Source organism: Cibotium barometz, chromosome 1 (assembly GCF_041138505.1).
Source record: "Cibotium barometz isolate CiBa-2024 chromosome 1, ASM4113850v1, whole genome shotgun sequence".
Lineage (NCBI taxonomy): Eukaryota > Viridiplantae > Streptophyta > Polypodiopsida > Cyatheales > Cibotiaceae > Cibotium > Cibotium barometz.
Genome location: NC_141046.1, coordinates 67,974,533 through 68,118,711, shown reverse-complemented (window position 1 = coordinate 68,118,711; position 144,179 = coordinate 67,974,533). Strand labels below are relative to the sequence as shown.

The window sequence follows — 144,179 nt, the reverse complement described above, 5'->3', positions numbered from 1 at the left end:
ATTCGGGTTTGAAGTCATTAAATGGTTGATCTTGACACCGTCCTCTGTTACTCCGATTCCGAATAAAATCTGGGCGTGGTCAAGAAGCTTGAGTTTGGGTTGACTTTGGCAAGATTTTTAAAGCCACTTCAAAATCTTACTAAAGCTTGATGTGATGAAGAAATTGGAGCCAAAGAAAACACCTTCCAAAAATTTCCAACTCTTGATACCCTTTGATGCCCAAAATTTTTGTTGCAAGAGGCTTCCAATTTTTTCGAAAAAAGAAAAGATCTTTCTGTAGATTTTCTACAAATCTCAAAATCTGAAATTTTTTCACTAATACTTGAGCTCCATTTCTTTTTGGGACTTTTGAGAGCTTTTGAGCTTATGAAATATAAGCTTATATAAGCTTTTTAATGGTTATAAGCTTATAATGTAAGCTTATAACATTAAGATTTTAATAAGCTTACAAAGCCTTTAAACAAAATGATGCCTTCTCTTACAACAAGAACTCGCACAATGCTATTTGTAGAGAAGAAAGAAATTTGGGCTAATTTCACTGCCGATCGCCCTTAGAGAAAAACAAAACTACCCCCCTAGCCACGAAAAAGAAAGAAGAAATTTCTCTTTGCTTTGTGTTTCCCCTCTTCCAAAAAAAGAAATTCATCCTCTAAATTGCGATTAAACGCTTTTCCACAAATTAATTTGTTGAAGGCTGTGCTCCATCGATTATAGATTTTCTCATCTTGCAGTGGTTTAGCAATTTGTTTTTTATTGGGCTTAATCCTCCTTCAGAGAAGAGGCTGATTACATCCATACGGTTAGATTCATAAGAGGCTATAAATTTGGGAAAACCTTAATTTAAGAGAAAGGTGTTTTGGTGGTTTTCTACAGAGTGGTTTGGCACCCCCTTTATCCCTTGGTCTTTGCCCTTTGGTTAAAAGACTGCAATTCTTCAAACCTTTGAATTAAGACTTCAAGCGTTCAAATCTTACCTCCATCTTCCTAGACCCATAGCTATGATACCACTAGACCCATAGCTATGATACCACTAACATAGATCCAATTCTAGGAAAATAGAGAAAATAGAAATTTGTAAAGAAATTGATTAATTCAAACCAAATAACTAATCAAAAGACCACAAATTCAATATATTTAAGATTTGAGTGAATAACAAATAAAATGCTTAGCTCCTAATCACAACGCAAACATTGGGTGCAATCATCCCCCCTCATGTGTGTGGCCTCTCCCGTATATTTACATAATACTTTATTCCCAAAATAGGCCATAGTCTCCAAAAATACAAAAAAGTGCTTTTACTTGCATGACACTCTCTTACGCTCAAAGTAGAGTGTCCATAAATTGAGGCTAGGGTTAAATCATATCACACTTTACAAAATATTAAAGTTCAATTCTAAGCTTGATAAACCAAGGCTTTCCAAAATAAATCAAAATTTGCACAAGCTAGCACATGTATATACAAAGCTTGTTTACAAAAATGTGTTCCAAGTAATAATAATGTGCGAATTCTCCTCAATCTTCTAAATTCTCTTCACCTATAAAATAACCTATAATAAATTGGTAAACAAATATTTCATAAGTATATAAACCATAACCACACAAATGTTTGCTAGGCATAAGTAACCTAGGAATCACCCTTCCATATAAACCAAACTGTAACAAACATTGGAGGCCCCAACCATATGTCAATGTACACCAAATTTATTAATATCAATAATGGCATCACCCATGGTATTAAAATGATTTATCTTGATGCAAAGATAATGCAAGCGTCCCTGAATTATCTAAGAAGGTAGAATAACATGTTTAAGAGGGCTTAAAATATATTCCCATAGCAGTAGGACATTCCAAAAACTACTTTCAATTCCTACTATGGTCATTATGAATTCAAGGTGATGCCTTTTGGGTTAACAAATTCTCTAGCTACTTTTAATACATTGATGTTTGATATCTTTTAAGGAGCAGTTGGATGATTTTGTGCTCGTGTTCTTTGATAATATCTTGGTGTATTCCAAGGACAAACATGAGCATGAAATGCATGTGAGGAAGGTTCTAAACATGCTAAGCATAAGTTGTATGCAAGGAAGATTAAATGTACCTTCTTCACAAACAAGGTTGAGTATCTTGGTCATGTAATTTCAAGGGAAGGGTTAACTCCAAATCTTGCCAAGATCCAGCCTGTGATTAATCGGCCCACTCCCAAGTCAATCAAGGATATTCAAAGCTTCTTTGGATTAACTTGATGGTGTCAAATCTTTCTAAAAGGCTATGCTAGTTTGAGAAGCTAAAGGTGGTACTTGTATATCAACATATAATAAAGCTTCCAAACTTGAATGAACTATTTGAGGTGGTGACCGATGCTAGTGGTATTACTATCAGTGCTATCTCGATGATGCAACAAGGCCATCCAATTGTGTTGTATGAGTCTAGCTTTAGTCACATGAGAAGAGTTTCCCTACCCATGATTTGGAGCTCTTGGTTGTGGGGGGTCATGTACTTAAGCTCTAGAGGCATTACTTGCTAGGCCATAGATTTCTCTCAGCTTAACATGAGGCAGAGGAGATGGATCGAACTACTTTCAAGAGTTTGATTCTGAAATTAAATTCCATCTGGGTAAGGAAAATGTATTATTTGATGGTTTTAGTTTAGTATGGCCATCTCTATGCCCCTTAATCCTATTCTAGAGCAATTTATTAAGGGTATTCTTGATCAAGATCCCTATTTTCACCCAATTGTGGAAGCTCTAATCTCTAATTGCAGGGATTCAAAGCTTGAAGGCTTTACTCTAGAGGATGGATGCATGTTTTGTGCATTCCCTACAATGAGGATATTTGAAACAATATTCTCTTTGAGGCCCATGATAACCCTTTAACAGGACACACAGGTTATGCAAAGACTTATGCTTCAGTTTAAAATGAAATTATTTTGGCTTAGTTTTTAATAGGGATGTACTAAGCAATGCCTTTCTTATCATCAGAAGATCAAATTTGAAAGAATTAAGCTTTTAGGGAAACTGCATCCCTTGGAGATTGTAAACAATATGGGAATGTATCAGTATGGCCTTCATCACTGGGCTCTCGACGACTGTTTAAGGTCAATATGATTCCAGCATGGGGTGTGGTGGGGAAAAATTGTAGTCCATTTGCTACCAGTTAAAGAAGACCTTTATACCAAGCTGACATCGCCATATATTTGTAAGAGAAATAGTAAGACGTCATGGACTGCCTCACTGCATCATCAATAGTAAACATGGATAATAAGTTCACTTCTTGGTTTTGGACTACTTTATTTTAAGCCATGGGCACACTTAGATATGAGTATGGCATGTCACACTCAGAGACACAAGGATAGATTGAGGGTGTAAATTCAGTTATTGAAGATATTCTTAGAGCTTATTGTAGTTAAGAACCTAATAATTTTACATTTGGTGGTTTTCTTACAATGACTCTTGTTATATAGGTCTGGGTATGTCTCCCTTTGAATGCCTTATATGGGCAATAATGTATTACACCTTTGACTTGGTTAGATACTCTGATTAGAGTAGAGCCTACTAAGAAGTGGATTGAGCAAGTCAAAAAATATTTTTCTATTATTTTCCAGAATCATGCCACCTTGAATGAGGTGTCCCAATCCCACATGGGATAGTGTGGTGTAGCTATGTGAATGTGGTGTTGGGGGATCTTCTCTGCACATCCCAGCTAGAATCTTACTTAGGGGGTAGACGTAGTGATGGGGAAAACTCAGAAGAATGCGTAGCCTCAATGGTGTTGGGGGATCTTCTCTGCACATCCTAGCTAGAATCTTACTTAGGGGATAGACATGGTGATGGGGAAAACTTGAAAGAACGGATAGCCTCGATGGAAGAATACTTTGATCTCGTGAGCTACACTGAGGCTAATAAAGCTATCATGGGGCTCATCTTAAGCTATCATGCTCGTAGTAAGTTATCATGGCTTGTCTTAAACTTGATGGACCAACAAAAAATTGGTAGAAATCGCCATGTTGGACCCAAGGTTTGAATGAAGGTGACCTCTCTTGGAATCAGATTAAGGACATGCTAAATAATTGTTACCTCTTCCCACATAGCCATATAAAGATGAATGAGTTATTTTCTTTTACATAGAGAAAATCACCCAGTATCATGAGGAATTTATCCATTTATCCAAGTATGCTCTTAACATGTCAAAAGAACAACTTCTAAGTAGGTTTGTAATTAGCTCAGAGCCACCTCTATCTAGTGAACAAGATTCCCTAAGGCCATAATCAATAATGTATGCTATTATCAGAGTTAAGGCCAAACTTTTTTTTTTGGCCAAGCCGACCCCCTTTTACCTCCTTTTAAAGGTAAAAAGAGATCTTCCCATCCTAATGATGGAGGCAGCAATAATTAACCTTTGGAGCAAGAAATTTTCACCCAATAAGGGCCTTTCAAGTAGAAAAGTCTAGGATGACTGAGGGATCTTACTTAGCTCCGGATGTCACGGGACCCTATTGTACTTCTTGCAGAAAATAATTAAAAACTCATAAAATACATCAAAAATTAAAACCAAGACTTGAATTAAATTGATATCAAAGAGCATATCATATCATAAGACAAGAGAAATAGAATAACATCACCATCAAGACAAGATTGGGTGCAATCTCCCCCCCTCCCTAATGCCATGTAGCTCCACTTCCACGACATGAGTATCTAGAGAATTGTATTCATAAAAATAGCCCAAGGAGCTAATAATAGATGTGCGTACAATTTGGGCTTACTTTCCCCACTTTTGGGTATTTCTTTACATATTATTAACCATATGAAAGTTTCTAAGGTTTATACATATTAAAGCCTTTGCCCAAATATAAATGCTAATGGGCTTTTACACATGAAATAACTTTGTGCACACTTGCACATACAATAACCTTATGCACATTCGCACATTCCATTAAGCCAGTTCTTGCTTACATCAAATAGTGGAGGCCCACATGCATGCTATATACAGGCATCCCCGATATACAGTTGCGTAAATGTATAATAGGATGGCTTCATAATTGGTGTGGAAGACTAGATGTACACATAATGCATATGCAATGAACCAATCAAATGAACGCATGTGAAACGAGTCTAAGTGCCAATCCAATATCCCATACCACCAAATTAATTCCATACATCACCTCCTCAAAATAGAAGTTTGAGGAGGTGGAGTGGCCAGTTCTCTCTGAAACTTAAATTCTGACATAAATTTTCTTTATCTTGAAATTTTATTTAAGTTATTGAACTTGAATTTGTCTTAATGTTAAATCTATGGTTTATTAATTATGTTCCTAGGTTGTAAAAAAATTATAGAAATACTTATGAAGAAGTTTTACAAAAGGAATTGAATATATACATACCTCCACGTTGTGGTGTAATTGAAATAATCTTGAGTAGAAAAACTGTTTGAGAGAGTATGAGATTGTAAATAAATAATGGATAGAATTAATTGTAAATAAACAAGTCTAGGTGATGTAAAGATTAAGTTAGATTTGAAGTTGAAATAAACTTGAATAATAAATATGAAACTTAGCAATCATAAGGTTGAGTCAAGCGTAAGAAGGTCGTACCTTACATATATTCGATTGCAATGATGTTCTACATAGAAAAATGAGAAAGCAATGTGAATGGATATAATTATTCTTCCAAATCTAAATAAGGTTATATTAAATTATGACCTTATAATAAATAAATATAAGGTTATATTAAATTATGACCTTATAATAAATAAAACTTATAGTAATATGGTTTGAAGTTCTATGCATAAATATTTAAGCATGATCACTTTTGTAAGGATATAAATGAGAAGCTTACTTGGAAAGTGTTTGAATCACTGTCTAAAGATAAAACTTACATAGAAATATTAGAAAAATTATTTACTAAGTTATAGAGGGTAGCAACTTACTTGTAAGTGTCGAATAGCTTTGCTACAAAATACATCATTAAAAGGACATAAATATCACAAGTATATGTGACATTTTAATTAGTTGATGATTAAAATTATGAAAATTGAAAAAACTTACTTGGGTTAGACTGTAAAATATCAATTAGAAGAAAATGAATCAACAGTAACAATTTTATTTTATGCAAGTAATCAAATTACACAAGGTGAATACTTAATTGGTAAATCATCGGAGATTTTACATATACTAATATGCACATTAGTTTCAATTCATAATATAGTATCAAACTTCAATTGTTAATTTATAAAATTTAGAAAGCATAATTATTACTTAGCTTGAACTATGAAAATATACACTTATAACAAAATATAACATGTATTAAGCATTATAATTAAAATTATATATATATATATATATATATATATATTTACAATACTTATCTTATGCGAAGCTTGTTGCCTTGAGCTGTAAAATAAATGGTTAGATAAGGCACAAAATATTCATACAAGTATTGATACTTAGCTTGTAAAGTGTCGAGTTGAACTACAAAAATGATTAGCAAGGCACAATTATCGACATAGGAAAATTAATTTGGCAAAGTTTTTGCTATTACCTTGAGGTCCATAGAGCTTGAAAAATGCTTCCAATTTTGAAGAAAAATCCTTAAGAATTTTCTCGGTTATCCGAAAGCTGTCTATTTTATATATATATATATATATAATTATATCACATTGCAAAGCTTATGAGGTTCACTATTAAATATATTTTTAGGACTTTTAAACTAAAATTTTAAGTGTATATATATGATGTAAGAAGTTTGTTTCATAAGCTTAATCATATAAGCTTTGAATTAAGGCTTTAGAAGTTTAAGTAATTTTAAAGCTCTAGAAAGCTTATAACAAGCTTATTAAAAACAAGCTTTTTTAGTGCAGGGTCGCGCGCAACAGAAAAAGGGAAATTGGAGCAGGGAGGGCGGCCATCGCTTATCTTTCCCTTTCTTCTCTTGAACTTTTTTTAATAACTTTTAAGAATAAGCTTTATATTATAAGGCTTATTAATAAACTTATAATATAAGCTTTATTTAGCAGCCAAGCTTTAAAGCTTTGAAAGAAAAACGACGAACAACCGTTTAATTTTTTTTATTTTTTTAAGTAAATTTTATTAAGCTTGTCCAAAGCTTAATAAGCTTTTAAAAAAAATTAGAAGTTGAACGACTGAATCGGTGGCACGCTATGTAGCCCAAAATTTAAAAAAAAGAACTTATACATTTTATAATTTATAAAGCTTATATCTTAATAAGCTTATCTTCTTTTACAAACAGCGCACAACGCTAAAAAAAATATCAAAAAATCCACGTAGGCATCGCCGAATTGAAGGCCTCCTGAGATCGCCGTGTTGCCGCCCGTGGGTGGAGGAGGAGAGGATTAAAGTTAGGGGAAAATTTTATTATGAAAAGAAAATAATTTTTCTTTGTTTCATTTCAAAAGATAAATCCACCAACCAGAGAGATTTGTGGAGAAAGGAAATATGAAAAAGTTAGAGCCCTACATTATAGAAATTGAGCAGCAGATTGGTTTAGCAATTCTGAAATCAGAGATTTGACCTCCTCAATCCAATATAGACCGAATATGAAGAGGATTAGTCAAATTAAAGGTGGTTTTGTGGTTTTCACAAATCCACTAATGGTTTTTCACCTTGCTTTACCCTTTGGACAAAAGATAGATTGATGGGAATTAGAAAACTTTGCCCAAAGATGGAGATGGATGGAAATTGGAAAAGATTGGTTAAAAACAAGCCTTCTTTCAACCATACATAAATATAAATATAAGCTTATTCTTTTTCAAATTAAATTAAAAAATTGCCAAAATTCTTTTTTAAATTAAATTAAAAATTTACCAAAATCACATGTGCCTTTGTCTCCTTCACCTCTTTGTCCACAAGTCTTTGACCGCTTCAAGAAGCTTGAATTAAACCTAAGCTTTGATATACCACTGCCACTGTCTCACAGGACCCTATTGTACTTCTTAAAGAAAATAATTAAAAACTCACAAAATACATCAAAAATTAAAACAAAGACTTGAATTAAATTAATATCAAAGAGCATAGCATAACATAAGACAAGAGAAATAGAATAACATCATCACCAAGACAAGATTGGGTGCAATCTCCCCCCCATGCGGTGTAGCTCCACTTTCACAACAATAAGAGTACTTAGAGAATTGTATTCATAAAAATAGTCCAAGGAGCTAATAATAGATGTGCTTACAATTTGGGCTTGCATTCCCCACTTTTGGGTATTGCTTTACATATTATTAACTATATGAAAGTTCTTAAGGTTTATACATATCAAAACCTTTATCCAAATATAAGTGCTAATAGGCTTTTACACATGAAATAACTTTGTGCACACTTGCACATACAATAACCTTGTGCACATTGGCACATTCCATTAAGCCGGTTCCTGCACACATTAAATCAAGCATATTTTTCTATAATTATTCAAAAATATGATAAAATATATACGTGTGACACCGGAGCTTTGAGAAATAGCTCGACCGAAGAGAGATGTTTTCGATATTTTGATAAAGAAAATATGGCTTGTAAATGTGGGGAAAATGTACCAATTGTCTCCACCAACATGAGTATCAACAGAGTCAACTCTTCTAGGAATTCAAATTCAATGAAAATACCAAGACCAGCTTGCTAGTTCCACCCATGTAGTTACCCTCATGGATGAGAAAGAAGATGATTAAGGTGAGATTCATATTGCTGTTGAAACTAGAGGGTGAAACAAGCAAAATTCTGTGATTGAAGCTAAGGGATTTCATCAAGGTACCCCGTTTACCCTTCTCATCGGTACCCATTCATTTTTGTCTCTATCATGTGTGAAAAAGTTAAATCGTAAAATGGTAAAATCTACTAGTGATCTTAAAGCAAAATTAGCTAGATAATGTTAAATTTAACCTTGTCGGGGAACAAAACCTCTCAGGAATTCAGGATATTACCTTTAAGGAATTTATGATAGAACCTTGGGAATGGATTGGCTTATAGTGAAGCAAGCTGAAATCATGTGTAGTCATGGAATCATAATTTCTAGGAATGATTGATGTAGTAAGGTTCTACTCTTTAAGGAAGACAAGGTCACTCACCTTTACAGGTAGTCAAGACTTCCAAGCTAACTAAGGGTCTAAAAAGTGGCTAAGTATTTACTTAGCCAAACTCAACAAACCCAAAACTCACAGGGATATGAACTGGAATAGCTTAATGAGTATGTTGATGTGTTCCTAGATAAGCTTACCCAATTACCACCTTTGTGGGACGTAGACCAATGAGATTCTTGAACTAGGTGTTAGTCTAGTGGCAAAGAGAGCCTATAAAATGTCTTTGCGAGAAGTAATAGAATTGAAGGATTGGCTGAAGTAACTCTTAAATTAGGGATTTATACACCCTAGCATATCTCCATGGGGATCTCCTATATTATTTTAAAAGAAGAAAGATGGTTCCCTGAGATTGTGTGTGGATTATAGGGGCCATAATCAATGTACCCTATACCTCGCATTGATGAACTCCTTGATAGACTTCATGGTGTCCACTATTTCACAAGGATAGATTTGAAGTCAGGATATTATCAAATTAAGTACATCAAGAATAAGTGACATATGCCTTGCATTGATGAACTCCTTGTAGACTTCATGGTGCCCACTACTTCACAAGGATAGATTTGAAGCCATGACATTATCAGATTAGGATTATGGAAGAAGACATACCCAATACTTATTTTAACTCTGAATATGGGCATCATCAGTTTCTTGTCATGCCATTCGGGTCAACTAATGATCTAGTAACTTTTAACATATTGATGACATATGTGTATCGAGAACAACTAGACGATTTCATTATTGTTTTCTTTGATGATATTTTGTTTTACTCTAAGAGTGAAACTGATCATGAGAAACATGACAGCCCTTGGAATCCTAAGGGAAAATCACGTTTATGATTGAAAAAAAAGAAATTGTGTGTTCTTTGCTAACAAGCTTACTTACTTGGGATTTGTGTTAGATGTCATTTGCTAGCCAAATCCAACATTAGTTAGGGAAGTTCGTGGGTTCTTAGGATTGACTAGATGCTGCCACTTTTTTTAAGGACTATGCTAAGGTGGCTGCCTCACCTTATTTGAATGCTTAAGAAATAATTACCTTTCAAGTGGATTGTAGACATCAGATAGCTTCTTTGATAAGCTGAAGGTTGTTTTAGTAACCTTCCCCATTTTTAGACTTCATGATTTCTCTCAACCCTTTGGGGTAGTGGTAGACACCAATGGTCAGGCCATTGGCAGAGTTTTAATGCAAGAAGGTCACCCCACACACCTTATGAATCTAGAAAGCTCCAAACATATGAAATGAACTATCCAACCCATGACAATTATTAGTTGTGATCCATGCTCTCAATATTTGCAGGCATTACTTATTGGGAAATAAATTCTAGCTGATACTCACAAGAGTCTGAAATGGATCTTTACTCAACTGTAATTAAACATGAAGTAGAGAAGATTGGTTGAAATTTTACATAGGGAAAGAAAATGTAGCCGTAGATGCTCTTAGTAGGAAATCTTTTGCTACTATCTTTATGCTATCCAACTCAATTCCCTGACCAAACCAGAGAAGGATTGAATAGGAGGCCAGTTTTTTAGACCTATTCTTTTTCTAGAAACTCTAGCAAGGAGAAGAAAAACCTAGCAAGGAGAAGAAAAACCTAAGATATAAGGATTCTACTTTGAAAGAAAAAAATCTCCATTTCAACAAGATGTTGTACGGGACTTAGAGGATAGATTCTTGAGGAAGCTCATGATGGTGGTCCTATGGGACTTAGAAGGTAGAATCTTAAGGAAGATCATGATGGTGGTCCTAGAGTAACTCATCTAGAATACCATAAAACTCATACCTCTATAAAGAAGTGTTTCTTTTGGCATGGCATGAAAAAGGATTTCTTGATTTATGTAAAGATGTTTAATTTATCAAAAAAGTTAAGGTACCAAGAATCAAGCTACCAAGAATCCTCCAACCCTTAGATCTTCCTCAGATGAAATAGGAGTACATTAGTATAGATTTGTTAATAGAATTTCCTAAGGTACAAGGAGGATATGATGCAATCATGGTGGTAGTTGATAGGTTAGCAAAAAATAGTTCACCTTGTTCCAGTAAAGAAGATTTATACGGCTACTGATATAGCCAAATTATTTCCTGAGGAAATAGTCCAAATCCATGATCTTACTTAAGGAATATTTAGTGACAGAGATTCCATATTCATGGTGCCCACTACTTCACAAGGATAGATTTGAAGCCATGATATTATCAGATAAGGATTATGGAAGAAGACATACCCAATACTTATTTTAACTCTGAATATGGGCATCATCAGTTTCTTGTCATGCCATTCGGGTCAACTAATGATCTAGTAACTTTTAACATATTGATGACATATGTGTATCGAGAACAACTAGACGATTTCATTATTGTTTTCTTTGATGATATTTTGTTTTACTCTAAGAGTGAAACTGATCATGAGAAACATGACAGCCCTTGGAATCCTAAGGGAAAATCACGTTTATGATTGAAAAAAAAGAAATTGTGTGTTCTTTGCTAACAAGCTTACTTACTTGGGATTTGTGTTAGATGTCATTTATGAATATTTAGTGATAGAGATTCCATATTCACCTCTAGATTTTGTACTACTCTATTTGATGACATAAGAACTCATTTAGACATGAGCTCAACCTATCCACCCAGAGAAGGATGAACAAACTGAAAGTGTAAATCAAGTAATCGAGGATATACTTAGAGCCTATTCTAGTCAAGAACACTATAGATGGATGACTTACATTTATTTGGTTGAATGCCACCATTCAAAGACTTGTATGGATAAGAGTGTACTACATAATTATCTTCTTGGTCCAATCCACTAATCAAAGTTGAGGCTATCAAGAAATTGCTAGATGAAATGGAAATTTAAATGAAAAATCATTCATCAAAACTTAAAAGCAACTCAAGACCGATAGAAAATCTATGCTAATTTAAAAAGAAACATCATAACCTTTGATGAAGGTGATATGGTGTTCCATAGAGAGTTTGACCCAAAAGGAGTTCTCTAGACCTAGGCAAACTTTTAAAGCTAGCAAACATGTATTATGGTCCGTATGTTGTAATCAAGAAAGTTAGAAGAGCAAGCTTATGAGCTTCTTTTTCCTCCTTATCTCCGAATCCACAATGTTTCATGTTAGCTTACTAAAGAAGTATGTTCGAGATGAGACTCATATCTTAAATGATGAACTCATAGTACTTGAGGGTCAAATCAAAATTCTCGTGGAGAAACTTGGAGTGTTCCTTAGATTTCAACTCAAAAGGAGTTCTCTAGCCCTAGGTAAATTTTGAAAACTAGAAAACATGTGTTGTGGTCGGTATGCTATAATTAGGAAAGTCAAAGTGCAAGCTTATGAGCTTCTTTTGCTACTCATCTCTGAATCCACAATGTGTTTCATGTCAGTACACTAAAGAAGTATGTTCTAGATGAGACTCATATCTTAAATGATGAACTCATAGTACTTAAGGGTCAGATCGACCAAAGAAACTTGGATATCCAAGTTAAGAGAACCCTTTGAGGAATAAAGTTATCTATGAAGCTCTTGTTTAGTGGAGGTTTTACCCAGTAGAGGATGCTACTTGGGAATGACTTGACAAGATCTAATTAAAACTTCCCTTCTTTTGTGAGGTGAGGACAACTTGATTTCTTTTAGTAGGGGAGTCTATAAGGTGGCCCTTACCCCCCACTTCTCTAATATTGTGATATGAATTAGTAGGGGAGTCTATAAGGTGGCCCTTACCCCCCACTTCTCTAATATTGTGAGCCCTAAGGTGATATGAATTAAGCAAAATATGTGAATCTAATTATATAATTAATTTAGAAATCTAATCGAGGTAAAATGAGAAATTGATTTGGTTTTGTGTAGCTTGGAGTATATAAACAACCTCATCTCTAGTTTAGGGTTGTTGCTCATTTGTACTTTCTCTTTATACTTGAGAGCTTCATCTCTAGTTTAGGGTTGCTGCTCATTTTAGTTTCTCTTTATACTTGTAGAGAGATTCATATCTAGTTTAGGGTTTCTACTCACTTGTACTTTCTCTTTATACTTGTAGAGAGCTTCATGTCTAGTTTAGGGTTTCTACTCATTTTACTTTCTCTTTATACTTATTAAGAGCTTCATCTCTAGTTTAGCGTTTCTACTCATTTGTACTTTCTCTTTATACTTGTAGAGAGCTTATCTCTTTATGCTTGTAGAGAGTTTCATCTCTTTCCTTTGAGCTTGCTAATCTGTCTCAACTCTATGCCTCTATGTTCTTGTCTTTGACCATTGTGTATGAGTCCAACTCCATTTTGTGTGAGCTAATAGTGGTACCAAGGCCAAGCTTTTTCATAGATTATTTTTTGGTTTTCTCTACACTATGTTCAAGCTTTCCATAGTTGGTTCTATTTAGTTTTCATCAGATGGTAAAAGTTAAGTGCAAAACTCTTCATTGTGGTGCTGCTTGAAGTTCTTTATTGTGGTGCAAGCTCAGTGTGAAACCCTTCATTGTGGTACTTCTTGAACCCTAGTGTGAAGATCTTCATTGTTTTTTTGTTTGAAGCTTTCCTATTCAAGTCTCCATTGAAGCTTTCTCTCCCAACATTAAAGAAAGCTTCTTCACTTCAAACTACAGTGTTGCTACAATCAATTCTCATAATCGACTAAGCTCCACACAGTAGATTCAACCAAACAAGTGGTATTTTTACAGTCGACTAAGTTTACTATAAGTGAATCATCGACTATAGCCAAATTGTTTCACTAGTACAGTTGTCCAAATGATCTGATAGTTGTCATTACCACTTCACTAGTAGTTGTGGGGCAGATAGAATCACTCGTTTATGTGATCGTTTTCATATGAGATCATTTTTGGGTGTAATCACCCAATTTTTGATCATTTTCAACTTTACAATCGATGGATTCAACTCTTGAATTGTGGGTTTCTTCAATTGACCGATTCCTCTTTTCATCGGCTTCACTTTTTGGTGATTCCACTTTTTCCTGATTCCACTTTGTCTGATTTCACTTTTTACCTATTCCACTTTCGAGCGTTTCCACTTTTCAACGATTCCACTTTGTTTGATCGCTTAATTCTAAAAGTCGGATCCTTCAATGATCCTACCTTGGTAATCCTTTGGTGATTCTACTTATATGATCATGTGATTCTACGTTTTGGGATCGTCCAATTAACTTTCTCAGATCATCCAATTTAACTTTTGCAACTTTCTCGAATCGTCCGAGTCAACTTTCTTTGGCCATCCAATTCCAAAGTTGGATCGGCTGATCCATGGCGATCCAAGACTCCAATAGACAATCGTATTGCTAATTTTTAGTAGTTTGCATACTGTTCAAACGACATCCATTCAAGCTTACTTTTTGCATCTTTCCCTGTCACATTCTCCAGTAGTAAAGAATGGCCAACAATTCTGCCAATGAATTGTTTGGTATTCTTCCTAAAGATGATAAATTAGATGGGTTGAATTATTACTCTCTATGGAGTTGTATGGTAAAAAATGTCCTTATTGCAAAGGGATTAGAGGTCATATCAGTGGTGTGATGATTCCCCTCTCTAGCGCAATTACTCTTGCTACACCTTAAAGCTAACAAACCTAGTCCCTCAAACTATTACTAACCAACAAAGAAGATGATATCCACATGATGCTCAAGCTTACATTTACTCTTATTAAACATCCATGCTTGCTTGGAACACTCTAGAAACTATGTATCAAGCTAAAAATGATCCATGGGTTGCTTTTCTCAAAATGTTCCTTGATAATGAGAAAATGCAAGAGAAGGAGTCTATGAATAAACACTTAACCAAGTTAAAGGACTTAAGAGAATAGCTTCTCAACATAGATGAGATCATTCTTGACAAGGATATGGTTAACATCAGCCTCCTTAACTCTTTGTATGAGTCTTATGTAGGTTTCAATGCTTCCCTCTGGCTTTCTTTGAGAGGCAATGTATTTCCTCTTACCTATCAGGAGCTTGTTTGTAGGAGAAACAGTCTAGAATGAATGTCTCTGAGTGATCATGCTCTACTAGCCAAGGATAAGGACAAGAAATTTCAGTGGAAGACTAATTCAAAAAAAACTTTTGAGGCTAAGGTTAAAATTAAAGGGTGATTCTAAAAAGCCAATGAAGGTGACTTGCCAGGGTTCCAATAGTTCTCTCTCTGACAATCATATTTCAAAGAAATATAACTATTTCCACAGTATTTCTCTTTGTGACAATCAGAGTTCAAAGAAGTAAGACTATTTGCAGCTATAATCTTGATTGAAATATATGATGTACAAGGTTAAGGATGATGGGAAGAGGTAATGGAGGTGTGAACACACCTAAATAAAGTGGCTCCTACCCCTTTCTATTTGTGGGTGGGAAAGGGGCCTAGGGTTAGTCCAAATCCTAGCCCTTGGTGAAGCCTACATAAAGGGCAAGAGACTCTACTTTTTGTAACAAGATGAAGGAGAAGTGTAAGCCAACTTTGGAGTGGTTGAAATAGGAAGTAATACAAGAAGCTTTCTATACATCTTGTGTCCTCTCTCAAGCTATGGATCTAGGGTTAGTCCAAACCCTAGCACTTGGTGAAGCTTACATAAAGGGCAAGAGACTCTACTTTTTGTAATAAGATGAAAGAGAAGTGTAAGCCAACTTTGGAGTGGCTGAAATAGAAAGTAATACAAGAAGCTTTCTATACATCTTGTGTCCTATGGAGTCACGATGATGATTTAGTAAGTTGTTTATGCTTGTTCATTATTTTATGCTTTGCTCGCCTCTTTGCTCTCCTCTTTTTTCTATTGCTTTCATTGTTGCATGCTCTAGAAATCCATGATTCTTAACATGTTATTAGAGCCTTGGTAAGGTTAAGATAGGAGTCCTTCAATTTCTCTCTCTCTCTCTCTCAAGCCATTCTCAAGCAAGAAGGTGGTGGTAGAAGAAGGAGAGGAGCTTCAAGGAGTGAAGGAGAGAGCCAAGTTTGAAGAGCTTCATCAAAGAGGAGAATTGCATCACCAACAAGCTTTTGAGGCTCGGAAGAAGAAGAAGATGACCATCATCGGCAAGAAGAAGAAAAAAAACAAAACAAAACACTACAATTTTGTCCTTAGTTTCTGTTAAAATGGTTTGTCTGCGTTTTTTTCCATCATCGATCCTCTTAAAAGCTTTGGATTCGTGAAGAAGAGGTAAGGGGTCTCTTTTTGAGATTCTGAAGCCGTGTTAGGGCGTCTCTTTGGATGCCGCCATCAACAGAACAACAGTGCCGTCCGTCAACGATAGCAGCACCATCCGTTGACGATGGTAGCAGTGTTATCCGTCAATGGCAACACTCATGATAACAACATCCGGCATCGACCTCCTTTGCAGGCGACCATCTCCGCACTACATTGCAGAGCAAAAACGACGACGACAATGACAAAACAAATTGTCTGTAGCGCACAGACCTGCAGATCGGGTAGTGCATCGCCATTTGGCATTTTTTCTTTTGAAAAAAGGCAATGAAAAAAAAAAATCAAACTCTTCAAAGGTTTGTTTATCTAAGGTTTTAACCCTTCTATATCTAAGGTTTTTCAAACTTTCCTTTCTAAAGGTTTTCAAACCTTCCTCTCAAAGGTTGCCAAAGAGATTTCACTCACCTTTGCTCATCAAAGTGCAAAGTATTTATTTATGTTTGAACCCACTCAAGCACACCACTTTTTACACTCGAATTATTATTTTTTGCCTTGTAAATGGAGTTAGACACTTGCCTTGTTTTCTGACAAGTGGTAAGGCCTCTCCTACCCCTACCAATCATGTCAAAGGAGATGGGAGCCTCGATTGAGGAGTTTGATGGTGGGGATTTCTATACTTGGCAAGTTCAAGTAAAATACATACTCATTCTCAAAGGTTTATGGCCTTTGGTAGTAAAAGGTACGAAGAAGGTGGACCTTACAAATCCAGAGGTGGTAGAAGATGATGAGAAGGCTCATGCCATTATTAACCTTCATATTCATAAGAACCTTATTCATCTTGTGGTTGGCAGGTATGAGATCAGTAAAAGCAGCTTGGGATAAGCTTGAGAAGATTTATGGAGCCAAGGTAAAGCACTCAAAGATTGCACTTAAGGTCAAGTTTTTTTGTCTTGAGATGTAGGAGGGTGGCTCTCTGGGAGACTTTGTTAGTGAGATGAATAGCATCATGGGACAACTTACAAAGCATTAATGCCAAAGTTGAAGAAGATGATGCTATTGGCCGTACTCTTGAAGAGCATGCTCCCATTGTTTGATAGCCTTGTGACCACATTGAACCACCTCTCCGATCCACATTTGAAGGTATTGTTACAACACTTCTTGAAGAAGATATAAGGGTCAAAGCAAAGGGTGGATCTACATTTACATAAAAAATCAAGCTTTTTATGATGAAACATGGTATGCCCAAATCCCACTTAAAATGTACTTTTTGCAAGAAGAAGGGGCATATTGAAGCCGAATGCGTCAAGAAAGATCCGTCAAGTGAAAAAGTAACAAGCGCGGTGAAATAGGTCACTTTGGAAGAGATTGTACCAAAGATGTCACTAAGGTTGAGGGGAATTATGTATGTTCCTCACATGACAAGAAACTCTTCTAGTTGAGGAGTGAAACGTGTTTGCTAAAATTGCGAGTGAACCACATTACTCTATAACTCATCTCTTTTGTAAAATCCTATCATATAAAGGCTACCCACCTTATCTTCTATCCTATGGTTGAGAGGGAAACTTTTTTGAACTTGTATGTCCAATGCTCACCTTGTCCCATGGTGGCATTGAGAGGGGGTGTTGAAATATATAATATACAAGATTAAGGATGAGGGGAATAGGTAAACATCCAAATAAAGTGTGCATGTGGGTGGAAAAGGGATCTAGGGCTTGCCCAAACCCTAGCCCTTGGGGGGGCCTATATAAAGGGTAGGAGACCCTACTTGTTGTAACAAGATGAAGGAGAAGGGTAAGCCGACTTTGGAGTGGCTAAAATAGAAAGTAATATAAGAACCTTTCTATACATCTTGTTGTAACAAGATGAAGGAGAAGGGTAAGCCAACTTTGGAGTGGCTAAAATAGAAAGTAATATAAGAACCTTTCTATACATCTTGTGTCCTCTCTTAAGCTATGGAGTCTCCATGATGATTCAATAAGTTGTTTATTCTTGTTTATTCTTGTTTGCTCTCCTTTTGTTTCCATTGCTTGTTGGTTGTATACTCTAGATATCCATGATTCTCAACAAATATTGAATAGGATGCATGTCAAAGGCAGTGCAATTGCCTTTGGCAGTTGGTTTCTTGACATTGGTTCTTAATAATGGTGCTTATAAGCACATAAATTCTCAAAGAAGTTTGCTTAAACATATGGAGACTATACAAGGTGGTCACATTGTTACATGTGTTAATAATGTCTCTTACCTAGTTAAAAGTATTGGTGAGATATTTCTCACTACTATTAGTGGTGAGGGTCTTCGTCTTCAAAATGTACTTTTTGTTCCACATATTTAAAAGAATCTTCTTTCTATGCCCACTCTAGTAAGGGGGTCTTAATGTTGAATTTGCAAATGATAAATACATTGTTCATGACATAAAACATGACAAAGTGGATCTTTAACCACTGGAGGTTTGTATAAATTGGACATATATGATAAGTGTGATATTTCTTGTCTAGCAGACACTAAGAAATGAAAGATGCGCGGTTGTGGAATGCTAGGTTTGGACACACTTCTACTAGTGGCTTGATGCTTCATTAGAAACACAAAATGTTAGAGGATCTTCCTCAACTCAATCCACCACCAGGATATGTTTGTGAAGGATACATCTTTGGTAAACTTTCTCACCAGCCTTATCACAAATTATAGCTCATACACATTGATATGTGTGGTCTAATGAGGACTACTTCTTTGAGAGGAAATGTATACTTTGTTACATTCATTAATGACTATAGCAAGTACGGTTGGTCTTACCCTATGAAGGAAAAATCAAAGGTATTTTATCATTTTTAACACTTTGTTGCTATGGTTCAAATTGCTTAAAAAAAATTAACACTTTGTTGCTATGTTTAAAAATAAAATTGGCTTAAAGATTTAAACTCTCTATTCTAGACAGGGGGGAATATGTGTCCAATGCATCCAAATATTTTTTGGCACAAAAAGGCATTAAGCATCTATGTACACGTAACCCCTTATACACCATAACAAAATGGTGTTGGTGAGAGATGAAACAGAACTCCCATGGAGATGGTTAGATGCATTACAATCAGCATCTTCCACACAAATTTTGGATTGGAAGCAGTTCTTTTTGCTATCTATGTGATCAACAAGTGCCCCACTAAAGCTTTAAAGACTATCACTCCTTATCAGGCGTAGTTCAATCGAAAACCTAATGTTAAACACATGCATGTTTTTGGTTGTTTGGAATATGCCCATCTACTAGCACAAAGCAAAATAAGCTTGATGACAAGGTAGTGAAACGCATTTTTATTGGTTATAATTCTAAAAGCAAAGGTTATCATATCTACAATCCTCTAATAAAGAAGATTATTATCACTAGAAGTAGGGATGTCCTTTTTGAAGAGGATTTTTTCTATCCCATGATGGAATTCAATTAGCATACCTACACCAATTCTTTGGACATGTTTGATTACCTATGCCAATTTATTGTACATGATGGGTTATTACCTATGCAAGTGTTTGTTGATTCATAATAGACTTTTCCTACTCTACTGATCCATATTTGTTGCAACAAGGGGTGAATGGTTTTCTCTTAGTAAGAAGCAACCAATAGTCCACATCTAGAAATTGTTCCTTTCTTGGAAATTTGTGCATATCTTGTCTTACCAAGAACCAACCAGCTGTGGCAACATCATTCTATGAGACTGAATATAGAGCAACATTCACTGTGTGTGTGATAGTTAAATGTTTCATAACTATGAGTTGATTAATGGAGGATCTTTATGTCCCTTTAGACAGCCCTACTTCTATTCTCATTGATAGCCAAAGCACAATGGTGGAAGTTGCAAAAAATCTCATCTTTCATGATGCAAGGACCAAGCACATTAACAGAGGGCTCCATGCAGGAGAGATCAATCTAATCTATTGCAGTACATATGACATGTGGAAAATCTTTTCTCTAAAGCCTTATCATGTGAAAAGTTCACAAGATTGATCTGTAATCTCTATAAACCTCACATTTATACTACAAGGGAGTTTGTTAGATATTTGGTAGTACTACACTGTGAGGCTATTTACTTATGCCATGGGCACTATTATCCCATTGAGTTTTTTCCCATGGCCATCCAAGTGTGAACGAACACCTTAGGATTAGCTAGTACATAAGCAACCTCATCCTTAGTTTAGGGTTATTGCTCGTTTGTACTTTCTCTTTGTAATTATTGAATGCTTTATCTTGCCAATCTATCTCCCCTTTGGTGGCTATGGAGAGGACCTTATGCTTTCTCTCCTTGGTGTCTCTCTTGCCCATTCTTTTTCTCAACACCTAAGCCTTTGGGGGTTTCCCAACCTTTCCTGTAAGCTACTAAAGTGTTGCTCTCCTTCCTCCTTTGTGTGTGTCTTGCATGTGTGCTCACTAATATGCAGTATCTCTTTCCCAAGTGCTTTCCCACACCATAAGCTAAGCTTTCCTTACTATAGAGGCTTTCAACTAACTCTCAAATGATGAATTTTTGAGCTATATAAGTAGGGCTCCATGAATTAAACAAGGGCATGGAGCCTTAACGACTTCATGATTCTCGCTTATTTTAATTTCAAATATGTAAAAATAGGGAGAGAAGTGAGAATTAGATTTATGGGATAGGTTATGTGTGGTTAAGATTTGCTATGTTTTTAGCTAAGATTATCTTGTGAATTAGCTTAAGCATAATTTGATAGGTAATCACTTTGATGCAAATTATGGTTATGTTTTCTTGAGTTAAGTAGGTTTATATGCAAGTTATGGTTATGTTTTCTTGAGTTTAGTAGGTTTATATGCAAGTTTATTAATGCTTTATATTATTTATTCATGCTTAAAGGAAAGAGAGTCATAGGTTCATTACTCTAATGCTTGTTTTGTATGGTTATGTCATATATTTGGAAGTGGGGCTTTCAATATGCTTAAAAAACAAGAGATTTAATAGTGCATTTGGAAAATCCATGCTTTTAAATCTTGTTTACTTAGGGGCCAATTTTTTAAAGATTCAATTGCTAATCTAACCTTGGAAATTGTACTAAGTTGCTGGTTTGCTAGTCTAAGTTGCCGGTTTGCTAGTTAAGGTAAATCTAGTATAATAGTGATCTTGAAATTATTATGTGGGAAGTACTTATATAGGTAATATCTTACAATATGTGTATCTTATTTAGAGTAAGAAGTCTTGACTGCCCACTATTGATAACCCAAGGGTATTTTTAAATAGTGACGTAAATGATGGCTTAATCTTGGGTATATGAGTAAGTTGTGAAATTAGAGGAGTTGTTAGTTCTTAAATAATAAATAGGATTAATCTAACTTTTTTTCCTCATAAGTTTAAATGTAAAGAGGTATTTATTTACTTAAATGGGATGCATGTATTCCCCAAGTATTCCACCAAGTGAAATAGACTCTTGGGAATAGATCCTTAAAAATGGATAAGACATAGACATGAGTAATACTTTATGTCCTTGGCACTTCATGTAGCTAAATCATAAATACATTTAGATATGGGAAACTCTTTGGGTATGCATGATTTTTAAAACAAACTAAGGAATTTAAATGAACATTCATCAGAGACTCAAGTCCAAGGGATGGAGCTACATAAACATATAGGATGTGGGTATAACAAAATGAATACACTATTGTCATTGATTTGTATGCATTATCTTTTACTCATAGAATTTGTAAGAATTTTTGGGTGGGGGTAGCCTCAAGTCAAAAGGATGAAGCCACATAAACAAATAGGATGCGGGCATAACAAAATGAATAGACTCAAGTCCAAGGGATGGAGTCACTTTCATCAAAGACTTAAGTCCAAGGGATGGAGGCACATAAACATATAGGATGCGGGTATAACAAAATGAATAGACTAATGTCATTGATTTGTATGCATTATCTTATACTCATAGAATTTGTAAGATTTTTTGGGTGGGGAAAGCCTCCCATCCTAGGGATGGACACACTAATACCTATGTGTAGGATAGTGATCCAATGACTTATTTAATGAAGGAAAGATGAGGAGCTGAGGGGCTTTGACCAAACCCACCACATTAGCTAGGAACCTCATGAACCTACTGTGCCACTTGATTAGCCCCATGAATCTTGCAAGCTCTTTGGCATTCTTGGGGTGTGCAGCTACACAATGACTCGACCACCTTGATCCACCACACAAGCCCTTCTGCAGACACTATATGTCCCAAGAGAGATCCACTAGTTACAAAAAAGGCACACTTGGCTGGATTCAGTCTTGCCCTCCTTCACTTTTCCAAGCACATTGTGAGGTGTGTGTGTTCTTGTTTCCTCCTAAACACACTAAAGTCATCCACAAACAAGGTGGTCAGATATTACTATTTCCTGAACAATCCTCTAGAATGTAGTAGAAGCATTTTTCAACCCAAATGTCATCACATTGGAGGCAAATGCTCCCCATTATGTCACAAAAGCAGTCTTTTCTTTATCTTCTTGGTCCATTCGCACTTGATTATACCCACTAAATCCATCCAGGAAAGAATATGTTTCATATCTAGCAAAGGAATCAATGAAAGGCAATGGGAACGGGCTGAATATAATGAAAGCATTCAACTTGTAGTAGTCGATACACACCCTAAGCTTCCCATTCTTTTTTGGAACAATGACTATAGGTGATAGCCATTCCTGCCTAATCCACAGGATAGATGAACCCCACCTTTAATAATTTATCAATCTCTTCCTTCACTTGTTTGGCATAGTTTGGGTTCATCATGTATCTGATCTGCCTGATCGGGGTTGCATCTCTTTCAGGTTAATTTTATGTTGGTAGAAACTAGGATCAATCCCCTTCATGTCAGAATAGTTCCAAGAAAAGACATCCTTGTAGGAATTAAGCAATTCCAAGTGCCTCCCTCTGAATTCCTGATTTAGGTTGGCACTAATCTTGACTGTCTTGGGTTCCTAATCATCCCCTAGGTTCACCTCCTCGAGCTTATCTTCGTGCACTCTGATATTCCTTTTCTTGCGCTCGGCTTTGTCCTGTTTTTTTAGAGCTACCATGGCTTTTTCCTGTTCTGCCTGTAGCTCTTCTACATTATCATGAGTGTCCTCTTCCTCTTTACAAGTGCTTTCCTCTGGGTCATACCTCTGCACAATCCTTTATATGTCTACTTCAAACAAGGATAGCAGATATGGATTCTCCTTCAAGATCCCCTCTTCTTCATTGTCTTCTACCCCTTCTAGGTAGTTCGGGCCTTATACATGCATTGGTTTGCTTCTCGGGCATAGCCTATCTTTTCCTTCCACACTGAGATGCAGTCTTTCTTTTTGCCTCTTCTAATCGTGATCTTATCCATCTCCCAGTTATGCTTTATTCTTCCACTCCTGAGCAAGGCTGACATGCACAAATTGAGAAATGGTCCAAATTTTTAGTGTCGATCCACCACCACCACCATCATCTGCTTACTCTTAATCTTGCAGCTCTTCTTCTTCTAGAAGATTCTCATGGATGTCTGATCTCTCCATGATCACACAAAGTTCCCAACCATGTATCCTTTTTCAGGTTGAGGCTTTTTGGCGCTGCTAGGCTACCACACCTCCAAGAGGGAACTCTACACATTCACCTAATGGATGAGCAATAGATCACAACCGTCATGGGGTACTTACCAATGCTTCGATTTCGAGTCCCTTGAGGTCTCCAAGCTTGCTTGTCAAGCTCTAAACTCCAAGCTCCACCTCCACACTGTCACTGTGGAGTCGCTCACACCATCACATAGACCAATCACACTCTCTCTCACTCTCTCATACAAGCACAAGTACACAAGCATGAAAAGAGGTACAATGCTAGAATGCTCTCACTCCTCACTCTCTCTCAAATCATAAGGGGAGAGCTCTCAATAGCACAAAGGGGATTGTGTCCTTTTCATTATGAGAAAATGCCTTATATACAATTGTCCCTTATTCACACTTGGACGCCCAAAACTTTCTTATTAGGCCTTCGGTGGCCAATATCTCATAATGTACAACCTTTATAGTGCCTTTGCATGACACTTATTAATGTCCTCAATTGAGGATCATGTTGTTAATCCAAATGGGATTAACATTCCCCCCTTCTTGATATAGGTTCTGTCCTTAGAACCTGCTACCGAGGTTGGAAGACCTGGTCACCGATGTCGGTAGAAAATTGTCTGGACTGGAGCTTCTGAAGAGTGCGACAGAATGTTGAGTGTGACTTCCAAAATCTAGTGTCTACCATGTCTTCAAATGTAACGTGCATGTAGGCTGGAAGACATCGTAATCGGTGGTAGTACATCATCATTCCTCTGTTTGAAGGCCCTTGATTCATATATCGAACTTCAGGTGCTGTGCTTCAAAGCCATCATAGGCTTCTTTTGGTTGGTTTATTAGTACCACCAATAATTTCATAAACCTGACACTTGCCACAATGGCCAGATCGTGGCCAGATCGGGTATCCTTCGCCATGCTCTGATCCATGTTAGCATTTGCTGTCTTTATTCTTGAATATGGCCAAATGTTGCTGGTGTGAAGATAGGGAAGTTATAACAAACATGGGAGTCCCTGTTTTTGGCCTCTTGGAATTCCATCATCCACCTTCTCTTGATAGGCATGTACAATGGATCTACTCTCATTGTTGGTGGTGCGCTCATGTATACTTTGCTGTATTCTAGAACTATCAGAAACTCCTTCCTCCATGTAGGCTGGATTCCAAAATCTGTGAGTTGTAGTCGTTCTTCATTAGTGTTGATGGTGGCGTAACCACCTCTCGTGTGCACAGCATGTGTCTTTCTCCATCCTCTATAACAGTAGCTGATCATGAATGTGACAATGCAAATTTACAGCAAGTCAGCTAAATAAGGGTTGGCGAGCCTTGTGTGTTTTGCGACATTTGCCCACAATGTACCCTCTCCAGCCAAAGGAAGTAATTCTTCTAAGTTGGGACGTGGGGCACAGAGAGGGTATGGTACATAATGTTGCCTTGTTGGTGTGACTGTAGAGTATGCTTCTGGTAGGATCTCGGTGGGTAGGGTCAAATGGAGCAATCTGTATGAGAACTTTGAACATGAGTTTTGGCTTTAAAAGCATATTGCTTGCTCGAATAAATTCCTTGTACTCTGTAGCCGTCAAAGAATCCAAGACATTATTTTCAATGAAAGGCACAATATTATCATGTGGAGTGAGATCACGTACCTATGAGGTTGCCATTGGTGAGATGGGTTAGGTGCCAGTACCTCCTCGGGGGCGAGAGTGTTAGTGGGAAAATCTAACTCTAGAGGAGAAAGAAGAGTAAATACAGTCAGGTTGGGAGGAGTTAGTAGGTGGCGTGCTAGGATAGGGATTGAGAAGCTTACTGGCTATATTAGAATATACAGGGTAAGTGGATTTTAAAACTGAAGAGGGACCTTCTTCTTGACCTTGACCAGTGTTTGCTAGGGGTGGGTGGCTAGGCTTATGGGCTTTAAAAAAGTTTTGTATTTCAGGAATTTCTTCATTATCAATATCAGGGTAGTTTATGTGAGTGGCATCAAAATTATATCTTACATTGGTGAGCATAGCTTCTAAATGCTTATAGATATTAGTATAGAGTTTAAGGATGCCGATAGGGTGATATAATGTAGACTCACATAGATTCAAATGTTGGTGAGTATTGTACACTTCCAGCCACCCATGACTAATTACCCATTGATAAGTATTTGCAACCACCTCGTAGTTGGCTAGCATCTCTGGTATGCCATCTGGAATAAACAGGTCGAGTTTTTTCGATACTATTGTCTAGGATTTCTGAATTTTGGAGCACACGACACCAACTACGGAGGTTTAGCACTATAGGATGCAAGGGGTAGAAGAAGATGTCCTGAGGGTTAGTTAATATAAGGTCGCCCCTCAAAATTCCTGTGATGATTGTCGGGTCAGCATCACGTTCAGTATTTTGTTTAATTAGTGTCAATTCACTTAGGCCTATATCTTCATCTAAGTTTTATATCATACTGAAGTAATGAGAGTGTTAGTGTAGATAAAAACAAAGTAAGAGTGTGAGGAGGGGCCCGAGGAGTTACTGGGCAGCTGGCCTAACTCTGAGGCGTGCTCTAGGAGGATACGTAGATCATCTGTCAGCTCCAGGCGTTGACTCCTTTCTTGTGCCGCGAGCTGACATGCCATATCATGCAAGCGAGAGTTGGCATTACTAAGGTGGTTGGAGATGGTCGTTTCCCGGATTATTCTTTCCGCATCCATCTCTTCAAATCTCCTTGTTGCATCTTCTTGTGCTCACTGGGCAGTGGCTTCCCTTTGTTGTGCTTCAGTAATTTGATTGAGTCTTTGTGCCGCCAATCGTTGAGTGTCCTGTAATTGCATTGTAAGCTGTGATATGGCCTGTTGATGCTCCAATTCATTCTTTTGTGGCTCTGTGTGGTTTGAATTGATGGTTTCATTGAGGGTCTTGATCTTTTCTACATGTGCTTTGTTTGCTTGTTCTCTTTCTTGTTGCAGATTGTGCACTCTTTCTTGCTCTCTCTGCCTTGAGTTGGGCTGTTAGTTGCTTGATTTGTTGGTTGAGCACATCTTCATTAGCCTTTGCACTATCTTGACAGTCCTTGATTTGTCGGGCATGCAGAGTTGTGAGGTTTTGTGTGTGGGCGATCTCTTTTTGAAGTTGATCTTTTGTTTGCTCCAGCTTTGCGTTTAAGTCAGCATTTTCGTTGATCTTATGTACAATTGTCTGGCTCAAGACGAGGTTATTTCCAAGGAATTGTACCTCTGTTCTTGTTTCTTTGTAGCCTTTAAACTCTTCAGGATAACCTCCCTGTGAGTTTATTCTACTGCTTCAAGGGTTGCCTTTACGCTTTGTACTTGTGTATTTGCATCTTTCAGCTGCTTCCAGAGGGCGGCGTTCCTGTCATGTAACATGTGTGTTGTTAATAAGTGGCAACGCCATACCTTTTGCTCTTGTTCCCAGTTTTTACTTGACTCAGCTTCTAGTTCTTTGAGTGGATCGTGAAGGAGCGCTTCTAGGCCTTCCATGGTTTCTTGGATGAATTGTTGAGAATCCATGTCCTAGAAGGAGCTTAGCTGGGGCAATTACTCTTTCTCTTCCAACTTTCTCCTTTTGATTGGACTTGAAGGTTATGGCATGTGTTGTCTCTTACTTGACTCTGGTGGGGGAGCCTCTAGTTCTTGTACTGTGATTGTTGCTTCTTTTACTACTCATCCCTCCGCAGCTTGGTTCCTCAATGTTTGTTCCTCAGTTACCTCTGTTGGTGTATCTACTAGGCTTGAATCCTTGAGAGGAGAGAGGTCTTTAAAAATAAGTTGTGCGGGGCTTGCTGGAGGGGTGAGTTGTTGCTGTGGTTCTTGCATAGTAGGGCCAAGTATCTTTTCTTAAAGAGCCTCTTAATATGTGCGGATTTCTGTTACCACTGCCGCTTCTAGTTGTTGTGATTTTGTTGCTACATATCAACGAGTATTCCTCTCATCCTTTTATATGTTTTCTTTTTGTGGTCTTTTTTGATTTTCTTGATGAGATCCTGTGTTTCCATTAATACTGCCTGCCCCTCTTCTAACTTGCCAGTAGCTTCTTTAGGTTGGTCGGGTATAAGTGCTAATTGCATGTGCTCTTCTAGTTCAGGATCTTTCAGAGGCCTCTTTGCTACATGGTTAAGTACCTGTGTGAGGAGGTATAGATTGCTTATCTTCGATTGATGGGCCTTCAAGTAATTTTCAATCTCTTTATGCGTATAGAAAGCCGAGTCCTCCTGTATAGATTGCTTATCTTCGATTGATGGGCCTTCAAGTAATTTTCCATCTCTTTATGCGTATAGAAAGCTGAGTCCTCCTCTTTTTCCTCATAAGCTTTTTGTGATCATGTTTAAACCCACTCTGTTGTACCTGTCTATAGGCTTTATTTGCATCAGGAGGGACATCGCTCTGCATGCCTTCTCTGTAGCTTCATCTTTGATATTGTCATATTCTACTCCATTTGAATTGTAAGAATCTTTCTTGAGCATATCATTTATAGGCATTGTATCAATGTTATGCTTGTGGGCTTTCATTGTAGCTAGGAGTTGTAAGGCATCTCTGATTAAGTCCTCTGTGATGAGGAGCTGTTCTGTGGTGCCATCAACCTTTGTAATCTTTCCTCTCTTTGTTTGCTTGTCGTATGTCTTCAGGTATTTGGTGCAAGGGTCTGTGTGTCGACTACGCGGGGCAGTACCTCCGCCATTCTGTCGAGGCCTACTTTGTCAAGTTTTTCCTTGACTTTCGCATCTTCTAGCAAGTGGAGACATTTTGGGTTGTGGCATTGGAGAGTCACCTTCACGTGGGGTGTGATGATTTCTTTCCTAACGAGGGTGCCCTAGAATGATTGGGCATAAGGGCCCAAGAAATTTATCTTGAGCTTGCTTGATCCTTGTTGTCGATGGCTGGGGACCCCGTAGCACTGCTTGCTTGTGTGGTGGGGATGGTTGCTCATCACGGGCTTCAGATTCAGAGACCGATATCTGTATATCAGCATATACAATCAGTCGAATGGCAGTTCCTGTGATGCAATCTTTTTAACTCTATGTGTGAGCTCCTTATTGTTCCTTCCACCCAACTAAATAATTTTGTTGCTGTGTCTGGTTGTGGATGGTTTCCATTTGGAACCTCTTTGATTCTATCTTCACATTTCTTGTTCAATTCTGTTGTTAGAGTAGGTATTGTTGTTGCCGTGGTCATTCTCAATTTAGTTGGCTGGATTTTCTTTCTCCTCCACACACAAAAGCAGGTGTGGTGCTGGTTCGGGGAGTTGATGTTGTAAGCCATCACATCTCTTTGTATATTGATTCGAACCTTTTGTGGTTTTGGCCATGGACTTGGGTTTGGGTATCCATACTATTGTATTGCCTTAATAGTAGCCTTGTGCTCGCAATAGGTCCTTTCGGACACATTGCTGTGCTGACGACAATCATGAGGCCTCTTGTTGCAAGTGCTTGGAGTTCTGCCACTTGGTAGGTGTTGGCAAACGGTCGACTTTTGAAATGTGTTTTCCCTTGACTCTTTTCATTACTCATTGGGTCCTTCCTCTCTGGTTGATCCTTAAGTTGATTCTTGAGCACCCATTTTTGTGTACCCTTGTATGTTGGGTATTATGTAGGCAAATTCAGCATAATGGGTGAAGATTCTGTTTTTCTAGGTGTTGCCTCTGCAATGATTTGTTTCCCTTGATTTGTCGAGTTCCATAATGGTATGGACATGACCTTCTCACCAATGCTGTTCTTTCTTCCCATTGGGGATATTGCACTTGTTGGCACATATCTAGGATCATCCTAGGATCATCTCTTCCTCCATTGTACCTGCAGGCATCACAAACACTTGCAGGCATGGACATGACCTTCTCACCGATGATGTTCTTTCTTCCCATTGGGGATATTGCACTTGTTGGCACATATCTAGGATCATCTCTTCCTCCATTGTACCTGCACGCATCATCTCTTCCTCCATTGTACCTGCAAGCATCACAAACACCTTCCCGACCAAGGAATTATTATTGATGGAAATATTAACATTTAAATACCCCTCGGCCTTTGTGGTTGGTTGTTAGGTGCACACTATGAACTTAAGCATCCGTGGGTTCAAGGTGTGGTTTTTCTAAGGCAACCCAAGTATCATATGAGATTGGCTGGACCCTGTATCTATTAATGCAATACTTGTTGCAATGCCCTTAGCTATTATTGTGAGTCCCAACTTGAGTTATGCTGGCTCAATGTTTAGATCCCCTTCGTCCACAAGGGTTACGGATGCCATGTTGACATGTATCAAGCCTTTATGCATTTTAGCTTTGACTTGCCTAGCCTTAGCTTCCTCTTGCACTTGCTGGATTTTTTCTTTTGCAAGTTGTTTCTGTTGTTTTAAGAGGTGTTCCTGCAAAAGCATCTCTTGGGTCAATGGTCCAAAATATTTTTTTGGTTTACTCCCATTGACATGTTGAAATATACAAGTGAATGGGTGTGTGCGGGAACAAGCCCTTAGCAAGAGGCTGTAAAAGAGAATCTGTAAATGAGTGAAAAGCAGTGAAAAGGTGAGAGGTATCTACTGGGAGAGAATAAAGGGTAGCATGAGAAGATTTAGGATGTCTGGAGATATTGGAAAAGTGAAGAGGTGGAGAGAATCAAGCAAAAGAGGTGGAGTGAATTAAGCAAAAGAGGTGGAGTGAATTAAGGAGAGATCAGTGGGATTAGATGCTTGGCATCTTGTGGATATAAACTCTATATATTGAGGCATTGGCCTAATGAGTATTTGTTGGTTTTTGAGTATCCATGCCTACATTAAGCTATCAGACTAATCTCATCTTAATCATCGTCTAATCACTTTGTTAATGATGTTGATTCTTGCATTTGATCCACCATATCTCATCACATTGCTGTAAATTTAACATGATATCAAAGCCAAGCTTAGTATTCATCTGGTTTTTAAGCCTAATTACCCTGCTAATAATTCTACTAATCATAATTATGAGATAATCTAATTTTTAGCTCTTTTTCAACTAGCCTCTGTACCCTCAGCTGGTGGAGGAGCTCTCTCTACCTTCACACATAACCATTGCCCAAGCCCTTTTAGAGGCTCATGCTAGACTTAAGGGCCTTCATGCAGCTCAATGGAATCGGGTGAAATCAGTGTAGAATGGCGGCGGCAACGCGATTTGCAAGCGCTAGAAGATTTGGGAAAAACGCTCCATACGACGCACCTACTTCAAATTGGTCTAATTCCAGCTAGGCCTGGGGGTTTTCAAGCATGCTCTACAAGCTGGTGAAGACAGTTTTTGATTTCATCAAGTCTACAGTGAGATCGAGCACTTTGCACAGTCAAGGAAGTGCCTCTATTAATCACTTGATTAATTCTTCATTAAAGCTCCAATATTGATGTTTGTGGGCTCAAAACATATCTAGACACATTTATCTACCACTATGTTGAAGCATTTTGAGATTAGATTTGTGCAAGTGGATCAATTGAAGACTCCAATTCGGGACAGTCTTCTGTACCATGAACAGTGAATTATCTTGGCAAATTGCTTAATTAATCCACCTAATCAAGGTGTTAATTAGGCATTGGTGGATCTAATCTAACATTGGGAAGGTGCTACACATGTCTATGTGTTCAAATTGAATTTTTCTTCATAATCACTACCCCGATTAATCCCTCCAAATCAGTGTATTTTTTGCACACACAAAATAGGAGATTAGTTCACTAATCAATGATTAATCAACACTAATCACTATATTTTGGTACAATTGAGGGTTCAAATTCACCATTGGATATCTAATATAGATCCCTATCACTTCAGATTGCAATTCGGATATGGTTTGATACTCCAACCATTCAGTACTACACAGAGATCAGCTACAAATTGAATTTTTCTTCATAATCACTACCCCGATTAATCCCTCCAAATATGTCTATGTGTTCAAATTGAATTTTTCTTCATAATCACTACCCCGATTAATCCCTCCAAATCAGTGTATTTTTTGCACACACAAAATAGGAGATTATTTCACTAATCAATGATTAATCAACACTAATCACTATATTTTGGTACAATTGAGGGTTCAAATTCACCATTGGATATCTAATATAGATCCCTATCACTTCAGATTGCAATTCGGATATGGTTTGATACTCCAACCATTCAGTACTACACAGAGATCAGCTACACTTGGCTTTATGTAATTTCTGGTAAATTTATACTGATAAATCTGTTGTAATCATCATTTAACACCAGACTTGTGTTGTAAAAGGGTAGACACTGCCCTTGAATTTTGAATTGGATCACATCATGAGCACGGCACAAGAGATATCTAAATTTAAGGGGAGCAGTTTCATACATGGCAAACAAAAACCATGTATTTGCTCATGAGGAAAAATCTATGGGGCTAGTTGAGGGAAGAGATGAATGAATAGAGGTGATTGGGAAAAATGAGTGGAAGATCAGGAATGAGAAAGTATTAGGACTCCTTACACTCAGTTTAAATGATGAAATCATTCACCACATCATAGGGATACAATGGGCAAAATATGCATGGGATGAACTCAATAAGTTATTTGGCACTCAAGCAAAAAATTCAAAGATAAATTTGCTAATGCAATTCTACAAACTTGATATAAAGGAAAGTGAACCTTTAATCACACACTTGAACAAATACAAAAGCATTAAGCAACAACTGGCAGCCATTGGTAAGGCTAATTGTAGATCCTAACGTAGACACGTGCTTGCCACTATAGATGTGTTGCCCCCCAGAGGAACCCGATACGTTGAATCGGGAAACATTCCTACAACCTTAGTGTACATGGTAGATGTGCAACCAATAGAAGAGGAAATAGAGGATGAAGCCTCCAACATATAGGGGTTTGGGTCGTAAGGCCATAGCACCCAACGCCTCAGGAGATGGCATAAACAAAAGAGGTATATCGCTCGATGAAATGCCCTACTACAAAGTAAACCCATGGATGCCCAGTGGCTAAGGTATCTCGAGGTCACTAAGGTACATGAAGAGTTTCTAAGAATTGGGGTGAGGAGTTGAGTAAGATAACCTTAGAAGGAAAATGAGAGAAAAAGGCTTTGCCATAAGTTCTAGAAACGCCCAATGATTAAAGTTAAGAACATAGGGATTGATGTGCTTAATTCAAAAACGCTAAATCCTCAAGATTTGTTAAATGACTTGAAAAAACTAGATTGGAATAATTTTTAGAAGACCTTTGAGGAAGAGAAGTCCTTAAGAGTAAACAAAATATCCTTAGAGATTTTTGACATAAAGGTAAGCCTTGAATAAGAGAACCAGACCAATGACCCTAGAATAAACCCCAAATAAGAGAACTAGACCACTCTAGAATAAACCTTGTTTTTGTACAAAAAGGACCTTAGAATGACCATATTTATATGCCAAGGACCTTAAGAAAAGTTTATTAAATTAGCTTATGGAATCGAGACTTAGAAGTGATCCCAAGAAGGGAAGAACCTTGAGAAGATCTCAATAGGATATGTTACGGCTAGAGGAATTCAGCTTGCACTCATAGTTTTGATTGGAGAATTGTGACGTCTCATCAAGCTTACAATGGTTTACATTGATTTGGATGTAAATATGGTGTAATTTGTTTAAAATACTACCTATTTATTTGGAATATGATATTTATATGATGCACGTGTGTTTATCTCTAGAACCCTGAAGGTACCACATGGGTTTATGGATTGCCATATACGTGTCATCTGCGGGGTACATCACACAAAGGTGGTCATCCAAGACCTTTAAAGAGAATGTGGGGGAGAGGGAGAGCTTGAGTTCCTTTGCAAGCAAACACACACATATAGAGAGTGCAAGACATAAGAGAGAGGTGGATGGATGAATGTTCTTCTATCTTCTTCTCTTCTCTACAACCATATAACTAAAAGATAAGAGCACATACATAAAGGGAAAGTACTCTCCTACAATAACATACAATGGTATAGTGTGAATCTGAATATATGAGCTAGTGTTATAACTATGCCATAACTCTAGTACTCCAAAGTGGGCTGTCACATAGCTTGTCATCCATTGGTGGCATATCAACCATATAACTAAAAGATAAGAGCACATACGTAAAGGGAAAGTACTCTCCTACAATAACATACAATAGTATAGTGTCAATCCAAACATATGAGCTAGCATTATAACTATGCCATAACTCTAGTACTCTAAAGTGGTTGTCACATAGCCTGTCATCCACTGGTGGCATATCAACCATAATCTCACCAACCATGCCAATGGTATGAGTGCATAATCTATCACCTAGGTGGGTCATTAATGTCTGCCGCACTAGTTGAGCTCGATATCTCAACACTCCCCCTTAAGTTCAACTTCACACACTTCACTCCAAGTATGCTCCTAAACCCTGTGGAGCTTCTCTATGCCCAATGCCTTCGTGAAGATGTCAGCCACGTGATCCTCTGTGCTAACATATACCATATCTACATCACCTTGCTAGAACCTTCTCCCTCATAAAGTGATAATGCATCTCAATGTGCTTCATCCTAGCATGGTATACTGGGTTACTAGCTAGCTATATGCTTCTCATATTGTCACAATAAATGACAACTTCCCTATCCACGAGCTCACCCATATCACTAAGTAGCTTTTGAAACCAAGCTACCTCACAAGCTGCCATAGCAGCACCCTGGTAATCTACCTCTGTAGTACTGAACAAGGCGACTGTTGGTTGCTTCTTACTACTCCAACTCACAACAGCACTCCCAAATGAAAACATAAAACCACTGGTAGATCTCTTGTGTGCGACACTACCATCCCAATCAGCATCTATGTACCCATGTAGTTGTATCTCTGTACCAGCCTCATAGTAGCAAAACCACTGGTAGATCTCTTGTGTGTGACACTACCATCCCAATCAGCATCTGTGTACCCATGTAGTTGTATCTCTGTACCAGCCTCATAGTGGCAAAGTTCATAATCAACTATGGACTTTATGTACCTGAGAATCCGTCCAGCTACATCCAAGTGTGGATTCCTAGGGGACTACATAAACTAACCTATAAGTCCAACAACATAGCTCAAGTAGTATGGCCTAGTAATGGTCATATAGATCAAGCTACCCACTATGTGCCTGCACGTAGTGGGGTCCTCCAAAAGCTCACCTATATCCGTAGAAAGCTTTGTGCTTTGCTCCAATGGCATTGAAATAGGCTTACATCCTGTCATACCATACTTGGAAAATATGTCAAGCCATATTACCTCTGCAAACAAAATGCCATGAGGTGATCTCACCACCTCTATGCCCAAGAAATGCCACAGCTCATCCAAATCCTTCATCTTAAACTTCTGCTTCAAAAGCCTTTTGACATCATGTATGTTAGCAACACTATCACCAGTGATAATCAAGTCATCAAAATAGATGACTAATAGCATAATCCCTCTATCTATCTTTTTAGTGAAAGATCTGTACTGGATATCTAAAATCCAATGGTAGCAAGATACTCCCCGATCTTGTTTGACCATGCGCTCTGGGTGCCTGCTTTTTAAGACATACAAGGCTTTGCATAACCTGCACATAAAATCTGGGTATGCATCACTCTCATAACCTGGTGGTTGCATCATGTATACTTCGTCTTCACCATGCAAGAAGGCATTCTTTACATCCATTCTTTACATCCATCTGATGTAAAGACTAACCCTTTGTTGTAACCATAGCACTGTTAGCTCTCACAGTTGCCATTCTTGCAACCGGGCTGAATGTCTCCAAATAGTCAATGCCATAAGTTTGCACATAGCCCTTGGTAACTAATATTTCCTTATACCTGCTCATTGAACCATCAACATTTTTCTTGACCTTATACACCCACTTACATCCAATTGCCTTCTTTTCCTAAGGCAAAGGCACTAATTTCGATGTTGCATTTGTATCTAATGCCATCTCCTCATTCATGGCATCTTTCCATTTCTTATTTCCAAGTGCCTAAACAAATGGGCTCTATCTTCTGTATTTCTTTAACCATGTATGTATAATGATGGGTTGTATATCCATTATATCTCAATCTATTAAACATGGTACCTAACCCTCATAGACTTGCGTACACCTCGATCACTACTAGGTGTCCTCAAAATAGCCCTGGTTCTCCTTACATCAAAAGTAACCACAGACGGAATGCTAAGCTCCTAATCAAGGCTCTACTCAAAGCCGCTAGAGTCACCATCCACATATGAGTGGCCTGCTGACAACTCAGGCATAAAAGATCGATCTATCTTTTCCTTCCCTTTACGTGATACATGTGTACCTACATTTATCCTCAACCTGCTTAACCATGGACTAGCATTTGATCCATTGCTAACATGACTCTCTAGGTCCACTAAGCACCTGTGATTGCTTCTCATGTGGTGCATCATCAACACTTCTTACATCTACATCTTCTATTGCCTTCACTGCTCTGCTAGTGTGTATGCTGGCAGCCATCTAGCTGTCACCTAAGCATATCCATTGGGCAACAGCTCTAGAATGGAATCTTATTTCTTGTAACAACCTTGTAACTGTTCTTGCCAATGGGTAGTACTCGGGTGAATGAAAAAGAAAGGAAGAGAAACCATCAAGGGAACAAGAGAGTGGAGAGTGGGATCTGTGAGTGCTATTGTGTGGTATTTGGTGCTACGATTTCACTCTGATGATACAATGATTATTGTAGTTCTTCATTCTCTATACTGTGCAATTCTATTTGGTTTCTACATTGTATTAGTGCTTCTTGTTTAAACATGTATTTTAACTCAAATCTGGGTCCAAGGTCATTCTTGTCTGGGGACCTGAATCCTATCTAGAAACAGAATCAGGAGACACGTCTAGGATCTCATCAGATGCAGGAGATAACCTCTGCGCTATCATAACTAATTCCCTTAGATTAGGTAGATCGGTGGTGCAATGTGCTAGTGTTGGCTTATCGTGTTAGGCACAATTGTATTAGTCGTCTCGTCTGGAGCCGACTAGGTGGTTTGGAACTACACGTCTCGATCGGACACCCACACTTTTGACGATCCTACTGGGAAATGGCATGCCAGGTAGGGGAGTAGAGAGATAGAGGCTAGCATAGGTTAAGTCTTGCACAATTACTAGAGTAAACTAGTCAAAGGAAACCCAGAAAGAAAGCACACACTAACTAGTTTCAGGAATGCTAACTAGAGAATCATAAGAGCACAATGGAGCAAGCATGGAGAATGAAGGAAGCTCAAATAGGGAAATGTGGTACCGTCATAGACATGCTCAAGCTGTAGAACAAGAAGCATCACTTCACCGCCACCGTAACCGACCAAGAAGATTAGCAAATGGGATTCCATAGTTGGAAAGACTGATTCGAGAACGACTAAGGAATCAGGAAGAAGATCATCAAGAACCAGATGAGATTCCACAGTGGTGGCAGGAGAGACTAATTCTGGAACCACCAAGGAATCAGGAAGAAGACCATCTCAAGAACCACCAAGTGAGAGGCAAGAAGCTCAGGAAGGGGAAGAACTGGCAGTTGTTTGTGGGTAGGATATGCCTCAAGTATCAGGAAAAAGACTGTCAGGAACCACCAAATAGGAGGCAGGAAGCTTAGGAAGGCGAAGAACTAGCAGCTGTGGGCAGGATGTCCCTCAAGTACCCAAAATTCAAAGGCAAGAGAGGAGGATCTAGATGCCCACATCTTTGCCTTTGAAACCACATTCCAATAGTTGGGGCAAAAGATGGAATATTTTACCACAATGTTAGGTGGCAAAGCCACCAACTAGTACGCGCAGTACGGTTTGAAATACTTCCACACATTTGAAGAGCTAAAGAAGGCTTTCTTGAAAAGATTTAGGAATGAAAAGACTATAACGGAGGTAGTATTAGAAAAGCTACAGAGGATGACACAGAAAAAGAGGCCCAACAGAAGACTACGTAGTCCAATTCAAAGCAATGCTGATGCACCTAGACTACGTAGTCCAATTCAAAGCAATGCTGATGCACCTAGACTAGCCCAACCGTCATGCTCTAGCCACACTGAGCCAATGGTTTGTGAGAGGAGTGAGGGAGAAGCTCCATAAAATAGCAGTGGCCTTATACAACCTGGAATATCTGACCTTTGAACAAGTGGTGGTGGGAAAGAGCTACTAGAGCTGAAGGAGTCATGAAGCAAACAAACAAAGACTACAAAAAGAAAAGGAAGGACAAGAGGAAGAAATCTTGAAATTTGATTCCAGAGAAGATACCTCAGAGAAGTTAGAATCCAGTCAGGAGTTGGATGCCAAAGAGTGAAAGCCCTAAAAAAAAGAAAGGCAAGAAGTAGGCTGAGAAAGTTAAGAACTAAGGGGTGCCCTAGCCAAGATTGCCGGAGGACATGCCGGATCCAAACTCAGACCAGATGTCTGGTGCACAAGTTGCAATAATCAAGGGCACACGAAAGAGGATTGCCAGTTAAGAGGCACACAGCAAGTGTGCACCATCTGTGGAAGGGACAATCACTCTGTAGAGACATGTTAATATAACATATGAAACAGGAACCCAAGGGTAGTGGTGGAAAGGCAGCAGCAACAGAAATAGCAAGCCCCCGTTAACTAGGTCGCCACATGACCTCAAATCAATAGACCATACGGAAGAGGAGGTGGAAGATTCGGTCCAAGGGGAGCCTGCTTCTAGTGCAATGGTATGGGGCCCAAACAAAATGACTTCCCCATATTTCAGCGCCATCAGCAGGAACTGCAGGAAACAAGGTCAACACGAGAGGAGGAAAACACGATAGGAAATGATGCGGCTGTGAATATGGTGAAAATAGACCATGGGGCTGTGAATATGGTGAAAATAGACCATGGGGTAGGAAAGCAAGGGGCCATGCTAGTCTTCTCTGTATCATTCCAATTTTATCAGATGTCCCCGAAGAGTCCCCTCGAAGTGTGGAAATAGTTCAAGTCGAATTATAGACAAGTGATTGAAGACGGGTTTTGTATCGTCGTCGCGCGAGCACTCTTGAAGTATAGGCACGTTGGCTATGGCGAACCCCATGGAGTGAAAGGTTTTCGATTATATGATCCGGTCAAGTAGCGCTTTCTTTTTATCCAAGCTCTGACAATTGATGAAGTGCCAATCGCACATTCCTGCAGGAAACACCTACTCGATCGTGTGCATCTCCATCGCAAGCAAATCGTACTCCAGATGAAAGTTCTCCCATCATTATGTGGGAGGAACAAGATGAGGAGGCACCGTTGAACGGGTAGCCTCTAATCATCTTGGCCACCCCATGATTGGGGGAGGGCGACACGAATATACCTGAGGGAGGTATGTAAGAACTTCGGCTAAGCCACATCTCTCCTAGGCAGAGCAACACCCATGCTCAGCTTCCCAGGTGGACACTATTTTAACTATTGTTGAATCCTCTCAAGTCCATCTAAAGCTTTGCTTGCTCTGAACACCATCGATGTTTCCTCACCTATTTGTCGATGCCTTGACCATCCACAAGTTCCCATCACTTGTCTCTCTCAAACAGTCGTCAGCATTAGACCTCAATCTACTACTTTCTGTCTATTTCCCAAGCTAGAGTTTCTATCTTTGATCAACATTGACATCACATTCTTGAATGCACTGTTAAACGATTGAGGTGAATAGTGCTTCTTTTAAGACTCTCAACATCAAGGGGCTCAATGTTGATAGTATTGTGCTGAAAGTAGATAGGCTAGAAAGTCTGATCCTAAGCGACTCCACATTCGAGCAATTTGAGCTCGTAATAATAAGTAAGGGTAATTTGTGGCATTTATGGATCAAGGTGCATTATACAATTAGAAATTGGGCAATCAACCGATTTACTTGAGGAGGTGATTGTGAGTGATTTTACGATTATGTGGTTGAAATTTTATCAAATGATTTCGAGGGCAAGTAACCTAAGGAAGTTGCGGCTGTGGGGTATACCATTTGATACTGAGGAGTAGGCCATTGACTTAGAAATGCTTGCCTTACCGTTTTCGTGCCTGAGTTGGCTTGCTCTAAATTATGAGCTAGGGGATGGGCATTATTAGCATGCCTTCCATGGCTCTGCCCATTTGGAAGGTGGTTGTACTTGAGCTTGGTACATCCAAGATCCATGAGCTCTTTGCTCAATGGATTGTTGGCTTCTTGGAATGGTGCCCAAACTTGAAACGGCTAGGAATTTATAGTTCTATCTCTGAGGCCAAATGTCATGAAGATTACTAGGCTGATTGGTAGGTTCCCTTCCTTGATGATAAATCTCATGCGTCATTACTCACACATCGATGTGAGATTCGAATTTTCTCGAAACCTATAAAACCTATAAATTACAACCCTGGCATTTGATTATTCTTTTACTGGTTGAAGTCCTACATACTTAATTCTTGATGGGGTTTTCCTAATAGTTTTTCTGTTGTGTAACTATGCTAATGAATGATACTTAAGGTCATATAGTTGTGTCAAATTTTTAATGAGTTTACATGATTTCGACAACTAGAGAGAAATTAAGTCTGTTTGGGGAGAGTGAAAGGGAGGGAAGAGAGAGGGGGAGGGAAGAGGGTGGGAGAAGGAGAGAGAGGGTTTGTGGGCTGGGTGGTGGTGGGACAAGGAGAGAGAGAGAGAGAGAGAGAGAGAGAGAGAGAGAGAGAGAGAGAGAGGGAGGGTGGGATAGTGAAAGGGAGGGAGAGAGGAGAGAGAGGAGAGAGAGGGAAGATGGTGGGGAGGAGAGAGAGGGAGGGTGGGAAAGTGAAAGGGAGGGAGGGAGAGGGAATGGAAGGAGAGAGAGAGGGGGGAGGCTACTGAGAGATACCAAAGAGAGCAAAGGATAGAGAGAGTTAGGAAATAGAAGGATAGAGAGACTGAGATAGGGAGGACACAGAGAGTGAGAAAAGAGAAGGATAGAGAGAGTGACGGGGGGAGGATATAGAGAGTTAGCAAAGACATACAAGGATAGAGAGAGTGAGAGGGAGAGTGAAAGGGAGGGAAGAGAGAGTGGGGGAGGGAAGAGGGTGGGAGAAGGAGAGAGAGGGTGGTGTGGACTGGGCTGGGTGGTGGTGGGCAGAGATGGTGGTGGCAATAGTTAGAGAGAGATTGTTCAAGTAGAGAGAGAGGACAACCAAGAATAGCTCCCTCCACCAAGCTCCCTCAAAAAATCACACTCCACAACTATTGGATAAGGGATATATAAGAAGAGTAGAGGAGGAATCATCTCTTATGATGCATAAATTAGAACACGGTACATGTGAAGAGTTGCCTCATTTTTTTAATGAGAAATGGTCTCATATACTTCAAAGACAAAGTCTGTCTTATTGCCACCTCAGCATTCAAGCAAAAGGTAATGGATGAAATGCATTCTTTGCTCATGGCAAGTCATTTGGGACTCTACAAGACATACGATGCCATGAGAAAGAGTTCCCATTATTTACCCATGGCAGGTCATTTGGGACTCTACAAGACATATGATGCCATGAGAAAGAGTTTCCATTGGAAAGGGCTATGAAAGGATGTACATGCATATGTGTCCAAGTGTTTACCATAACAAACGAACAAAGACTCTATGCATACAAAGGGTGGTTTGCTTTAACCCTTGCCTATTTTAGAGGAAAAATAAACGCATATTGTAATGGATTTCATCACCGATATTCCTATCACCAAGATCGGATGGGATATAGTATTTGGAAAGTCGGACAAAAGAGCAGCCCACTTTATGCCAACAAAAGGAGACATTCGACATCATAAGTGGCACATCAATTTAAGGAGAATGTGTTTAGATTGTATGGAGTGCCAAAACAAATGAGTGATAGAGATGTGAAGTTTATGAGTAGCTTTTGGCACACAGTATTGATGAGCATGGAAACAAAGTTTGACACCAAGCATCACCTATCATCCCAAGGCGGATGGACAAACCAAAAGGGTGAACAAATGGTTAGAGACTTATTTGAGGCATTATTGTTTTGATACCTAACATGCTTGGGATGAGTGGTTGTTTGCAATGGTGGAGTTTGCATATAATATAACACATATCACTCTACCATTAGGATGTGACCATTTGAGGCCATGTATGGATACAAAGTGAATTTGCCAATGGCAATTTTTAAGCAAGATTGTGTGAATCCAAATGCAAGAGAGGAGGTGGAAAAGATGCAAGCCATACTCCAACAATGCAAGGACAACCTCAAGAAGTCTTAGAGAGAATGAAGCACTATGAGGATGTCCTAATGGTTTTGAGGATGAAACCTAGGGATAGTTTGTAGCAATGGTAAGCCACGAGCATAATAAGTAGCCATGTACATACTAGCCTATGTGATGGTATAAGTTGGGCATGGGCATAGGTTAATAAGTGTTAAAGAAGGGACAAATCTATATCTAATCATTTTACTAATACATATTCTTAGAGTACTCATGCAAGTTTTCATGGAACCTTGGCTACGTAGAAGCCAAATTTCTTATGCCCATTCAAGTCTAATGGGACCTCCTCTCTTGCAGGTGCTTTGCTATTGCAATATCGAAGCCCATTCTTTTGTAAGATAGCACTGGAATTTATAAAGCAACCTTACCCTCAACTTAATGCCAAATAGGGAAGTCACAAACTTCGTGTACATACTTGCTTAAGGCTAGAACGGACTACTTTTAACTTTTGTATGCTTTCATGTTTTGTGGATGTTAATATAACTTTCTTTCTTTCTCTTGTGTTGAATAGTTATACGGTTGTTTTCTAAAGGCTACATTAGGAATAGTTGTAGAGTTGTTTTTTAAAGGCTACATTAGGAAACTTGTGCAGTAGGAGGGATGAAGTGTCAGGAGGATGCCGCAAGGAGTTGCTATTGTCAGCAGGCACACTAAGCAAGGAAAATCAATGCAGAAAATTGCACAGATAAAAATTGAAAATACAAAAACACGATGGTAATTTGTACATAGAAACCTCCACCTGAAAATTAGAGCTCACACACTGTCTACAAAAGCACCAATCTAAACAAACCAAGCATCATGTCTTGACAGGCCTCCATGTCTTTGAGTACCAGGAGACAGAGGGACATAATCTTCTCTAGTGATAATTGCCTCCCTACATTTAGTTGTTTTTTCTCAAATGGACAAGTAAGCGTCGTCGTAGTCTTCTTCTTCAACACGCTCCTCAGCATCAACCACAATTGGATTTCGACAACTGCCTGCCTCGTCATGTTGTTCTTGATTGCCATGATCATTTGCATGATTCTTATCTTCTTGATGTTTCCATAGAAGTATCTTCTTGTTGGCGTGTCCATGTAGAAAATTGTTTCTACATCGGTGCATTGTGTCAAGTGTGGGGTCTTCATCATGACCTTTCAAACAGACAAAGCTCATTTTTTGTCCATGCCATTTCCTGTTTTAGGTATTATCCCTGATGCAGCAGGGTAATACCTACTAGTTTGTATCATTCAAAATAGAGTGTTTTCAAGTGTTGTATTGAATTTATTCGGAATGTAATTCCCTATGAAGACATATGCACGTTCGAATAGATTCGCTGGTGATAGGCATACCTTGTTCTTTAGATTTCCTTGACCATAGAGAGCATAAGTTGCCACCCACAAGTTATTTCTTCACATGAAATGTTGTGGTAGAAAAACTTGAAATGGCTTTTATGAAGATCTTTCATACAGTAGTCAACCATACCTTCAAAAGTGTGCATACGAATTTGACGCAATCATCTACACATGACCAATCCTCCTTCAGGTTTGAAGAAATCCCATTGCATGTATATTTTTATCAGTTTCCCAATACTTATTAGAGGGAGTGCCATCAGAGAAACCACCATTTAGAAATGAAGACGGTTCAGTGTCTCCAATGTGAATATTCCTTTGAGGCTTGCGTACAGGTAAGAACAAACCAACCTTGCGATCAGGTAAGAACAAACCAACCTTGCGATCTTGCTCTCCCTTTCACTGCCAAAACATTCCAAACACAGCTGGGACCATTAGGCGGGGTAAGTATTCTTGTTGGTAGTGAATTCCTAGCTACATTTCTTAAAACAGTAGTTCAAGTCGGTTTTGGTTCATGACAGAAATGCGCACTTGATACAAGAGCGGGCGCCGAGTTTGTGACATCATGGAGAGGGAGCCTTTTAGGCGGCATGGTCAGAAGCACATGAACAATCAGAAGAGGGCGATATTTATAAGTACTCCTCCGAAACGAGACACTAGAATAAGAAACAACAGACATGCACGAATAGCCGGTGCTGCACGCATGTGATATCTATGCCCTACAACCATGGTGATCCATGCACACTAACACGCGCATGGTTGTAGAAGCTGCACGTGTGCGAGAAGGTATCAAGACCACGAAAGAGCATGAAAGAGAAAGTTGCAATGCATCATAAAGGATCGAAGGTGTCGACCACCGTGAAAGAGTACCGTAAAAAAGAAGTGTTGGAGATGGCTAAGAGCGACATAAAAGCGGGAAGAGGCATCATGTGATGGAAGAGTCGAGAACAACAAGCAAAGCAGAGCACATCGATCACGCTGGAATAACACCGTACAGAGTGGAGAGATTCGATCACGACACAAGCATTCTAGAGGGCCATGTGATGGAAGAGCCACGAGCACGAACCAGAGAAGAGCACATCGATCACCCCGGAAGAATGCACATCCGATCAAACACGAAGGAGCGCCAACCACACAAAAGAAAATGGTAGCATGCAATGGACACGTAGGCCTTCTAAAAGAAACCATTAAATAAAAAAACTCCACTAAACTCCAACCCAACTTCATTAAACTCCAACCCTTAGCGAAAATCGTGGACAGCATGCCGATTAATTAATAAATCAGAAAAAAACATTTTGGTATATTAACATTTTGGTGACTTATTTTATTGTAGAAGAATTGTTATATTAATTTTATAACATTAAGCGGGGTTTTGAGTGTGTAACGAGCGCCGACAATCGTTGGGGTTGTTCTGGCCATCTCTGAGAGTTGGTATTGAGGAAATAACAAGCATTCTACCTTACCGTGAAGGGCTCAGGCGTGACGAAGAATCACAGTAATATTTCCGTTGACGATGGAGTTAAGGAGCGGCACAATCGTGGCCTCCCAGCCCGAACCTGCTACCGCACCTCGGGTCCTGTCGCAGGAGGGGCTGGCCATGTTTCACCAGGGAGTGGGCCTCCTGCTCGCTCGTTGGACCGCCCTGCAGCTCGCCGTCCACAACGAGTGGGGCGGGCCCACCTCCCAGCTCAAGGCCCAGCAGCTACACAGCGATGTCGTGGCTTGGATGGTCCAATTCAAGGGTATGATCTTCTCATCACCATACTCATTTCGATTATATGGTTCTATAGTTGCATGACCATGTGATGGTTAAATGTCATGGTGTATGATCTGAGTACATCTACGCAGGACTCTGTAATGGTAGTTTAAGATGCTGTAAGATAGTGTTTAAGGAGACATTTTTTAGGGAGTAGTTTTGTAGGTATGGTTGACGATGCATCAATATGTACTATAGTGCTTGCAAAGTCAGTAAAGTATGATTTGTTTGGATCTTTGTGCAAGCAGTACCACGGTACATAGATGAGTTGGAGGATATGTTGGATGAGAACCTGATTGTACTTTTTAACACTGAGACAGAAGATGGAAGTCTGGAGGAGGTGAGGCTTATGGTTATCATCTATCAAATGTGATATCAAGTAGTTGGAAGAGAGCCATGCCTTTTGGATGCTTGCCTTATGACTAAGTTAACTCATTGAAAATTCCCGGATGATGTCTCAACAGGTTGCAGAAAAAGTGATGTCCATTTACGAGGAGTGCTTGGACGGTAATTTTGAAACAATTAGGGACCTTGCGTCAAACAGCTCTGCTGCTTCTCATTCTGCTTCCAGAAGTCAGCAGGTACTCTTACACATTCAGTTGGTTTTCTTAATTAAAAATGTAGACTTGATTGGCGTGCTAGATTTTGGGGGTATTCGCTTGAGTTTGTCGTATGAAGATGCACGGGGTTTCTGAGGATGAGCAGGGTTCAAGGGGTGGGTTCAAAGGTCATATTTTCAAGTCCCATCTGTACCTCTCCTCTCATGTACCTACCTATCAAGGCTTCCCAGGCAGGGTACCGTGCTCTTCCCAAACATAAGATGCAAAGTGCCTTACGAGGGTCGAACTCAAAACTTACAAAATACCACATATAATGCCCAAGCACTATACTATCTAAGGCATCCACCATATTTCCACCTTGCGTCAAACAGCTCTGCTGCTTCTCATTCTGCTTCCAGAAGTCAGCAGGTACTCTTACACATTCAGTTGGTTTATTTAAATAAAAAATGAATACTTGATTGGCGTGCTAGATTTTGGGGGTATTTGCTTGGGTTTGTCATATGAAGATGCACAGAGTTTCTGAGGACGAGCGGTGGGTTGGAGTGCTGCACAAGACAAAGGTCATATTTTTAAGTCCATCTGTACCTCTCCTCTCATGTACCTACCTATCAAGGCTTCCCAGGCAGGGTACTGGGCTCTTCCCAAACATAAGGTGCAAAGTGCCTTACGAGGGTCGAACTCAAAACTTACAAAATACCACATATAATGCCCAAGCACTATACTATCTAAGGTATTCCACTCAAAAGATGGGGTAAAAATAGTGAGGTGTGTCCTCGAACTGTGCCAAAGTTGCAAGGTTGTCTGCAGCATTAGATGAGTAGAAGGCTCACACAAAGTCCTTAGAAGTTCAAACATAGTGATCTTTTAAAGTACTATTGAATATTGATGACAAACTTCACAAAGAAATACAAATGCTGTATTGTTGGACTTGGATGCATGTGTTTTTCCACTAGGAAACCATGAGGAAGAGTCTTAAATGTCTCATGGTCATTTCTGAGCTGTACTCCAGGATTAGGAATGCGCACATATATGTTAGATGCATGCCTACAAAGGGTTTCCAAGTCTTTGATGCATGGGCATATGAAAATGACAGGCTAGGAACAGGAGCAGTGCATGGACAGCTGATGAAGATCTCAGCATTGACAAAATGCGCAGTTTTGGGCAGCATTGGTGGTGCATGCAACCTGAGATCAGCTTTGTCCAGGCACCCAATGCGTGTGTCACATACATCCTCACTGACTGCTGAGGCTATGGACAGGGTAGACCAGGTGAGTGTTGGTTATTTGTGAGCCCTAATTGATAAAGGGAAATGGCCTTTGAGTGTACAAACAGGTAGGGGTGCACTAGGGTTGCAATAAGTGCATGTGTGTGATGGAAGATAGAGGCAAAGGAGTATTAGAATCTACCAAAAAAATTTGAAGCATAGTTCCGAGAAATGGGGAAACAGAAACAGAAAGAGGAATGGAAAGGGAATCGGCAATTTCAGGGGGTTGAAACGGGGAAGCACTACGTCAGCAAGGGAGTTTGACATGTATTAGTCTAGAGATGAAGACCCTAGTCTAGCAGACACCTACGATTAAGCAAAACATGGAAATATATAGACATTGGCATCTAGCTCACTGCTCAAACATAGAGCCATTCAGGCTCACCCCCAGGCATGGAGGTTAGTAGTGAGGGCATATGCTTATATCTAGTGCTGCATGTGAACAGGCACTAACTCCAGGGGCGCTTTTGTCCTGCGGATTTCCCCCCCTTGACATTTGGTGTGAAAGGACACCTAGACTAGGTTTATTATTATCACTTGTACTTGTCACTTATCATATTTTGTGTGAATATATGTGCAAGTACTCCCCTCTCTCAATCGATTTGCTAACTAGGTTTATTATTATCACTTGCACTTGTCACTTATCATATTTTGTGTGAATATATGTGCAAGTACTTCCCTCTCTCAATCGATTTGCTACTTTTGTGTGTGAGCTTCCATTGGCCCACAAACCCTAAGACTATGTTCTTGTGAACTGAAATAGGCCTTTGTAAGGGCCATGGCATGGGTACTTAGCTTATCTTCAAGAACAACTTCACGTGTAAAACCTTGAGAAAATCTGAAAATAAACAAAAGAGAGAGAGAGTAGAGAGAGAAGACACCACACTAGGGGTCGAAATAGCCTTGGGCCGACACCCCCCCCTCCCCCCTTTTCAAGTTATATTAGATAAAATCCCCTGGAGGAGTCTTGAGTACAAGTTCTTAGAGCTATAGAGCTCTCTTGTCTTTTTACATGTTTATAGTTTTTGCCCAAAAGCACTTGAGAAAAGTGTTTTAAAACTCACTTATAGTCCAAAAAGCATCTTTTTAATAATAAAAGCTCTTCTTTTTTTAGTTTGTAAAAAGCTTTTAATCTTTTGCTTTCCAAAAGCTAGTCGCATCATTCCAAGCTTGTAAGGTGACCTTGTGCTCCTATCCTGCCATGTGTCAGTGCCATGTCACCATCGCCACGTCATTTTTCCCCCTCAAAACTTTTTTTTTTCAAAAGCCTTTTTTTTGCTGGGGCGTTGCGTTTTTGCATATCCACAACTTGTATTTTGATGCTTCGGTGACATGAACCAACTTTTGGTATCAGAGCAGAGGGTTACTACTATCTTTAGGGTTTGTGATCTTTTAGGGTTTTTGCTCATTTTCTGCTCAGAATCTGTCCATAGGGTACATAACAACACACCCTAAATTTGCTTGTGAAGTCAAAATCAACAAACCCTAATTTCAGAATTGTACGACCAAACCTTAATCGAGTTTTGCCTACACATGTGTGTTGGCTCTGTTGTGTACATCTTTGCAAAATTTGAACCTGCTTGGAGGTGGTCGTATAGTGCTGATGTGGCATTTTGTACGTGCACACACAAAATTGAAGGTGCCAAAGTCACCAAAATTTGAGGCTTTTCTGATTTTGGGGTTCTTCCTGGCATAGTCTATCTACACGCAACACTATTCCATCTGCAAGTGCAAAATTGAGGCTTTTTCCCACTCTTTCCTTCAATTTCTTGCAACAGGTTTGCAGAGGATAAGTACAGGTGACTGCATTTGGTGGGAGTTTGTGCTCATTGTGCTTGGTAGTGCACATAAGTACATATTTGGGTTCCATACATGATATTTGTGCCTCTTGTCAATTCTTGGTGCACTTTGTAAATTGCCAAGAATGTAGCAGATGTATTTGGTGTTTTGTTTGAGAAGGACAAACTTTATGGGAGAAATTGTCACAGTTCGGAAGAACGCATAAACTATATTGCAAATCCAACACAATCACAAGTGTATACATCATGGCATCATATATCCTTGTCTAATACATCATGTTATAACATAAATATCATGATCAGAGAATCTTGCACAATATACAGCACTAGGGGACCAAGGTGGGCTGACCTCCCCCCCCTCCCCTTAGGTAAACTATATTACCAAAAGAGTGTTCTTCTACAAAATGATGCGGTAGCTGGGAATCACATCAACCGGTCTCACCAAAAAATTTAGTAAACATGAATAAACAAATCAAACAAAAGAGTTTCTTAGAGCACCGCTCCAATTTGTAGCATCCAGCCATAGCTAGGTCAAAGAACACTCCCACCAGGAGATTCCATAGACACTAGGCACCACCTAGTCAGGAAGAGGCTTTCACAACACACTTACACATGGAGACACATGCGGTACGACACTTACATAGTGCTGTCGATGCTGGTGTCGATGTTGGTTTTCTATAACTCGCTCGGGAAGCGTGGGAGTGGGTGTGCATTGCTTTGACCATGAGCAGCACAATTAAACATTTCGGCATTTAATCTCAGCCATTAAACAATCCACAAAGCTGAAAATAAAAGTTGCACAACTGACACCACATAGTGGCTGGAATGGGCCAACCCCCTCCTTGGAGTATTTCATCATCCAAGGAGAAATATAACATGTACAAGCTTTGAGGGCCTTACTCTTCCCATGGGAGATGCCAGATTATCCATATACAATCATAAACCTGTCCTTCATCCAATATGGCTATCCAACATGTCCTTCCATAGGCACACAAACATGTATAACAGCCCACATGGCTCTTCCATACGCTCATAGACTTGTATGACAGCCCATATGGCTCTTCCACGAGCACATCAACTTGTAAACCAGCCCATGTGGCTCATCCATGAACTCATAAACCTGTAAACCAGCCCATGTGGCTCATTCATGAGCTCATAAACCTGTATAACACCTTGCATGTTGCATCCATGAGCGCCAAAACCTGTAAACTAGTCCATGCGGCTCATCCATGAGTGCATAAACTAGTATAACAGCGTATATCACATAAAACCAGAAATTTCAGCAAGCTTTAGGATTGTTTTTTCTGAAAAACAGCCATCTGGGGTGTGTAGGATAGTGTATAGTAGTGAAAATTATCTTCCCCAAGCTGGATATGGCTATGGTGGGCTTAGAAATGAAGAGAAATGGAGAAAAATCAGCCTCCAAAAACCTACTTGAAGCTCAAACTCGCCCAAGAGATAACTCTCTCATGTTCGAATAAGCAAGAAAATGCTACAATGCTATGTGTAGAGCTGAATTGACAAGTGTGAGGACACTTGTCTCACTTTTATCTTCTTATCTGCCACATGTCCTGTAACTTGCGGTGCCCGGGGGACTAGGGCCTTTGACACACTTGTTGATACCATCTTTGCATATTAAAACATTTAAACATGGCCACAACCTGAACACATATCCATCATCACTTTGCATAAAACATAAAAGCTGGACAAAACATCCACAAATGCTGAATATGGAGCTTGCACGTGTGACACCGCAAAGAGGCTGGAATGGGCCGCCCCCCCCCCCCCCCTTGGAGTATTTTATTACCCAAGGAGAATAATATCATGTACAAGCTTTGAGGGCCTTACTCTCCCCACGGGAGATGCCGGATTATCCATATACAAATGCCATAACACAGCCCAACACGAGGGCACCAAGCCGGAACACAGGCTGTAGAAATGCCGAGCCAACAATATAATCCATATACCTCCGTGTGGGTACTAATTCTTCCCCAAAAACCACGGGTCTTCATGCAATAGAGCTGGTACAGCAAGTACAACTCTCCATTCAGCCGGTACAGTAGGTACAGTGGCTGGTACAACAAGTACAATGGTTGGTACAGCAGGTACAATGGTTGGTACAGCCAGTACGGTGGTTGGTACAGCAGGTACAATAAGTACAAATGTTGGTACAGCATGTACAGTGACTCGTACAGCAGGTACAGTGGCTGGTACAACAAGTATAGAAGCTGGTACAGTCGGTACAATGGGTGGTACAAAAAGGACAAAAGTTGGTACAGTCGGTACAAGGTTGGTACAACAAGTACAATGGCTAGAAATCATAATAAATGATTAAATACCCTTGCCCTCAGTATTTCTTTGCGATGGAAGCCTCTAAAACAGTCCCCAACAGTCGGTATTCTTCATGGGCAGCCTTCAAGAGAGAGAGAAAGAGAGTAGCCATCACGGGGACCTCTCGGAAAGCCAGGCAGGTGGCAGTTGATTACTTGCAGAAGGAGGTGCATTCTCCAGGCTTTGTGGTTCTGGATTCAGAGGGGGTGGTTAACAGGTTTCAGAAGGCCTTGCGTGGTCTTCAGCAGGTTTCCAGGACTAGGTTTTGCACCGCCGTAACAGGTGTTGATCCTTGTGAGCAGTGTGATGCCTCTTTGACTCAGAAGCAGAATGGTTCATTGATCTGGTTGATGGACACCAGATTGGACGGGAGCTTCCTGATGATGCAATTGAGCTCGTGGTTGCAGATAACTCTTTGGGAGGCAGGATTGCGTATCTTGTGGTTTCTGCGGCATGCGAAGGATCATGGACTCTTTTACATAGGAGGGGGATTGATTGATGGAGTCCGACTCCATGGTTGGAGTGACTCAGTTTGGGGAGGAGATCCAGACACAAGGAGATCTACTTCAGGCCCAGGAGCAGTTTTATGGAGCAGTAAGAGGCAGTCATCTTTTGCCTTGTCGACGACAGAGGCAGAGTATCGTTGCATTGCAGGATTGGGCTTCCACTGGAGGAATCCATGGTCATCCAGAGGCACTTTGTTCGTGAACAGATCGTTGCTGATGACATCTTGCTAGAGTTCTGTTCGACGGAGGATAGTACGGTGGACCTCTTCATGAAGTCGCTATCTCAGGATTTGCTCAGGCGGCACCCCAGCTCCCTGTGGTTAGTTTCACAGCCAGGAGCTGAGAGGGGGTGTTAGAAGTCATCTCCTGTCTATACATATACACTAGGGCCTGTGTTGTGGGTGTGCCCGCCCTTATTAGGTGTTTTCTCATTTTCCCCCACTCTCCGTTTTTTTACCCCCATTTTTCCCTATTTTTTTGTGGCATGGGAGGCATAGTGGCAAGAGGACCTTGAACTTGGCCAACTGCATCTGTGGAGACACTGGAGGTGGCCGACTGCTCTGCACAGGTTGTGGACCTCCTTGATGCTGGCCGACCCCCCCTGCTGCTGGCCGACTGTGCATTTCAGCAGTCGTGGGGTTTTGTGGTCCTGTCGGCTGCCCTACAGCAGGCCGACTGCTGTTGGGGGGCCATATAAAATGGCCCCCAGCCCCCTTGTCACTATTGTAGTATTCCAGGATTCTTTTGTGTATATAGAGCAGAGTTACACGCCTCTCTCTCTCTCTCTCTTGTGCTGTGATTTTTTGCATTGCGTTTTGCTCGTGTTCCCAGATATGGTCATCATCTCCGCTGCGTATTCTGACAGATGCTTGAGGACATATGGCTGTCATAGCGACAATATGCATTGGACACGTTGTCCAAATATGGTACGGCTGGGTGTAAGCCCATTTTTGTACCGTTGGATCAGAATGGCAAGCTAAGTGCAAACGTAGGTGAGATTTTGGAGAATGCCACTATGTACAGGTCCCAGGAAGATAGTGGGTAGCTTCATAGTTGCCAGGGATTTTTTGAATTGTGTTTCAAAACGTTTTCTGAAACGTTTCTTTCAAATCCTAGACGTTTCAACTTTGGCCCACATCACGACCTCACAGCATGCTACTCTTATGTTCCCCTTCACACAATCCGCCCAGTGCCGCCAGTCATCTCCATGGCCAGCCTGCCCAACTTGCCCATCCCAATTTACCTTTTCTATGCTATTGCTTCTCGAGAGCCTGTTGCCATCGTCACTTCTCTCCTTGTGGGGAGCTCTCTGAAACTGGCCTCTGGTAGAAACCAAAGTGCGGTAGACTAGCTGCCACTCAATCCAATTGTAGTCCAGCCAATAAACAAATAAACAGGAGCTAGAGTGCTCCAACACAAGAAAGAGAACGACACCTGTTGGCCCCAAAGCTTGGCGCCCCTTTCGGTATTTCTTTATTCAATTTCAATGGAAAAGTTTTAAATGATTACAACATGGCCATTCATGGCTCGTATGTCTGCAAGTCCAATCTGCCAATCCTCAGGACCTCTTAGCATAGAGGTTACATAGCTTTGTAACCCAAGAACACTGCACTGTTATCTCCTCTAATCTGCTAAGTCTGTACATCCATGAGGCCTTGAATATGCATCTGACTGAACCATGCACATAGCCACAAACTCAGCCATGAAAACAGTCCACAAAACTCTTCCAAATCAGCCCACAATCTTGTCCTGTTTCCACCCTTTGAACTGCCAAACCATTCCTCTCACAAAGGGCCAGAGAGAACGACTCCGGAATAGCCACGAGCCAGTGAAAAGAGAGACTCCATAAGACACCTCCTGCAGTCCCACCTGCTCACAAAGAGAGAGAAACTTACAGTCTTTATGTCACTTTCCACAAGAGAGAAAAGACACGAGGAAAAGCCCCGTATTGTCTTGCCCTCTTGTCTTGCAACCGGGAGAGAGAAAAACAATGAGAACCTGCTGTCCAGCCTTGTGTTCCCCTCTTACAGTCCACGCTTCTTAGCTAACAAACAGCTTCTTGCCAAAAGCAAAGGAGAGAAAAGAAGCTTCTGTAGGCGCCTATTTTCTCTGCAGCCCAACAGCTGGTTATTCTCCAAAGACCATATGGCCTGTGTCTCTGCCCTGTAGCGCAGCACAGCAGGCAGCTTCAATCTCTTAATAGCATGTGTAGAGGAGTGTTAGGTTGCCTCTGTAGCCTTTGTTGGAAGGTTGATGATTTCGAGCATGTGATCTATGGCTAGAAGGTGCCTTGGATTATCCCATAAGTGGAAGCATGGGAAGTTGAAGAGCCATATATAGGCTAGAGTGGCACCTTGTCATAGTCATCTCCTCCGGCTGGTGTTTTGGGAGGCAGCTCACCGGGAGATGGGAGCCTGGTGGAGGGATGCTGCAGTGCCCGTTGGGGGTGTTCGTGGAGCTCGATGGTGATGCGTCTCCTATGTGCGTTAGTCTTCCGCTGCGCATTCTCACATGGTATCAGAGCCCGGGCGTGTGTGGTCCTGGGCGGCTTAGGCGTGTGTGGTCCTGGGCGACCCTCTCGCGCCTCGGTGGCTTGCGGAGCTCGAATCGAGGGAGGGTGTTGGAAGGTTGGCGATTTCGAGCGTGTGATCTATGGCTAGAAGGTGCCTTGGATTATCCCATAAGTGGAAGCATGGGAAGTTGAAGAGCCATATATAGGCTAGAGTGGCACCTGGTTATAGTCATCTCCTCCTGCCGATGTTTTGGGAGGCAGCTCACCGGGAGATGGGAGCCCGGTGGAGGGATGCTGCAGTGCCCGTTGGGGGTGTTCGTGGAGCTCGATGCATCTCCTACGTGCGTTAGTCTTCCGCTGTGCATTCTGACAGCCTCAGCAGTACAGCCCGCCTGTAGCCCTTCCAAAAAGCCACCTGTGACCAGCAGCGCAGAGTTTCCAGTAGCTGTATTTCCCACGCCTGCAATCAGCGCTGCTCGCCTACAGTCCCTCCAAAAACAAGAGTAAGTGAAGCGCAGCCTGCAGCCTGCGTGCATGTGTTTTTCTTAGAATCCCAACTCCACGCTGCCCCTCAACACTCTTTTCCAAAAAGCATGAGATAGGGAGAGAGAGGGAGGCGTATACTCCAAAAGTAGAGTAGCCCCCCCCCCCCCGCCCATAAATGTTGGTCATGTCCACTCCCGGCTAGTTCAGGTGTGAACCCAGCTTACTCACGGGCACTTTTTCCCTGTGACTGGACACAGGTTTTTTACCCGTGTGAACACACTTATGTGTGTTGGGCACTTTGCCCTAGGCCTTTTAGTACTCACTTGTACTTTCATTTCATATCATTATTGAGTACATCTTTTCCAGCACTCTCACGTTTCTTTGTGCTTGAGGTTGTGTGTGTGTGTGTGTGTGTGTGTGTGCAAGCTAGCTTCCCTCCTACCCAACATTGGTATCAGAGCCTGGTTAGGGTTAGGGTTAGCATTAGGGTTTGCCCCTTGCTGCCCTTTAGAGCTTGAGCTTCAGCCTATTGCATTAGGGTTTGTAGCAGTTTTTTTTTTGCTGTTTAGGGTTAGGGTTTTGCCCTCAGCCGCCCTGTAGCCACTCCGCCGCCGCCTCTCAAATCCGTCGCGGTACGGCGCTGCGTGTGTTGTACCATCGCCCCTGTACCTGCGCCGCCGTCGTCGACTGTACCTACGCCGCTGTCGCCGCCGCCCGACTGTACCGCCTCTTTCCAGCACCGTCCTGTACCTTGTGCCGTTGCCCTGCCCCAGATCTGACGTCGCCGTCGCCCCTGCCCCTGCCTGCGCCACCCTAGATCTGGCGTCGTCTGCCTGTGCGCCGTCGCCCTTGCCCGTGCCGCCCCAGATCTGGCGCCCCCTGTCCAGATCTGATGTCGTTGTGTGCCGCCACCGTCGTCTGCGTCCGTACCTGCCTCGACACCATCGCCGCCACCTGCGTCGCCACCTGCCGCCGCCCTCACGGGAGCTGCCGTCGTCTCCACCCTGTATCGTGTCCCATATCGCCTCCCTATACTGTCGTACGACCGTACCTCCACCTGTACCGTACGACTGTACGTGTGTACCTGCTCTGCACTGCCCAAAGCAACTTCAGATTCACCTTCAGATCTACCCAAAATTGGCAAGAAATTGGCACTATTTGCAGTCAATTTTGGGTATTACAGGCACATTTGGTTGGCATTGGGGCATTTCCCCCAAATTTTTGGGTATTGCAGGCACATTTGGTTGGCATTGGAGCATTTTCCCCAAATTTTTGGGTTTTACAGGCACATTTGGTTGGCATTGGGGCATTTCCTCCAATTTTCGGGCATTGCAGCACTTGGTAGAGGTGACAATCGCGACAATCGCATTAGCAAATTTACAGGTGCAGATCCGATTCAGATGTGGTCTAATTGGTTGCCTAAAAATTAGGGCTTTTCTACATTGAGCCCATTTTTGGAGCATTCGACCAATTTACATTTGATCTGCCAAGATTTAAGCACTTGCAGCTCTTACAGGTGTCAGTTGATTGTGTTTTTCACGGCACATGTATACATTTGTGGTTTGCTGTAGTATATGTATGCCATGGAAATATATTGCAAGAAGCAAGGACAAATAGCTCTAGAGACCTCCAAGTATGTAGTTAGCATATAGAATGCTTGGAAAGGAAATAAAACAATTATAGGGTACATTCAACTAGTAAACACATGCTAGTAAGAGAGAAATAACTCACTTCATCTCCAGCGGAAGGTGAAGTGATTCCCGCTCATCCTCCTGCAGGTCCACCTCCTCGTCTTCCTCCTACTTAGCAGCGTACTTGGGATGCTAGGGATGCTCAGGCCCATGCATCGATTGCTCTCTCGTGCCGGAGGCATATCACTCCGTATATTCGTTCTTGCACCACTGCAAAGGGTGCTTGGGATACCTTGGCGGCGTTGTATTCAGGTCGCAATGAGGCTCGTGTAGCTTACCTTCGGGCAAGCTTGAGACTGACCGCATGCTTGAAGGTGACTCTATTGATCAGTACCTTACGCATGTGAAGGACCTACGATAGCAGCTCATTAACATTGATGAGGTTTTGACAGATAGCTATCTTGTTCAAACAGTTTTGCGCAACTTGCGTGACTCTTATCAGACATTTGGCACCACTTTGCGGTTGTTGGTTGGCAATGCACCTAATGCGGTCAATTTTGACAACCTTGTGACTCTGTTGCTCAGTGAAGAGCAATCTCGTTCCAACAGGAACAACATGATGTTTGCTGAGCTAGCAATGGCTGCTCCTTTTCGTGGGAATAGATCTGGGCCTAAACCTAGCCCATCGAATCCTCCCAAGACAGAGGACAAGTCTGAAAAGAAAAAGCGCTGTAACTATTGCAGGAAAATAGGGCACACCATAGAGGAATGCAGGAAGCATATTGAGAGTGAAAAATAGAAGAAGCTGGCATCTTCTTCCACAGGTGCAGATCATGCCAATTTGGCTACACGTGTCAGCCTTGACACTTACATCTTCATTGCCTGCAGAGATGTCTTCAGATGCCATTGCTTTTGATGACTATGCTTTATAGTCTGTACTCCATGGTATGCATTGTCTGGCAGATGCATTTCAGGGGGGGATTCTACTTGCCCACATGCAGTTGGTGATGCCTCATGGTCACTTATGCTTGTTGACCCTTATGCTGGTCTATGCTAGACGCTTTCTCTTATGTGATGTCTACTGGAGATGCCTTTTATGGTGTTTTGCCTTGCAGCGGGATTGTTTCTACAGTGTTGACATTGTCACTTTCTCACATGTGATGTTTACTGGGAGTGCCTTTTACACACTTGGCCAGTGTTGGCTTGCTCTCATGGTTTTGACATGTCACATGTATATTATTCATTGTGGGATTATGCATCTTTACACTTGCCATACATGCCACTGATCATGGCATCGTTGAGAGTTAACCTATCTTCTCATAGCATTGGCTGATGCCCGCCTCAAGCCCCCACTTTTTCTCCCCATTTTCAGCTTTTCCCATTGCTGAATTTTTACTTTATCAGCCCTACCATTGCTGATTTTTTCCTCATCGGATCCTCCATTGATGAGTATCACTTCTGCAGCTTACACTGCATGTCTCACAGGCATGACTTCTGGATCCTGTTGCCTTTACACATGCGTATATCTGCTACGTCTTCTTATGCTTATCACTGGTGCAGATGCAGAGCATTGATGTGGATTACATGCAGTTCAGCTTGGCATTTGGTACTTGCCTTCAGGGGGGTATTATGCGATGCCTCTTGATTTGATGCAGTTGATGTCCACATGATCTTTGCCATGCATTTCTGGTGATGCATTTATGTACTATTGTGCTCTAGCATTAGCACTATGACATTAGGGATTCTCCTTTTCCCCGTCATATAGTGCTTGCTTTTTCCATTGGCACTGCAGTTCACTCTTACTGTGGAGCATAGTGCAGGTCAGCATTCACAGCTTTATCACCCTGCTGCTACCCGTTCACACCATTCACTTGAGGGGGGTTTGTTGGTCATGTCCACTCCCGGCTAGTTCAGGTGTGAACCCAGCTTACTCACGGGCACTTTTTCCTTGTGACTGGACACAGGTTTTTTCCCCGTGTGAACACACTTATGTGTGTTGGGCACTTTGCCCTAGGCCTGTTAAGTTTTAGTACTCACTTGTACTTTCATTTCATATCATTATTGAGTACATCTTTTCCAGCACTCACGTTTCTCTGTGCTTGAGGTTGTGTGTGTGTGTGTGTGTGTGTGTGTGTGCAGGCTAGCTTCCCTCCTACCCAACAATAAATAACCTAGGGGCCACTTAAAGTTTTAAAACTTTCCCAGGGGCCACTCAAGGTTATAAAACCTTATGAACTTTAATTTCTTGGTCCCCCTTCACACTTGGGGTTGTCCACACATGGGCCAATGAACCTTAGCCCCAAATATGAACCTTTAAATATTTATCTTGCTCACCGACCACCATGCTCACACTTCTGCTGTACCAATTTCACAGGGTCATGACATACCCCCCTCTTGAAAAATGGCAAGCGTCCCCAATTGCAATATGGTGATACAACAAGACATCCAAAGCGGAACCACACTGATAACAAAGGCTACCCAATATAGTAAGATATCAGCCATGTGATCCAACTAAAAGTGAAATGTACAATATGTCCCAATCTCTCTAAGCCATGTATATGTAACAACATTCACTGCAAACCAATGGTGTAGTAATAGTCCAAGTTGTATACCACTGTGAACCATACACAACCACAACATCCAATGTGACTAGTACACATATATCATAGAAGTCCCATAAGCAGATGTACTGTCAGCTGTCAGTACCTTCGGGTGAGACAAAAGCTGCACCAGGCGACCTCTAGATGTCACCTGAGCTTGTCTGTATCAAGGGAGCGGAGGTGCTACCTGAAACCGGCCTCTGGAAGAAAACCAGAGTGCGGTAGACTAGCAGTCACCCGTCCACTTGTAGTCTAGATATGAAAAGAACACAGATTGGAGCTAGAGTGCCCAAATCTGAAAACACAGCGACACCTGTTGGCCCCAAAGCTTGGCGCCCCTTGCGGTATTTCTTTATTCAATTAAAATAATATGAATGGCTGAGTACAACAAAAATCAGCCAAGAGTTTACACCTGTATGTCCAATCTGACAGCCCACAAATCCTTCTTAGCACAGAGGATCTATGCACACAGATCTGTGTTCCACAAAAACACACTGTGTCTCCCTCTGATCAGCCAAGACCACTAAGCAGGGCAGCCATGAGCATACATCTGGCATAACTCAAGTGCATGATACATCATCTCAGCTCATACATACATATGCTGTCCAAACTCTGTCTCAACCCTTGTCAATCTGCCATACCCCTCCTCTCACAAGGGGCCAGATAACTCATATCTACAACAGACATCAAGCAGTAGAAAGAGAGATAGATGAACAGAAACGGAGCTTACCAAATTCAGCTCGTGAAACAGCACTGGAGGAAGCAACGGTACCAATCTGTACTTGCAGGCACTTGTATCCACAACCCTGCTTCACACATGTGCTTGTACTTGTCTGTACCCTCCTCCTTGTGTTCACTCTTATGCTGTCTTTGAAAGTACAGATCTGAAAAACAGCCCCGTACTTGTTTGTACTACCTCGGGATACGTGCCAGGAGTTGTACTTGCACACGCAGCCTGCTGTCCACTCTTGTACTCGCCTGAATCTGAGTAAACAGTTCTGTCCAGCACCTGTTTGCGCCGCCTGCAGCAGCTGTATTTGCTGTACCTGACTGTCTGTACACTGCGGCAGTTGTACAGTACTGTACTTGCTGTGAACTTGTCTGCACAGCCTGTACAGGACCTGTGCGCAGCCAGTCCAGCAGAGAAGAAAACTCGCAGCCTGTACCAGAGAGAGAGAGAGAGAGAGAGAGAGAGTGTACTTGCACAGATCTGGCCGTACAGTGCTGTACGGCTGATTTACACTCAGAAAAACAGCAGCAGCACTCCAAAATCTGCAGTCGACTTGCTCTCCAGCTTCTCCACGTATGTACTCTAGCGCTTGAGAACTCCTCCACGACTCCTTTCCCAAAAGCTAGAGAGAGAGGGAGGAGAGAGAAGCACTACTCCAAAAGTGGAGTGGCCCTCCTCCCCAAAATAATCCCTAGGGCCCCAAACTTTAAAAGTTCCCTAGGGCCACTAAGGCCTAGGGGCAACTTTTATAAACATTAAAATTTAATGTTTCTAGTTCCCCCCTTCACACCTAGGGATGTCCACACATCTTAAACTCTGTCCGGGCACTCCCCATGTGAATCATAAAATATTCTGACTCTGCAACCACCATGCCCACACTTGTGCTGTTCCATTTTCACAGGGCCATGACATACCCCCTCCTTGAAAAATGGCAAGCTTCCTCGATTGCATTCTGGTGATGCATCAAAATATCCAAAGTGAAATATACAATATGGCAAGATCAGCGTCCCAATCTCTCTAAGCCATACACATGTATCAACATTCACTGCAAACCAATGGCATAGTAATAGTCCAAGTTGTATACCACTGTGAACCATACATATCCACAAAAATCTCATGTGACTAGTACACATATATCATAGAAGTCCCATAAATAGATGTACTGTCAGCCTCAGTACCTTCGGGTGAGATAAAAACTGCACCCTGTCTGTATCAAGGGAGTGGAGGTGCTACCCCCCTCTTGAGCATCAGGTAATGCTCCAGACTCGTGCTCTGCTGAACCTGAATGAGCCACAATAAGAGTCGGCTCTAACTCAAAGGCATCGAGATAAAGTTGCAAAACCTGAGGTGAATCTGTTAAGTCACCTTCCTCCATCCACTTCGCATCCATCGGTGAATAGTTCTTGAACTTCACAAGATAGCGACGGGAAACTTTACCTCGTACCTTCCTTTCTTTATGTGCCAGTATCTGCTCTGGAATCAGAACCTCATCAAGTTCCTCAACTTCCGGCTGAGCCTCATCGGATACATCCTCAGGCACATCCCCACGGCCAATCTTTTCCAAAACCTGAAAAGGCCCATAATATCGCATGCTCAACTTAGGGAATAAGCGCTCTTTACCCTTCATCTTCTTGAGTCTAGCCTTTTCAAAGCGCAAAAGAACCCAATCACCCAATGCAAACTGTAAATCACGTCTGTGACGGTCTGCGGCTTTCTTTTGCTTCTGCTGAGTTTTCTGGAGGGCCAACTTAACTCTCTGATAAGCTTCATCCAAGCTCTCCACATACTGATCAGCCTCAAAGATCTTATCCTTTGTATGCAAAATGGGTGGTACCTTCTTCCCTCCTTCTACAATCTCAAAAGGCGCCTTGCCTGTCGAGCTATGTACAGTGTTGTTATATGCAAACTCCACCAAAGGAAGATACTTTTCCCATTGTTGCTTGTGCTCTGACACATAACACTTGAGAAGATCCAACACTGTAGAGTTAGCCTCTTCTGACTGACCATCTGTCTGTGGATGAAATGACGATGAAAACTTGAGAGTTGTACCCATGTTGTCAAACAACCCTCTCCAAAACAAACTCGTCATCCGTGGATCACGGTCACTAATGATAGACGTAGGCAAGCCATGATACTTGAAGATGTTCGCCATGAACAACTTCACCATATGATCCACTTTAATTGTCTTCCGCACGGGAATGAAATGTGCCTGCTTACTGAACCTGCATATGATAGTCCAGATGCCATCATTTTCCGTTTGTGTCCGTGGAAGATTAAATACAAAATCCATGGCAATGCTCTCCCAAGGTCTATCCGGAATAGGTAAAGGCTGTAATAACCCTGGTGTCTTCTCATGGTCAAACTTTACCTTCTGACATACGATGCATTGCCTCACAAAGGCATCAACATCTCTTCTCAAGGTTGGCCAATAAAAGAAAGTCTCCACTGCTTTGACTGTGGCGTCAATACCTCTATGACCTCCATACGGTGGAGCATGACTTTCAATCATAACCTTGAGTCGCAATGGCCTGGTAACACACAGTCTGCCATGCATCAATAAAAACCCATCTCTGAGAGTATAATGCTCATGCCGTTGACCCTCAGACATCTGATCATACAACCTTTCAAAGTCCTCATCATGGGCATACTGCTCTTTCATTTCATCAAGCTCATGATGATAAGCAAGTGAAACTGCAGAGACCTGTGGCTTGCGTGACAAAGCATCTGCCACTACATTCTTTTTGCCTTCCACATGCACAATCTGGAAGTGAAACATTGACAAAAAGTTTGCCCAACGCATATGCTTCTCTGAAAGCTTAGTGCGTGAGGAAATAACGCAAGGTCTGATGATCTGTCTGCACAGTGAAATCAGCCCCAAGCAAGTAGTGTTTCCAAGTAGAAAGAGCGTGAATTACAGCCAACATCTCTTTCTCATACACCTGTAAATGCTTTTCAGCACCTTGCAATACTCTACTCTCATAGGCTATGACATGTCCCTCTTGCATGAGAACCGCACCAATGCTACTTCCACATGCATCACACTGGACAACAAAAGCCTTTCGGAGGTCCGGTAACACCAATACTGGGTCCAAAGTAAGCTTTTCTTTGAGCTTTTTGAATGCTGTAATTTCCCGATCAGCCCATCTAAACGGAGTTGCCTTCTTCGTCAAAGCATGAAGAGGTGAAGCAATTTCAGCAAAGTGCCGTATGTAACGCCTGTAATAGGAACACAATCCTAGAAAGCTGCGTACATCATGCACGGTCCTCAAAGCTGGCCAATTAAGTATTGCTTCTACCTTGGTTGGATCCATACGGACTCCATGCGCTGACACAATATGCTCCAAGAAATGTATCTCCTGCAAAAAGAACTCTCTTCTTGCCATTAACCACCAACCTATGGTTTCTGAGTTCTGCAAACACAATGGCCAAATGCCTTCTATGCTCTTCCCAGTTCGTGAATGCACAATCTGAGGCCTGAAAATCCTGTCCATCATTCGATTAAATGTGGCAGGCGCATTCGTCAAATCAAAGGGCATAACCAAGAACTCATACAACCCAAACGTGGTTCGGAATGCTGTCTTATGCACATCCTCGGATCTAATGCGTATCTGATGATACCCGCTTTTCAAGTCAATACGACTGGCGGTCCAAGATGTCATCGATCCTCGGTATGGGGAATCGATTCTTGATGGTATTCTTATTCAGCGCCCTGTAATCAATACACATGCGCCAAGAACCATCCTTCTTCTGCACCAAGAGCACAGGTGAGCAAAAGGGTGATGAGCTAGGCTGTATCAACCCTTTATTCAAAAGCTCCTGCACCTGACTCATAATCTCTTCCTGTTGGGCTGCACTAACACGGTACGGCGGTCTATTCGGTGGAGTACTACCAAGAATCAGATCTATGGCATGATCTTCTGGCCTCTCAGGAGGTAATTCTCCTGGCAATGACTTGGAAAAACAGTCTTGAAACCCACTTAAGAAATCAATCCTGTCCTTATCTAACATAGACAAATTAGACTTAGACTCATCATCCTGTGCATCCTTTACATAAATCAAATACGCGGAAAGATGCTTTTTCATTACTGATGAAATCGTCGAAGCGGATACAATAGGAACAGATTCCCCTTTGAGTTTTACATCCAATACATGCTCTTTCCCTCTATGAGTCAGAGTGATTGTCCTATTGTAAGTATCCACCACCGCATGTACCCTGTGGCACCATGGCATCCCCAACAAAACATCACAGCCATCCAAAGGCATGATGAAGAACTCTCTGCTGTCCACATAAGCCTGCAAATGAAGCCGAAGCTTCCCAATGATAGGAGTAACGGGTTCTGCATACCCTGGACAAGCCATATTAGCCTCATGTAGCGGCCCCATCTCCTCTGCGCGAATCCCCAATCGGCCAGCCAAATCTGGTGAAATGAAGTTGGCTCTAGCACCTGTGTCAAAGAAGATCAAAGCATTCTGATCTCTCACTTTGCCCCATGCCGTGCACAACTTTGTAGCTTCACCACCTAGCTGCTCCCCCACAAGATCAGGAACTAAGCCTGCAGAAGGCTTTGGTTTCTTTGGCTTGGGCTCTCCTTTATTGTCAGAGTCCTTTTGGGACTTTCTTTTGGGACAATTGAATGACATATGCCCCTCTTCAGTACAGTAAAAACACTTTTGAGCATCTCTCAAAGCCTGTCTTTCCTCAGAAGACCTCTTGGGCATTGGCAACTTCTTATACTTTGTCTCTGAAGACCCTTTAGCATCACGAGAAGCATGCCCAAATTTTTCAGCTTTCTTGCTCAATTTCTTACTGCCTTTAAACCCAGATGAACCACCTGTGAGTAACGCATTAGCTGTCATAGCATTTTCAATCATCTGTGACATGTTCGTTACTCGTCTTTATACAATAATCTCGTACCTCCTTGGGTAGCCCACAACAATATTTTTCAACCTGCTCAGATAATGGCACGGCACGATAAGAAGTCACTGGGAGTAGAGCTTCCCAAAATTTCTTGTTATAATCCTCCAAACTATCACACTTTGAAGCATCCAGCTTGTGCCATGCGGTCATAACATCCACCTCAAATGTAGATGTGAGCCATACGGAAGAGAAAACCTGTTTAAATTGGACCCATGTGGTGGGTGCTATGCCCTGCAAAAGAAGAGTAGACCACCACTGCAAAGCATTGCCCTTGAGAAAAGTGGCAGCTTTCCTCACCTTAGAGGACTCTGTGTAATTCCCACCAGAAAAAGCAGCATCAAACTGCTGTAAAAAGGTAAGTGCTTTAAGTTTATCCTTGGCCCCACTGAATGTGTCAAACTTCACTGCAGCTCCCCCTTCCTTGTAATCCTTCGCCTTTCCCATAGGCGTTAGATTATCATATGGAAGTGGTTTCGCAAGATTGCTGCCCCCAACATTCATACCCATCATTGGGTCAACATTTCCCATTCCCACACCAGGCATACCATATATCCCAGCCATGTTTCCAAACATTCCATTATGCATACCTGGCTGCATACCACCAAACATATTGCCTTGCATCCCAGGTTGCATGCTTCCAAACATATTTCCAGCCATACCGGACTGCATACCACCATACATATTCCCTTGCATGCCAGGCTGAAAATTGGCTCCAAAAGGCCCATACATACCCATGCCTCCCTGAGGATAACCCCCAGTCATGGATTGGAACACCGAGCCACCACCAAAATAACCTGGATGGATGTTTTGCTGAGGAATAGGTGGCTGTCCATAGAAGGAACTCTGAGAGTTTGCACCATAAGCATGCTGCATATTCGAAAACTGGCCAAAAGATGGTTCCTGTGGGATGGCACCACTATGACCCTGAGGAAGATTCTTTGAACGAACCTTCTTCTTCTTTTTCTCGGGCTCTGTGCGGGGCTCTGTGCGAGATCTCATAAATTCAGCAAATCTCTCGCTCTGTGTGAGCTGCATAAAAGTATCCATAACACTAGCCAAGCGATCTTTGAACCGAGCATCATCATCCTCTTTACCATGCACATCTTCTGGCTGTGTTACATCCTCATAAGGCTCAACATCTGCAGCCTGTTCTCTTGCAAAAATATTCTCAGATACATCTCTTTCAGGAGAAGTCTCTTGCTCTTCTTCTTCATGATAGAAGTACTCATCCTCTGTATCATACATGTTTTGCTGAATTTTCAGCGATGGCTTTCTTCAAAGCAACCACGAGCTCACCCCCTTTAGAAAGTTGATGATTGGTCCCGGCAACGGAACCTTGAAACCGGCCTCTGGAAGAAAACCAGAGTGCGGTAGACTAGCAGTCACCCGTCCACTTGTAGTCTAGATATGAAAAGAACACAGATTGGAGCTAGAGTGCCCAAATCTGAAAACACAGCGACACCTGTTGGCCCCAAAGCTTGGCGCCCCTTGCGGTATTTCTTTATTCAATTAAAATAATATGAATGGCTGAGTACAACAAAAATCAGCCAAGAGTTTACACCTGTATGTCCAATCTGACAGCCCACAAATCGTTCTTAGCACAGAGGATCTATGCACACAGATCTGTGTTCCACAAAAACACACTGTGTCTCCCTCTGATCAGCCAAGACCACTAAGCATGGCAGCCATGAGCATACATCTGGCATAACTCAAGTGCATGATACATCATCTCAGCTCATACATACATATGCTGTCCAAACTCTGTCTCAACCCTTGTCAATCTGCCATACCCCTCCTCTCACAAGGGGCCAGATAACTCATATCTGCAACAGACATCAAGCAGTAGAAAGAGAGATAGATGAACAGAAACGGAGCTTTACCAAATTCAGCTCGTGAAACAGCACTGGAGGAAGCAACGGTACCAATCTGTACTTGCAGGCACTTGTATCCACAACCCTGCTTCACACATGTGCTTGTACTTGTGTGTACCCTCCTCCTTGTGTTCACTCTTATGCTGTCTTTGAAAGTACAGATCTGAAAAACAGCCCCGTACCCGTCTGTACTACCTCGGGATACGTGTAGCTGTACTTGCTGTACCTGACTGTCCGTACACTGTACGGCAGTCGTACAGTACTGTACTTGCTGTGAACTTGTCTGCACAGCCTGTACAGGACCTGTGCGCAGCCAGTCCAGCAGAGAAGAAAACTCGCAACCTGTACCAGAGAGAGAGAGAGAAATGAAATGAAATGAAATGTTATATTAACGTCTTCAAAAGGCCATAATGACCTATGAGACCAAAAGTTACATCATGGTGGATCTGATACAATGTCTGGATAAAAAAACCCAGAAAATGAAAAATAAAGATGATACTACTGGCACCTAGAAAATGAAACTGGAACTGGAAGGTACACTATGGAGGTACCTCCATCTCATAATATGTGCCGCATCGGACACTGGCGGATCTCCTCAATATCCTCTGTGGTCAGCACCCTGACTGGGTGTCCCGCATGCCTCGCAAGAATAATCCGAATCTGCCGCTGCAACCTCCGTCTATGCTGGGATGCCCTCCTCCGTAGTCGTGGGCGTCTGGACCACCCAAGCTCAATCGCACGATCAATCAGTGTACCCCTGGTGTGGGCGGTATCCATGTCCTGCTGCTGCTGTGGTCCATCTGGCGCAGTGATGGCTGGACTAAAGAAGTCTGTAATGTGCCTCTGAGTCTGGCTCTCTGTGCGCCTAAGCAGGCTATCTCTATGTCTCCGCAGCTCAAGCAAGAACAATCCCAAACACCTCTGGTCCTGGTACCCCATGACTCTGGAAAGTGGTCCAAAACCCTCTCTGAATAAACAGTGGAAACGACCACGTATCTCATAGTATGCAGTACAATGGCATATATAATGCAGCTCTGTCTCTGGCTCCCCATGGCATACTCGGCATATCCTGGCCTCAGCTAGTATACCTCTATATCGGCCAATCTCAATCTCAAGCTGGTGTGAGGATGTGCGAATCTGACCAATAGCACATCGTACTGCATGAGACAAGTGTACATCCATGTAACTAGGTCTGATCACAAAACCATCTGCTGTGAGCTGAAGAAAATGCTCTCTGTAGAAAGCCATCTTCGTGCCCAGCTCCTCAGTCGGCTGTATCCATGTCCTCCTAATGTCCAGCTGAACTAAATCCTGACGGATGAGTCTGGTAATCTCTGTCCGTGTAAGAGTGAGAGAGGGTGCCTCCAGAGAATACTGGAAGGGAGGCAATTTGTCCATGCTAAAACCATGTGCCTGGAACCAAGATGTCATCTGTCCATACCAACAAGCCGTGTCTCCCTTAAAAGCTAACTGTCGGGAGGACTCCAGGGCGAGGTGTGCATATCTGTCTCGGGGGAGATCCCACAAGCCATGTATGTAGGAGACTGATCTCGTAAGAGCCTCAATCACCAGAGGGGCAGCCGCCAGCTCTGCTCGAATAATCTCATGAGGTACCACGGCCTTGGCTCTAATAAGCCTAGCAATCATAGATACCAAAGGCCTCTCCATACCTCTCCACCCGCCTGCGCTGTGATGGCCCACTGAAGGTCTCCATATCTGCACTCCATAAAGCATAGCTGATGTCACTAGAGTGTCAAAAAGCCAGAGTTTCGTTCGAGGTTCCTGAAACTGAACCTGCGAACACATCCTCTCCAAACCACCCAGGGCTGCATGTGCTCTAGTCAATCTAGTCTCTGCTGCTCTCCTCATCGAAAACACTGGCCCACTGAATACTACCCCAAGATATGTATATGCATCTGTATACTCCACAATCTCCTGCCCATATGTAAATGTGGAAGCTGATCGCCTAACCCACTGTGGCGTGGTGTTAAACACCATAACCTTGGTTTTGCCAAGGTTGACAGACAATCCACTATCATGTGCAAACTCATGTAAAGCATCCAGATGACGCTGCATACCCTCAGGGGAGTCAGAGATCAACACAATATCATCAGCATATAACAATAGTGGGATCCATGTACCTGCTAGCTGGGCTCCTCTGTCCCCCAATCTCTCAATGTAGTCAGAAGCCTCATCCACATACATACCAAACAGTGAAGGAGATAACGGGCAACCTTGCTTCACTCCTATAGTGGAGTGAACCAAAGTAGAGACCCCCTCTGGGGCGCGTACCTGTCCTGCAACTGATCTGTATAAAGCCATAATTCCCCATATGAGCTCTGTGGGTACCCCCATCTCCTGTAATCGCCTCATCAATCTGGCTCTGGGCACTGTATCAAATGCTTTGCGGAAGTCCACAAAGCTACAATAAATCCGTCGCCCATGCGACCTGCCCTCCTCAATAATGGCCCGCAAAGTCAAGATGTGGTCAAGAGTAGAGAAACCTCTCCTGAACCCTGCCTGTCCCTCTGCTCGAATGCCAACTCTCTCTGCCCATCTACTCAACTGCTGCTCAAGAATGGATGCATACAATCGTGCTAGTGTGTGACCAATCATAATAGTGCGATAATTCCCTGGCTGCATAGGGTCCCCTGACTTGAAGATAGGCACGATGGTGGACCTACTCCAAGTCTCGGGTAAGCCTTCGCACATAGCACGATTGAACATCACTGCTAGAAGCTCTGCCAGCATGTCTCTCGCATGAATAAAGTGCTCAGCGACCAATCCATCGTGATCATATGCTCTCCCAGTCTTCATCCTATCAATGGCCTTCCTTACCATCTCTGCGGTAAAGAAAGTACATGTCTGTGGGCATGGTGCTGGCGGGTCAGGAAAAGGTGTCTGTCCAGGAACTGTATATAGAGATGCTGCATAACTACCCCAGACCTTTGTAGAAGTGATGGCCAAAGCAGGGGAGGACTCATGAAACAGACGCCAAGCCTCCCTCGAGTCCTGGCTCAAGAACAGCTGGTATAATTCTTGCTCTAGCTGAGCAAGGCCGGCCCGCTTCTTCCTTCGCACAAGACGTCGGAAGGCAATACGTGACTGTCGGTGAGTAGTGACTCCCAAAGCAACCTCCCGCTGCAGTCGGGCTCTGGTCTCTCTGCACTCCTCATCATACCAGCTGTTCTGGGGCATACATCTAGAACGCTGTCTCTGTCCAGGCTGAGTATGTGGATATGCCTCTCTCGCTGCATCATGTAAAGTCTCTGTCAGTATATGGGTCAACTCCTCCAAAGGTCTCCCTGGCTCCTCTGTGTACAGACGTCTATAAATCCCATCTGTGTAGACAGCATCAGTCTCTGAGGTAAAAGTATATCGAGTGTGATCTGCCCCTCGTGTCCTCTGAGCTGTGGTAAAGTGAAAAGAGATAGTCAATGTCAACAATGCATGATCCACTACTACCCCAATGGGCCGAGATCCAACTGTGAAGTCCTCAATGCATGAAACAAAGCTGGGCATAGCCATAACATAATCCACTGTGCTAGCACCATGTCTATGTGGAAAGCAAGTAAATCCAGCTGCTGACGGAAACCTCTGCAAGCCATTAAGTATGGCCAACCCATGTGCAGTCCCCATATCTACCAAATATCTCCCATACTCTGTGCACTCCACATCCTGTGAGCGTCTGTCTAATCCCATATCCAGAGTGTCCAGCTCTCTCAGCATCTCCTCCGAGGTATCATAAAAGGCTGTCTGGCGGTTGCCCGTCCGGGCATTAAAGTCCCCTAACAGGATGATGTCTCCATCCCTAGAGAACTCCCATATGTCATCATCTAGCACAGAGAAAGGAGACTTCCCTCTAGGTGCTGCATATGTCGATGTACTAGGAGCAAAATAGCATATGGCAATATACAGGAATCTGCCTGTGTCGGCCCTCAGTCTCACCCACATATATCTGGCCTGATCATCTCTCCGAACGATGTGTAGAAGCGGTTGCAGCTCCTCCCTGAAAAGAACTGCCACCCCTCCTGATCCTCTACTACTGTGTACCGATCTCGTCCCTACTCTGCAAGCTGTCTCCCATCTGTATCCTGTCACCTGTGGCATCATCTGACCAGGAGCCTGGTGAGTCTCCGAGTAGAAGACTATATCTCTATCTCTAAAGCTGTCCTCAAAGGCACCTACATCAAGTCTGAGGGATCCATTGCAGTTCCAGGCTGCCAGCTTTAATTTGGTCCCATAGGTCTCGCACCGTCATGTAGAGCGTCGCTCCACGATGACCACCCTCCCTTCTCTATAAAATGCTATCTTTCCCTTTTCTCTTGCCGCTCTAATCTCTGGCATAACTTCCTTCATATGTGCAAGCTGTGAAAGAGTAAGATCATCACCAAGAAAAATGCCTGTATTCTTTAAAGTGGGTCGTCTCTTCAAGAACTCCTTCTTCGCCTCAATAGAGGGGAAGCGAAGTATGAGAGCTCTTTCCTTTGATGTTTCCCCGTTGCCTCCGCTTTTTTTGCCCACTCTCCAAGCTTTTGCGTGTGCCGGACTATCAATCCCCATCAACACCATAAGCTCTTTCACCTCCTCTTCAACTTTATCCTTGTCTTTAAGGCCGGTAATCCTCACATGCAAAGCACGTGTACGTCTTCGTTGTTCCTCTTCCAAAGTCATGTTAATGATTGTAGGTGTAGGGGTTGTTATCTCCTTACCTTTACCCTTCTTGGCGACCTCTATCCACTTCTCCGCTTCATCCATCTTCTTTTGCGTCTTGGTGATGACTTCCACCCATGAGGAAGTCTTTGCTTCATGCTGCTTCTCTTCTTCCTTAATTGCCCGTACTTGTTCTTTGATAACCTTGAGCTCTTCTATCATAGATGGCTGAATTTCACCGTCTTCAAGTCCACCATTTGCCTTGGCCTCTGCAAGCTCCCTCTGAAGAGCTGAAATTACGCCTTTGAGCGTGTTGACTTCCCTGTGAAGGTCTTTGACTTCCGCTAAGAGGTCCTCCTTCTCCTCTTTCCACCGCTTACCCTCATTGAATACCATTTGGAGAAAGTTGGCTTTCTCCTTTCACCATCCCTCCATCTCTGCCTTCCATTCCTTCATTTCCTTTTCCACATTTGTTATCCTCTTGTTTGTGACCATAAAGGTCGCCTTCATCGGGTTGCGCAAGGGGGAAGCCATGGAAGAAGCGAGAGAGAGAGAGTTATGCTGCTGCCTTGGGGGCCACCAGCCTAACGCATAGATAGACTGGCCATTGCCAGCAGAACTGTGCGGCAAGGCGAGCTGGCGAACTGGCGAGCAGAGCAGAGGCGAAATGAGAGAGGCGGGGCAGACAGGCGAAATGGGAAAGGGGGGCACACAGGCGAAATGGCGAGCAGAGCAGAGGCGAAATGAGAGAGGCGGGCAGACAGGCGAAATGGAAAAGGGCGGGGCACACAGGCGAAATGGCGGAGCAGAGCAGAGGACACAGGCGAAATGGAAAAGGCGACAGGTGAGAGAGAGAGAGAGAGAGAGAGAGAGAGAGAGGCGAACAGGGGCGGGCGAAGAGAGAGAGGCGCACAGGTTCGAAATGGGGCAGGAGGCGGCGAACAGCAAGGCCGTACAGTGTTGTACGGCTGATTTACACTTAGAAAAACAGCAGCAGCACTCCAAAATCTGCAGTCGACTTGCTCTCCAGCTTCTCCACGCATGTACTCTAGCGCTTGAGAACTCCTCCACGACTCCTTTTCCAAAAGCTAGAGAGAGAGGGAGGAGAGAGAAGCACTACTCCAAAAGTGGAGTGGCCCTCCTCCCCAAAATAATCCCTAGGGCCCCAAACTTTAAAAGTTCCCTAGGGCCACTAAGGCCTAGGGGCAACTTTTATAAACATTAAAATTTAATGTTTCTAGTTCCCCCCTTCACACCTAGGGATGTCCACACATCTTAAACTCTGTCCGGGCACTCCCCATGTGAATCATAAAATATTCTGACTCTGCAACCACCATGCCCACACTTGCGCTGTTCCATTTTCACAGGGCCATGACACTACCCCCCTCTTGAGCATCAGGCAATGCTCCAGACCCATGCTCTGCTAAACCTGAATGAGCCGTAACAAGAGTCGGCTCCAACTCAAAGGCATCGAGATAAAGCTGCAATACCTGAGGTGAATCTGCTAAGTCACCCTCCTCCATCCACTTCGCATCCATCGGTGAATAGTTCTTGAACTTCACAAGATAACGACGGGAAACTTTACCTCGTACCTTTCTTTCCTTATGTGCCAGTATCTGCTCTGGAATAAGAACCTCATCAAGTTTCTCAACTTCCGGCTGAGCCTCATTTGATACATCCTTAGGCACATCCCCACGGAAAGGTCTAAGTAGACTCACATGAAATGCATCGTGAATCCTCCAGCGATTTGGTAGCTTCAAACGATAGGCCACCTCACCAATCTTTTACAATACCTGAAAAGGTCCATAATAGCGCATGCTCAACTTAGGGAATAAGCGCTCTTTACCCTTCATCTTTTTGAGCCTAGCTTTCTCAAATCGCAAAAGAACCCAATCACCCAATGCAAACTCTAATGCACGTCTTTTACAGTCTGCTGCCTTCTTTTGCTGTTGTTGAGTTTTTTGAAGTGCCAACTTAACTCTCCTATAAGCTTCATCCATGTTTTCCACATACTGGTTAGGCTCAAAGATCTTATCCTTTGTGTGCAAAATGGGTGGTACCTTCTTCCCTCCTTCCACAATCTCAAAAGGCGCCTTGCCCATCGAGGTATGGATGGTGTTGTTATAAGCGAACTCCACCAAAGCAAGATACTTTTCCATTGTTGCTTGTGCTCTGACACATAACACTTGAGAAGATCTAGCACTGTGGAATTAGCCTCTTTCAACTGCCATCTGTCTGGGGAGGAAATGATGATGAAAACTTGAGAGTTGTACCCATGTTGTCAAACAACCCTCTCCAAAATAAACTCGTCATCTGTGGATCACGGTCACTAATGATAGACGAAGGCATGCCATGATACTTGAAGATGTTCGCCATGAACAACTTCACCATGTGATCAACTTTGATCTTCTTGTGCACGGAAATGAAATGAGCCTGCTTACTGAACCTGCATATAATAGTCCAAATGTCATCATTCCCTGTTTGTGTCCTCGGAAGATCAAATATAAAATCCATGGCAATGCTCTCCCATGGTCTATCTGGAATAGGTAAAGGTTGAAGTAACCCTGGTGTCTTCTGACGGTCATACTGTCACCATTTGGCCACCCAATTGGTCCACCTGTGCTTTCTTATCATGTATGTACATTGGACTGGTGTCCATGGCAGTTGTTTATGCCGGGGATTGATGCCACTCATGTGATACTGTGGACTTGGCTTTTCGTTGGGACTTGTGCCTTTGTGTACATGCCTGGAAATGCTTGGTGGATTGGTGTTCCATTGGGTCTGGTACTTCGTGTACTTGCCTGGAGCACGTCTATTTTGGTATAGTCTCATAAACAGAGATTGTCCATACCAATGTTGCATTGCATAGCATCTTTGTGTGCTTGCTTGCAATTGAAATTGCATGCTATTTTCATGCTTACTCGACCAATGTGTAGTTCCGGGTAAGGGAACGCCCGCGCGCGAACGGTGCGTGTGAAACTGTCTGCTGACATGGTTATGTGGCATGTGACAGGTGGTAAGTATTGGTCATAAACCTAGCCTTAGGAGTTAGCACTAATTTATAAGTGAGTGTGTACACACTTCATTAAGTTTTGGGCGATCAGAACTCACTTATAAATTATGTCCAGCCCGGTGTTCACACACACTGATGTCTCGAGGTGGACATAACCCAATGTCCACCACCTAGACCTTATTCCCTTGAGTAACCAGCCATGTGTCCACTCTAGGTTGTTCCACAAAGCACCTGCCGACCACCTACGTTGGACAACTCACCACCTTACTCCTCCTCCTCTCTCTAGAGATTGGCGCCTCCTTCATGAGGGCTGTTGGGTTGCATTTTCTGCACTTTCTCCTTCCCAACTCCATTTCCAAGCTTGCTAAGGTGTTTTTCAAGCTTCCAAGAGTGTTTCCGGATGCTAATCACTCTCCTACACACTCCCAATAACTGAAATTCAGCAAAACAGCTCTCTTTACTGCTGTAATTTTTGGTCTTTCTGCTGAAAACCCTAATTTCAGCCCTCCTTTCTCAAGTTGAACCATAGGGCAAGCTTTCCCAAGGTTCCCTTCATCCTCTTGAAGACTTTTGTCGCGAAGAAATGCGACAAATCGAAGATCTCAACACTCCAAGGACTTCCATCGCGAAGACTTCCGCTGTCATCAACTCTATTTGCTATTGGTAAGCTTTTATGCTTAAATATGGGAGCAAGTAGCAGGAGGGAGGAACCAGATTACAAGATCACATACCTTGTGTAGTGTTCTCTTGTCCTACGTGCTCTCTTGCAGATTGTTGCTACCATGTGTTGGTGGATTAATAGAGAGCAGATGGTAGGGAACATGGGCACTTGAGAGGGTAGTGTGGATTGTTGTATTCATATGCATTGGTATGTAAATCTGGTCAGAAATGCCAATGACACTATGTACTTGATTCTCCCAAGATCAATATACTTTATTGGAGGGAGGGGTCGGCTGCTCCGGCTCATTGTGTGTCTCTTGTCAATTCAGGAATTTACTTCTTGTATTTGAGCAAGTGTCCATCGAATCTTAGTGTATTTAAGTGTATTGATTGGCATTGTGTTCAACTAAGTTACATTGGTATCAGAGCATATGGTTCTCTTTCACTTCTATCGTGAGAGACGATCACCGTGAACACTAGCTATCTCTACACTTAGAACATTATGGACAGCCATACAATGAATGTTGGAGATGCTAACACAAGAGGCAGGGACAATGAAATGCATGCCTCCAATGCTTTACACGATGAGCAAACTCATGTGGTGCACAATAGGGAACATGAATATGTGGGACAGCCGTCCCGTGGCAAAGAGAAGATGCAGGAAGAAGAGTCCATAGTCTTGAGGGCTGAACTTACTCGTATGCAGGCTCTTCTCCATGCACAACAAGAAGAATTGAATCTCTATTGCCGCGAGGATCCATTGGTACATGACCGTTTGAAGGCCAAGAAAGCTTAATCTTATATGGATCATGCAATGGCAATGATTGCTCAAGAGTTCCACATGCAACCGAGGGATGCAACACGTGCATACTTGGCTCATACTGAGGATCTCTTGGCATTTATGAGAAAGAGCTCTTGGCTGTAATTCATGCACTTACTATATGGAAACATTACCTTCTTGGGACTGATTTCACTGCGAAGACAGATCACTAGAGTTTGAAGTATTTTCTTACCTAAACTAAGCTGTCAGAGAAGCATATGAGGATGGCCAATTTCCTCTCTATGTTTCATTTTCAGATCTTGCACACTCTAGGAAAGAAGAATGTAGTGGCCGATGTATTGTCACAAAAGCCGTATGTAGTAGCTATCTCGGTTGCCTTGCATGGGGACTTGTCTGCCATGCGTAATTTGTATCATACGGATATTGATTTTGCCACTATTTGGGCTGATTTGATGGCTGGTCATGCACATGCCTCATATGTGATCAAAGAGGGTTATCTCATGAAAGATAATTGCCTATGTGTGGTATCTGACATGAGGCAAAAGGTTTTGGATGAGTGCCATGCTTCTCCATATGCTGGTCATAGAGGCATAATGCCTACTACGCACATGATTGAGCGGTATTTCTTTTGGCCAGGTATGCGGAAGGACATAGAGGCACATATACGTGCATGTATCACCTGTCAAAAGGTGAAATTTGATAGGCAAAAGGCACCAGGTTTGCTTCAGCCATTGCCTATTTCCATGCAGCCATGGGAAAGTATTACAATGGATTTCATTATGGACTTGCCACGGACCCAACAGGGTAATGATGCAATTTGGACAATTGTGGACAGGGTTAGCAAGCAAGCTCACTTCTTGCCGGTCAAAAAGACCATCAAAGCTGAGCATATGGTTAAAATATATCTTGCACAAGTGTTCAAGCATCATGGAATGCCGAAGTCCATTGTGGGGGATAGAGATCCCAGGACTACAAGTCTCTTTTGGCGGGCCTTATTTGATAATATGGACACCAAATTGGACTTCTCATCAGCTTATCACCCTCAAACGGATGGGCAAAGTGAGGTTGCAAATTCAGCCGTGTTGGATCTCTTGAAATGTTATGTGGCGGATCAGAAGTCTTCTTGGGAGAAGTACTTACCGCTTGTGGAATTTGCATACAACAAGAGTGTGCATGCATCCACGGGAAAGGCCCCGTTTGAGATTGTTTATGGTAAGGTGGTTTTGCCACCCATCCTTCGCACAAAGGATATTTGCAGCTGAGAGTATATAAGAGACTTGGATATTGCTTTTGCTCGAGTGCGGACAGTCATTGCAAAGTCACAAGACAAGCATAAAAAGGCTGCCCTGACAAGCATAGAAGGCAATTAGTTGTTAAAGAGAATGATTAGGTATTGTTGAAATTTGAGAAAGCAAGACTTGCAAAGAGGCCCGGCAAAGAGGGTGCATATCCTAAGCTTGCAACCAAGTACTATGGGCCTTTTCGAGTGATTGAGAAGATAATGAAGTGGCTTTCAGATTGGCATTACCTAGTCATTGGCACATACACAATGCTTTTCATGTGAGTCTCCTTCGCAAGTATGTAGGGCCGGAGCCCAGTGAAACGGTCATTGAGGATCCACTAGAAGTGGATGAGCTTGAGGAGATCTTGTAGCCAGAGTAGATTGTGTATCACAAGGAACGCAAGCTTGCTGTAGGCAAAGTTGTCAGGTGTTACCTTGTGAAGTTTAAGAACTATCTTCCCATTGATGCTAAATGGGTAGATGAAGAGTTCTTCAGAGATTGGCCGCATGTGCTTCAGACATATTTGGATGCTTTTCAGTTGCGGACAACTGTTTAGAAGCCGGGGGGGGATATCACCATTTGGTCACTCAATTGGTCCACCCGTGCTTTCTTATCATGTTTGTACATTGGACTGGTGTCCATGGCAGTTCTTTATGCCGGGGATTGATGCCGCTCATGTAATACTGTGGACTTGGCTTTCCGTTGGGACTTGTGCATCTGTGTACATGCTCGGAAATGCTTGGTGGATTGGTGGATTGGTGTTCCATTGGGTCTGGTACTTCGTGTACTTGCCTGGAGCACGTCTATTTTGGTATAGTCTCATGAACGGGGATTGTCCATACCAATGTTGCATTGCATAGTATCTTTATGTGCTTGCTTGCAATTGAAATTGCATGCTGTTTTCATGCTTGCTTGACCAATGTGTAGTTCAGGGTAAGGAGACGCCCGCCCGTGCGTGTGAAATTGTTTGCTGACATGGTTATGTGGCGGTGTTCAGACACACTGATGTCCCGAGGTGGACATAACCCAATGTCCACCGCCCAGATCTTATCCCCTTTGTACAAAGGGAGTAACCAGCCATGTGTTCACTCTAGCTTGCTCCACAAAGCACCTGTCTGCCACCTACGTTGGACAACTCACCACCTCACTCCTCCTCCTCTCTAGAGATTGGCGCCTCCTTCATGAGGGCTGTTGGGCTGCATTTTTTGCACTTTCTCCTTCCCAACTCTATTTCCAAGCTTGCTAAGGTGTTTTTCAAGCTTCCAAGAGTGTTTCCGGATGCTAATCACTCTCCTACACACTCCCAATAACTGAAATTCAGCAAAACAGCTCTCTTTATTGCTGTAATTTCTGGTCTTTTTGCTGAAAACCCTAATTTCAGCCCTCCTTTCTCAAGTTGAACCATAGGGGAAGCTCTCCCAAGGTTCCCTTCATCCTCTTGAAGACTTTTGTCGCAAAGAAATGCGACAAATCGAAGATCTCAACACTTCCATCGTCGCGAAGACTTCCGTTGCCATCGATATTGGTAAGCTTTTATGCTTAAATATGGGAGCAAGAAGTAGCAGGAGGGAGGAACCTGATTACAAGATCACATACCCTGTGTAGTGTTCTCTTGTCCTACGTGCTCTCTTGCAGATTGTTGCTACCATGTGTTGGTGGAACAATAGAGAGCAGATGGTAGGGAACATGGACACTTGAGAGGGTAGTGTGGATTGCAAGTCTACATCGACAACCACTTGTTTGCAATACTGTATTCATATGCATTGGTATGGAAATCTGGTCAGAAATGCCCATGACACTATGTACTTGATCTCCCAAGATCAATATACTTTATTTGATGGAGGGGTCGGCCGTTCTGGCTCATTGTGTCTCTTGTCAATTCAGCAATTTACTTCTTGTATTTGAGCAAGTGTCCATCAAATCTTAGTGTATTGATTAGCATTGTGTTCAACCAAGTTACACATACTTCACCTTCTGACATATGATGCATTGCCTAACAAAAGCATCAACATCTCTTCTCAAGGTCGGCCAATAAAAGAAAGCCTCAACTGCCTTTACTGTGGTGTCAATACCTCTATAACCTGCATTCAGCGGAGCATGACTTTCAATCATAACCTTGAGTCGTAACTGCCTGGTAACACAGTCTACCATGCATCAACAGAAAGCCATCCCTGAGAGTATAATGATCATGCCGCTGACCCTCAGACATCTGATCATAGACCCTTCCAAAATCCTCATCCTGGGCATACTACTCTTTCATCTCATCAAGCTCATGATGATAAGTAAGTGAAACTGCTGAGACCTGTGGCTTGCGTGACAAAGCATCTGCCACAACATTCTTTTTGCCTTCCACATGTACAATCTGAAAGTGGAACAAAGACAAAAAGTTGACCCATCTCATATGCTTCTCAGAAAGTTTAGTTTGCGTGAGGAAATAACGCAAGGTCTGATGATCTGTCTGCACAATGAAATCAGTCCCAAGCAAATAGTGTTTCCATGTAGAAAGAGTATGAATTACAGCCAACATCTCTTTCTCATAAACCTGTAAATGCTTCTTGGCATTCTATAATATATGACTCTCATAGGCTATCACATGTCCTTCCTGCATAAGAACTACCCCAATGCTGTTCCCACATGCATCACACTGGACAACAAAAGCTTTTCGGAGACCCGGTAATACCAATACGGGATCCGAAGCAAGCTTTTCTTTAAGCTTTTTAAAGGCTGCAATTGGCCAAATGCTTCCTATGCTCCTCCTCTGAGCGTGAATGCACAATCATATCATCAAAGAATGTGTCCACAAGCGCTCTATGAGGTTGGAAAATCCTATCCATCATCCTATTAAAGGTGGTGGGAGCATTTGTCAAGCCAAAGGGCATGACCAAGAACTCATATAGCCCAAAGGTGGTCCGAAATGCTGTCTTATGCACATCCTCGGGTCTAATGCGTATCTGATGATACCCGCTTTTCAAATCTATTTGACTAAAGACTGTGGAGCCTTGTAAGCAGTCCAATATGTCATTGATCCTCGGAATAGGGAATCGATTCTTGATGGTGTTCTTGTTTAGCGCCCTGTAGTCTATACACATGCGCCAAGAACCATCTTTCTTTTGCACTAAGAGCACAGGTGAGCAAAAGGGTGATGAGCTAGGCTGAATCAACCCCTTTTTCAACAACTCCTATACCTGGCTCATAGTTTCCTCTTGTTGGGCTGCACTAACACGGTACGGCGGTCTATTTTGTGGGGTACTCCCCGGAATAAGATCAGTAGCATGATCTTCTGGCCTTTTCGGAGGAAGTTCTCTTGGCAATGACTCGGAAAAACAATCTTGGTACTCACGTAGGAAATCAGTCCTGTCTTTATCTAACGTAGACAAATTAGATTTAGACTCATCATCTTCCCCTTTAAGCTTTACATCCAAAATATGCTCTTTTTCTCTATGAGTCAAAGTAATCTTCTTGTTATACGTATCCACCAGTACATGTACTCTATGACACCATGGCATAAAAAACAAAACATCACACCCATCAAGTGGCATGATATAGAACTCCTCACTGTCCACATAACCCTGCACATGAAGCCTCAGCTTCCCAATAATAGGGGAAACGGGTTCTGCATACCCAGGACAAGCCATATTAGCCTCATACAAAGGCCCCATCTGTGACATGTGAGGGGTTAGACCGTAGTAATCACAACCTTAGTCTGACTTAACTGCACTTAATGATGTTTAAGAGATAGACAAAGAGACAGACAAGTATGTGTCAATGCAGTGCAGCTATATTAAATGAATGAATGATATTACAATGAGATCCAAATGGATCTGTACTGCTGAATATGCTGACTATGTGCTGGAAATGCGGGCTGAACTGCTGTCCACTCTTTCCCTTGTCTCCTGGGAAGGAAACACTGAAGGGAGGCTTTGGAACAGAAGCTGAATGCTGATGATATGCTGAAACGCTGACTTGTTGGGCTGAACTGGCTGCGTTTGCTGATGATGATGGCTGATGATGATGCGTTTACTGATGAAGATGCTGATGGAGATGCGTTAACTGATGATGAGGCTGATGGAGATGCGTTAATCTGAATGGCTGATTCTGGACTGTATGCTGCTGATGACAGGCTGAAAACGCATGAAGATGAGGATGCGCTTCACTACTGAGCCTGTGATGACTGAATGGATGAGGTGCTGAATGTATATATATTGGTGAGAGGATGCTGGTCGGCCAGGTGGACTGCAGTCGGCCAGTACATATTCCCATCAAATCCCAATATAACCAGTCGGTTGCCTCATAAATGCCTAAAAATGCCTGTAAAGTGCTGATTAAATGCCTGATAATATCTATGATGCTAATGATGCCATATGATGATGCCATGTCACTGTACACCTGACTGGTGTGCACGTGACATTCCCCGCTGCTAAACTGTTGCTGGGTGGATACCTGGCAACCTTCGACTCGTCTGCGATCCTTCTCCTCCGAACCACTGCCCCCTTCTGTCTTTTCTGTTGGGACTGAGGCCGTCTGCAGGAGTGAGATCCTTGAGCCAAGACTCTATGTACTGCGGGAACTGAATGGCAACTACTTGAGTCACCCCTGACCTGTTCCTGGAAACCTTTCACCTACCATCTCCGTCGTACTTGAAGCTCTGAACCTCGTGAGGCGATGTTGGAGCAAACTTCCGTCTTCTGTGGAAGAGAAACCCCCTGCTGCCAGTTGAAGCCAAAACTTATGTGCTCCTTTGATGATGGATGTCATTCTTCCCTGAGAGTTCATGGGCAACATGTATGCAGGACTGACTGCTATGATGACTGCTATGCAAACCATGTGCAACCCTATATGCTGTGCAAGAATGCAGATGGATGGGTTACTAATGCAGACCTAAGGGAAAATCCCTAAGGGTGGCTTGCAAAATTTTGAGAACTGGGTTTAACTGTGCGGAAGCGATAAAAATGATGACTGACTGAATGACTGATGGAATGAACATGCTCTAAGGCTGGCTACCTTGTGACGCTCTGATACCAATGTGACATGTGAGGGGTTAGACCGTAGTAATCACAACCTTAGTCTGACTTAACTGCACTTAATGATGTTTAAGAGATAGACAAAGAGACAGACAAGTATGTGTCAATGCAGTGCAGCTATATTAAATGAATGAATGATATTACAATGAGATCCAAATGGATCTGTACTGCTGAATATGCTGACTATGTGCTGGAAATGCGGGCTGAACTGCTGTCCACTCTTTCCCTTGTCTCCTGGGAAGGAAACACTGAAGGGAGGCTTTGGAACAGAAGCTGAATGCTGATGATATGCTGAAACGCTGACCTGTTGGGCTGAACTGGCTGCGTTTGCTGATGATGATGGCTGATGATGATGCGTTTACTGATGAAGATGCTGATGGAGATGCGTTAACTGATGATGAGGCTGATGGAGATGCGTTAATCTGAATGGCTGATTCTGGACTGTATGCTGCTGATGACAGGCTGAAAACGCATGAAGATGAGGATGCGCTTCACTGCTGAGCCTGTGATGACTGAATGGATGAGGTGCTGAATGTATATATATTGGTGAGAGGATGCTGGTCGGCCAGGTGGACTGCAGTCGGCCAGTACATATTCCCATCAAATCCCAATATAACCAGTCGGTTGCCTCATAAATGCCTAAAAATGCCTGTAAAGTGCTGATTAAATGCCTGATAATATCTATGATGCTAATGATGCCATATGATGATGCCATGTCACTGTACACCTGACTGGTGTGCACGTGACACCATCTCCTTTGCATGGATCCCCAATCTGCCAGCCAAATCTGGTGAGATAAAGTTGGCTCTAGCACCTGTGTCAAAGGAAATCAAAGCATTCTGATCTCTAACTTTGCTCCATGCCCTGCACAACTTAGTCTCCTCACCACCTGGCTGTTCCCCAACAAGATCAGGAACTAACCCTGCGGAAGGCTTTGCTTTCTTAGACTTGGGCTCCCCTTTAGTGTCAGAGTCCTTTTGGGACTTTCGCTTTAGACAATTGAAAGACATATGTCCCTCCTCAGTACAGAAAAAGCACTTCTTAGCATCCATCAAAGCCTGTCTCTCCTCAGGAGTTCTCTTGGGCATTGGTAACTTCCTATGCCGCTTCTCTGTAGGCACTGTTGCATCATGCAAAGCATGCCCCGACTTTTCATGCCCTGACTTTTCAGTTTTCTTGCTTGTGCTTTTGCTGCCCTTAAATCCAGATGAAACTCCAGTGAGTAACGCATTTGCTGTCATGGCATTCTCTATCATCTGCGACATATTTGTTACTTGAGTCTTTATACAATAGTCACGCACTTCCTTGGGCAACCCACAACAATACTTCTCAACTCGCTTAGACAATGGCACTCCACGATAAGAAGTAACTGGGAGTAAAGCTTCCCAAAACTTCTTGTTATAATCCTCAAGATTCTCACATTTCGATGCATCCAACTAGTGCCATGGTGTCATTACATCCACCTCCAATGTAGATGTGAGCCACACGGAAGAGAACACCTGTTTAAACTATACCCAAGTAGTGATGGGGAGAAACTGAAATTAGGGTTAGAGTTCATTGATGGGAGACATACACAGAGAAGCAAGGGAGAGAGAGAGAGAGAGTTGTGGGGATAAGTCAACTCATGAGGCATGAGTGTGTGACTCCCCTATCACACATGTATATTGCACTAGTACACATAGTGCACTTAGTACATTAAAAGTACTAAGTGTACTATGTACTATAACTTATGGGCTTGTACACACTATAAGGGTGGGCATAACGCCTTTACCCCAACAACCTCCCACTTAAAGGCAAAGTGCCCTTAAGGAAAGGAAAAGAAAAAATCAGCATGTACATGATAATATACAAGGCCATATCAAGGCTGAAAATGGCCTCATCCAATGCCCATCAAGTGTCTGCAATGAGCAAACCGCTCCGGAGGCAAACTCTTCGTCAACAGATCAGCCGGGTTGTCATCCGTGTGAATCTTAACAAGCTGAATTTGCTTGTTCTCTATCACCTCTCTGATGAAGTGATACTTCACATCCACATGCTTCGTCTTTGCATGAAAGACAGGGTTCTTTGCCAACTGGATGGCACTCTGACTGTCACAATGCAACAATGGAATATCCCCTGTATAGCCCAAATCAACCACTAACCGAGATAGCCATAATGCCTCCTTGCAAGCCTCTGTGGCTGCAATATACTCGGCCTCTGTAGTAGATAAGGCTGTGCACTTCTGCATCCTGGATATCCATGACACAGCACCTCCTGTGAATGTAAAGACATAACCGGTAGTAGACTTCCGGTTATCTGGATGACCGGCGTAATCCGAATCCGTGTAACCATGCACTAATGCATCCTGTTTGCCAAAGCAAATGCACAAATCCTGTGTGCCCTTCAGGTATCTCATGACACCTTTCACTGCCTCCCAATGCTTCTTGCCAGGGTTGGCCATGTATCTAGAAACCACTCCCACTGCAAATGCAATGTCCGGCCTAGTAGCAACCATGGCATACATGAGACTGCCACAAGCTGAAGCATACGGAATCTTGGCCATATCAGCCCTGTCACTATCCGACTGTGGGCTGTCCATAGCACTGAGTTTCACATATGGAGGCAAAGGAGTACTAGCTTTCTTCCCCCCGTCCATATTGAACCTCTGCAAGACTTTGCCAATGTATTCCTTCTGAGACAAATACAACACATGCTGATTTCTGTCCCGAAGTATCCGCATACCCAAGATGTGATTTGCATCACCCAAATCCTTCATATCAAAGGTTTGATGCAGCCTCTGCTTCAAGGCATCCATCTCTTTACGAGATTTCCCGGCAATCAACATATCATCAACATACAAAATGAGAATCAAGAGACTGCCATCCAAAGCTTTCTTGGTGTACAAGCAGTGATCTATGTCACTTCTCCTGAATTTCTGAGATTTCATGAATGTATCAAATTTATGATACCATTCTCTTGGTGCCTGTTTGAGCCCATAAAGACTCTTTTTCAGCTTGCATACAAGCTTCTCCTTTCCACTCACTGCATAACCCTCTGGCTGCTGCATATATATCTCCTCATGGAGATCACCGTGAAGAAAAGCAGTCTTCACATCCATCTGAATCAAGTCCAGATCATCATGCGCAACCAAAGCCAACACAGCTCTAAGTGTGGTCATTTTGACCACTGGAGAGAAGATCTCATCAAAGTCCACACCATATTCCTGCTTGAAGCCCTTAGCCACTAACCTGGCTTTGTATCTTGGCTTTGCATCTGGTGCAACTTTGAGCCTGTATACCCACTTGCATGGCAAAACCTTCTTGCCTGCAGGCAAATGCACCAACTTCCATGTTTCATTTTTATGCAGAGAATCCATCTCTGACTTCATGGCACGCTCCCATAGAGCCTTGTCTGCCCTCTGTAAAGCCTCTTTATAACATGAGGGCTCCCCACAGTCAGTGAGCATCAAGTAGTCAACCCCTGGAACAAACCTGTCAGGGGCTCTGGAGGGTCTAGTGGACCTCCGTACCCAATGACCATCATTTGCAGGTTGCTGTCCAGCCTGCATATCACCCATTGGTGGCTCCTGTTCCATGCCATAAGGCTGAAAAATCATGCCCGGTATATCCTCTAACTGTGGTATATCCATAGGGATATCTTCTGCCATCTCTGGCTGTCCATTTGGACCATTTTCAGCACCATTTAAGGGCTGGTTTTCCTGCTGTAATGGCTGATTTACAGCCCTTTGTTGTTGTCCATGATGTCCATCATCATCAAAGATGACTCTGCCAGGCTCATGTTGCCTTGCAGGCTCCTTATACATGCACGTTTCATCAAAAATGACATCATTGCTGCGTATGATCTTTCTATTCATGGGATCCCAAAGTCTATACCCCATTTCACCTCTGTCACCATATCCTAGGAATATGCATTTGTGAGACTTGGGATCAAGTTTGGTGCGCATTTCCCTGCGTATGTGCACGTACGCAACGCAACCAAACACTCTCAAGTGCTTGTATGACGGAGGCTTCCCTGTCCATACTTCTTCTGGCACTTTCCCACCAAGCCTCGTGTTAGGTGACCTGTTTATAAGGTGAACGGCTGTCATAACAGCTTCAGCCCAAAAACCATGAGGTAATGCAGCATGTGACAACATAGAACGGACCTTCTCCTGTATGGTCCTGTTCATCCTCTCTGCTGTCCCGTTTTGTGGAGGATCATAAGGAGTAGAGAGCTCCCTCTTGATGCCTTTAGCATCACAAAAGTCCTGAAACTGTTTGGACATATACTCTCCACCATTGTCGGAACGCAAAGCCTTCAGTGTTTTGCCAGTTTGATTCTCAACAAGAGCAACAAACTTCTGAAACACTGAGAATGTATCACTCTTCAAACGAAGAGGATAAACCCACACCTTGCGTGTGGCATCATCTATAAAAGACACAAAATATTTTGCCCCTCCCAAAGAAAGCTGAGGCATCTCACATACATCTGTATGCACAAGCTCTAACTGAGCATCTTTCTGTCCAAGAGCTTTCTTGTGGGGGCACTGTAGTTGCCTACCATATATACAATGCTCACAAAACTGAAAACTTGAAAACTTTAGAGAAGGCAAGTAACCCAAACGAGACAATTGCTCCATTCCTTTGACACTCATGTGTCCCAACCGGCTATGCCACATAGAAATTTCCGGCAGCTCGGTTGCATTTACATTAGCATGGTGACAAACACCTGCATGCATAAAATAAAGAGTGTCCACCTTAGAGCCTCTGGCAACAACCAGTGAGCCCTTACTAATCTTCCACTTTCCACGACCAAATGTGGTAACATAATCAGCATCATCAAGCTGTCCAGTAGAAAGCAGATTCTTCTTGATCTCAGGCACATGCCTGACATCATGGAGCATAAGCTGTGAGCCATCTGAAAATACAAGCCTTACATCACCTCTGCCAAGAATCTTGCATGCATGGTTATCACCCAAATAAACCACTCCTTCATTGCCAGCAGTGTACCTGACAAACAAGTCTCTGCAACCTGTGACATGAAAGGAGGCACCTGAATCAATGATCCATGAGTGCATACCATGACCACCTGTAAGAAGTGAATGGGCATCAAGTGAAGAAGTAAAGAGGACCTCATCCTCACTGCCACCTGCATGTGACACATTGATTTCTTCAATCTTGACTCCACTTTTGCCCTTCGGCTTTACATCTTTGGCTTCGTCTTTCTCTTTGTCTTTGCCTTTTCCCTTTTCTTTTTGATCATTTTTCCATTTGTAGCATTGTTTTTTAATGTGTCCCTTCTTGCCACAATAATGGCATTCCAAATCCTTTTTGGAGCGAGACTTGCTCCTTCCCCTTTCTTGGCTTTTACCCCTTTGCTGGGATCTCCCACGTGCATTCATTGCATTGGACTTTCCAACAGAGTTGTTTTTCCTGTTCATCTCTTCTTGAAGAAGAGCACCCTCAACATCTGCATATGACAGCATAGCATGCGAATTGCTAGTGGCTGTCCTGAATGTGTCCCAACTCTCTGGCAAAGTGCATAACAGAAAAGTGGCTTTGAACTCATCGTCCATTGCCAACTTTTGATTAATGACTTGGCTGACAATACCATTAAACTCATTGAGATGGGCTGTCATAGATGCCCCTTCCTTCATCTGAAGACCTATGAGTTTCTTCAACCAATACACTTTGCTTGAGGCACTTTGTTGGGCATACAAGTCCTGCAATCTCTGCCACATTCCCCAAGCTGTCTTCTCTTCACGAATGCTGAAAAGTAATGAATCTGACACAGACAACATGATAGTAGATCTTGCCAGCTCATCCATATCTTCCCACTCTTCAGCAGTAAGAGAAGCGGGCATTACACCCCTTTCTTTGATAGGCTTGTGCTGCTTTTTCTGGAGCAACACATTGTAGCACTGGGTTTGCCAAATGTCATAATTCTGCGAGCCTTCAAGCTTCTTGATGTGAAGCAATGAAGAGCTCTCACCTGTGGTTGCCATAGCAATATGCAACCTTTAATGCCTGACTCCCTGCAAAATGTGCAAACACTGCACCCAAGATGTGCAAACACTGCACCCAAAAGCACACAAAGTGCTCACAAATGTTCTCCCAAGCTTTATCTCCCACTGCGGAAGCAAGAATGCAACTTTTCTCCCACTTTTTGTGATGAAAACACCAAAATCTGGTTGCTGCAGATTTTGGACAGCACCTTGAATGTGCTCTTTTGCCCTTCCAAAGTACTGTACAGTAGTACTAAGCGCTCACCAACGATGTACCAAACCTGTACCGGCAATTTCAGCAGCTGAAATTGAATCTTTTGGTCACTCAAAACAGTGTACAGCCATGCCAAAACATGCACAAAGCTGTGCCAAATCTGTACCAGCAGGTACAATAGCAATAAATGCTCTCTTGGCTGTCCAAATGAGTGAAAATCAGACTTTTACAGTCACGAACACTGCATAAAACAGTCCCGAACAGAAATTGGGCAAAAGCCCCTTGACTGCAAGCTGATTTCTGAGGATTCAAGGCATAAATGTCTTGCCTGCTGCTTTGCCAAGCTCAACAAGCATACAAACTTGAAAAGCCCCTTGATTTGAGATCAATTTCTGATCATGCATGGTACATTGACGCACATGAAGGCATCCAGAGTGTTCACGATGCTTCCCCCTGGCCACATATACATCAAATACATGAAAGCCCCTTGATTTACAGGCACATTGAGTGCTTGTAAGGCATCAGCACATTTTCCACAGCATCAAATGCGATTGCCTGCATGCAAATCAACCAAATCGGCACAAAAGCCCCTTGATTTGCACTGCAATTTGCTGCAATTTTGCCCAAATGTGCGATTTTTCACATCATACAGCATGTATGAGTGCTTAATTGCACAATTACATCAAAAGCCCCAAATTTCGACATCCAATTTCCTGCAAATAGATCCTGATTTGACCAATTTCCTGCAAATTTATCCTGATTGTGACCAATGTCACCCAATTTTGCCAATTTTGCTCAAAAATTGAGCAATTGGGCACCTGTACCTGCTCAATTGATTACTGTATTTGCTCAATTGCAAATCCCAAAAAAAAATTGAAGCAGAATACCTTGTAATTTTCTGATTTACTCTGATTTGCAGGCGGGTTGATGAATTTGGTGCTGATGCTCCTGCTGTTCTGTGTAGGTTTTGCAAGTTGCAGGTTAAGGCTTCTCCCACACAGTTGTGTGGGATGATGATGCTGCTGCTGATTAGTAGTTAGGGGCTTGGGCTGGCCGACTACATGCTCCACGAAAGCCCTGCTCAGCAGCCTCCTCTCCAAGCTCCAGCACCTGCAAGCTTTTACGCTGGAAGCTATTCGTGAGGAAGCCTACGATGCGCTGAGCTACGCCATCGCTTGGTGGTTCAACGCTCACTTCGCTCCACGCTGTGATTCACCGCTCAGCCGACGACTATGCCCAGCACTTGTTGACGTATTCGCCTAGCGCCTACACGATTAGAGTCGCTCACGCTTCGCCTGGCTGCTGTGCGCTTCACTCGCCTAGCGCCTTTACGCCCAGCGCTAATGCGCTTTGCAGCCACTGCTGGGAGTTCAGTGCGTCGGCGCTATTTGTTGCACAGAACCCGCCTCTGTGTGATCCTTTCGCACACGCACCCGCTTATGCTGCCTTGGCTCACGCCTGAAGTTGACGGTCTATCCTCTTCGTTTGTTGACGCTTCTGCCAGGTGCTCGTTTCTCACGCTCGACGCTATTTGTTGCACAGAACCAAGCGATGGCGTAGCTCAGCGCATCGTAGGCTTCCTCACGAATAGCTTCCAGCGTAAAAGCTTGCAGGTGCTGGAGCTTGGAGAGGAGGCTGCTGAGCAGGGCTTTCGTGGAGCATGTAGTCGGCCAGCCCAAGCCCCTAACTACTAATCAGCAGCAGCATCATCATCCCACACAACTGTGTGGGAGAAGCCTTAACCTGCAACTTGCGAGACATACACAGAGAAGCAAGGGGGAGAGAGAGAGAAAGAGTTGTGGGGATAAGTCAACTCATGAGGCATGAGTGTGTGACTCCCCTATCACACATGTATATTGCACTAGTACACATAGTGCACTTAGTACATTAAAAGTACTAAGTGTACTATGTACTATAACTTATGGGCTTGTACACACTATAAGGGTGGGCATAACGCCTTTACCCCAACAACCTCCCACTTAAAGGCAAAGTGCCCTTAAGGAAAGGAAAAGAAAAAATCAGCATGTACATGATAATATACAAGGCCATATCAAGGCTGAAAATGGCCTCATCCAATGCCCATCAAGTGTCTGCAATGAGCAAACCGCTCCGGAGGCAAACTCTTCGTCAACAGATCAGCCGGGTTGTCATCCGTGTGAATCTTAACAAGCTGAATTTGCTTGTTCTCTATCACCTCTCTGATGAAGTGATACTTCACATCCACATGCTTCGTCTTTGCATGAAAGACAGGGTTCTTTGCCAACTGGATGGCACTCTGACTGTCACAATGCAACAATGGAATATCCCCTGTATAGCCCAAATCAACCACTAACCGAGATAGCCATAATGCCTCCTTGCAAGCCTCTGTGGCTGCAATATACTCGGCCTCTGTAGTAGATAAGGCTGTGCACTTCTGCATCCTGGATATCCATGACACAGCACCTCCTGTGAATGTAAAGACATAACCGGTAGTAGACTTCCGGTTATCTGGATGACCGGCATAATCCGAATCCGTGTAACCATGCACTAATGCATCCTGTTTGCCAAAGCAAATGCACAAATCCTGTGTGCCCTTCAGGTATCTCATGACACCTTTCACTGCTTCCCAATGCTTCTTGCCAGGGTTGGCCATGTATCTAGAAACCACTCCCACTGCAAATGCAATGTCCGGCCTAGTAGCAACCATGGCATACATGAGACTGCCACAAGCTGAAGCATACGGAATCTTGGCCATATCAGCCCTGTCACTATCCGACTGTGGGCTGTCCATAGCACTGAGTTTCACATATGGAGGCAAAGGAGTACTAGCTTTCTTCCCCCCGTCCATATTGAACCTCTGCAAGACTTTGCCAATGTATTCCTTCTGAGACAAATACAACACATGCTGATTTCTGTCCCGAAGTATCCGCATACCCAAGATGTGATTTGCATCACCCAAATCCTTCATATCAAAGGTTTGATGCAGCCTCTGCTTCAAGGCATCCATCTCTTTACGAGATTTCCCGGCAATCAACATATCATCAACATACAAAATGAGAATCAAGAGACTGCCATCCAAAGCTTTCTTGGTGTACAAGCAGTGATCTATGTCACTTCTCCTGAATTTCTGAGATTTCATGAATGTATCAAATTTATGATACCATTCTCTTGGTGCCTGTTTGAGCCCATAAAGACTCTTTTTCAGCTTGCATACAAGCTTCTCCTTTCCACTCACTGCATAACCCTCTGGCTGCTGCATATATATCTCCTCATGGAGATCACCGTGAAGAAAAGCAGTCTTCACATCCATCTGAATCAAGTCCAGATCATCATGCGCAACCAAAGCCAACACAGCTCTAAGTGTGGTCATTTTGACCACTGGAGAGAAGATCTCATCAAAGTCCACACCATATTCCTGCTTGAAGCCCTTAGCCACTAACCTGGCTTTGTATCTTGGCTTTGCATCTGGTGCAACTTTGAGCCTGTATACCCACTTGCATGGCAAAACCTTCTTGCCTGCAGGCAAATGCACCAACTTCCATGTTTCATTTTTATGCAGAGAATCCATCTCTGACTTCATGGCACGCTCCCATAGAGCCTTGTCTGCCCTCTGTAAAGCCTCTTTATAACATGAGGGCTCCCCACAGTCAGTGAGCATCAAGTAGTCAACCCCTGGAACAAACCTGTCAGGGGCTCTGGAGGGTCTAGTGGACCTCCGTACCCAATGACCATCATTTGCAGGTTGCTGTCCAGCCTGCATATCACCCATTGGTGGCTCCTGTTCCATGCCATAAGGCTGAAAAATCATGCCCGGTATATCCTCTAACTGTGGTATATCCATAGGGATATCTTCTGCCATCTCTGGCTGTCCATTTGGACCATTTTCAGCACCATTTAAGGGCTGGTTTTCTTGCTGTAATGGCTGATTTACAGCCCTTTGTTGTTGTCCATGATGTCCATCATCATCAAAGATGACTCTGCCAGGCTCCTGTTGCCTTGCAGGCTCCTTATACATGCATGTTTCATCAAAAATGACATCATTGCTGCGTATAATCTTTCTATTCATGGGATCCCAAAGTCTATACCCCATTTCACCTTTGTCACCATATCCTAGGAATATGCATTTGTGAGACTTAGGATCAAGTTTGGTGCGCATTTCCCTGCGTATGTGCACGTACGCAACGCAACCAAACACTCTCAAGTGCTTGTATGACGGAGGCTTCCCAGTCCATACTTCTTCTGGCACTTTCCCACCAAGCCTCGTGTTAGGTGACCTGTTTATAAGGTGAACGGCTGTCATAACAGCTTCAGCCCAAAAACCATGAGGTAATGCAGCATGTGACAACATAGAACGGACCTTCTCCTGAATGGTCCTGTTTATCCTCTCTGCTGTTCCGTTTTGTGGAGGATCATAAGGAGTAGAGAGCTCCCTCTTGATGCCTTTAGCATCACAAAAGTCCTGAAACTGTTTGGACATATACTCTCCACCATTGTCGGAACGCAAAGCCTTCAGTGTTTTGCCAGTTTGATTCTCAACAAGAGCAACAAACTTCTGAAACACTGAGAATGTATCACTCTTCAAACGAAGAGGATAAACCCACACCTTGCGTGTGGCATCATCAATAAAAGACACAAAATATTTTGCCCCTCCCAAAGAAAGCTGAGGCATCTCACATACATCTGTATGCACAAGCTCTAATTGAGCATCTTTCTGTCCAAGAGCTTTCTTGTGGGGGCACTGTAGTTGCCTACCATATATACAATGCTCACAAAACTGAAAACTTGAAAACTTTAGAGAAGGCAAGTAACCCAAACGAGACAATTGCTCCATTCCTTTGACACTCATGTGTCCCAACCGGCTATGCCACATAGAAATTTCCGGCAGCTCGGTTGCATTTACATTAGCATGGTGACAAACACCTGCATGCATAAAATAAAGAGTGTCCACCTTAGAGCCTCTGGCAACAACCAGTGAGCCCTTACTAATCTTCCACTTTCCACGACCAAATGTGGTAACATAATCAGCATCATCAAGCTGTCCAGTAGAAAGCAGATTCTTCTTGATCTCAGGCACATGCCTGACATCATGGAGCATAAGCTGTGAGCCATCTGAAAATACAAGCCTTACATCACCTCTGCCAAGAATCTTGCATGCATGGTTATCACCCAAATAAACCACTCCTTCATTGCCAGCAGTGTACCTGACAAACAAGTCTCTGCAACCTGTGACATGAAAGGAGGCACCTGAATCAATGATCCATGAGTGCATACCATGACCACCTGTAAGAAGTGAATGGGCATCAAGTGAAGAAGTAAAGAGGACCTCATCCTCACTGCCACCTGCATGTGACACATTGATTTCTTCAATCTTGACTCCACTTTTGCCCTTCGGCTTTACATCTTTGGCTTCGTCTTTCTCTTTGTCTTTGCCTTTTCCCTTTTCTTTTTGATCATTTTTCCATTTGTAGCATTGTTTTTTAATGTGTCCCTTCTTGCCACAATAATGGCATTCCAAATCCTTTTTGGAGCGAGACTTGCTCCTTCCCCTTTCTTGGCTTTTACCCCTTTGCTGGGATCTCCCACGTGCATTCATTGCATTGGACTTTCCAACAGAGTTGTTTTTCCTGTTCATCTCTTCTTGAAGAAGAGCACCCTCAACATCTGCATATGACAGCATAGCATGCGAATTGCTAGTGGCTGTCCTGAATGTGTCCCAACTCTCTGGCAAAGTGCATAACAGAAAAGTGGCTTTGAACTCATCGTCCATTGCCAACTTTTGATTAATGACTTGGCTGACAATACCATTAAACTCATTGAGATGGGCTGTCATAGATGCCCCTTCCTTCATCTGAAGACCTATGAGTTTCTTCAACCAATACACTTTGCTTGAGGCACTTTGTTGGGCATACAAGTCCTGCAATCTCTGCCACATTCCCCAAGCTGTCTTCTCTTCACGAATGCTGAAAAGTAATGAATCTGACACAGACAACATGATAGTAGATCTTGCCAGCTCATCCATATCTTCCCACTCTTCAGCAGTAAGAGAAGCGGGCATTACACCCCTTTCTTTGATAGGCTTGTGCTGCTTTTTCTGGAGCAACACATTGTAGCACTGGGTTTGCCAAATGTCATAATTCTGCGAGCCTTCAAGCTTCTTGATGTGAAGCAATGAAGAGCTCTCACCTGTGGTTGCCATAGCAATATGCAACCTTTAATGCCTGACTCCCTGCAAAATGTGCAAACACTGCACCCAAGATGTGCAAACACTGCACCCAAAAGCACACAAAGTGCTCACAAATGTTCTCCCAAGCTTTATCTCCCACTGCGGAAGCAAGAATGCAACTTTTCTCCCACTTTTTGTGATGAAAACACCAAAATCTGGTTGCTGCAGATTTTGGACAGCACCTTGAATGTGCTCTTTTGCCCTTCCAAAGTACTGTACAGTAGTACTAAGCGCTCACCAACGATGTACCAAACCTGTACCGGCAATTTCAGCAGCTGAAATTGAATCTTTTGGTCACTCAAAACAGTGTACAGCCATGCCAAAACATGCACAAAGCTGTGCCAAATCTGTACCAGCAGGTACAATAGCAATAAATGCTCTCTTGGCTGTCCAAATGAGTGAAAATCAGACTTTTACAGTCACGAACACTGCATAAAACAGTCCCGAACAGAAATTGGGCAAAAGCCCCTTGACTGCAAGCTGATTTCTGAGGATTCAAGGCATAAATGTCTTGCCTGCTGCTTTGCCAAGCTCAACAAGCATACAAACTTGAAAAGCCCCTTGATTTGAGATCAATTTCTGATCATGCATGGTACATTGACGCACATGAAGGCATCCAGAGTGTTCACGATGCTTCCCCCTGGCCACATATACATCAAATACATGAAAGCCCCTTGATTTACAGGCACATTGAGTGCTTGTAAGGCATCAGCACATTTTCCACAGCATCAAATGCGATTGCCTGCATGCAAATCAACCAAATCGGCACAAAAGCCCCTTGATTTGCACTGCAATTTGCTGCAATTTTGCCCAAATGTGCGATTTTTCACATCATACAGCATGTATGAGTGCTTAATTGCACAATTACATCAAAAGCCCCAAATTTCGACATCCAATTTCCTGCAAATTGATCCTGATTTGACCAATTTCCTGCAAATTTATCCTGATTGTGACCAATGTCACCCAATTTTGCCAATTTTGCTCAAAAATTGAGCAATTGGGCACCTGTACCTGCTCAATTGATTACTGTATTTGCTCAATTGCAAATCCCAAAAAAAAATTGAAGCAGAATACCTTGTAATTTTCTGATTTACTCTGATTTGCAGGCGGGTTGATGAATTTGGTGCTGATGCTCCTGCTGTTCTGTGTAGGTTTTGCAAGTTGCAGGTTAAGGCTTCTCCCACACAGTTGTGTGGGATGATGATGCTGCTGCTGATTAGTAGTTAGGGGCTTGGGCTGGCCGACTACATGCTCCACGAAAGCCCTGCTCAGCAGCCTCCTCTCCAAGCTCCAGCACCTGCAAGCTTTTACGCTGGAAGCTATTCGTGAGGAAGCCTACGATGCGCTGAGCTACGCCATCGCTTGGTGGTTCAACGCTCACTTCGCTCCACGCTGTGATTCACCGCTCAGCCGACGACTATGCCCAGCACTTGTTGACGTATTCGCCTAGCGCCTACACGATTAGAGTCGCTCACGCTTCGCCTGGCTGCTGTGCGCTTCACTCGCCTAGCGCCTTTACGCCCAGCGCTAATGCGCTTTGCAGCCACTGCTGGGAGTTCAGTGCGTCGGCGCTATTTGTTGCACAGAACCCGCCTCTGTGTGATCCTTTCGCACACGCACCCGCTTATGCTGCCTTGGCTCACGCCTGAAGTTGACGGTCTATCCTCTTCGTTTGTTGACGCTTCTGCCAGGTGCTCGTTTCTCACGCTCGACGCTATTTGTTGCACAGAACCAAGCGATGGCGTAGCTCAGCGCATCGTAGGCTTCCTCACGAATAGCTTCCAGCGTAAAAGCTTGCAGGTGCTGGAGCTTGGAGAGGAGGCTGCTGAGCAGGGCTTTCGTGGAGCATGTAGTCGGCCAGCCCAAGCCCCTGACTACTAATCAGCAGCAGCATCATCATCCCACACAACTGTGTGGGAGAAGCCTTAACCTGCAACTTGCGAGACATACACAGAGAAGCAAGGGGGAGAGAGAGAGAAAGAGTTGTGGGGATAAGTCAACTCATGAGGCATGAGTGTGTGACTCCCCTATCACACATGTATATTGCACTAGTACACATAGTGCACTTAGTACATTAAAAGTACTAAGTGTACTATGTACTATAACTTATGGGCTTGTACACACTATAAGGGTGGGCATAACGCCTTTACCCCAACAACCTCCCACTTAAAGGCAAAGTGCCCTTAAGGAAAGGAAAAGAAAAAATCAGCATGTACATGATAATATACAAGGCCATATCAAGGCTGAAAATGGCCTCATCCAATGCCCATCAAGTGTCTGCAATGAGCAAACCGCTCCGGAGGCAAACTCTTCGTCAACAGATCAGCCGGGTTGTCATCCGTGTGAATCTTAACAAGCTGAATTTGCTTGTTCTCTATCACCTCTCTGATGAAGTGATACTTCACATCCACATGCTTCGTCTTTGCATGAAAGACAGGGTTCTTTGCCAACTGGATGGCACTCTGACTGTCACAATGCAACAATGGAATATCCCCTGTATAGCCCAAATCAACCACTAACCGAGATAGCCATAATGCCTCCTTGCAAGCCTCTGTGGCTGCAATATACTCGGCCTCTGTAGTAGATAAGGCTGTGCACTTCTGCATCCTGGATATCCATGACACAGCACCTCCTGTGAATGTAAAGACATAACCGGTAGTAGACTTCCGGTTATCTGGATGACCGGCATAATCCGAATCCGTGTAACCATGCACTAATGCATCCTGTTTGCCAAAGCAAATGCACAAATCCTGTGTGCCCTTCAGGTATCTCATGACACCTTTCACTGCTTCCCAATGCTTCTTGCCAGGGTTGGCCATGTATCTAGAAACCACTCCCACTGCAAATGCAATGTCCGGCCTAGTAGCAACCATGGCATACATGAGACTGCCACAAGCTGAAGCATACGGAATCTTGGCCATATCAGCCCTGTCACTATCCGACTGTGGGCTGTCCATAGCACTGAGTTTCACATATGGAGGCAAAGGAGTACTAGCTTTCTTCCCCCCGTCCATATTGAACCTCTGCAAGACTTTGCCAATGTATTCCTTCTGAGACAAATACAACACATGCTGATTTCTGTCCCGAAGTATCCGCATACCCAAGATGTGATTTGCATCACCCAAATCCTTCATATCAAAGGTTTGATGCAGCCTCTGCTTCAAGGCATCCATCTCTTTACGAGATTTCCCGGCAATCAACATATCATCAACATACAAAATGAGAATCAAGAGACTGCCATCCAAAGCTTTCTTGGTGTACAAGCAGTGATCTATGTCACTTCTCCTGAATTTCTGAGATTTCATGAATGTATCAAATTTATGATACCATTCTCTTGGTGCCTGTTTGAGCCCATAAAGACTCTTTTTCAGCTTGCATACAAGCTTCTCCTTTCCACTCACTGCATAACCCTCTGGCTGCTGCATATATATCTCCTCATGGAGATCACCGTGAAGAAAAGCAGTCTTCACATCCATCTGAATCAAGTCCAGATCATCATGCGCAACCAAAGCCAACACAGCTCTAAGTGTGGTCATTTTGACCACTGGAGAGAAGATCTCATCAAAGTCCACACCATATTCCTGCTTGAAGCCCTTAGCCACTAACCTGGCTTTGTATCTTGGCTTTGCATCTGGTGCAACTTTGAGCCTGTATACCCACTTGCATGGCAAAACCTTCTTGCCTGCAGGCAAATGCACCAACTTCCATGTTTCATTTTTATGCAGAGAATCCATCTCTGACTTCATGGCACGCTCCCATAGAGCCTTGTCTGCCCTCTGTAAAGCCTCTTTATAACATGAGGGCTCCCCACAGTCAGTGAGCATCAAGTAGTCAACCCCTGGAACAAACCTGTCAGGGGCTCTGGAGGGTCTAGTGGACCTCCGTACCCAATGACCATCATTTGCAGGTTGCTGTCCAGCCTGCATATCACCCATTGGTGGCTCCTGTTCCATGCCATAAGGCTGAAAAATCATGCCCGGTATATCCTCTAACTGTGGTATATCCATAGGGATATCTTCTGCCATCTCTGGCTGTCCATTTGGACCATTTTCAGCACCATTTAAGGGCTGGTTTTCTTGCTGTAATGGCTGATTTACAGCCCTTTGTTGTTGTCCATGATGTCCATCATCATCAAAGATGACTCTGCCAGGCTCCTTATACATGCATGTTTCATCAAAAATGACATCATTGCTGCGTATAATCTTTCTATTCATGGGATCCCAAAGTCTATACCCCATTTCACCTTTGTCACCATATCCTAGGAATATGCATTTGTGAGACTTAGGATCAAGTTTGGTGCGCATTTCCCTGCGTATGTGCACGTACGCAACGCAACCAAACACTCTCAAGTGCTTGTATGACGGAGGCTTCCCAGTCCATACTTCTTCTGGCACTTTCCCACCAAGCCTCGTGTTAGGTGACCTGTTTATAAGGTGAACGGCTGTCATAACAGCTTCAGCCCAAAAACCATGAGGTAATGCAGCATGTGACAACATAGAACGGACCTTCTCCTGAATGGTCCTGTTTATCCTCTCTGCTGTTCCGTTTTGTGGAGGATCATAAGGAGTAGAGAGCTCCCTCTTGATGCCTTTAGCATCACAAAAGTCCTGAAACTGTTTGGACATATACTCTCCACCATTGTCGGAACGCAAAGCCTTCAGTGTTTTGCCAGTTTGATTCTCAACAAGAGCAACAAACTTCTGAAACACTGAGAATGTATCACTCTTCAAACGAAGAGGATAAACCCACACCTTGCGTGTGGCATCATCAATAAAAGACACAAAATATTTTGCCCCTCCCAAAGAAAGCTGAGGCATCTCACATACATCTGTATGCACAAGCTCTAATTGAGCATCTTTCTGTCCAAGAGCTTTCTTGTGGGGGCACTGTAGTTGCCTACCATATATACAATGCTCACAAAACTGAAAACTTGAAAACTTTAGAGAAGGCAAGTAACCCAAACGAGACAATTGCTCCATTCCTTTGACACTCATGTGTCCCAACCGGCTATGCCACATAGAAATTTCCGGCAGCTCGGTTGCATTTACATTAGCATGGTGACAAACACCTGCATGCATAAAATAAAGAGTGTCCACCTTAGAGCCTCTGGCAACAACCAGTGAGCCCTTACTAATCTTCCACTTTCCACGACCAAATGTGGTAACATAATCAGCATCATCAAGCTGTCCAGTAGAAAGCAGATTCTTCTTGATCTCAGGCACATGCCTGACATCATGGAGCATAAGCTGTGAGCCATCTGAAAATACAAGCCTTACATCACCTCTGCCAAGAATCTTGCATGCATGGTTATCACCCAAATAAACCACTCCTTCATTGCCAGCAGTGTACCTGACAAACAAGTCTCTGCAACCTGTGACATGAAAGGAGGCACCTGAATCAATGATCCATGAGTGCATACCATGACCACCTGTAAGAAGTGAATGGGCATCAAGTGAAGAAGTAAAGAGGACCTCATCCTCACTGCCACCTGCATGTGACACATTGATTTCTTCAATCTTGACTCCACTTTTGCCCTTCGGCTTTACATCTTTGGCTTCGTCTTTCTCTTTGTCTTTGCCTTTTCCCTTTTCTTTTTGATCATTTTTCCATTTGTAGCATTGTTTTTTAATGTGTCCCTTCTTGCCACAATAATGGCATTCCAAATCCTTTTTGGAGCGAGACTTGCTCCTTCCCCTTTCTTGGCTTTTACCCCTTTGCTGGGATCTCCCACGTGCATTCATTGCATTGGACTTTCCAACAGAGTTGTTTTTCCTGTTCATCTCTTCTTGAAGAAGAGCACCCTCAACATCTGCATATGACAGCATAGCATGCGAATTGCTAGTGGCTGTCCTGAATGTGTCCCAACTCTCTGGCAAAGTGCATAACAGAAAAGTGGCTTTGAACTCATCGTCCATTGCCAACTTTTGATTAATGACTTGGCTGACAATACCATTAAACTCATTGAGATGGGCTGTCATAGATGCCCCTTCCTTCATCTGAAGACCTATGAGTTTCTTCAACCAATACACTTTGCTTGAGGCACTTTGTTGGGCATACAAGTCCTGCAATCTCTGCCACATTCCCCAAGCTGTCTTCTCTTCACGAATGCTGAAAAGTAATGAGTCTGACGGGGGGAAGAAAGCTAGTACTCCTTTGCCTCTCCAAAGTACTGTACAGCAGTACCAAGTGCTCACCAATGATGTACCAAACCTGTATCGACAATTTCAGCAGCTGAATTTGAACCTTTTGATCACTCAAAATAGTGTACAGCCATGCCAAAACATGCACAAAGCTGTGCCAAATCTGTACCAGCAGGTACAATAGCAATAAATGCTCTCCTGGCTGTCCAAATGAGTGAAAATCAGACTTTTACAGTCCTGTACTGCATAAAACAGTCCCGAACAGAAATTGGGCAAAAGCCCCTTGACTGCAAGCTGATTTTTGAGGATTCAAGGCATAAAAGTCTCGCCTGCTGCTTTGCCAAGCTCAACAAGCATACAAACTTGAAAAGCCCCTTGATTTGAGATCAATTTCTGATCATGCATGGTACATTGACGCACATGAAGGCATCCAGAGTGTTCACGATGCTTCCCCTTGGCCACATATACATCCAATACATGAAAGCCCCTTGATTTACAGGCACATTGAGTGTTTGTAAGGCATCAACACATTATCCACAGCATCAAATGCGATCGCCTGCATGCAAATCAACCAAATCGGCACAAAAGCCCCTTGATTTGCACTGCAATTTGCTGCAATTTTGCCCAAATGTGCGATTTTTCACATCATACAGCATGTATGAGTTCTTAATTGCACAATTACATCAAAAGCCCCAAATTTTGACATCCAATTTCCTGCAAATTGATCCTGATTTGACCAATTTCCTGCAAATTTATCCTGATTGTGACCAATGTCACCCAATTTTGCCAATTTTGCTCAAAAAATTGAGCAATTGGGCACCTGTACCTGCTCAATTGCTTAAATTGATAAGAAATTCGCAAAAAATTAGAGGCAAATACCTCTGAAATTTCTGATTTTTTCTGATTTGCAGGTTGATTTCTGTTGCAGGAGGGGGGAGGCGTGATGAATTGCTAGTGGCTGTACGGATTCTGCTGCTGCTGTGGGCGCTGCTGTTGTGGCTGTGCTGGCTGCATGGCAGCCCAGTTGGGCAGCCTGGGCAGCCACGTGGGCTGGCTGCTTGGGTTGTCCTGGGCAGCCTCTTCGCTTAGCGCCTTGTGGCCAGGCGTGTCCGCCCAACGCCTGCGTGGCGTGAAAGCACCGGGGACGTCGACAGAGGGGACTACAAGCTGTAAGCGCACACACCGTACGCCTGCAAGGATGTCTGAAGCGTGTTCGCCTGAGTTCGCTGCTGAGCGCTTATTGCCTGGCATGAGTGTGTGACTCCCCTATCACACATGTATATTGCACTAGTACACATAGTGTACTTAGTACATTAAAAGTACTAAGTGTACTATGTACTATAACTTATGGGCTTGTACACACTATAAGGGTGGGCATAACGCCTTTACCCCAACAAGTAGATGGTGCTATGCCCTGCAAAAGAAGAGTGGACCACCACTGCAATGCATTGCCATTGAGAAAAGTCGCGGCTTTTCTCACTGTCGAGGATTCCATGTAATTCCCACCAGAAAAAGTAGCGTCAAACTGCTATAAAAAGGTAAGTGCCTTGAGCTTGTCTTTGGCCCCACTGAATGTGTCAAATTTTACTACAGCTTCCCCTTCCTTATAATCCTTCGCCTTACCCATAGGCGTTAGATTATCGTAAGGAAGTGGCCTCACAAGATTGCTACCCCTTGCATTCATGCCCATCATAGGGTCAACATTGCCAATTCCCACACCTTGCATTCCATGCATTCTTGCTGATCCTCCCATGTTTCCAAACATACCACTATGTATATCGGGCTACATGCCCCCATACATGTTTCCTTGCATTCCAGGCTACATGCCCCCATACATATTCCCTTGCATTCCGGATGCTACCACCATACATATTACCTTGCATACCAGGCTGAAAATTAGCTCCAAAATTCCCTTGCATTCCCATGCCTCCCTGAGGGTAACCCCCAATCATAGATTGGAACACGGAACCAGCGCCAAAATAGTGTTGGGGTAAAGGCACTATGCCCACCCTTATAGTGTGTACAAGCCCATAAGTTATAGTACATAGTACACTTAGTACTTTTAATGTACTAAGTGCACTATGTGTACTAGTGCAATATACATGTGTGATAGGGGAGTCACACACTCATGCCTCATGAGTTGACTTATCCCCACAACTCTCTCTCTCTCTCTCTCCCTTGTTCTTCTCTGTGTATGTCTCCCACACATGAACAATTAACCTAACCCTAATTCTCTCTCCCACACAACTGGTATCAGAGCTTAGTGATCCCTCCCTCTTCCCTCTTCTCCTTGATAGCTGAACGAGCTGCTTGCTTTGCTGCTGTCATACTACAGCTGTGGCAGAGAGCGCTGAGCAGCGCACAGCACTGAAGAAATAGTGCAAGGCATCAACACTCGCAGCAAGGCTCTTCAGCGTGAGCAGCTTGCATCAGGGCCACAGCAGCCAGGCGGACAAGGAGTCAGGCGCAGCCAATTAAGCGAAGAAGCAGGCTGCGTACCAGAGCCAGGCGTCCAATGAAGGCGAACATACAAGCTCTACACGGCGAAGGCAGGCGAACACCTCTATGAGTCGCACGTCGCGTTAGCGTTGGTAGCCACAACTAGGCGAAGGCGCCAGCGCTAGGCGAAGCAGGCAAACACAAGCGAATTAGGTGGCGGGCGTTGAACCAACACGCGAGGCCACCTAGCAGCACGGCGAAGCCGTAAGAGAAGCAGCGCACGGCATGGTAGAAGCAGCCGAATAGAGGCAAGGCATGTAGCGCTGGGCGTAGATGCGCTAGGCGAAAGCAGCGTGTGAACGTGGAGTTCCTGGCTACCTGCGCTAGGCGAAGCGAGCGAAGAAGAACGCCGTGCATTCCACAGGCCTTCAGCGCTGGAGGTCCACACGCAGAGGGCATCTTCAAAAGCTGCTGCTGGCGCTTCGTGGAAGGTGCAAGTTTTACATCTTGTGCACCTTGTGCCTGCGACTGCCCTCTTGAAGTCTTCCGTGCTGCTGCCCACAGAGCTCTGCAGCGTTTGGATCAGCCTGAGTGTGTAGCAACATCAGCAAGAAGCCCCCCCCTTTCTGCAGCAGCATCAAATTTTTTGCAGCAACATCACCACCCCCCTTTCCTGCAACAAAATTCAGAAATTACAAGGTATCTTGCTTCAATTTTCTTTTGGGACTTGCAATTGAGCAGGTACAATCATCAATTGAGTAGGTACAGGTGTCGAATTGCTCAATTTTGAGCAAAATTGGCAAAATTGGGTGACATTGGTCACAATCAGGATCAATTTGCAGGAAATTGGTCACAATCAGGATCAATTTGCAGGAAATTGGATGTCGAAATTTGGGGCTTTTGATGTAATTGTGCAATTAAGCACTCATACATGCTGTATGATGTGAAAAATCGCACATTTGGGCAAAATTGCAGCAAATTGCAGTGCAAATCAAGGGGCTTTTGTGCCGATTTGGTTGATTTGCATGCAGGCAATCGCATTTGATGCTGTGGATAATGTGCTGATGCCTTACAAGCACTCAATGTGCCTGTGAATCAAGGGGCTTTCATGTATTTGATGTATATGTGGCCGGGGGGAAGCATCGTGAACACTCTGGATGCCTTCATGTGCGTCAATGTACCATGTATGATCAGCAATTGATCTTAAATCAAGGGGCTTTTCAAGTTTGTATGCTTGTTGAGCTTGGCAAAGCAGCAGGCAAGACATTTATGCCTTGAATCCTCAGAAATCAGCTTGCAGTCAAGGGGCTTTTGCCCAATTTCTGTTCGGGACTGTTTTATGCAGTGTTCGGGACTGTAAAAGTCTGATTTTCACTCATTTGGACAGCCAGGAGAGCATTTATTGCTATTGTACCTGCTGGTACAGATTTGGCACAGCTTTGTGCAAGTTTTGGCATGGCTGTACACTGTTTTGAGTGACCAAAAGGTTCAATTTCAGCTGCTGTACTTGCCGGTACAGGTTTGGTACATCATTGGTGAGCACTTGGTACTGCTGTACAGTACTTTGGAAGGGCAAAAGAGCACATTTAAGGTGCTGTCCAAAATCTGCAGCAACCAGATTTCGGTGTTTTCATCACATAAAGTGGGAGAAAAGTTGCATTTGTGCTTCCGGAGTGGGAGATAAAGCTTGGGAGAACAATTGTGAGCACTTTGTGTGCTTTTGGTGCAGTGTTTGCACATTTTGCAGGGAGTCAGGCATTGACAGGTTGCATATTGCTATGGCAACCACAGGTGAGAGCTCTTCATTGCTTCACATCAAGAAGCTTGAAGGCTCGCATAATTATGATATTTGGCAAACCCAGTGCTACAATGTGTTGCTCCAGAAAAAGCAGCACAAGCCTATCAAAGAAAGGGGTGTAATGCCCGCTTCTCTTACTGCTGAAGAGTGGGAAGATATGGATGAGCTGGCAAGATCTACTATCATGTTGTCTGTGTCAGACTCATTACTTTTCAGCATTCGTGAAGAGAAGACAGCTTGGGGAATGTGGCAGAGATTGCAGGACTTGTATGCCCAACAAAGTGCCTCAAGCAAAGTGTATTGGTTGAAGAAACTCATAGGTCTTCAGATGAAGGAAGGGGCGTCTATGACAGCCCATCTAAATGAGTTTAATGGTATTGTCAGCCAGGTCATTAATCAAAAGTTGGCAATGGACGATGAGTTCAAAGCCACTTTTCTGTTATGCACTTTGCCAGAGAGTTGGGACACATTCAGGACAGCCACTAGCAATTCGCATGCTATGCTGTCATATGCAGATGTTGAGGGTGCTCTTCTTCAAGAAGAGATGAACAGGAAAAACAACTCTGTTGGAAAGTCCAATGCAATGAATGCACGTGGGAGATCCCAGCAAAGGGGTAAAAGCCAAGAAAGGGGAAGGAGCAAGTCTCGCTCCAAAAAGGATTTGGAATGCCATTATTGTGGCAAGAAGGGACACATTAAAAAGCAATGCTACAAATGGAAAAATGATCAAAAGGAAAAGGGAAAAGGCAAAGACAAAGAGAAAGATGAAGCCAAAGATGTAAAGCCAAAGGCCAAAAGTGGAGTCAAGATTGAAGAAATCAATGTGTCACATGCAGGTGGCAGTGAGGATGAGGTCCTATTTACTTCTTCACTTGATGCCCATTCACTTCTTACAGGTGGTCATGGTATGCACTCATGGATCATTGATTCAGGTGCCTCCTTTCATGTCACAGGTTGCAGAGACTTGTTTGTCAGGTATACTGCTGGCAATGAAGGAGTGGTTTATTTGGGTGATAACCATGCATGCAAGATTCTTGGCAGAGGTGATGTGAGGCTTGTGTTTTCAGATGGCTCACAGCTTATGCTCCATGATGTCAGGCATGTGCCTGAGATCAAGAAGAACCTGCTTTCTACTGGACAACTTGATGATGCTGATTATGTTACCACATTTGGTAGTGGAAAGTGGAAAATTAGTAAGGGCTCACTGGTTGTTGCCAGAGGCTCTAAGGTGGACACTCTTTACTTTATGCATGCAGGTGTTTGTCACCATGCGAATGTAAATGCAACCGAGCTGCCGGAAATCTCTATGTGGCATAGCCGGTTGGGACACATGAGTGTCAAAGGAATGGAGCAATTGTCTCGTTTGGGTTACTTGCCTTCTCTAAAGTTTTCAAGTTTTCAGTTTTGTGAGCATTGTATATATGGCAGGCAACTACAGTGTCCCCACAAGAAAGCTCTTGGACAGAAAGATGCTCAGTTAGAGCTTGTGCATACAGATGTACGTGAGATGCCTCAGCTTTCTTTGGGAGGGGCAAAATATTTTGTGTCTTTTATTGATGATGCCACACGCAAGGTGTGGGTTTATCCTCTTCGTTTGAAGAGTGATACATTCTCAGTGTTTCAGAAGTTTGTTGCCCTTGTTGAGAATCAAACTGGCAAAACACTGAAGGCTTTGCGTTCCGACAATGGTGGAGAGTATATGTCCAAACAGTTTCAGGACTTTTGTGATGCTAAAGGCATCAAGAGGGAGCTCTCTACTCCTTATGATCCTCCACAAAACGGGACAGCAGAGAGGATGAACAGGACCATTCAGGAAAAGGTCCGTTCTATGTTGTCACATGCTGCATTACCTCATGGTTTTTGGGCTGAAGCTGTTATGACAGCCGTTCACCTTATAAACAGGTCACCTAACACGAGGCTTGGTGGGAAAGTGCCAGAAGAAGTATGGACAGGGAAGCCTCCGTCATACAAGCACTTGAGAGTGTTTGGTTGCGTTGCGTACGTGCACATACGCAGGGAAATGCGCACCAAACTTGATCCTAAGTCTCACAAATGCATATTCCTAGGATATGGTGACAGAGGTGAAATGGGGTATAGACTTTGGGATCCCATGAATAGAAAGATCATACGCAGCAATGATGTCATTTTTGATGAAACATGCATGTATAAGGAGCCTGCAAGGCAACAGGAGCCTGGCAGAGTCATCTTTGATGATGATGGACATCATGGACAACAACAAAGGGCTGTAAATCAGCCATTACAGCAGCAAAACCAGCCCTTAAATGGTGCTGAAAATGGTCCAAATGGACACCCAGAGATGGCAGAAGATATCCCTATGGATATACCACAGTTGGAGGAGATACCGGGCATGATATTTCAGCCTTATGGCATGGAACAGGAGCCACCAATAGGTGATATGCAGGCTGGACAGCAACCTGCAAATGATGGTCATTGGGTACGGAGGTCCACAAGACCCTCCAGAGCCCCTGACAGGTTTGTTCCAGGGGTTGACTACTTGATGCTTACTGACTGTGGGGAGCCCTCATGTTATAAGGAGGCTTTACAGAGGGCAGACAAGGCTCTATGGGAGCGTGCCATGAAGTCAGAGATGGATTCTCTGCATAAAAATGGAACTTGGAAGTTGGTGCATTTGCCTGCAGGCAAGAAGGTTTTGCCATGCAAGTGGGTTTACAGGCTCAAAGTTGCACCAGATGCAAAGCCAAGATACAAAGCCAGTTAGTGGCTAAGGGCTTTAAGCAGGAATATGGTGTGGACTTTGAGGAGATCTTCTCTCCAGTGGTCAAAATGACCACACTTAGAGCTGTGTTGGCTTTGGTTGCGCATGATGATCTGGACTTGATTCAGATGGATGTGAAGACTGCTTTTCTTCACGGTGATCTCCATGAGGAGATATATATGCAGCAGCCAGAGGGTTATGCAGTAAGTGGAAAGGAGAAGCTTGTATGCAAGCTGAAAAAGAGTCTTTATGGGCTCAAACAGGCACCAAGGGAATGGTATCATAAATTTGATACATTCATGAAATCTCAGAAATTCAGGAGAAGTGACATAGATCACTGCTTGTACACCAAGAAAGCTTTGGATGGCAGTCTATTGATCCTCATCTTGTATGTTGATGATATGTTGATTGCCGGGAAATCTCGTAAGGAGATGGATACCTTGAAGAAGAGGCTGCATGAAACCTTTGATATGAAGGATTTGGGTGATGCAAATCACATCTTGGGTATGCGGATACTTCGGGACAGAAATCAGCATGTGTTGTATTTGTCTCAGAAGGAATACATTGGCAAAGTCTTGCAGAGGTTCAATATGGACGGGGGGAAGAAGACTAGTACTCCTTTGCCTCCATATGTGAAACTCAGTGCTATGGACAGCCCACAGTCAGATAGAGACAGGGCTGATATGGCCAAGATTCCGTATGCTTCAGCTTGTGGCAGTCTCATGTATGCCATGGTTGCTACTAGGCCGGACATTGCATTTGCAGTGGGAGTGGTTTCTAGATACATGGCCAACCCTGGCAAGAAGCATTGGGAAGCAGTGAAAGGTGTCATGAGATACCTGAAGGGAACACAGGATTTGTGCATTTGCTTTGGCAAACAGGATGCATTAGTGCATGGTTACACGGATTCGGATTATGCCGGTCATCCAGATAACCGGAAGTCTACTACCGGTTATGTGTTTACATTCACAGGAGGTGCTGTGTCATGGATATCCAGGATGCAGAAGTGCACAGCCTTATCTACTACAGAGGCCGAGTATATTGCAGCCACAGAGGCTTGCAAGGAGGCATTATGGCTATCTCGGTTAGTGGTTGATTTGGGCTATACAGGGGATATTCCATTGTTGCATTGTGACAGTCAGAGTGCCATCCAGTTGGCAAAGAACCCTGTCTTTCATGCAAAGACGAAGCATGTGGATGTGAAGTATCACTTCATCAGAGAGGTGATAGAGAACAAGCAAATTCAGCTTGTTAAGATTCACACGGATGACAACCCGGCTGATCTGTTGACAAAGAGTTTGCCTCCGGAGCGGTTTGCTCATTGCAGACACTTGATGGGCATTGGATGAGGCCAGTTTCAGCCTTGATATGGCCTTGTATATTATCATGTACATGCTGATTTTTCTTTTCCTTCATTTAAGGGCACTTTGCCTTTAAGTGGGAGGTTGTTGGGGTAAAGGCACTATGCCCACCCTTATAGTGTGTACAAGCCCATAAGTTATAGTACATAGTACACTTAGTACTTTTAATGTACTAAGTGCACTATGTGTACTAGTGCAATATACATGTGTGATAGGGGAGTCACACACTCATGCCTCATGAGTTGACTTATCCCCACAACTCTCTCTCTCTCTCTCTCCCTTGTTCTTCTCTGTGTATGTCTCCCACACATGAACAATTAACCTAACCCTAATTCTCTCTCCCACACAAATAGCCTGGATGCATAGACTGCTACGGAATAGGTGGCTGCATGAAAAAGGAACTCTGTGGGTTTGCACCATAAGTGTTCTGCATGTTAGGAAACGGTCCAAAAGCAGGATCCTATGGGAAGGCACCACTATTATCCTCAGGTGGGTTCCTGGAACGCACTTTCTTCTTCTTCTTCTTCTTCTTAGGCTCAGAAGGGGCTCTCATAAATTCAGCAAACTTCTCACTTTGCGTGAGCTGCATAAACACATCCTCTGCCCTTGCCAAACGAGCTTTAAAGTGGGCATCATCTTCCTCTTTACTTGGCATGTCTTCTGGCTGCGTTACATCCTCATAACGTGCATCTTCTGCAGCCTGTTCTCTTGCAAGTACATCCTCAGATTCAGTCCTCTCAGGACTGGTCTCCTGCTCTTTCTCATCATCATAAAAATAGTTATCTTTAGAGTCTGACATCTTGCTGAAATTTTCAGCAATGGCTTTCCTCGAAACAACCACGAGCTCACCCCCTTAAGAAAGTTGATGATGGTCCCGGCAACGGAGCCTTGAAACCAGCCTCTAGTAGAAACCAAAGTGGTGTAGACTAGCAGCCACCCAATCCAATTGTAGTCCAGCCAATAAACAAATAAATAGGAGCTAGAGTGCTCCAACACAAGAAAGAGAACGACACTTGTTGGCCCCAAAGCTTGGCGCCCCTTTCGGTATCTCTTTATTCAATTTCAATGGAAAAGTTTTAAATGATTACAACATGGCCATTCATGGCTCGTATGTCTGCAAGTCCAATCTGCCAATCCTCAGGACCTCCTGGCATAGAGGTTACACAGCTTTGTGTCCCAAGAACACCACACTGTTATCTCCTCTAATGTGCTAAGTCTGTACATCCATTAGGCCTTGAATATGCATCTGACTGAACCATGCACATAGCCACAAACTCAGCCATGAAAACAGTCCACAAAACTCTTCCAAATCAGCCCACAATCTTGTCCTGTTTCCACCCTCTGAACTGCCAAACCCTTCCTCTCACAAAGGGCCAGAGAAAACCACTCCGGAACAGTCACACGAGCCAGTGAAAAGAGAGACTCCATAAGACACCTCCTGCAGTCCCACCTGCTCACAAAGAGAGAGAAACTTACAGTCTTTATGTTGCTTTCCACAAGAGAGAAAAGACATGAGGAAAAGCCCCGTTCTATCCTGCCCTCTTGTCTTGCAGCCGGGAGAGAGAAAAACAGTGAGAGAACCTGCTGTCCAGCCTTGTGCTCCCCTCTTACAGTCCACGCTTCTCAGCTAACAAACAGCTTCTTGCCAAAAGCAAAGGAGAGAGAAGAAGCTTCTGTAGGCGCCTATTTTCTCTGCAGCACAACAGCTGGTTATCCTCCAAAGACCAAAGAAAGAGAGAGATAATATGGCCTGTGTCTCTGCCCTTTAGCGCAGTACAGCAGCCAGCTTCAATCTCTTAATAGCATATGCATAGAGGAGTGTTAGGCTGCCCCTCTAGCCTCAGCAGTACAGTCCACCTGCAGCCCTTCCAAAAACCCACCTGTGACCAGCAGCGCAGAGTTTCCAGTAGCTGTTTTTCCCATGCCTGCAATCAGTGCTGCCCGCCCTGCTCACCGACCACCATGCTCACACTTATGCTGAACCAATTTCAGAGGGTCATGACACTCTCCTAGAAGGTGAGGGTTATATTCTGATTCTTTGAGAGCATCACTTGAAGAAGGGATGGACACATAAGAGCATGACATTCCCTTAATGGTCCTAGAGAATCAAGTGGCGTTATTTAGACCACCATGACAATTGTGTACTGCAACAGGTTGCTAATGGATCTACTGTTCAATGTTTTGGAATCTTCTTTTACTGTAACCTAGTGCGTTTCTTATTAGTTTTTTAGTTATGTAAGTTTGCTGCAGGGCATTTAATGTGTAACCAATCTTGTTGTTCTAGGTTGAGAATACCGAGGAAGCTGAAAATCCCACACCCCTTTCTGGAATCAGAAATACAGATGACATGGACATGGATGATATCCAACATGATTCAGGGTCACATATGCCTATAAATGATGGGGAGAGACTTGGTTCTTTGACATTGGAAGAAGAAGCTGATGGCTGGCAGTTAGTATCTTCAAAAACCAAGCGAAAGCCACGAAGAATGTGATGCCTACATTTGGGTGAGGGGAGGACGATTACTGAACGACTTTTGTTTGGTATGCAAAGTGGTGTTCTGCTGAGCAAATGCTGTGGTCCTTTACTTTTGCTGCCATGTTAGTTACATCTTGTGACTGATGTTGTGACTGTCCTGTGAAGTTGAAGCAGTTTTGGACATGCATGGGTTATCCTTTTTTTACATGGAAAAATTATTGTCTGTAGGGAATTCGCTTTCTCAAGGAGATGGAATCAAGAGTTTTTGAATAGAAGTGGGCCATTTGTGAGTATTAGGTGTCTGCTATGAGAAGTGTGATGTGGGCTTTTGTCATTGGCACAATCCTCCTGAAGCAACAATGGTGTGTCTGTGTCATTTGTTTAATAATCTCGTGTGAGGTAGGAAAAATGGTTCAACAGCATTCATAAAGATGTGGCTTTACAGTCGCAATCCTGCCTACGTAATTGCTGCGAGGATGTTGTGTCTCTATAAAGTGTACTAATCCACTACATAGGCAGCTTAGATGGTAAGTGATTTGCTTGTGTTATAAATAGTGGTTAACACGTTTATGTCACATGGGCCACATGAGCTTTAATACTGGAGGTATTATCCTAGAAACGGAAGGCAAATAAAATATGATACTACGTGACTGAAGGATTGCGCCTTTTGATGACTTTTAAGTTATTAAAAGATTGGCTTGTGATGCACTAGCAACATGTTCAGGTAATACTGATTCTTAAGTAAGGTGTTGGTGCTTTATCTTTATTGTTATGCTTTGCTTGTTATCATGAAGTGAAAATTATTGAGACTCTCTTTTTTTGATATAAAGCATTAACTGACACTCTAAATTGCCTTTAAATAAGGGATTACTCTTTGGACTTCGTTTAACCTTTCAAACCATAATCTATGACTTATTCAACCATTACAAATGTTTTAGGTTCACATACCATTCCCTCTTCTTCAAACGTTTATGCTATATAAAATACTTGCTATTTCAACACACCCACTCAAGTGATGAACTACTATAAGCATACATACAGTGGACTTACACTCTCAAGTCATTTGCTATAGTGGCTTATCACAGGTGTCTCATAGGCTACAATGTTGGCTTAAAGCTTGTAGTTGTACACAAGGGTAGGAATACAATGATTGGGTACATACACAAGGTGAGAGAGAGGCTCTTTTCCACTGACTATAAGAGTCTTTTTGATGATTCATCTCCTCCTTGGGAAGTTCCTCCATTTGGCTCTTCTTTCATCATCATTTTTGCTTGATTGCTGTTAGAATACTTCTTCTTACTCCAACAATCTTTTTGTCTGTGGCTCGGCTTGCCACAAAGGTTGCACTTCACTCTGGCTCTCGGTCCTTTGGTGACGAAAGCTTGCTCCTTATGTAGTGAGGATCCCCTCACTTTAACTTTGAGTTTCTCTCTTCCTCAATAAGGGCTCCTTCAATTCTTCACCTGAAGATTGGGTGGGGTAGGTTCTTTAAGGTAGTCCCCAATGGGTGAAATACTTCCAAGGTCCTCTTGAGAAAGATTGCTATGACATCCTCCTCGTTTCACTAGAGAGCCATGCACATGCAAGTTGTTGCATAACACTTTTCATTTTATTCAAATGTGCTTTGAATGACTCACTCGCTTTGATGTCCAATCCAAAAAATTGTTTTTTAGTCTGTTCTTATCCAAAATCTTTTATCTTCCCCTTCTAATCCTGGACATTTCTCTCTTTCACTTATTGTTTTTCCAAGCTCATGTTTCATGAGAATCAACTTGAGTTTAAGTTGCCATGTGTGTAAACCTTCACCACCAAATTTATCTACTATGACATGGTTTCCTTGTGAGGATTTGCAGTGGAAGATGTGTAATTTATGAGAGTAACACTTTGCAAATTCAAAAACTGTAAAACCAAGAAATACCTTGATTTGGGAGAGTGATTTGAGGTACTAAATTAAGCGCTAAATAGTGCTCACGTTTAGTAGCACCCATCCTTCAATGACTTTGGAAATTAGTTGTAATTAGCACTAATAAGTCTCTTAATAGAGGTGATTTTTTGCTAACAGTGCATAGAATGATTTGACATTTAATGCTTCAATGATTGTTGTTTGTACTCATTAATCCAATGTATACATCCTCCATAGCATAAGCATTGATTCCATGTAGCAAAACTTGCAAGAATGATGCACAAGAATATGAAAATTTACCCATGTTGGAATTTGTGCCGCCACTTGTTGTCCACTTTGATGCTTTTGATTTGATCAAAACAATCCTCCTCTGATGTGTTGCAACTCTTTGAGTCGATGTCTTAGCTCCCAAGTGTTCCTTGAGAATGAATCAAAAAATTTTGATTCTTGATGGTTTGGAGCTTGGCAAAAGAGAGGAAAAAAGTGCTTGAAAAGTATTTAAGAAAACTAATCATTTTCTTTATCTAACCTATTCAATGGTGCATAACTACACAAGGAATAATAGGTGGCTCCAATACCAACTTGAGATTTACATCTAGAGTTGATTAGGGTGTGTAGAAATAAATTAAAATTATCATCTTAGCATGCTAGAAAGCAAGAAAGAGATTAACACTAATGATAATGCTAATGACAAAAGTGATGCATACTGACAAGATAATGAAAAAACAAGGGGTTTGGCTTAAAAGCTCATATGTTTGATCCATATGATAGAGTGTCTTTTATAGGCTTGAGGACATCGTATCTTTGAGCTCATCTTCAACAGCTTCTACAATATTGTCAACATTATCGTTGATTTCTACATTCTTGCTAAATATAATTTCCACACTCTACATTTTGAAATTTTGATTATCTCAGATTAACCAATGTTATAGCTACCTTCCAAAGAGTAATGTGCACATCGTTCAAGAATTATCTATGAGAGTTCTTGCTAATCTTTATGGATGACCTCTATGGCCTCTCTCTATGGATGCTTCTTTCAATATCTCAAAGGATTATCTCTAATATCTCAAAGTTGATGTTCAAGGATTAACCATGAATGCTTCTTCCAATATCTCAAAGTCGACCTTCTCCTCAACGGCCATTAAAGCCCTTAGCCACTCACCTCACCAACCAAACTGAACTTTCTGATCTAGCTACTTAGGGAGCGCTAAAAGACAATTCACTTGAGAAAGACACTTGATGTAAACCTTGTTTGGGATACATCTCCAAAGTTACTCATTGAACCTTATGTCCCATCAAACAAATGGCACTTACAATAGAGTGCTTCCTAGATAACAAGGCAAGCTTCCATCAAGTCTACCTCAAACAAGGAGTCTTAGGAAGAAATGAGCTAAATGAGCTCAAACTTAATGTAAAGGAATCGGAGATCCCTTAGAAGAACCGAGAAGTGCCATGGTCTGCCAACCCCAAATAGCTCTATAAATATCTTGCCACACTTTTCAAACTTTCAATGTCGGTACTGAGTTAGGAATGCTCCCAACTGTGGCCTCGGCCAAGTAGCCTTGTTACCACCTTCATGGAAAATGGGAGGAGTCTTTTTTGTAGCATCGTCAGAGGGGCATGAAACCAATCTACATAGAAATCCAAAAACCAATATGTTAGGCACACATCGTGGAAGCAAGAGCATGGCCTCTCAAAGGAGCCCACTTTGGACACTTCTTTACCACATAAACAAGTTCCTCTATATTTGGATGTGTATTTAGATGAGAAATAGGAAAAATAAAAAATGATAAAGAACTAGTCCTAAAACCACTTCTAACACCAATGTTCCATAAGGAATAGGGAACCACGGACAAGTCTCTTTAACGTTGAGAATTTTCGTACAAAAGAACTTATCAAGAGTCAAACTCCCAGGGATAAGAAGACTTTGAGGCCACTTGCTATGTCCTACGGGTGGTATTATTTACACTCACTTGGTTTTCACTCATAAGGGAGGTGGGGGCTCTAACCTACCAACATGTAAGGATGTGCACTAAAAAAACCAATCCACTGCTAAATCAAGTGTAAAGAAGAACCAACATTAGTCTGGCGGGTAAAAGAAAATCAAGTAAACAGGGGAGTGCAACACCACCACTATCATCCACCAAGGAGAAAGAGTTGAACCAAATTATGAACCAGGGTAAAGAAAAGGTGCACTCACATGCACAAGAAATAGAATAGGTTCACCAGGATTCGGTGGATGCACTCCTCAATTGGATGGAGGGAAAAATCTAAAGTTATGCACTCACATGCACAAGAAACAGAACAGGTTCACCAAGATTCGGTGGATGCACTTCTCAATTGGATGGAGGGAAAAATCTAAGGTTGTCACTCTGAACTGAACGGGTAACAAAAAATACCCATAGGTTCCAAAGTACCCCCTTGGTTTACGTGTCCATAAACAAAGAAGGATCATAAGAGGTATCGCATAATGTGTGACCTTCAGTGTTCTGGTGCACTGAATCTTCCCTAGGAGGTGGTGCCCTTGAAGGGGATGAAATGAAGTCATCACCAATCACCTCAGAGAAAATATTATGGTGACTATGATGACCCATGGAAGGCTAGCTTTCTCCTCCTACAAAGTCCTTCTTCATTGTATCTAGAAATGTAGAGTCTAGATGAATTAGTTCTAGAAGCAGAGGCTCCAGAACTAGCTCTTCTTGCAGGGCTGCTTGAGAATGGTTACGGTTCGGTCAAGGCCTTTGGCATGCTTTTGGGTTCTCTTATTGGTTCTCCAATTGGCTCTGGGAATACGCTCATGTGGAAAAATAAGCGGTTTGTAATCAACGACATGCTTAAATATATGATCTAATTCATCATGCACCTTCCTCACAAGCTCTTGGGCTCGATTCATTTGTTCCTTCTCCAACACGGGGTTGGGTTACTCTTTGAGTTTCTTGGAAAGGGGGTGTAGTCTATGTGATTTTTCTCTTTGGGTAGAGCTGACTTGAGCATAATATTTCTCATTGTTTCTACAAGGGAGGAAGCTTTGGATCTCTCGTCAGGGTTTGGGTGGGAGATTTCTACATTCTTATCCTGCTCTGTAGATTGTCTACTAGGTCTATTGCCTCACAGCAACACTTATCAAAGATTTAGTGTCTAGACTTATAGAGATGGTTGTGATGCCTCTTCACAACTCATCAAAGATGTAGTGTCTAGACATGTGGAGATGAGTTGTGAAGCCTCTTCAAAACTCATCAAAGATGTAGTGTCTAGATCCATAAAGATGGTTGTGAAGCCTCTTCGATCATGAATCTATCAAGTCATCTAGATTGAACTTCTTGCTCCTGCGTCTATGTTGGAGCTTTTCCCAAAGATAGGATGGCTTAATACTCTTTTCAAAAAAATTATGACACTATTTACTAAGCAGTTGGTGAATATGGGCCCTGAAGGACCGTGTAAGCTCCCATTTCTACGGTTTTAATGTTCCTTCCACTTAGGTATGGGTTTAAATGGCTTATTTCATCCCAAAGCTCCTCGTTTAGTCATCATGCCACATCATCATCCATCCCACCCATGCATGCATACATCTACAATTTTGATGATAACAATAGCTAAAACTTCATACACACAGACTCTCTCTCATTTTAGGTATGGTTGTCCTCCACCTGTATCCTCCATGGCTTCTGCTCTGCTAACCGTAAAGATACTACAAATGGTATCAGGGAGGAGTCCTCTTCGTGTTGTCTTGTGAAAGCACCACCGCCCCAAAGCTGCGCCACTCTATTGCTCCGTTGTCATCTTTTTTGGGTTGTACCTTCGCTCCCAAATAGCCCAAGCAGAGCCACTATCATCGTCCTCACTTGGTTTTTTTGGGCAGCACAAAGTGTGGAGAGAACCACCACCGCTAGCATTGCCGCCCTTCTCCATGGACACCACCGCCTCTATGTCGCCATTGCTTCACCATTGGCATTTTCACCCTGGCTTGTTTGCTGCCCTGCTCCCACGTATTTGTTACAAAAGCTTCTTGCTGTTGTTGCCACCGCCGCCATCGCCTATGCTATGTAGCCTCTCTCAATAGCTCCACAGCTCCTTGGCTAAATCACTCCTCAATACATTGTACCTCCTTGAGTCTCACCATCCATAGCCATGGACCAAGCTTGCTAGATTAGTAAAACCACATTCGAGAAGTTCTCGAGCAACAGTTTTCCAGCATGGCAGAAAAAAGTCAGACTACTGCTCATGAGTGATGGATTCTGGAGTGTTAAAAGAGTGCATATGATAGAGCATAATTTTATGCTAACCAAAGGTGTTTAGTTTAGATAAGTTATGTTTGAGATATTATGGACCTTATTTGATCTTGAAAAAGATTAATGAGGTAGATTATAGATTATGAATAGAGTACATGTGCATCTCGTCGTTTATGTTTATAGATTGAACGAGATGCTAAGTGCATGAGATAGCTTGGCTTCTAATTAGGAGTTTGTGAGACTTAAGGATCTAATTGTCTATGTACCCCATGAGCTGGTTGCCATTGTTTTGGAGGGAATGGACCCTTAGAAACAAATAAATTTATGAGTGGTTGATTAATAGATGGAGAGATCTTGCAAATGAAGACAACACTCAGGAGGATGGTGCTTTACTTAGATGCCAATATCTAGCTTTTGTCCTCCAGACTTCCTTTTGTTTTAGGAGGGGGAGAATGTTATGTCACATGTTCAAACATAACGAGGTTAGTATAGAGGCTTTAGGAGGGGGAGAATGTTATGTCACATGTTCAAACATAATGAGGTTAGTATAGAGGCTTCCCCGATTTACTTATTGTGAACTGTTTATGGATTATAGAGTTAGGTTTGTGGATCATTTGAGAGACTTTTCATATGTAGAACTCTACCTTAGAGAGGGGCCTCCCAAGGGACCCAGCTTGTGGTTAGCCCACTAGCTAGTTGCATGAGTGACAGTCATATAACAATTGGGGGTGTGTGGTATGGGACATGCATGCTTTGAGCGTGTAGGCTTTGCCATGGCTGGGTCTCAAGCTTGGGTGGTGACTTACCTTTATACTCGGTTTGGAGCCTATGGTGGCAAACCCACCTATGTTCTTGTGGACGTGTGTACACTTATGGAGATCTCAGATGTGGATTTCATGGCTTCAACATGCTTCTCAAGTATAAAATTGTGAGGAGTAACAGTCTTGGGGACTTGTTACTTAGGGTGTTTCACTAGTACTCCTTTTCACTTAGGGTGTTTCATTAATACTCCTCCTCCTTTTCACTTGGGATGTTTCATTAATACTCCTCCTTTCTTAGATAAAGGATCAAGAAATATATAAACTAGATTACGGAGAATATGAACCGATTGATGATATTAAGCATGGAGATAAGTGCCATGCATTGGGTTCTCCAGGTGTATGCTAGAGCTCTGGATGCATGTCAGCAGTTCTCGGTGCATGCTGGTAGAAGATAACAAACCATTGGGGAAGAGATCAATTATACAAAAACTACTATAAATACAAAATGAGAATAGAGTTCTACAATATACAAAGGCCTACAGAAGATATATTTCTACTTTATTGCACATATAAGTAAGATGTTTTTAAGTATTCTTATAAACATAAATTTCTTGAAAAGCAAGTCAAATTCAATTTTTGTTCATTATGTCTTGGTATGTTCCATCTACATCTACTCTCTCATTAGTGAATCACAACATCACGTCTCTTTACTTCATTCATGATAACTTGTAAATTTCTCCTAGAAATAAGTCTCTCCTTGATATAATGATCAATGTGCTTTGTGCGAGTATGAAGCACTAGGTTCCTCACACAAATGACTAATGCACTCTGGCTTTGTTAGTGAAGATGGAGGTGGGAGATTGGTGTCCAACACCAAGATCTACTAATAGGCATTTGAGCCATATACACTCCACAATCATTATAAAAGCTACCTTGTGCTCAACTTCATAGCTCAAAGTGGCCACTGTCAAGGCTACTTCTTACTGATCCATGATATACATGAATCACCAAGGTGAAAGAAAAAGCCACTAGTGGACACTCACATGTCATAACATCCAATCCAAATCATTGAATGCATGCAGCTGAATATCACCCCCCCTTATCATATAATAGGCCAAGGTTTTGAGTACCCTACTTCTAGGATTGTGCAAAAACCTACTTAACTAAGAGACACCAAACTGAATGTCTTGCCTTTGTATCACATAGATAAATGAGGCACCCAACAACCTTATAATAAAGTGATGTATCAAATGCTTCACCTACATCTTGGAGAGAGACTAAGCCTAGGACATGTCTCTATTGGTGTAGTAAAACAGGCTTAGAGTATTCAAAATAAAACTATGTAAGGAGCCCGTGTATGTACTTTGACTACGACATCACAATACCATCATCACACTATATAAACTATATGCTAACTATGTAAGGAGACTCAATATGTAATTTATATGCACGTTGGCTACAACATCACAATACCATCATCACACTGCATAAACTGTATTGCTAACTTAAAATGCAATGAGCCCAAATGTGTCATCTCAAATAAAGCATGCAATGGAGCCTTAAAGGCTAGAATATTCTCCTCATTAGGGCATGTGAGTAGCATGTCATCAATGTATAAACGATGATAAAAAAGTAATCTTTACTCCTCTTTACATAGAGGGTACTCTCAGTTAGATTGTTTTGCAAAAACTATTTGTAACTAAGTATGTATTTATCTTCTCATACCATGCTCTGAGAGAATGCTTAATGCCATATAAAGCTTTTCTTAACCTGCATACTTAAGATTCCTGCACCTCCTCAACAAAACCACAAGGCTAAGATACATAAACCTCCTCATGCAAATATCCATTTAAGAAGAAAGTTTGATATTTAACTAATGTACATTCCAATCATGATGTGCTACTAATGAAATAATACACTTAATTGTAGTCATACAAACGTGGGTGCAAAAATCTCATCATAATATATGCCCTTCTTTTTAGCATAACCCTTTGCAACAAGCCTTGCCTCTTATATTAGTCATCATCAACGCTACCATCAGCTTTACAGTTAAGCTTATAAACCCACTTTGTATTGATGGATTTTTTACCTATAAGGTAAATCTACTAAATACCAAGTGTCATTTTGAGGATTAAGTCATGCTCATCCTAGATGGCATGCATCCAACGATCATTTTCATTTGCCTCCTCAAAGGAAATAGGTTCCTCATCATTGCATATATTGCAATGAGAGCATAAACCACAAAAGAGTAAGATGCATGATGAGAACCTGCAAGTGTCCTTCTGTTAGGTAAAGGAGTAGCTAATTTGTTGTTCCACAACGTCCCCACAATGTCTACACCAGCCATTTTGGAATACTCATGGATTCCTATATATATGGCAACTCTCTCCTTATCCATTGCATCCACAATTGCCTTATCAATATGCTAATTTGTGGGCTAAAATTTGAGTTGATTTTCAACCAGTATAGGCAGCACCTTTTGAGGATTCATTTGCTCCACATATGGTTGCCCAGCATTATACAAATGTAGGAGTGTATCGAAGATGTCATGCGAGCATACATTTTGTTATTTTTTACATAAAAGCATGGGCTAAATTGAGTTCCTAACAAAGATAATATCTCTACTCACCAAAAATTATACTTGTGGATGGTAGATTCCACACCCTTTGCTTTATCCCAAAAATGCATTTTACCGCCTTATCATCTAGCTTATTGTGTTGTTGCTCAGGCATAAGAGCATAAGCAAGACAACCAAAAAAATGCAAATGAGCCAGCTTCCTATCATTCAAAGCTTCACAAGGAGTAATTGCTTGCAAGGCCTTGATGGGACATCTATTTAGCACATAAGTGGAACACATAACTGCCTCCAACCAAAAAACGCAAGGCAAACCCTGGCCTTAAACCATCATCATCATGCAAGGTACCATCATCATCATGCAAGGTACCATCTCCATGGGAGATCCGTTCTTCCTCTCAGCCACACCATTTTGTTGAGGTGTGAAAGGATTATGCATTGATATTTTATGCCTCTTTCAACCATATATGTATGAAACTTCTTTAACATATACTCCCCCTCGATTTGTACGACGGGTGCTAACTTTATATGCATACACATTTTTAACCATAGAAACAAATTGCCTAAAGCATGTAAAAACCTCTGACTTTGCCTTTAAAATAGTTAGATCTAAGTGTGCATGGAGTAGTCATCAATAAAGGTCACAAAGCAAAGATATCCCCGATCGATGGTGTCCTCATAGGACCATGTACATTAGAGTGTAGAGAGATTATTGCCTCACAACATGGATATCAAAACCAAGGAGCATAAACCTGTCTAAAATCGTGGCAATGTATTTCTCATGGGGAATGGAAACCTCAAGGGTGGTAAGGCCCTCAATCTCCACTAATCTAATGCTTGGACCTCTGTAATCCAATCACATGAGGGAGAAATTAGCAAGCTTCCTCTCTACTCAGTCCATCTCTCTCTCTCTCTCTCTCTCTCTCTCTCTCTCTCTCTCTCTCTCTCTCACACACACACACACACACACACACACACACACACACATGCAAGCAAGCAAACTCTATAAGACTCCATAAAGCCTAAAACATGCATAAACATGGAAATCATACAAGAATATAGAAGAGAACAAGATAAAAAAGAATTCAAGAGCTCCCAAGCGTGATCTCAATAGTAGACTGTATTATGAAAAGTGGCTTTTGACACCCTCATCACTTACATACATCAAAACATATTCTCTTTATATGTACAAGCCTTATATGGCCAACTTGTGTTACAAAGGTGGGGCTTTGGCCATGTACAATGTGAAATATCTAAGCTAGGGTGGGGATTCCAAAAAGTGTATGGAAAAGAAGTAACAATCCCCCATGCCTAGTACAAGCCTTATATGGCCAATTTCTATTACAAAGGTGGGGCTTTGGCCATGTACAATGTGAAATATCTAAGCTAGGGTGGGGATTCCAAAAAGTGTATGGAAAAGAAGTAACAATCCCCCATGCCTAGTCTAGCTTCTTTCCTCGAAGCAATACTGTATGGAAAGAGTTGTGTGAGTAAGAAGTTCCTGATGGCATCATGTCGAAGTAGAGGATTTATAGAAAAAGGTTGGAAAAACTTTGACATGCCACATTGGAAAAATCTTCGCCATGCCGTATTGGGAAAATTATATCATAAAACACTCCTCAAAATGTCCTTTGATGATGGGATGGTAGGTACCATACGCACTCGTAGTAGCCATATATCTACCTCAAAGTTGGGTTGATGGCAAAATCAAAGGCTAATTTCTGCACTTCACTTTCATAACAAACGTGCCACCTCCGAGATATTTTTTCACCTTGTTGAATCCTTTGAGATGGGTAGCCAATGTGTGGAAGATCTTGCACATGTCTCAAACATGCATGTTTTCATAATCTTCGTGCTCGCCCATGAACATGCTCACACCTAGAGAATCCATTGTTTGGTTATGGCTTCACCTCTAGAAGAAAAGAGGGTAGCTTTGGAAAGTTGATCAAAAAGAAATTCATGGCTTACTGCTGGAAGTACTTTCACCATGAATAGATACTCTTGATTGGCATGTATTGCGGATCTATTATTTGTTGCAATAAGTATTCCTGTGTACTGGGGTCTCTGGCAAACCAAACAAGCCTCCAAGCTGGCTCATTCTCCTTGGTGCTTTTGGTGAAAAAAGTTGTCTTTTATTGGTGTGTGGTACCCAACCCTCTCATGCTCTAAGTGATCCATGTTCATCGTGACTCCAGGTAGTCTTTCAACGGAGGCTCTCCATTTTGTAGCTGTTGAGAGTTGCAGGAATCTACACTTTGTTGGGCGAGTGTAATGGCATAAATAAAATTGTTGTATCTGAGGAGAAGGTTGTCTTATGAGTTTTTAAGTTGTCCCCCCTCGTCGTCTGAACTTTCTTCTCCTACGCATTCCTAATGTTCTAGTATTAGAATGTGCCATGGGATTGAGGGCTCTGGTCATGGATCTTCCTCAAGAATAGACGTCAAAGATGCTTTGGGTATCCCAAATGTTCTTTGGTCTAGGTAGTGGCAAGGCTTAGGTGCTTGCTTTGTGGGCTTGTGGGGAGATGGTAGATTCGGGAAATCAAATTGTTGTTGTTCCCTAGGTTATTCCCCTTTCTTTGGTTTCTCTATGTGTTCTTCAGGGCTTCAGTGGCTCTTGTGTAGACTTATCAGATTGGTGGGACCATGCTCTCTTTCTAGCTCGTGTTCCTTGCCTTGTTGATCCTAGGAGTCTTTATCTCTAGAGTTGGTCTTTGATCTCATGATTCCTGGCCATCCTTGTCTTTTATACACAAAACATTTTCTTATTCTGTAGCCTCTTTGGGCTCTTTGTCATCTTGCTTCTCATCTTGCCCCTCTTTATCCTTGTCCTCTTCTTCTTCCCCTTTGTGCTTATCTAAGTGCTCCAGCTCCTCAAGGAAGTCTTCTAGTTCTCCAAGCTCTTCCTATGGGATGGTTTTGGGATATGTCTTCAGTCGTCTTGAAGAAGGAAGTGTTTTCTTCTATTTTTAATTTGAGCTATTGTGGGCTCTAATGTAAAAAGCAGTAAAAAATTGGTAGGCTCGTAGGCTAGGCATGCCATTTCCGTTAACTTTGCGAGATAAGCCTTGGGCGATCAACCGCTTCCTTGTGCCCTACAAGCCTCTGAGATCTACCTGACACATGGCCATGTCCATTGGCGCTCTAGATGTGTATTCATTAGCTATCAACTCAATGGAATCTTTGTTCATAGGTTCCTTTTCAAATAGAAATACCCATGCAATCTTTGTCTAAGTCCATAGGATCCTTTTCAAATAGGAATACCCATGCAATATAATTCATTATCATGGGGTGCATTTAAACTTGTTTTAAATCTATAACGTTTTACAAGATCTTTTGGAAGAACATCATGGTGACATGGGCTTCTACTACATAGACTGGCAAACTATAAACAAGATAGGGGCTCAAGGGACATTTCTTAGCAAATAAATACAAGGCCCAAGATAGCTTCATGCAATTGTGTGGCTCTCACTGTCACATAGAAGGTCACGGAGCATCAAGGCTACATCTTTAAAGGTGCATCATTCTCTTCATGACTATCGGTGGAGAGTGCAAGAAGGTGTTAAAGGCTCCTCAAAGTGCTTATGTGCATCTTTTAATGAATGCAACTCCTCCAATTTACTCGGCCATCCTTGACCTTCAACTATAGCGTATCTTTTGTATTTTGCTCTAGGACTCTTTGCATCTTGTGTCTGCTTTAACTTGCATCTTGTCTGCTTTAACTTGCATCTTGTCTGCTTTAATTTGCATTTCATCAACCCTCGAGTATGCTTTTTCCAGATCCATGTTGCATTTGTTGATGATTTAAATTTTCTATTGGACCATCTTATCGGACGTGGATAGGTGTTCTTCCAGTAGGGCTATGTAAGCTCAGAAGGCACCACCTCTTTTATCTCTACATACGCGGAGGGCCTTAACCTCTTGTGCATGCCTTTTCTTTGAGCTTTGTGGTTCTCTCAATGCAGTTTCATACATCCACACCTTCGTTGCATGTGACTATAGAAGCTGCAGACTATTGTACTCTATTGCCTCAATGCACCCCTAGCCTTGAGCTTGGAACAACTCCATAATCAACATCTCCTAATCCCCACAACAATTGTGTTGTCTGATTGGTGTTTTCAAAAATCTTAGAGAACTACCCGGCTTATTGTAATAATAGGAACACTACTAAGGGGGTAGCTTGACTTGGTGGTGGTTGACTACTAAGGCTTATTGTAATAATAGGAACACTACTAAGGGGGTAGCTTGACTTGGTGGTGGTGGTTGTGTTATGGGTTATGGGGTTGGTTGTGATTTTTATGTGCCTTGTTGTTTGTCCTTGGCCATGATCTCCTTGTCCTTTTCTGCCTTTTGTTTACCCTTCTCTTTCTCCTTCTTGACTTCTTTGTCTGCTTTGGTTTCAGTCTCAAGCTCTGTCCCAAACTCGACAGTGATGTCTTTGGAGTTAATTTTTACTTCTTGGGATTGATCACTGCTGAGTCCTCTCTTGTCCTTTTTGGAACTATCTCTTGCTACTTTTAGCGGTGGTGGAAACTTATCCAGGGAGTCTATGGCTTGATAAATTACTCTTGTCAGCAAGGGAGCTATTCTAAGGTAGGGTTCCTTTAGGTTCTTCGATGTACGCACGTGCTTAGTGTTGAAATATACAAGTGAATAGGGTGTGTGTGGGAACAAGCTCTTGGATAGAGGCTGTAAAAGAGGAGATGTAATTGTGAAAGAACCTGTGAAAAGGTTAGAAGAATCTACTGGGAGAGAATAATGGGTAGCATGAGGGAATTTAGGAGTGTGGAGTTATTCTGGGAGATATTCAGGGAAAAGAGAAGAGGTGGAGAGAATCAGGCAAGAGGTGGAGATATTCAGGGAGTGAATCATGGAGAAATCAATGGGATTGGATGCTTGATGTAAACTCTATAAATTGAGGCATAGCCCTAATGAGAATTTGCTGGTTTTTGAGTATCCATGCCTACATTAATCTATGTGCTAATTATTCACTAATTACATCTTAATCACTTGCTAATCACTTTGTTAATTATATTGATTCTAGTGTTTGATCCACCATAGCTCATCATTTAGCTCAAATTTCAACATGGTATCAGAGCCATGCCTAGAATCAACCAGATTTATGAGCCCATTAGTGAATTAATCAGGATTAGTAAGATAATTAGCAAAAAAATCAGTTTTTAGTGAGTTTTCACTCTTCCCCTTCACCCCCAGCCAGTGGAGGGTCTCTAGCATCTAGCACAGTTAAAATTAGGTCTTGTGCTTCTAGCTTAAGCTAGCTAAGCTCCTTGGCTACCAGCCCATGCACTCCACGCAGCAAACCGCCGGCGGAAGCACCGAATTTTCGCTAATTGCTGGGCGCCGTTTTTCTGCAGAAGAATTAAGATTTCTCTTTGCTCAGTTCAAATGTCTTCAATTCCCTTTAGCACAAGGGGTAATCAAGCATGCTCTACAAGCTGGTGAAGACAGAAATCAATTTCATCAAGTCTACAGAGAGATCAAAGCTCTTCATCAAATCTGCAGGTGACTTTGGTAAAACAGAGATTAAGCTTTCATTATTTGGTCAAATCTTGTGTTTCTTGGCTTAATCCTCTACTAGACTCATTGCTATTGATGCCTTTGAAAGCATTTGAGCTCATTTGAAGTGGAAGGCACCAGATCTGAGCTCCCCGCATACTCTGTTTTCTGCACACAAACCAGAGCATTAATTTGCTAATCAGTGATTAATCAGTGCTAATCACTATACTTTGGTGCAATTGAGGGTTCAAATTAACCATTAGGTATCTGATACAGATCCCTAAAGCTTCAGATTGCAAATCGGAGTTGGTTTGATACTCCAACCATCCCGTACAAATTGGTTACTCTCAATTTAATGTAATTTCTGGTGATTTTATGCTGATAAAATTATTGTAATCATCTATTAAACACCAGATTGAGTTGTAAAAGGGTAGACACTGCCCTTGAATCTTGAATTTGGATCAAGAGGTAAGACCCCCTTCACATCACCATGAATTCAGCACAGGAAATAGCCAAATTTAATGGAGAACAGTTTTATACATGGCAAACAAAAACCATGTATTTGCTGATGAGGAAAAATCTGTGGGGATTAGTTGAAGGGAGAGATGAATGCCCAGAGAGAGGGGAAAATGAGTGGAAGAGTAGGAATGAAAAAGCATTGGGGCTTATTGCACTCAGTTTAAATGATGAGATCATTCATCATATCACAGGGATACAGTGGGCAAAAGATGCATGGGATGAACTCAATAAATTATTTGGTACACAAGCAAAAAATTCCAAGATAAATCTATTAATGCAATTCTACAAACTGGACATGAAGGAAAGTGAACCTTTAATCACACACTTGAACAAATATAAAAGTATTAAGCAACAGCTGGCAGCTATTGGCAAAAAGGTAGAAGATGATGAAGCATTAGCTGTACTTTTGAAGAGTGTGGACAAAGGAGATTATGAAAACATTGTAGCAACACTAAAGAATGTGCCTGAACTGAAGATACACGAGATAGAAGCAGCTCTACTGGAGCAAGAGAGCAGAGGCAAAGAGAAGAAAGGGCTCGACTCAACAGCAGGAGAGGAAAAAGCATTCTTCACCCGAGGAGGATTCTCTCGAGGACGAGGACGAGGAAGAGGCAGAGTAGGAGGGAGGACCTTCACTTGCCACAAATGTGGAAAGCCAGGACACATGGCGAGAGACTGCTACAGCAAACCCAGTGAAGAAGGAACGACATCGGCAAACTTCATGGAGGCTCCAAGAGAAGTGGAGTCGGATCATCTTTTCTGAGAGAGAGAGAGAGAGAGAGAACCCACAACCCAATGTAACCTGCCCCAATAAAGTAAAACCACCTCTGAGCCACCGATGATGTAGGCCAAGTGGTAGATGTATGTGTGAGCACTTTAGTCAAGGTCGCGGGCACTTATAGTAGCCTTGGACACATAGAGAGAGAGAGTGTCAAGGACTATGGAGTTTAGGGACTTGAGGCACTGGTCGCGGGCTATCAAGTAAGAGGGAAACTTGATACAGGGTCCAGGTGTGTTAGGATTATTCACTTGAGGGGAGGTGTTGAAATATACAAGTGAATAGGGTGTGTGTGGGAACAAGCTCTTGGATAGAGGCTGTAAAAGAGGAGATGTAATTGTGAAAGAACCTGTGAAAAGGTTAGAAGAATCTACTGGGAGAGAATAATGGGTAGCATGAGGGAATTTAGGAGTGTGGAGTTATTCTGGGAGATATTCAGGGAAAAGAGAAGAGGTGGAGAGAATCAGGCAAGAGGTGGAGATATTCAGGGAGTGAATCATGGAGAAATCAATGGGATTGGATGCTTGATGTAAACTCTATAAATTGAGGCATAGCCCTAATGAGAATTTGCTGGTTTTTGAGTATCCATGCCTACATTAATCTATGTGCTAATTATTCACTAATTACATCTTAATCACTTGCTAATCACTTTGTTAATTATGTTGATTCTAGTGTTTGATCCACCATAGCTCATCATTTAGCTCAAATTTCAACACTTAGTCTCTACATAGATAAGCTCAGCCCAGTTTTCTTTTACTTGATTAGGATTTGGGCATAAATGAGTTCTATTAAAGCACATGAGAAGCCCTACATCCACCTAGGTTGTGCAATGTGGCTTATAAAAAGAGAGGTAGGTGTAGTACAACTTGCAAGGCATGATGAGAAATGACAAAATGATACCTTCCCAATGTTGTTTATGCTTGTCTGTCTTGAAAAGGATGCCTTTTTTGCAAGTTAATTGATTCTCTTGAAATCTCATTCCATGGAGACCACGGGTAAGTTAAAGGTTTGCTGGAACAATTCTTGTGTGAGTTTGGCAATCTTCCTTTCATTGCCTAGTAGTCCCAAGCTTCATGACGAATGATTTTGTGCAGTTGTTGAATGAATGTGTGGTATGTCAAAACTTGTCCAAGCTCATTCCCCATGGAGATAATTCAAACAAGGGCAACATCCCAATCTTCTACAACAACTCTTGTGTTGGCTTATCCTCCAATGTAAGCTTTTTCCATTTCGAGGTGGGGGACTACAAGCATTCTTTTCTTGTTTGTCAAATATATTAAAATTCTAATTCTAAGGTTTGTGATTCTGCCTTGGTACAAAGGACTTGAATATGCCATATAGTTATGGTGCAATGATAAAGTGAAACTAAACCTATCTTTTGCCAACATGCGACTTGGTTTTGTGAAGAAGTCTCGTAGGAAAGAACGACAAGGAATCTCCTACAACCTGACTTTCTTACAATTTGAAGAAGTCTTGCAGGAAAGAACGACAAGGACTCTCTTACAACCTCAAGAAGCCTGATAGGAAAGAATGACAAGGAATCTCCTACAACTTAGCTTTTAGAATTTGCCTACGAGGCCAGTTTGGTTCCAAGTTGAGATTGTGGTTACTTCTTTCTAAAAAGGTATATTTCTTCTATGAGAAATGTTGGTATATTTAAGGGAAAAACCACCACAAACTATGGTGAAAATCCTGAGAATAAAGAATGCAAAGATATTTTTAGAATAAGTAAATGATTGATTTTTGTTGGAGTCTAGCAGGATGGAATCCCACTAAAGTAGAATCCTCAAAAAGGAAAGTGTAGGCTTGTAAAAATTAGGAGCCCTAAAAATGACTTTGAGTTAAGGAAAAAGGGTTGCTTAGTTGTTTGAGTTATTGTTTTACATAGATTGTTGAAAGAATAATTGTTGTTGATGAGAAAATGTTATGATTTGATAAAGTGGATATGCAAGCTACCTTGAGTGGATCTGCTAGTTGCACTGAGTGGAATTTGAGGTTGTACCTCGTGTCCTAGGAATGCCCTGATGAGTGGTATTCACAAGAGGTCGGCTATGGGGTGCACACTCATAGTAGTGATAGTCCACTAAGGCTAGACCCTTCCTTGGTATGACAATATGGGCTATGTTGACATGGGACCTAGGCTGGTTTCCATGTTCGACCATCTATTTGGGGTTAGGACCCCTTGTGGATAGCTGCTTAAGTCATATTGGCATGGGACGAAGGGTGGTTACATGTATGACCATATATCTAGGGTTGGGACTCCCTAGGAAGTCATCAAAGTCCTATTAACTTGGGACCATGTGTGGTTGCCATGATTGACCATTTATTGGGGACATAACCCCCTGGTTAATCATATAAATCGAGTTGCACCCAGTTCACTTGGAATAAGGGTCATAGGCCCAATGACTTTAAGTAATGGGAATGTAGGTTATATGGAACATTCAAACCTAGATAAAGTGCCCAGGAAATGATGGTTGATGACAAAAAGAAATTCTCAAGGATTTGGTAATTGCAATGGTTTTATGAATAAGTAAGGACTGTTTGAAGTTAAAAACAAGGAAAGCACGTGTGAATAAAATTGTTGAGGTGTGCGTGCAGCCTTAAATTTTAGTGGTGTGCCTATACTTTTATATGATCCCACAATAATCGGTGCCGACTAGGGGGTTGGGAGAATACTCCTTTTAGTACCTAGGCATAACCCCAACAACCTTAATTAAAAATCACTAGATCCATAGATCTAGTGGTCGGGTGGAAGGCTAGACCCATGGGATTGGATATTAAAAGGGGAATTGATATGAGTAAAGTTGAGGTCTAAACATATGGAGGAATTGATATGAGTAAAGTTGAGGTCTAAACATATGGAGGAATCACTTGTATTTCTCTACTAAGGGATTTTTGTTGTTGTTGAACTTTGGTGAGTCGCTAGGACAGCCTAGTAAAGATAATTGTAAGAGAGGCCCCAAATGAAGATTCTCTACCCCAAAGATAAAAGAATTCCACTGGCTAATCAAAAACTAGAAAGAGGGGTTAGGGACTTACATTTAGTATCAAAGCTTGTGTTGGATAGTGCCAATTCTTATGAGAAAATCTTAAGAGGTCTTTAGCCCCCCTAGGGAATGTTTCCAAGCCTCCTCTAGGAAAGAGAACCCCCCAAAGAGAACCCACCAGGGCTAGAGTGTCAACTAGATTCCATTAGTAGGAGGAAGGTTAAGGCCAAAAAGAGGATTCTATTCTCAAGTTCTCTCCTCTATACTCCCTGGGAGAGTCTAAATCTAAAGGCATAGAGTACTTGAGGCCATTAATCCTATTTTGCCTACTCAATAATACCATCGTACTATGCGACCTAGGTTTCGATTAAAATGTAGTAGATTTCCATAGTCCTTGATTTACTTAAAAAAATGTTTAAGGAAGCTAATCTTAGAACAAAAATCAAGAAAGCCTATGAAAGTTGAGTTGACAAGTGGAAAAATCCTATTCACTCGACATGAGATAGATCCCATTCATTTCAGTTTCTCTTAGATGGGAACACCATTGAATGTAAATTCAAGGTCTTACCTCTAGGTTTCTATGATGGAATCCTTGAAATGGATTGGATCTCAAAATATCAAGTTGACATTCATTGTCATAATAAGGGTACCATCTCTTTTCTTGACCTTCAAGGAAATAAGGTCCAAGGAATTGGAACCCTAGGGTCTCCCTCACTATAAGTAGTGAAAGCTTCTAAGCTACTGAGAGACAACCCATCTATGTGGTCAAATTGAATCTCGTGACCAAGGAGTTAGAGACCAGAGAGCCAAAATGGCTAAGTGCGTATGCTAAGTCTGCTGATGTATTTCTAAAAGAATCTCGAAAATGCCACATGGACCATAAAATTGAGCTAATACCCAAAAATGTGCATAAAAAATAATAGTTGAGGCAACTATAGGAATCAGGGTTTATACAACCCAGTGTGTCGCCACCATGGAGAGCACTTGTTCTCTTCCCAAAAGAAGAAGGATGGAGCACTCAAGATATGTATTGACTATAGGGGATGAAACCAACTTACGATAAAAAATAAGTACCCCATCCCCAGAATTGATGAGCTCTTTGTCCGACTTTATGGTGCCAAGATCTTTTCTAAGATTGATTTAAAGTCAGGGTATTATTAGATCAAGATCAAGAAGCAACAAATTCCCTTGCCACTTTCAATCATCTCATGTAGGAAATCTTAAGAGAGCAGTTAGATGACTATGTATTAGTCTTCTTTGATGACTAATACCCTTGCCACTTTCAATCATCTCATGTAGGAAATCTTAAGAGAGCAGCTAGACAACTATGTATTAGTCTTCTTTGATGACATTCTGATATACTCAAAGAACTTATGTGATCATGAGATGCATAAATGAAAGGTACTAGAAGTTCTAAGGAAGTATAACCTCTTTGCCAAAAAGAGCAAGTGCACTTTCTTTACAGATCGAGTGGAATATCTTGTTTTTTTTGTCTCAAAAGATCATATATATGCTGACCTTGTAAAAGTTCAACCAATAATCAACTAGCTTGAACTCAATACAATAAAGGAAGTCTAATGATTCTTAGGGCTGACAGGATGCTATAGAAACTTCATACCTCGATCTGCCCAGGTAGCTTCTCCATTAACCACCTTGTTGAAAAAGGATTCTCATTTTTAATAGTCCCCCAGGTCTTAGAATGCTTCTGACAAATTGAAAGCTTCTCTGGTAACAAGTCATGTCCTTAAGTTACTAGACTTCACCAAGCCCTCTAGGAAGCTTAGATCACATGAGAAGAATTATGATGTCCATGATCTAGAGCTGCCTATCATGGTCTATGCCCTAAAATTATGGAGACATTACCTCTTAGGCCAAAGATTCACCTCGATGAGGCCGATCATAAGAGGTTATAATGGATCTTCACTTAGGGTCATCTTAATGATCACTAGAGGAGATGGATGTAGACTTTTCAAGAATTCAATTTTGAAATAAGTATAGACCAAGCAAGGAAAATATGGTGGCGGCAGTAGGCACCCTTAGCAAAAAAGTCTCCTTGCTAGAAATCTCTATGATCACCAAAACCTTGATAGGGGAAGTTAGAGAAAGGTTCGGACATGATGGTCTCTTTGCACCCATAATTGCCTTAAGTCAATCAGGATAGTAAAACCCCCAAGAGAAAAATAAAGTACAAGGGTACAAGCTGGAGGAAGGATGCCTATACTTCAATAATTATCTATCTATCCCCAATGTGCATGAGATAAAGATGAAGATCTAGACTAAAGCACATGATAGTATGATTTACGGGGTACCTACATAAAAGCCTTCATGTCAGTAAAAAGGAGTTTCTTTTGGCTTGGAATTAAGAAGGATGTGTTGTACATGTGCATCAATGCATGGTTTGTTAAAGAGCCAAAGTAGAGAAAAAGTAAAGATGCCTATACAGCTACACCCCTTGGACAAGTATGGTTTTTGTCACACGATTGCCCCAGTAAATTTTGAGTATGACTCCATCTTTGTACTGGTGGATACATTAACAAAAGTTGACTGTCTAATCCCCACTGAGAGGACATACACAACATTATATGTTGCTAAGGTCTTCTTGAAGGAGAGATTCAAGGTTCACTTAAGTTTTAGACTTCTAGATCTTAGTACTACCTACTATCATCCTAAGACAAATACCCAAATCGAAAGGGTAAAGCCAGGTGATCAAAGTTATATTTTGATCCTAATATGGGCAAGAACCCAAGAGATGGATGAGCTACCTACATTTAGTAGAGTTTGAATATAATGCTTCATGTCATTGCAGCATTGGAATGAGTCCATTCAAAACACTTTATGGGAAAGATTGCCTTACACCATTGGCTTGGTCAAATCTGATGAGGATACATATCCTTGGAACCATGAACATTATTCCTAAAAGGACATGCACATGTTATGCCACTTTGGGTGGCAAGGAGATTGCTTATGTTTACATTCTCAACTAAGTTTAAAGTAAACCGTTTAGGATCAAAAGGTGGTGGCTTGGGAATAGAGGCATACTAGAAATGATGACTTGTACCTCTTTAAGGGTGTGAATAAAGAGAGCACTCTGAAGAATAGAGGCATGCTATAAATGAGGACTTGTACCTCTTTAAGGGTGTGAATGAAGAGAGCACTCTGAATAGAGGCATACTAGAAATGATGACTTGTACCTCTTTAAGGGTGTGAATGAAGAGAGCACTTGCTACTATGATATGTTGAAAACTATCAATTCCCACAAGAGAGAGCTTAACTTTTGTTAGACCCCTACCCCGTCATGTAGCTCTTTAATTAGCTAGCCAAAGTCTTCACCTTGGGGTAGAGAATCTTCACTTGGGGCCTCTCCTACAATTGTCTCTACCATTGGCTATCTTGATGACTTTTCGTGGTTCCACTAGAAAAATTTCCTAGTAGAGAAATGCAAGAGATTCCTCTAGATGTTTAATTTGCAACCTTAATAATTTTTCCCTTTAAATCTCACAAGTAGATCTCTCCACTAGTAGTGGCTCCCTAAGGCTCAACAAGAAAGACCGTACTCCTTGATTAGTGAGAGCAACCTAATGAGTATTTTACCTCATGAGTAGTGGCTCCCTGAGGCTCAACAAGAAAGACCGTACTCCTTGATTAATGAGAGCAACCTAATGAGTATTTTACCTCATGAGTTTTTCTAAGTTTTTGGGTTTGATGTGGAAAGTACCCATAATCTTGGGTTTATTTTATGGATTCTCTTTTAATTGTTTCTAGATCCATATGTTAACCGAGACCCCATCCAACTGGCTGATCTCCAAACACTCAATAAGTGGATCCGTTCAGCACACACCTACCCCCAGGAGGTCTCAACCAGCAGCCAGTTGTTACCATATTATAGTAGTGATGTGTGTGAACACACTTAGGACCGCCGGGGCACTTTTTCCCTCACTAGGAGGTTTTTTCCCCCGTGCATTGTATATACGCCCATTATCTTCTAGGGCTTGTTATCTTTCATTTTTGGCACTCATAATACACTACTGTGTTGTGCTCAAGCTTCCTCATCTTCTTGAAGTTGTGTGTGCATTCCTGCAACCCTAATTCCAACAATTGGTATCAGAGCAGGCTTCCTCCTCCCGGGCAGCATCACCGGCACCTGCCGCTTCATCTCCTCCGATTGCGACGAGGTTTCACGAGCGTCTGCAGGTTAGTATATGCCGTGGGAAAGCCCGTAGGGCATGTTCGTTTCAGAATTTTGATCTGAAGTCGTTTCGCCCTCCGTTTTTGCATTCCAAGTACTGCGCAGGCAAAATCGTCCTACTGTGCAGATTTTCTGTCAAGATTAAAATCTGCAGGACAGGTGCCCATTCTTCTGTTTTGGGCTGTGCTACATAGCACAGGTCGATTTTATACAGGTTTACCTCTTACAGACAGCATTTACATCTAGTAGTACAGTCATTGGCCATGGCTGACAACAATGATGTATTCCGCATGTTGGCTGCTGAGGATAAGTTGGATGGCACCAACTATCCATTGTGGGCATATATGATGCGACATGTATTGGTAGCAAAGGGGTTATGGAACATTGTGCAGGGTATTGATGCACGTCCTATTGTGGCTGGGAATGCTGCAAACACATCAGAAACAGGTACTGTTGATGATGGTGCAGGCACAAGTGCTGTAGCAGCTGTTCGAGAACCACCACTTTCAGCAGAGCAGATTCGTTGGGATGGTAGAGATGCGCAGGCTCATGCCTTGATTGCGCTGTCTGTCAAACGTACCATTATCCCACATATTCGCTCCTGCAGGACTTCTAAGGATGCTTGGGATGTACTTGCCACATTGTATCAGGCAAGAAATGAGGCTCGTGTTGCTTATCTCCGAAAACAGTTGGAGAGTGAGCATATGAACGAAGGTGATTCTATGGATAGCTTTTTGACAAAGATCAAGGATTTCAAAGAGCAGCTCATTTCTGCAGATGAAATCCTGTCAGACAGTTCACTTGTGCAGACTGTTTTGAATGGTCTACCAGATTCTTATCAGGGTTTTGCTTCCACTCTTCGCTTGATGATGAAAGGCAATCCCAATGCCTTATCATTTGAGGAGTTAGTTTCTGTTTTGCTGCAAGAAGACCAGTCAAGGCAAAACAGGAATATTATGCGTGTCGCAGATCAAGCTTTCGTTGCTAGTCAGAGAAGCGGGAAAGGTAAAGCTGGCTTTTCTTCTAGTAAGCAGAAATCTGCAAATGCTGCGCAACCAAAGAAGGAAGACAAAGATGAGAAGAAGGGTGACAAACAGAAGACATTTTGCAAGTACTGTAAGGGAAATGATCATGTCATCAAAGCGTGTCCTAAGCTGGCTGCGAAAGAGGCTAAGAAGAAAGAGGCTGGTATGGCTGTTGCAGATGCCTCTCCTTCTAACAATGAATATGCTAATGTTGTGCTAGATACAGAATGGGCATTCAATGCGCAGTGCAGTTATGACCCATCTTTGCATGACACATGTATGTCTGCAGTAGATTCAGATGTATGGTACTTTGACAGTGGTGCCACTAAGCATATCACCTCGCAGCGCAGTTTATTCACTTTCCTTGAGTCTGCTCCCACAGGGAATACTGTCACTTGTGCCAATAACTCCTCTTATCCCGTTGAAGGAGTTGGACAGATTGTGCTGAATGTTGCAAATGGCAACACCTTTACACTTTTTGATGCATTGTATGTGCCAGGGATCAAAAAGAATCTGCTGTCAGTCTCCGCATTTGCCAAAACAGGTTTGGTTGTAAAATTTGTGGATGACAGATGTACTGTTCATGATCTCTCTTGTGGTGACATCATTGTAGCATCTGGTTCACTATGTCGAGGGCTGTATAAGCTCAATATGGATGGCAAATGTGTAGAGGATTCAGCATGTGCTATTATGGATACGCAGGCTATTTCAAATGCAAAACTATGGCATGCACGTTTTGGTCATCTGAATTTTGCAAGTTTGCTACGCCTGCAGAAATCTGAAATGGTGTCTTCTTTGCCTAAGCTTGAGGCACCTGTCAAGCATGTTTGTGAGGGCTGCATATTGGGTAAAATGCAGCGTGCTTCCTTTCCCAAAGATGGATCAGTGAGAGCTGAACGCAGATTGCAGCTTGTTCACAGTGATGTTTGTGGTCCCATGCAAACTCCATCATTTGGAAACTACCTTTACTTCGTGACTTTCATTGATGATTTTACCAGGCATGCATGGGTATATCCTTTGAAGGCAAAGTCCGAAGTGTTTTTGTGCTTCAAACAGTTTTTGGTTATGGCTGAAAATGTGTCAGAAAGTAAGATGGGCACCCTCCGTTCAGATCGAGGGGGGGAGTATATGTCTTCAGAATTTAATGCATTTCTGGCTGAGCGTGGGATAAAACACCAATGTACAGTGCCGTATACACCACAGCAAAATGGTGTGGCTGAGAGAAAAAACAGGTCTCTCATGGAAATGGCAAGATGTATGGTTAAGAGTCAAAGTCTACCACATGGTTTTTGGCTTGAGGCTGTCATGTGTGCCACTTATGTACTAAACAGGTGTCCCACCAAAGCATTACAGGTTGTCACTCCATATGAGGCTTGGCATAGCCGCAAGCCATCTGTTGGCCATTTACGTGTTTTTGGTTGCCTGGCATATGCATTAGTGCCTGTGCAACATCGCAGAAAATTGGATGACAAAGCTGTCAAATGTATTTTTGTTGGATATAGTGCTGAGAGCAAAGGCTATCGTTTGTATCATCCACAGACAAAGCGCATTTTGGTTAGCCGTGATGTTGTATTTGTGGAAGATGCAGTTCAGCCCTTGGTTTCATGTACTAAGGAGACAGATATCAGCTCACGTGATGTCTATGATACATTGTTGCCTCTTTTCAGTGGTGCACAGTCAAGTGCAATACCTCATGAGGCAGTTTTTCAGCCTATGCAGGTTTTAAATGATGGCACAGATCAGCCTATATCTGATGCAGATGTGCATGATGCACTTGAGGATGAGAGACAAGAGATTGAGGGCTCTAGGAACATGCCTAGATGGCTGGTGCAGACTTTGCGTGACAGCAAGTTGGATGCCCCTTTGTCTAGTCGCACTCGTTCTGGCTCTCATGGTGCCTCTTATGCGTCAGATTGTTATGCATTGGCTGTTTCTAGTATGTGCGATGAAAGTGAGCCTGTTTCATTTGATGAGGCACAAAGTTCAGAAAATTGGATGACTGCTATGCAAGCAGAATACGATGCTATTATGAAGAATGGTACATGGTCTTTATGTGACTTGCCCCCTGGCAAGAAGGCCATTGGCACTAAGTGGGTTTAGAAATTGAAGCGTAAGCCTGATGGCACAGTGGATCGCCATAAGGCTAGGCTTGTTGCAAAAGGTTATGCTCAAGAGAAGGGCATTGATTTTGATGAGACTTTTGCTCCCACATGTCGTATGACCACTGTTCGTAGCATCTGTGCATTAGCAGCTCATAATGGTTGGAATGTACATCAGCTGGACATAAAGACTGCGTTCTTAAATGGAGATTTGCATGAGGAGGTGTATGTATCGCAGCCTCGTGGTTTTGTTCAAAGAGGGCAGGAAAACAAAGTGTGCAGGTTAAAAAAGGCTTTATATGGTTTAAAGCAAGCTCCACGAGCTTGGTATGAAAAAATACATGCATATTTGACTGCACATGGGTTTCAGAATAGTCCAACAGAAAGCACTTTGTATGTTAAACGTGTGGATGGTGTACATCTAATCATTGCTCTCTATGTCGATGACATGCTGCTCACAGGACCAAATGAGAGTCATATTGCTGATTTTAAGGCTGATTTGAATGCCTCTTTTGAGATGTCAGATTTGGGGCATTTGCATCATTATTTGGGGATACAATTTAAGCAGTGTGATGGAGGTATTGCTTTGTGTCAGACAAAGTATATTGAAACATTGTTGCGGAGATTTGGCCTTGAAGACTGCAAGCCTATTGCTACTCCAATGGAGACAGGTTTGAAGTTGAGTCTTCATGATGCTGGAGATCACTTTGATGTCACACTCTATCAGACAGCTGTTGGTTGCCTCATTTATGTATGCATTACGAGGCCAGACATTCAGTTTGCAGTCTCACAGGTGAGCAGATTTATGCATAGCCCAGGCATTAAGCATTGGCAGGCAGTGAAGCGTATCTTTCGCTATTTGAGTGGTACTCGGCATCTTGGGTTGTTTTATCCCAAGGGGGGATCATTGCCGCCAGATTTACATGTTTTTTCAGATTCTGACTGGGCTGGTTGTTATGACACACGCGTGTCCACGAGTGGTTTTTGCTTCATGCTTGGAAGCTCATGCATATCATGGTTGAGCAAGAAGCAGCCTACTGTGGCCACTTCTAGTTGTGAAGCTGAGTACAGGGCAGCTTTCACAGCTACGGTTGAGTGTGTGTGGCTCAGACGCCTTATGGCTGATTTGGGTGTTGGGCAGCCATCTGCCACCACCATCTTCACTGACAGTCAGAGCGCATTGGCAGTTGCGCGGAACCCAGTGTTCCATGCTCGTACGAAGCACATTGAGGTGCACTACCATTATGTCAGGGAGAGACTCTCTGCAGGAGAGATCAGTTTGGCTTATGTGCCAACACAGGATAACCTTGCAGACCTTTTCACAAAGGCTCTGCCTCGTGAGAAGTTCGAAGCTTTTCGCAAAGCTTTGGGCTTACTCCCTTTTGTGGATTCGTCCACATAGCTAGACACTTCCCTATACATGAGTGCTAGCTCTTGTTCACCGCATCACTCCAGGGGGGATTTGTTACCATATTATAGTAGTGATGTGTGTGAACACACTTAGGACCGCCGGGGCACTTTTTCCCTCACTAGGAGGTTTTTTCCCCCGTGCATTGTATATACGCCCATTATCTTCTAGGGCTTGTTATCTTTCATTTTTGGCACTCATAATACACTACTGTGTTGTGCTCAAGCTTCCTCATCTTCTTGAAGTTGTGTGTGCATTCCTGCAACCCTAATTCCAACACCAGTCATATGGTGAAACCACTACCCAATGCCAACATAGCCCTCAATGAGACAAACCGAGGAAAGGCTGGCCCTGACTCATGGTGGTCAACAATACTACACAAGTTATGGAGTTGCGACCTCTCTTAGTGCACATATCTCTTAGGATCACCATTTGATGCATTATCAACATAAAAAGTCATTCATATATATATATATATATATAGTAACTTGGCAAACATTTTACAAAGATCGCTCAGTTAAAAATCAATCCTTGTAGTCACCATTTGAGATCCGAGTTTAGCCATTTCTAGGATTGGTACCTTAGTTTGGTTTCCTAGACACCCATCCTTTAATAGGGACCAACTTGGGCTTTATTGTAAGCCCGACATCTCAAGCACCTCACACAAGGGGGCCATAAATTAGCTCCAATTTCAGCTTGGGGGGGCAATTTTTTTTTTCCAGAAATTGTGTCATGCATACTCACATTACTTGCCTTGGTATTTTTCCTAACATTTATAATGTTCAAATAAATAATGCTATAAACACTAGATAGCTCCATTAATTCAACATCAAGAGAAATTAGTATTTTTCACTTTTGTTGTGATAAATTTTAGAAAAATCCTAGAGCTATCCCCGTTTGCCTTGTTCATTTGTAATTTCCCAAACTTTACTCAAAGACTTGTCAAACTAAGGTTTCTAGAAACCTTGTGATTTTGCTAAGGTTTTTGGGTTTATCTTTGCCTAACATTTCCTTGGCTTATTACTTATGTGGATCTTTTTATTTTTTCCTCGGGCCTACACATGACCATTGCTTTTACCCAATTTTGGTCAAATTTGTACTCCCAGGTTGCACACACGTTGTTTGCTTTATTCAAACATAATTATTTATTAATATGTGCGGGTGGTTTCTCATAGTGGTTATATGGTCCCTTTTGGGTGTTGGATGATTATTTCGAGACTTTGCACATTCCTGGCTTACTTTTTGGGCGACGTCCCACTCTTGTTTCTTAAAAATCTCACTCGTACAGATTTTAAACTGAGATCTATTTTCATGTATGGAGTCTAGGGATTAAAATAACAGTTTCCCTTTAGACACTTTTTTAATTTTCCATTTTCTCTCTCTAGATTTATTATCTCTCTCTAAACTTTTTATTGGAAAAATGAAGGTATTTTCTAAAACTTACGCTTTTAATATTAATAGACCAATCAATCAACATATTCTATCAGCTTAGGCTCAAAATCTTAAGTGGCTGATTACTAATTTGCATTATGCTTCCCTTCTTTGAGAGACCCTGGGATTAAAAAAAATTCCCGTTTTATTATTCTCTTCATCAATTATCTTTCTCTCTCTCAAGAAAAATAATTTTCCTTTTTACAAGGCACTTACATTGATGAATGATCTCTAACTTACCTTAGGGAGGGATCTAACATCCTCCCCCACTTAGGGAGGGATGAACAATCTCTAACTTACCTTAGGGAGGGATCTAACATCCTCTCCCACCTAGGGAGGGGTGAACGATCTCTGACGACTTACCTTAGGGAGAGGGATCTAACATCCTCCCCCACTTAAAGAATTGAGATGTCCTCATCTCGAAAACTAGGGATAATCTAGAATCAACATGATTAACAAAGTGATTAAGAAATAATTAAGACGTAATTAGTGAATAATTAACAAATAGATTAATGTAGGCATGGATACTCAAAAACCAGCAAATTCTCATTAGGGCTATGCCTCAATTTATAGTGTTTACATCAAGCATCAAATCCCTTTGATTTCTCCATGATTCACTCCCAGAATATCTCCACCTCTTGCCTGATTCTCTCCACCTCTTCTCTTTTCCCTGAATATCTCCCAGAATATCTCCACACTCCTAAATTCCCTCATGCTACCCATTATTCTCTCCCAGTAGATTCTTCTAACCTTTTCACAGATTCTTTCACAATTACATCTCCTTTTTTACAGACTCTAACCAAGAGCTTGTTCCCACACACACCCTATTCACTTGTATATTTCAACAATTCATCCATCTTTTAAGCTCCTGGCCAAAGGATATCTTTAATTACTTGATTTACCCTCTCGATTTGACCAATTGGTCTCTCTGGGTAGTGCTAAGCTCCAAAGAAGTACCTACTGCTACGTCGAAGAAGGTGGTCCAAAACCTTGATAGGTAATGCTAAGATCCAAACAAGTACCTATTGCCTCGAAGAAGGTGATCCAAAACCTTGAAGTAAATTTGGTATCTCTATCACTCACAATCCTTCTAAGTAACCCATGTAATCTAAATATCTTCTTTCAGAATACTCTGGCAACATCCAATGTAGTATAAGTCTTTTTGGTGGGGGAAACAGATGGGCAATGTTGGTGGATAATAGATGGGGAATGTTGGCTTATCTATATTCTTTAAGAATACTCTGGCGACATCCAATGTAGTATGTCTTTTCGGTGGGAAAGAGATGGGCAATGTAGTATAAGTCTTTTTGGTGGTGGGAAACAGATGGGCAATGTCGGCTAATCTATCCACCACCACAAAGACAGAATCATATCCTAAGTTGAATGGTGGCACAACTCGATAATGGAATCCATGCTTCTATATTCTCACTTCATCTAGAAGACATCCAATGGGTGTAATTTTCCAGGCATCTTGACTCTCTGACACACTAAGCATTGGCACACATGGCGCAAAACATCCCTTTTGACTCCAAGCCAAAAGAAACTCATTTTTATTAATATATAGGGATTTACATAACCTCAATCAAACTATCATGAGATTTTGTCAATTTTTTTCTCTTTGGCTCATCCACATTTGGAATGCATAGCTCAATCGCTGTGAAACCTAGCTCAATCGTTGTGAAGCCCTAGCTCAATCGTTTGTGAAGCCCTAGCTCAATCGCTGTGAAAGCCCTAGCTCAATCGCTGTGAAAGCCCTAGCTCAATCGCTGTGAAAGCCCTAGCTCAATCGCTGTGAAGCCCTAATTATTATAATACAGGCATCCTTTTCAACCTTATACCCTTGAACTTTCCTTAGTTCAAGAAGAGTCTTGCTCTCATACTCAAGAAAGGCAATGATGGGTGAGAAGAAGTTATCCTAAGTTATATTTTTCTTTACATAACCTTAATCAAACTATCATGAGATTTTGTCAATTTTTTTCTCTTTGGCTCATCCACATTTGGAATGCATAGCCGATTATTATAATACAGGCATCCTTTTCAACCTTATACCCTTGAACTTTCCTTAGTTCAAGAAGAGTCTTGCTCTCATACTCAAGAAAGGCAATGATGGGTGAGAAGAAGTTATCCTAAGTTATATTTTTCTTTACATAACCTTAATCAAACTATCATGAGATTTTGTCAATTTTTTTCTCTTTGGCTCATCCACATTTGGAATGCATAGCCGATTATTATAATACAGGCATCCTTTTCAACCTTATACCCTTGAACTTTCCTTAGTTCAAGAAGAGTCTTGCTCTCATACTCAAGAAAGGCAATGATGGGTGAGAAGAAGTTATCCTAAGTTATATTTTTCTTTACTTATCTTGACAGGGAGTTAGTGACCATAGTGATTGCAACAAGCAAGGGTTCCTATTGAGGGCATCTACAACCACATTCTCCCTTCCTAGCCTATATTTAATCTTGAAATAAAACTCTTGTAGAGTTTGCATCCATCTCCTCTGGCACATATTGAGATCATCCTGGCAGAAGTTTCCCTCCAAGCTCTTATGGTCGGTTGCAAGATTGAAAACCTCTATCATAAAAGGTAGCATGAGCTTCTAAGCTTGAGCTCAATAGTAAATTATAATATGAAAAGTGACCTTACACACCCTCATAAGTCACTTGTATACAAGTGGATTTGCCTAGCCTACCCACACTTATGGGGTGCCCAAAACATGTTCCCTTTACATATAAAAGCCTTATATGGTCGGATTTCATTATAAAGGTGGGCCTTTGGCCACATACAATGTGAAATATCTACGCTAGGGTGGGGATTACAAAAAGTGTATGGAAAAGGAATAACACTCATTCAAGAGACTAATTTGTCCCCTAAGACAGTGGCACCATTTGTTCATATGTCAAGAGTGTTCTTGCTCTCTAGCAACAAGGAACCATAGTGTTAGTGATTAGACCTCTTGTCTTGGATCATGGAAATTCCTATATTGGAGAGGAAAAAGAGGCCAAGAGGTGTGTCAATCCCTCTTATTTAAGCTCTTCCTCTACTCTCAATATCCTAGACAATTCTTCGAGAAGGTGATGGTTAAGCTAGAAAGCTTGAACCTCCCTCTTCTCCATGCTTGCTCAATCACAATCTAACTTATGCTATCAAACATGCACCCTTAACGTATTCTAATCACACACACACACATAAGCATGCATCCTAAAACCATCCAAGAAAGAAGGAAGAGCTCAAGAGCGAAGAAGAAATCTTTGTAGTTGAGAAATGATTGAATTTTTCCATTCACAATATCAAAAGTTATACATATACAAATGGGCTTTGCCCAATTGCCCATAACTTAAGTGTGGTATAAGGCTTATGGTTGGATTTTAATACAACATTGGGCCCCATGGCCATGCATAATGTGAACTAATCCTAGGTTGGAGGTAGGAATTTCAGATGCACGAAAAGGGTTAACACCAAGGTAAACTTCTGGCCGAGGAGATAGTGTCACCAAAGCTTCAGGGCATTCACTATTGCAAGCAACTCAAGATCATGGAAATCATAGTTCCTTTCATGAGATCTTTTTTGGATGATAAGGGCCTTTGTTGTATGAAATTGGCTGACCTAGGTCTGATGAGCTAAACTCACGTAACCTTGGTAGGCTCATTTCTAGGCTCACATCTTACAAAGTCACAACTTGTGGACTCATGACTTGTGGTCTCACGGCTCACCCATAGCGAAACTTATGGATTCTTTTATGAAATAGGCTCAAGGATTTGAATTTTATAAAATAGGCATACTTGGGGGTATGAATTCCATGTAGTGCATGATGGGGCTTAGGGCTTATTTGACAATTGTTTGGCCTAG

General features: G+C 42.3%; 1 protein-coding gene and 2 pseudogenes across 5 annotated transcripts; 2 read left to right on the top strand and 1 right to left on the bottom strand.

The window, feature by feature from the left end:
* Nucleotides 1-38,538: 38,538 nt before the first annotated feature.
* On the bottom strand, nucleotides 38,539-38,597 carry LOC147642372 (U6 spliceosomal RNA; annotated as a pseudogene).
* A 531-nt stretch (nucleotides 38,598-39,128) lies between these two features.
* Nucleotides 39,129-39,989, top strand: LOC147642371 (F-box/LRR-repeat protein At1g67190 pseudogene; annotated as a pseudogene).
* A 4,569-nt stretch (nucleotides 39,990-44,558) lies between these two features.
* On the top strand, nucleotides 44,559-111,617 carry LOC147642370 (uncharacterized). 5 transcript variants are annotated; one of them, XM_086805719.1, is made up of 6 exons: nucleotides 44,559-44,930; nucleotides 45,193-45,284; nucleotides 45,409-45,525; nucleotides 46,598-46,708; nucleotides 110,722-110,944; nucleotides 111,144-111,617. In XM_086805719.1, exons 1-5 carry the CDS (start codon nucleotides 44,702-44,704, stop codon nucleotides 110,929-110,931), a joined length of 759 nt encoding a protein of 252 aa, XP_086661845.1. In that variant the 5' UTR covers nucleotides 44,559-44,701; the 3' UTR covers nucleotides 110,932-110,944; nucleotides 111,144-111,617. The 5 variants fall into 5 exon arrangements, with proteins under 5 accessions (XP_086661845.1, XP_086661842.1, XP_086661836.1 ...); XM_086805716.1 differs by having other exon boundaries at nucleotides 110,722-110,980; XM_086805710.1 differs by having other exon boundaries at nucleotides 110,722-111,617.
* The last annotated feature ends 32,562 nt before the right edge of the window (nucleotides 111,618-144,179 follow it).

What these genes read in the sequence shown, in the direction of transcription:
- LOC147642370 (XM_086805719.1), top strand. Translation starts at nt 44,702, where the DNA reads ATGGAGTTAAGGAGCGGCACAATCGTGGCCTCCCAGCCCGAACCTGCT. An exon ending in AAGATGGAAGTCTGGAGGAG is followed by an intron (nt 45,285 to 45,408) that starts GTGAGGCTTATG and finishes ATGTCTCAACAG; the next exon opens with GTTGCAGAAAAAGTGATGTC. An exon ending in CTGCTTCCAGAAGTCAGCAG is followed by an intron (nt 45,526 to 46,597) that starts GTACTCTTACAC and finishes TGAAAATGACAG; the next exon opens with GCTAGGAACAGGAGCAGTGC.